Genomic DNA, 144,179 nt, shown 5'->3' with positions numbered 1-144,179 from the left:
CTCACAATACGAACAATAGTGAACCATGTCTTCAGAAAGAAAAAGATGTCTCAGGAAATAAAATGATAAATAATTAAGACCTGAGAAAGTGACCTAGGACCACACCTCCATTTTCTTTCTACTTCTTTTCAGAAAAAAAATGTAATTTTAGGATGAGGCGAGGGTAGATATCTCACTGGCTAGTAGCTGGAATGCTCTATGTCTTCTGATGATCTCTATGTTAGTAGTGCCAAGTGTTTGTTAAGGGACTGCTATGAGCAGTCCTACTGGCAGACAATAATTTCCTTATTTTACAGATAAGAAAACTCATGCTCATAAGATTGAATCAATTTACTCAAGGCTACAAACCTAATAAGTGGTTCTGCAGTTACTGTAGTTCTGTGGAACAGCAGTGTGCTATTTCTGATTCACTTTAAAGTCAAATGAGTGCAGGAATCAAAACAAGTCAATAGTTCCTCAGAAATATTTCCCATGCAAGGATGCTCTTTTACAAAATCCTTTAATGTTACAAAGTTCATTTGTTTAAGAGAACTTCAGAAATCTTCCAAGCTCTTTCTTCTACTGTTTTTCTGTCTCTGTGTCTCGCCCTTGGTCACCACATATACCACTATCATTTGCAACATCTCGGTCCATTTCTAGATTCTCTCTAAAGAGGGAGAAACTTCAAGTCATTACACTAAAATTAAAAGTGGGAACTATTCCTACAGTAGCCAGTGTGCAATATTTGTAGACAAGCAGCTTTGTGCCACTTTCTTTGTTTGGTCTGTTCAAAGTCCTAGAACAGGACTTCCCATGTCTTGCAGTATCAAATATACTGTTTTCGATTTGTGTGTGTGTGTGTGTGTGTGTGTGTGTGTGTGTGTGTGTGTGTGTGTGTGTGTTGGCCAGTAGAAATCATTCATATTTAGCCTACATTCGCCATTCTCTACAATCTTGTCTTCAGCATCATGGCTGGCCTCAGGATGTCAGCTGTAAATGCCTGCTTAAGGTGTTTGTGGGTATGAGTCTGATGAATACCATAAATATCTCTGATAATAAATATTGTGTAATAAATGATGCTCTCACTACTTTTGTAGATTGATGATTTTGATTGTTCACAAGGTTGTGCCATTAATGAGCTCATTTTGAATCTCTAAAAAATACTGATGTGAGGAAAAACAAATGATTAAACACATTCATGAGTGGAAATCTTATAAACAGAAACCACATTCATGAAGAACTTCTGTGTATCAAAGGCCTTAAACATCTACATTTCTTACACTCGTGAATTCCATTCCTAGGAATTCATCAGTCAAGAGTCTGCAAACTGACCCATGGCTAGACCGTGCACACTGTGTGTCTTATAAGTGATAATTTATTGGAATGTAGCCACATTAATTCATTTACATAGTGTAGCTGCTTTCACAGTGTAACAGCAGAGTTGAGTAGTCGTGTCAGAGACTGTATGGCCCCAACGCCTTAAATGCTTGTCATTTGGCCTTATACAGATTAAATGTTTCGACCTACAATCAAGAGAGATTACTAAGAACACGTACAAAGTTTTAAATAAGAATATTTTACAGGGGCCGGCAGCATGGCCAAGTGGTTGAATGCTTGCCTCACATGCACAGAGCCTTGGGTTTGATTCCTCAGTACCACATACACACAAAAAGCAGGAAGTTGGGCTGTGGTTCAAAGTAGTAGAGCAATATCCAGCCTTGAGAAAGCTCAGGGAGAGTGCCCAGGTCCAGAGTTTAAGCCGAGGGCTGGCCAAAAAAAAAAAAGGAAAGGTATTATTTTACAAATGATGATTTATAATGATGAAATAAAAAAATCACCTTAACATAGACCTCCAACACTAGGGGACTAAGTAAATTTCTCTCTTTTTCTCTCTCTTCTCTCCCTCTCCCTCTCCCCCCACTCTCTGTCTCTCATGCTGGGACTACAGCCAGTTTGGGGCTTGAATTCAGGGCCTGAGGACTGCCCTTGGAATTTCTCAAGGCTAGAGCTCTGCCACTTGAGCTTCAGCAGCACTCCTTGCTTTTTCTGTGTATGTGATACCAAGGAATCGAACCCCAAATCTTCGTGCATGCTAGGCAAGCACTCTAATACTAGGCTAAATTCCTAGCCTTGGTGTTTTCAACAATATTGTAGAAATATATATTTTAATCATGAAAACGATGAAAAGCATTTTTGTATTCTTTAATAAAACAGCACACAAAACATTACACGCAATATAATATTTTATTTAAAAGTAATATGTAAATTGCACAAATGTACACCCTCAGGGAGACAGATCTGTTGGAATGCAAAGCAGGTTTTCTTAACTTGTAGTTTTCAATTTTTCTGTACAGAAATACATTTTTGTATATTTGGTAATAATAATAAAATCTACTTTAAAACTTATTTGAAAAATAATTCATAAACTACTCTATATGTATGGTTTTTGTCTTGGTTGTCTTATTATTAAGGTGAGAGAAAACATTTCTATTAATATCCCAATTTTAAATCTTGAGGTCTTTGAAACAGCAGTTCTTCTTGTAAACTTTTGATTTCTATAATCCTAATAAAGTTAAGGTGGGGCTAAGGAGTTTTCTCAATGTGCCAGGAGAGTAAGCTTAGTGAAAAAAAAAAACCATGATTCCTTTTTCTTGATAAAAACTTGTAGCTAGGATTGTATTATATAGCTTTAATGTAAATCTTTAGCATGTCATGTTGTTCAGATGACAAAAAGTGAGTAGAAAGAACAGTTACGGTCTTCGGTTTCACTTTTGTTACTTGCCTTTTTGGTTTCATTGTAATTGCTTGTAGGTAGAAAAAAAAAGAATTAGAGAGAAAATACCTCATATAGTCCCATTACAATTATCCAAGTTCACAATAAGCATCCCTAGGAAATTAGAACAATAAAGTCTGTCACTCCTTCAGTTAAGCTCATGAGATCATGCAGTGAAATAACAAAAAAGGAAGCGCAGCTTGAGCAACAGGTTGGGAATGACACCAATTAGAGGGTACATGTTTCACTTTAAGCCATGTTCCATGCTTTTGCTTCATAGTGGCTTCAATTGCAACTTAACTGACTAGTATCCTATGGGAAATCCATTTGTTCCTTTACCTTGGCCTCTATTGTCTCTCATGACAGAGTGCAGGCAAGTATAGGCATACACAAAGTCATCATGGAACATATCTAATAAAATGATGAGAAGTTACCCAAAAGTGCTTTTGTGCATTACTGTGAAAATGTGGCACCCATTAGGATTTACTACAGATTCCTATGGGTAACCCATGTTTAAATAGATTGAGGTTGGGGAGAACATCATGCTATTTCTGTTTCTTTCATGTTTTTCTTAAAGAGGGAGTGGTAAAAGACCAAAGTCTTGAGAAACTCTAGCATTATATGAAGGAAACACTTTAACAAGTTTGGTTTTGCATATCTCTCTCTCTCTCTCTCTCTCTCTCTCTCTCTCTCTCTCTCTCTCTCTCTCTCTCTCTCTCTCTCTCTCTCTCTCTCTCTCTCTCAGCTGTTACTGGGTGATGTCCTTAGGATATTTTTGGTCAAGGCTAGCACTCTACCACTTTGAGCCATAGCATCATTTTCTTTTTCTTTTTTTTCTAGTGGTTAATTGAAGAAAAGAATCTCTTGGACTTTCCTGCTCAAGCTGGCTTGAAACTGCAATCTCAGCCTCCTGAGTAGCTAAGATTACAGGAGTGAGCCTCTGGCACTTGGCTCTCTGGTTACTATCTTAACATAGGGCTGATAACAACGTACTGATATCTTAAACAAAACCTGAAATTAAAAAAAAAAGGAAAAGAAAAGTTTTTCTTTTCGTTTTTTTTTTTTAAAGAAAAACCTTCTTTGGGTGACTACAGAAATATTCAATTAACTCTGTGGTTTCTTTTCCTTTTTTCCTTGAAAAATGGATGAAGATCAAAGACATCTGAGAATACAGTTATACTTCTTATAGAAAAGAGTTTGGGAATTATAAAATGCCCTACTGCAAGGACTAAAAAATGTTCTGTGAAATGACTATTTTATATGTCTGAAGAGCTTCTAAATTTAAAATACTTTTTCTATCTGATTTCTCACTGATATCTTCTCTATGTGGTGATATTATTCAGTGGCAAGGGAACAGTCCAGTTTATGTCCCAGAGATTTACATATTTTCAAAAATCAATCTAGGGCACCTTTAGCAAAATCAAGATAAAAAGGGATTTATACAGACTTCAGAGAAGAAAAAGAAGAAAATGGAAGACTCAAACAGTCAAAAGTGGTTGGAGTCCTGGTCTCAGACCTAGAAGAAAGAAAAGAAAAAACTCATAGTTTTTCTCATATATTTTTATTGTAATTAATAGAAGGGTTACATTACATTCACCAGATAGAAGGTGCATTACTTCACATACATTGATATCCTTGATCCACATTTCCCACCCACCATCCCTGCCCCTCATCTTGTTTTCTCCCCTGCCCTATCCTATTTCAAATAACCAAATAGGCATATATACAATATGTCAGATAACAAAGTGAAATACTGTAACACTATGAGATAACCAAAGGACAGAAAAAGAGATGAGAGATAACATAGTATATTAATGACAACAATCACTCATTATATGGTTTTTGTTTCCTTCTCCTGCAGGTCCTGGGGGTCCTTTCATTTAGCATCATACTATATGGCTTTTGTATCTACATTTTGCTCTATTGTAAATCTCTGCTAGGAGATCCCAAGGTTTCTAATGATTGTGACAAACGAGGGAAACCATTGAGCCTATGTTCCTTTGAGTCCGGCTTACTTCACTTAATATGATTTTTTCTAAGTCTTTCCATTTCCTTATAAATGGGGCAATGTTGTTCTTTCCATTGTGTATAAATACCACATCTTGTTGATCCACTCATCAACTGAGGGGCATCTGGGTTGGTTCCATATCTTTGATATGGTAAATAGTGCTTCAATGAACGTCATTGTGCTAGTGGATTTAGTATGTCGTTGTTTCTGGATGATTGGGTAAATGCCAAGTAGTAGAATTGCTGGGTCATAGGGGAGGTCTATGTTTAGTCTTTTGAGGAACTGCCATACTGCTTTCCACAGTGGTTGAACAAGTTTGCACTCCCACCAACAGTGTAGTAGTGATCCCTCCTGGCCACATCCTCTCCAGAATCTGTTGTTATTAGATTTCTTGATCCTGGCCATTCTAACTGGAGTGAGGTGGAATCTTAAAGTTGTTTTGATTTGCATTTCTTTTATGGCCAGAGATGTTGAGCATTTCATGTGTCTATAAGCCATTTTTGTTTCTTCTTCAGAGAAGCCTCTCTTTAAGTCTTTGGCCCATCTTTTAATGGGATGGTTGTTTCTTTGGAGCTTAGTTTTTGGAGTGATTCAATTTTTTGAGCTGTTGATATATTTTAGGGATGAGGCCTTTGTCTGTTGTAGGTTAGTGAAGATCTTCTGCCATTCTGTAGGCTTTCTATTTAATTGACTAGCTATGTCCTTTGCCATGCAGAAGCTCTGCAGTTTAATGCAGTCCCATTATCCAGACTTTCTCTGATTTGTTGTGTTTCTGGGTCCTTATTAAGGAAGTTTTGACCTGTGCCAAGGAGGCCTAGTGTGTCTCCTATTCATTCTTGTAAAGTTTTCAGTGTGTCAGCTTTTACCTCGAGGTCTTTGATCCATTTGGAGTCAATCCTGGAGCAGGGTGGCAAAGAAGGTTCCAACTTTAGTTTTTTGCAGGTGCTTAACAAGTTCTGCCAGCACCACTTGTTGAAGAGGCTGTCTTTCTTCCATTCTAATTTTTTGGCTCCTTTATCAAAAATTAGGTGGCCATAGGGTTAATATCTGGGTCGTCAGTTCTATTCCATTGTTCTTCAGGCCTGTTCTTGTGCCAGTACCAATCTGTTTTGGTCACTCTAGCTCTGTAGTAGAGTCTAAAGTTTGGCATTGAAATTCTTCCTGTTCTTTATACTGGGAATTGTTTTTTCTATACGAGGTCTTTTATTATTCCATATGAAATTTTGGATTGCCTCTTCTATTTCTTTAAAGAATGACATTGGGAAATTGATGGATATTGCATTGAATTTGTAGATAGCCCTTGGCAAGAATGCCATTTTCATGATGTTAATTCTTCCCATCCAGGGTCATGGGAGGTTTTTCCATGTCCTCAGTTCTGCTTTAATTTCCTTTTTCAGGGTTTTAAAGTTTTCATCAAGAAGTTCCTTTACATTCTTAGTTAAGTTAATTCCTAGGTACTTTATTTTCTTTGAGGCTAATGCAAAAGAAGTTGCTTTCCTGATTGTTGCCTTGTTCCTCTCACTGTTGGCAGAGAGGAAGGCAGTTGATTTTTGAGGGTTAATTTTATACCCTGCTACCCTTCCAAAGTTTTGAATCAGCTCAAGGAGCTTGGGAGTGGAGTCTATAGGGTTCTTTAAATACAGAATCATGTCATCTGCAAAGAGGGAAAATTTTACTTCCTCTATCTCTATTTGGATCCCCTTTATGCTTCCTTCTTGCCTTATTGCTCTGGCTAGGAATGCTAATACTATGTTAAAGAGGAGTGGAGAGAGTGGGCATCCTTGACTCATTCCTGATTTTAGAGGGAATGGCTTTAGCTTTTCGCCATTAAGTATAATACTAGCTGTGGGTTTGTCATACACAGCCTTTAATATACTGAGGAATGTTCCATGGATTCCTAGTTTCTCCAGAGCTTTTAACATAAAGGGGTTTTGGATCCTGTCAAATGCCTTTTCTGCATCTATTGAGACAATCATGTGATTTTGCCCTTGCTCCTGTTGATGTGTTGAACAATATTATTGGATCTGCATATTTTGAACCAGCTTTACATCCCTGTGATGAATCCTGTTTGATTGTAGTGTATAATTTTCTGATGAGTTGCTGAAGATGGTTGGCCAGTATTTTTTTGAGAAGTTTCACATCAATATCCATCAAAGAAGTGGGTCTATAGTTCTCTTTCTTTGATGAATCTCTGTCTGGTTTTGCGATGAGGGTTATAGTGGCTTCATAGAATGAGTTTGGCAAAGAGCCTTCATTTACAATTTCGTTGAAGAGCTTGAGGAGTATTGGTATGAGCTCTGCTTTAAAGACCTTATAGAATTCAACTCTGAATCCATTGGCCCTGGGCTTTTCTTGGATGGATGGTCTCTTATTGCCATTTCTATTTCAGTGCTTGAAATAGGCCTGTTTACTTGGGTCAATTCTTCTTGGTTCAGTGTGGGTATGTTAATATTGGCTAGAAATTCAACCTTTGCCCTTTTGAATGATGGTGCTGCCAGCACCAGTTTTCAGGCTCCAGTTGGTTTGGCCAGGTCTTTGCCAGCAGTCAAGATGGTGTTGCTCCCAACTAGTGGAGGAGGGGATTCCTCACCAGTGCTGTTCTGCAGCATGGTGGGGTGATGGCTCTGGGCTCATGCAGGCTCTATTTGGCTTTGTGTGTAGCCGGCAGGTCTGCGCTATCGAGTAGTGCTGTCTTCTCAGGTTCAGGATGGAGGCTTTGTCTCCGGGGCTACTCGAATTGGCTGGGGCCGCTCCACGCTGTCTTCTTGTGCCAGTTTTCTTCCTTTTTCCTCTCTGACTGAGATCTCTGTGGTGCTAAAGCTTACTTAGTATGGATCTTTGGGTATGAACTTTCCCCTACCATGCTAGAACTGGTATCTTGGTGAGTACTCAGAAAGACTCACACTGAACTGCTGCCATCTTATGCCAATCTCGTAAATATCAGCACTTATAGTTTTATGATCAACTTCCTTTTCTACTATTTTGAAAGCACTGTACCTGGCTGTGTGCTGCTCTTGTTTTCTCCAGTAATTGCAGCTGCTTCAATGGGGATCGCATTTTGTGTTTGTTTGAAGTCCTAGCACTTTGCACAGAGTTTTTACTTGATGGTGGAATTGAGTGCTTTTGCTTTATGGCAGAAGTGTTTCTTTGAAACAAAGACTTCATACTTCAATGCTGAGTTTTGTGAAATAGGTAGAATAAACTAAATGAGGAAATGTAAACTATATGGACCAATATTTTATATGAAAAAGAATAATTCAAGATATGGAGGGTTGATAAACAAGCTTGTTTTTTTTCAGTGTTGGGCATCTAACCCAAGGCCTAACACATGTTAGGTAACTGTAGCACCAGTGAACTTCATCTTCAGCTGAAGGTTTAACTTTTAAAGTTAGAATAGTTAGGGAAAGGCCAACATAAGCACAGCCTGAATCGAGGCAGTTCGGAAGGTGATATTATGTTATAGGAAGAAAGAGTAAAAAAGACAAAGACTTTGAAGTCTAAAGATACATTTGAAGTGTTCTTGGAACAGCAAATAGTGAGTGAAGAATACTAGGTGGTGAAAAGACCAGGTTGAAATTATCTAAGTACTTATAAAGAAGCCATGGTGGCTGGGCGGTGAAGAAGGAAAGCAAAAGAGAAAGGGAGCATAATGTAATCTAATACACTCAGGCCAACATGTGAGGAGCTGTCTGTAGTTGGTAGAGGCATGAATAGAATCAGAGAGGCCAATTAGGAGGCTAGTGAAAAAGCTGATGTCTGCTTAGGTCAAATAATTGAAGTGGATGAGAAATACTCTGTTCTCTCTCCCTTTCCCACTCCCCCTAGCTATCCCTCCCCCTTTCATTTCTGACATTTCAGAGGTAGAATTGGCAGCTATATGACTAAATCCCCAATTCATGTTTTATTTGTGCCTATACTGAGACTTGAACTCAGAACTGTCTGTGAAAGTTTTCACTCAAGGCTACCATTTGAGCCATAGCTTCACTTATAGCTTTTTTCATGGTTAATTGGAGATAAGAGCCTAACTTTCTTGCTTGAGCTGGCTTTGAACAGTGATCCTCAGACTTTAGCCTCCTGAGTAGCTAGGATTACAGGTGTGAGCCACAGGAACTTGGCATAATCTGCATTTTTATGAATTTCATCATCAACTGACATTCAAACCTTCATTAGCTAGTGGAAAAATACACATGGATGATTGTATTGTGTGAAATTCTATAACTTTAAAATACGAATCTTTCTCATCTTTGTTGGCCAAGAAACTGTAAAGCTGTGACTGGTTTTATCTTTCCATTGGCTTACTGTTTTGTCAAGAGACAAATTTATTCCACTCCCAAATAAAGACACCACCATAATGCCCTTCTAAAACCAAATGATAGTAGTATTCAGTCCCTCATGCAGGCAGTGTCAAGGAGCAGTGTCAAATTATCTATTGTTGATATTATATTAGAAAGTTCTGATTTGCTTGACTTACTTAAATTCATCTAACTGGCTATCTTTTACATTTGTTGCCTCTTTTTAAAGGTAGTAACATTGACGTTTTTACTGTACATGTTTTATGAAAACAACATAATAAAAGTTATGTGAAAATGCACCAGAACTGGCTTGAAACTTGTCATTCAACTAGGTCAAAGGACAACTTACTCCAAACAGCTGAGAAACAAAATAGAATTTGGCATCATCTGTGTAAGTTGTATAGAATATGGTTGAGAGTCAAATAGGAAGAGTTATGAACTGTCCTAATCTAGTAATTTTTGGTACATCTTAATTATTATAAATTTATTTCTTCAAAAGTATATTTCTTTATTAAAATGAACATTCAGCAACATTTTAATGGTTTCCAAGTCTCTTCTCTCTTCTTAGGAATAAAAGTCATTTCAGCTGTTTCTTATGCCCCTATTCAAATGGCTTTCTGTTTTGTTTTGTTTGGGGCTGTCTTCTCACTTTTGTGCCATGCTTTTGCTACCAAGGCATTTCTTTTTCACCCGGGGACTTGTTCTTCTCTAGAGTGTTTGGGGATTTTTATTTTATTATGTTCTCTGGGCTAGGAAATGTTGGACAAGTTCATTTGTAATTCAAGTCCTTTGCTGTTCTAGTACAACAAGTTACTTTTGTGACGTCGTTATGAAACAAGCATGCTTTTCTTGACTAGCAGAGCATGGTAAGATGTGGCATGGGAGATTGTATTGTTGATCCACTCAAGGTCAGGCTAAAGTAGTTAGTGAATTTGGCAGCAAATGCTGCTGACAGCAGCAGGGAGAGTGGCTCATAAGGAACAACCGGGTGTGAATACAGTTTATACAATTTTCTAGCTAGCTTCCCCTTTTCCAGGGAATACATTTCTTTGTTCTAACATTGTTTCTAAAATAGATTTCACTCAGCAGGCTGGAAATAGCGATCGGAGTAGGTTTATTGCATGGAGATCTCATCGTGTTTCTAAAAATGTTTACATTGACAGGAAATGCCATTTCTACAGGAAGCATCACAGAGCTGCAACAAAGCCTAAATTGGAAATTTATAGATGACTCCTCTGGCTTTGAAACAGGCTTGGAAAAATATAGTCATGCAGCTACTATGGTAAAATCGATAATTTCATGTAATTCATAGAACATTACTGTGGAAGATGGGAAGGGGTAGCAGTTATTTACTTTAGCAGTAAGTAATCCCGAGTCACCTGCAATGGTAAAACCTAAAAGATGAAAAAATATCACTACCTGGATTTCAGGAATTTTGTGAAAATCATGATGTCATTGACTTAGAAAGAACTTTAGATATCATTATTAGAATGTATTATTTAGAAGCATTATTAGAATGTTGACCCATGGTATGTTCTCTATGATTGTCTCATGATAATAGCAAATAGATGACTGCATAAATAAAACCCATGCATTCATACTTTCTACAAAATTCCTGCCAGATGATTATCTAGCCTCCACTGGAATATCTTAAGTGACAAGAAACTTCTCAGTAGTCCATTTCAGTTTTGAATAGTTTCAATTATTATAAAATTTGTCCATAGAGCAAAAAACAAACAAAAAAACATCGAGTCTCCTGATAGCTTTCACCTATTTCTCCTGTTGGTTATTATTGGATTCCTGATAAACCAATCTAATTATTCCTTACTATCCCGTTCATAATTTGAGGACTACTATCATCTCATCTTTCTCATTACTATCATTTTTCTAGTTCTTATACTTGCTCTGTTATTTTGCCCCTTCCCAGTATTACCCATCTGGGTGTACTCTTTTAGATATGATTAGATATTAGCAGTAATACTAACTAATGCATGTTTGCTTACATTTAATCTAATATTTATAATGTTAACATTTAATTTAAGGAATCTACATGGATTTTCTTAATCCTGGTAACAACCATAGTAGGAAGGTGGGGGGTTGTTTTGTTGTTGCTGTTGTTATTTCATTGTTGGTCATGGGTTTGAACTCAAGGCCTGACATTTTCTGTTGAAGGCTGGAACTCAACGATTTAGAGCCACATGCTCCCCTTCTGGGTTTATGGTCACAATCTTTCCTGCCTGGGCTGTCTTTGAACCACAAACCTCAGATCTCAGCCTCCTAAGTAGCTAGGATTAGAGGTGGGAAGCACCGGCACATTGTTAGAAGTTATTCTTTACTACCCTCATTTTGCAGATCTAGACAGGACAATAGAATATGAATACCAAGTTTCCTCCTCAAGTCTTTGATTTTCAAAACTAAATATAGAACTTTGAGTGTTCACTTATTCTATTTCTTCTTGCTATTTTTTTTTTGCCAGTCCTGGGCTTGAGCTCAGGGCCTGAGCACTGTCCTTGGACTTTCTCCAGGCTAGAACTCTACGACTTGAGCCTCAGCACCACTTCCGGCTTTTTCTATATATGTGGTACCAATGAATCGAACCCAGGTCTTCGTGCATGCTAGGCAAGCGCTTTAACCACTAGGCCAAATTCCCGGCCCCTATTTTTCTTTTTTTCTTTTAATAAAATTTTAATGGCGCTTTAGGATCTCAAGACTTTTTAAGGTGATAACGTAATGAGTACATTTCTTGTTGTACATTGTTTTTCTCCTACTTTCTGTCACCCATCTCCCCAAGTTGTATATATTTTCTTTGTTTTATTATTTACACACTATAATGTCTCACTTTCATTTATAAGCAAGATGGTATGACATGAATGTCATTTAATCACAAAAACACATTAGAGGAAATAGATTCTGTATAAAATTATTAACTGAAATTTTTTCTGAAGCTGAGGACCGAACTCAGGGCCTTGAACTTGCCAGGCAAGGGCTTTTCTGCTGAGCTAAATCCTCAACCTCCAAATTGAAATTTTTATGTGTATTGAAAATAAAAACACTGGAGAAGGGAAATCACCACTGTAAAAAGTGAGAAACCAAAATTATATGAAGAAAACCCAATAACATAACACAATAAATCTCAATATCCATCAAGAGGAAAACTGAGATATAATACAGATTTTAAAGTTGGTCACAAATGGAGACCAAAAGAAAATTTAATTAGCTAACTAAAAATAATAAAGAAGAAATTAGTATACAATACAATAAGTGCTTATTAAATATTTGAAATAATGGATTAGTGGAGGTTAAAAGATTATAGGAATTAAGAAAAAAGCCAATTCCTAGATATGCAATTCCCACAAGGGGATAATAGTCAGAGTAGCATTTCTTCTATTTGCATCCTTTTCAGATTATAAAGTAAAAATATAATGCCCTGCATCTGCACATAATTTTACTTACCTTGTACTTATCTACAAAACAGATTTAATGGTATAAAAATGCACTGGAATTGGTAAATGCGCTATGATAAGGCTAGAAGCATGAAAATTTATATAAGAAATTTGTCCTTAAACTTAATGGTGGAAAATTCTATTTCTTGGCCCTTAACTATCAGGGAAAACTTGAACTATATTGTTTTACTCTTTCTAATACACACAGGTATACGGAACAGATGGACACACACATACACACACACACACACACACACACACACACGCGCGCGCGCACACACACACACGCACGCACGCACGCACACGCACACGCACACACACACACACACACCAGTCAAATTTTTTCCTAATTTCCAAGGACCTCGTCACTTTTCAGGAACTCCATTCACTTAGCTGAGGTTTACCTTCCTTACCAGTTTTATTAACTTGTCTTACTGCAATGGAAAGTTTTATTTTCTGTTATTGTAATTGAAATACTTTTTCCTTTCATAAACATGAAAACCTTAACACATAAATACAACCAAACGTTGTCTCTTCCTAACTAAACTGCACTTTCCCCACACTTTTTTGCTGAGATCTGTAATCTAATCTTCAAAAAGAGACTTGGCATGACCTTTCATTTAAAAAATACACAATTGTAGTTGTATCCATGTGAAATAAATGTCTGATGTGTGCCTGTCTTCAGAAATCTAGAACAAACTGGCTGAGAACTTGGCTGGGTGTGGCACATCATTATCTCATTACTAAAGTTTTATCTGAAAATCTCCCTTAATGTGGTAGAACATACTTCTTGGAAACAAATTTGTGTTTGGCAGACAGATTTTAAATGTAGGAAAACATAAAAGGCTACTGCTTGTTAATCTTTTAAATATGCCTATTTCTAGGTGCTACGCTGAACATTGAAGAACAATTGTATTCTTGTTCATAATTTAAGGAAATAGCACAATAGTTATAACTATAGGGAAAAAATGGAATGACCTTTAGTGTTTACTTCAATAGTATCCGGGTCAAACAAAATTTCTCAATGTAAAATGTTGAATATCCTTATGAACAACCATTCTACTTACTGTAGGAAGGATTATTTAAAAATAACCTCCTGTCATCTTCCTTATTCAAAACAAACCAAAACATTAATTAAAAATAAAGCATCTTCACCCACCTGTGAGGCTGGATTTATTTTTTTGAATAAATTTCTTTTAAGTCATTTCCAACTAAGCACAATATTTGATTATACTTGTAGTTTTAATCAGTGTGTCAGAACTGGAATGAATCAAATAGGTGTGTGACCTCTTTCAAAATAATTGCCTTTATAGAGATTTTAGAACCTTATAAAGTCATGCTAGAGATAAGGCTGTAGGAAAAAAAAATGAGAAGGCTTAAGAATACTAGCCTTAGAATTGAATTCTTTTAGTAGTACCCAGAAACTGCAAATGCCATGATGAAGAAAAATTGATAATTTATTCCCTTTATCATTAAGTAAAGTACATGAAGTGCTTAATTCAATGGCATGTTCTTGGTGGCTTCTTAGGTAAAGACAATAATAATAATGAGAATAATAACTCTCCATTATGGAGGAAACATTTTCTGCAATATCCTTCAAAGTCAACTTTCATTTTTGGCTCTGTCTCATGATGAACTCACGTAATGAATATAGCTCGCTTGATCTGTTTTTCCTACATATCTATGTGTATTAGCATTTTTTTCATGTGTCTTCTTTAAGATTATAAAAGCACCTAAGGAAAAGATGTGTGTTTTATAGAGAACACATTCAAAAAAAGATTGTTTTTATTAGTGGTATTTATGCTTGATAAAGTGTTATCTAATTCAATGAATCTCTATATTCTAAAAAAGAAAGAAAAGAAAGTCTCTGTGTTCCTTTTCCTTGGGAAGGCAGAGTGAGGCAGGTACACCTCTATGTTGATATAATTCCAAAGAACAAATAAAATATTTCAATTAAAATTCTTTGACCATCTTTAATTTAGTCTAAAGATGTAACAAAATAAGTAGACCTCTTTAGAGAAATATTTATTAAAGCTGCATGAATAACAGTTAAAATGCTCAGCAAGTATATTAAAGTATATTTGTTTATTAAAGTATAACGTTTGTATGATTTTGTTGCTCCTACCATATTCATAGAGGGTAGAAATGGGCATAAGCCAAACACATATCTTAAATTTCCCAGGGTAAAAGTTTTCTAACTGTTGGAAATGTGATTCATTCATCAAAAGTACCTGAGATGAGGTACTTAAAATATATTACAGTCCCATTTGCTCTGTGAGAATGTGAAATTAACTTCTTATGGTGCTAGAGATTAAAAACTTAGTTATAATAAAATGAAAACTGAGAACTCTAACAACTGTGTACTGTCAAACATAAACAGATCTGGATATTATTGAAAGTGTTAAGAATGAAGTTTAATCCATAAGACTATAGCATTAGAAAAGAGTTCTGTGTGAGATGAATTCAATTTTTATTTGTATATAATAAGGATTCAATTCTATAGAACGTTTTAAGGAGAGAGTGAGGGAAGAAGCACAGAGTGTGAATAAGGTTTCAGTAGAGTCAGGAAAGTGAATAGATACCGACTTAAATCATATTAAGCATGATTAAGCTACCAGAAAAGTCTTGTTTGCTGGCAATTACTAAACTTGGGATTCTATCTGTCCTCTCACCAAGACTGCAAACAGACCTTATCTTTGGGTGTTGGCTGGAACAGAGAATAAAATTTTGGCAATTTTCCCCGGCACGTTCTTTAAAAGTTGTCTTAGCTGTGAAGACTTGAGCTGTTGGAAGCTACGTTAATATTTGGTTCTAGTCTTCATAGACCAAAATGAAGGCTCATCCAAAAAGACTCAGGGAGCTCACCTAGCTCTTGAGCAAGAAAAAATCTGTCAGTACGTGAATAAGTTTCAAGATTTTAACACACTATGCACGTTTCATTATGTCTCCACTGACATTGTACTACCCTGGAGAGGCAGTTTATTGTCCCGTCCGGCGGGACGTCAACTAGGGCCAAGAACCTAGATGGAGGAATGAAAGGGACAGGAGACACGAAGAAGGCAGCAAGACAAGCGTTCTGATCAAGCTGCGAATTTTATTTTTCACACAGGGGTTTATATACCTCTTCAGGAGAGGCAAAAGGGGGTTGGGGTACTGCTCAGGGTAGGAGGTCAGGTGGTAGGATGCTTACATATCAATACAAGCAGTCATGAGTTGCTCAGTGACCTTAGGGCAAGGAACTATGCAGGCACATTCTTACGCGAAGAATTCAGGGAGGGGGAGAATGTCTCCGACAGTTTAATAACAAGAATAGGAAGAATCTGTCACTCCCTTTCCCCTCCAAATAATATTTTTCCTACTTCTTAGTGTTCTCTTTTCAATATCTAATGGTTCATTAAAGCTACCTACCTCTAAGATCCTTGTTGCATATGCCAAGGCCTTAAGGGGATTGAAACAAGGAGAGGGAACATAGTGCTAACAGATAATTCCTTTAACACATTAGATCTCTGGTAAATTTGTTTATTTAACCTTTAAACTCATTAAAGATAAGCAATATTTATATTATATTATTTCCTCCCACTCTGAATTTTACTAGCCTGAAAACTTTTTCTCTTGATATCCTATCCCTTGGTAATTTTATTTTAGCTTTCCTTTGTCTATCCTTAAACATTTCTACTGTTTCCCTTGAGGTAAGACAGTGTTCCAGGTACGTACATTACAATTTTGCATTAGGAAACACAAATACTTTGTCAGTATATTTTCCTTTCTTAGTTCTTTTTCTTTTTCTTTTTTTGTCAGTCATGGGGCTTGAACTCTGGCCCTGGGTGATGTCCCTGAGCTATTCAGCTCAAGGCTAATGCTCTACCACTTGAGCCACAGTGCCCCTTCCGGTTTTCTGGTGATTAATTGGAGATAAGAGTTTCACGGACTTTTGTGCCAAGGTTGACTTTGCACCCCAATCCTCAGATCTCTGCCTCCTGAGTAGTTAGAATTATAAGCAGAACCACAGGCATCTGGCTGTTTTTTTTTTCTTCTTCTTCTCTTCTCTTTCCTTTTTTTCTTTTCTTTTGCCATTCCTGGGACTTGAACTCAGGGCCTGGGCATTGTCCTTGGGCTGTCTCAACGCTAGCACTCTACCACTTGAGCTACAGTGCCACTTCTGGATTTTTCTATATATGTGGTACTAAGGAATTGAACCCAGGGCTTCATGCATGCTAAGCAAGCACACTACAACTAGGCCACACTCCAGGCCTTTTGTCAGTATATTTTTCTAATAACATTTTAAATGATAACAATATTTTGGTAATGAGTAATTCTTTACAGGGGTTTTATTTAACATTTTGAACTTTTGGTAATTTTCGCACAAATTCTTGTTTGAGTTTGACCACGATGAAATTTATTTATACTTTTTTGCCTTAGCCTTGAATTTCCCAGGGTTCTCATCACAAGCTTGGTAGTATTCTACCCAGACAGAAGTTAAGTATCTATACATGTGGAGGCAAAAAGTTGTATACCATATGTGATTTGATATATAATATAATATACATCCTATGTTATTGGCAATTGAACCCATAGCCTTTGTGCATGCTGGGTGCAAATATTAAACCTGCAGAAAAAATCTTATGGGGTGTAATGTCACAATTCTTAGCAATGGATCTCCTATTGTTGTGTGGCCCAGAAGAAATCACCAGAGGCCACTTTCCTTCTATTAAGTCATTTCATCATTATCTTCCTTATTAAACAAAATATTTAACATTGTTTTTATTGCTTTAGTAGTTCCGACTTCTCAGTCAACTAATGGGTAAAATGTAAGGCACCTTAAAATGAGGTACATATTTTGGCTGCACAATAAAATAAAATTCAACAAAAACTTAGACTACTGGTTACAACTAAATGTAGAACAGGAAGCAAGGAAGAAATGTTCAAACTTTGACTTGAATTCATTTAAGCTTATTATTTTCCATAAAAAGATCATGAGCTTAGGATACTGATTACTATATGCATCTGTTTGTACACAAGACTATAAAAGTACTTACTTTCAATACTTTATAGACTAGCTGAGGTACAGATTTACCTAGATAGACTAGATTCAAATAAAGTAGAAAAGATATATTTATCTGATATACACTTTGTATTTGAAAATGTTTCTGATTTTATATTATCTTTCACAGATTCACATATCATTTTTGCTTTTGAATATTGTACTTTTTTTGCCAGTCCTGGGCTTCAGCTCAGGGCCTGAGCACTGTCCTTGGGCTTTCCTCAAGGCTACAGCTCTACCACTTGAGCCTCAGCACCACTTCTAGCTATTTTATGCTATGTATGTGGTACCGAGAAATTGAACCTAGGCCTTTGTGCATGCTAGGCAAGCAATCTACCACTAGGCCAAACTCCGGCCCCGATTATTATACTTTTTATATTTTTATATATATTTTGAAAATAGCAACCTTGGATTCAATTCAGTTCCTTTGTCTGCTATGATAGTTGACCTCCCCTTTCCAAAGGGGCTTCGGAATCCTAGGGTTCCTGAAGCTGCACAGATGATTAAAGAAGGGAGGGTGGGCACTAAGACTCAATGTGTGGTGGGGGGGTGGCTCTCACAGTCTTAGATGTGTTTGGAGGCTTTTCAAAACAAAGATTCATTTTATTTACTCCAAAACAAATCCCAAGGTTGCTCTTAGCCACAGGAAATTTGAGGGCTGCAGGTTGAGTTTGTGGTCAGATAAGGGTGTAAAATCATACAAAAAAGAAACCTTCAGAATCTTTCATATGCTAACATGTAGATATTGTGAATCCCCAAGGAGGTCTCACAATGGTCTTTTCTTACCTTTATGTGGGCATTGTCCAGAGGACACAAGTTAGAAGGGCAGAATCTCCAGCTGGGAGGATTCAAGTGACTGTGTGTATGGGGTATAAGGGGGCTTGAACTCAGGCTGAGTGCTTTCCCTGGCCTTATTTTTTTATTTGAATATGCTAAAAACAGAGGGGTTACAGTTGTGTAAGTCAGCAAACAGCACATTTCCTTTTGTAAAATACCACCCCTTCCCTGGCTCTCTTTGGTTTGTCCCTCCCAAGTTACCTATATCCTTGAGATTTTCTATTCAGGGAAACTGCCTTACCACTTGAGCCACACCTAAAAAAACAATAGCAGCCTCAGAGCTGGGAGTTTGACAGAGTGTTAGAGGGCTTGCCTAGCAGGCAGGAAGACCTGGGTTGGTTTCCTCAGTACCACATACATAGAAAAAGCTGCAAGTGGTGCTGAGGCTCAAGTGGTAGAGAACTAGCCTGGAGAAAGTCCAGGTACAGTGCTCGGGCCCTGAGTTCAAGCCCAGGACTGGCAAAAAATAGCAACCACTAGCAGTATTTTTCCAAAATACTTTAATTAGTTTTTAGAATTAGCAAATCCTCTCTCTTAAGAATAAAGATATCAGTGATGAATATTTACAGGCCAGCACACAAATGCTTATTTAATTTATCATGTGGCTAAAGTAGATCATCAATGTACTTTCAAAATTGTAACAAAGGATATTCTTGGGGACCAGTTCAGAGAAAGTCAAAGTAAAAGAAACTTTAATCAAAAGCCAGAGTTTCACAAAGCAGGGAATCTGAATAGTGTTTAGTTAAAAATTGCCTAAATGGCACCGGAAGAATAAAGATTATCAAAGAGAAGTTTAGCTTGATCTTGAACCTGGCAGGGTGGTGTGTGTCTATCATTCCAGCTACTCATGAGGATAAGGTAGGAAGATCAGTTGAATAAAAAAATATGAGACCAGCCTGGACAACATCATAACACCTCTTCTCTCCACCCCGAAAAAATTAAAGAGATCAGAATTATTCAATAGAAAAAGGGAACTGACAATAAAAAGTGGTCCTTACAGACTGGAAGGCTAGAAGCCAACCTAATTCCTTGCTTGAAGGAATTTCAATCTGATCACGTGAACTATTGTTACTTCAGATGACATCAGCCTAAGAGTAAAACTGTGACTTTCTCACAACATAATTTTGCATGAATTCACTAAGACTGTATATCTAGAAGTGTTTCCTTTCTGTCTCAAGTTAAGAGTAGGGAGTTTTGCACATACTCACAAGTTATAAACACTCAATTTCATAGCTGATTCCCAACACTCTACCATGTCTGCCTTGGTTTCTTAGCCATGTGAAGCTTATTACTCACAATGATCCCTTTTACTTGGCTCATCTTGGTTACCTAGATAGCCAGGATTCATGGCATTGAAGCAGAGGAGAAAGTGTACTCTTCTGTCCCCTATCCATCACATGCTCTGATGCAGTCATGAACTCCATGGTTCCTGTTTCCAGTCATAGGTTGATCTCTTTTGTGCCATTTGCCCACCCTGTTAACCATAGGCCACCCTGAGCTAGTAATTGAACACATTTTCCCATCATAGGACCAGAAGTGATTACTATCATGTGGCCTTTACAGGCACCCACAGAATGGTGTTCTTTGCCAGCAACTTCATCAGACTCCTAAACTAAGTCAGTGCCTTAATTTTTATGTCACCATTTGAAAGTGTTTGACTCAAGAAGTCACCCTTGTTTCCGTATAATTTAATTGTCTAAAGAGGCATCTACTAGTCTTCATGCATGAAGATTCTTGGGTAGAAATGGAAATAAAATCTAGTTAGGGAACACTGTAGCACATCACATTTTTTTCGGAGTTCCTGAAAACAAATTTTCTAAAAAGTAAATCCTGACTTTTGTTTGCAGGAAAAAATATTTATGGAACTTTACAAAGCTATGCAAATACTACCGGATTTCATACCTGTAATCCCAGCGTGTGGGAGGCTTTGGCAGGAGGATTGTTAAGTCCAAGCTCGGGCTATTCTACATAGTGAAAGCTTCTTTCAAATACAGAAAGAAGGAAAAGGGAATTTTTTTTAAACTATCACCCGGGGCTGGGAGTTTGGCCTAGTGGTTAAAGTGCTTGCCTAGCATGCATGAAGACCTGGGTTCGATTCCTCAGTACCACATATAGAAAAAAGCCGGAAGTGGTGCTGAGGTTCAAGTGGGAGAGCTCTAGCCTTGAGAAAGTCCAAGGAAAATGCTCACGCCCTGAGCTCAAGCCCAGGACTGGCAAAAACAAAACAAAACAAAACAAAAACTATCACCCCAACAATAAAACAAAACAAAAATAAAAATAAATAAAAGCTGGGCGCAGTGGCTCACGTCTGTAAACCTAGCTACTCAGGAAGCTGAGATCTGAGAATCTCGGTTCAATGCCAGGCCTGGCACTAAAAAGTCCATGAAACTCTTACCTCCAATTAATAACCAGAAAATAGGAAGTGACACTGTGACTCAGGGGTAGGGAAGTAGCCTTGAGTTGAAGAGGTCAGGGACAATGCCCAGGCCTAGAGTTCAAGTCCCACGACAGACAAAAAATAAGTAAACAAATATATAAATAAAAGAACTATTCAGAAGGGTGACACCTAGAATAGAGTGATCTGAAGCATCTTTAGATAGAAAAGCCCATGAGGCTCTATCTCAATTAACCAGCTACAAAGCCAGAGTGGAGATATGGCTCAGGTGTACCAGGACCAGAACTGATGAGGAAAGCCAAGTGAGAGCACGAGGCTCTGAGTTCAAGCCCTATAAGTGATAACCAAACAAATAAGTATACAAAATAACATAAACAAGCAAAATATATGACAAAATAGGCCTAACATCGTGAATCTTCCTGGAATTGTTTGTGGAAATCACAATGAGATACTATTTTATACCCATTAAAATATAGTAGAAAAGATTAAATCACAGAAAATAAGTGTTGATAAAGATGTCGAGAAACTGGAACCATCATAAAAGGTATGTGCTAGGCCCATTAGTCCAGGGAAGAAACCACCAATTTCTTAAACCTGCTAAAAGCTAATAGTGATAAAACAGATATACAAATGAATAACCAAAGACAGTACCCTGATATTTGTTATAGGGTCAATATCACAAAAATCTTTAGAGGACCATGTTGACCTAGTTGATCCTAAAAGGAAAGAAAAACTTTGCCACACACACAAAAAAAAATAGTAGGGGACAGGAAAGAATGAATAACGTTCACTAAGTGTTTATTATAACCAATTCTTTTTCTAAAAAATCATGTTCTTTGTGAACATAACTTTTCGTTGCAGTGTTAAACACTGTAAGTACTGTTAGTACAGGACAAGAACAAACTCTTAGTGTGAATACATTCAAAATGGTAAACAAAGCTAAAATATCAATAAGTTAAACACCAAAATATACACTTAGGATATGATGATGTCTCAGGTTTGAATTATATGCTAAGTTATTGATAAGTAAGAAAAAGTTTTTCTTTTACAGTATTGTATCTTTTACTTTTGCAGCTCTAAAATTAATTAGGCAGGCTAGAATATTAAAATAGAATTAAATTACAAACTAACAGTGAAGAATCTCTGTATTAGCTCCTAAAAAAGTCTTGTCTTTTTAATTCATTTGAGAAGTTTAAGACTAGGTCATATTATATGACTGATGAGTAAATAATCAGTTCTGAGCCAAAACTTAGAAGGGGATTTATTCAAAAGTCAAGAGAACGGATATTGGAACTATTCTACATAAAGTAATTTAAAAAATCTAGCTTGAGCTGAAAGAGGGGCACATTTGCAAATTATCGATTATCAAGTAATAATGCAGTGTAAAACTAGATGTAAAATTAAATTGTCCAAACTAAATGTTCTAAGTATCATTGAGAACTTTTAGTAGTAGAATAATTTTGGAATAAATAGAATACTAAATTATTCATGGTGTTAGTGAATGAAATAGACATTTACTTATGAACATGAACTTGCAAATATAACTGTGGAACAGTCAATATTATTGTAAAACAAAAAATAAACCAACTCTTGACTATGCTACCTAGAGAGATAAATCTTAAGACATAAGAATCATTGTAATTATTGTAAAAGAAATATAGTTTTATGAGTTGCCATTTTATGACCATTAAATGAAACTACAATTGATAAAGGACTGCACATAGGATTTGCTTGGTGAACAGATTCTTAAAATAGAGTTTAGAATTAACAATGTGAGTATTTGAAAGTTAGTTAGTGCTTTGAAATTTCACTGTATTCTCAGAGGGTAGTTTAAACACTTCCCAATCAAATTACATTATTAGTTTTCAAAGAAAAACATTTTCTGCACAAATATCAAGAAGCTAGTTAAACTTCACCAAAACCCCTATTCAAATGAGAAATTATTAAATTAAAGGAACTTGCATCATTTATGTATTCAACACATATTGCATTGAGAGTCTAACATGTGGAAAGCATTTGGGATACAACAGGGAACAAAAGCGGTAAAAAGGTTATGACCAGCCAGTTATTGGTACCTTTAGCTACTCAGGGGGCTGAGATCTGAGGATCACAGGTTGAAGCTAGCCTGGGCAGAAATTCATTGAGATTCTTATCTCCAATAAACAACTTAGTAAAATCCAGAAGTTGTGCTGTGGTACAAATGGTAGAGTGCTAGTCTTGATCACAAAGATGCTCAGGAACAGCAATCAGGCCTTGAGTTCAAGTTGCACAACTGACAAAAACATGGTCAGGGCCTCCTGGGACTTATATTCAAACATGAAATTTTAATTTGACAGAGAAACATTTACCTAACCCAAAGGCAATAAGTCATTCATAGGAACATATTTTAAGGTAATTTAGAAAAATATTCAAGTTGTTAAGAACTACACCTCTAGTCCCATCATTCTTGATTCTGCATCACTTTGTTTTAAAGAAAAAGTCTCATAATGTAGCCAAGGATAGTCTTGAACTTATATGCCTCCTATCTCACCTTTAAAGTGCTAGGCTTAGAGATGTACCACCCGTACCTCTATATATTTTTCTTTTCATTTCTTTCCTTTTTTTTCTGAACCCAGAACATGAACTGTGGACTGGGTTGCTGTCCCTGAACTTTCCTGCTCCAGGCTAGCACTCTACCACTTGAGCCACAGCCCAACTTTAAGCTTTTTGTGGTTAATTGGAGATAAGAACCTCATGGAGGAAGTGGTGCTGTGGCTCAAGTGGTAGAATGGTACCCCTTTTGCTGAAGAGCTCAAGGACAACACCGAGGCCCAGACCAGAGTTCAAGCCCCATGACTGACAAAAAAAAGAGTGATGGCACCCTACAGATTTCTCAGTGTTCAAGAAACAATGTACACTCTACCTGATGAATGTAACTCTAACTCTCCTATACATCACACCAACAGTAAAAAAAAAAAGAACCTCATGGATTTTTCTGCATGGGCTGGCTTCAAATCTCAATCTGCAGATCTGGAGTAGGTAGGATTACTGGCTCATATCACTTTTTTTCCAATCATAGGCCTTGAACTCAGGGCCTGAGCACTGTCCTTGGACTTTTTCTCAAGGCTAGAATTCTATCATCTGAGCCACAGCACTACTTCCAGCTTTTTTTTTCTATGTATGTGGTACCGAGGAATCAAACACAGGCCTTCGTGCATGCTATTCAAGCACTCTACCACTAGGCCAAACTCCCAGCCCCATATATCACTTTTTTTAATCTCTGTGTTTATACCACTGTAATGAATTGTGTGTGGGGTGATGAATCTAAGTGTTTGGTGAAAAATGGAGGAATAATGAAAGGACCTCCAAGATACAGAAACAAGAGCCATATAAGGTGTGACTGTTGTTCTTAATGTACAATGTTATTTCTCATCTTATGTTGTTATCTGATATATTGTATATATGTTTATTTATTTGATATAGTATAGGGAAGGGGAAAAACAAGATGAGGAGAGGTGGTGGGGGAGGGAAATGGGAAAAACATGAGAAAGGGTAGCAATGTTTGTTAAGAAATGTACCTTTTAGCTGGTGAATTCAGTGTATCCCTTCTATTAATTACAATAAAAAAGAAAATGGAGGAATAGTGTTTTGTAATTATATTCTGCTTCTCCCTTTTTACTTTATACAGTTTCTTTCTACTTCTTTATTTCTTTTTATCTACTCTGGCTGTCTCTCAATAGCTGTTTACCCCACATCTTGTAATATAACCTTCTCTTAACTCATTCATCTCCTTTAGTCTCCCAGTATCTCAGTATAGATATTTTTTATTGTTTTCATTTTACAAATAAGAAATTAAGAAACTGATTGGATACTTTTTCGATATTACCCAATTAATGGGTATCACTCAGGTACCTTGACACAAAAATCATGAAGTATTTTCATTATATGTCTAAGTTCCTAAGCTCTACGTATTTCTCCTTAGAAAACATCAAAGGATCCAGTTCTAAGTGAAATTAACATACATATCTCATTTCTCCCATAGAAGGTAACCTTATGCACAATAAACTTGTATATTAATAATTTATGGTGCATTTATTTGAAATCTCTGCAAAATAAAATTCAAGAAAACACACCTAACTTAAAAGTGCCATTGGACTGCTGGTGAGATTATCATTGTGTCCCTCTGGTATAACTCCACCTGAATTTAGTATATTGTATTTTGTTTGAAACTTGGAAGAGTGTGTGTTTCGGGGGGGGAGAGACTGAAAGAGAGAACAGAGCTGGAGAGAGAAACAGAGAGAGAGGGAGATAGAGTGAGAGAGAGAGACAGACAGACAGACAGACAGAGAAATGAATAGCCAGGAGAAATGTACTTGTTCTATTCTCAAAGTTCAAAAGCAGTAGGAGAAAATCTAGTTTATTATTTTTCCTCTTTTTCCATTCACTTGACTTCAGCGGGTCAAGTGGCAGTTAACATTAAAATATAAATATAAGTGGTATATATAAAATATCCAAGGTTTCATAATGCTCAAAGTACATGCCAAAATTATTCAAAATATGAATAACCACAACAATCTTAACTCACAATTGAAAAGATGATTCACAAATGGCCATGACAAAGTGACACCTATTTTAGAGTAATCTTATGAGGTATTGAAAGTAGCTGTGATTCAGATGTTGAAGAGTTAAGGCAAAACATAGTGAATCAGAATGTGGATTGTTAAAGACTGAAATAGTAAGAAGATCTAGAATTTCAAAAAAGGTCACTGAATCTAATTTTTCCATAATGTAACAAGCCATAGAGATTCTTTTGAGATGTTCTTTAAATATCAAGGATGAAAAGTAGCCTTGATCACCAAAGAAACTGTGGCTACATGCAGTACGATTAAACAATATCTTTGAAATATCCCTTATTTTCTACTGGCTTTTTCTTTCTTCCACATCATCACTGTCTCAACAACATCCTTTGTCCAGAAATGCATTTGTCCTACCAGTCATTCACATGATTTCTTTGCATGTATAAAAATTGTAACATCATGATGCGTTGGCTACTCCTTTGTCCAGATCTATAAGAAATGACACCATTGGGGTAAAAGAAATTGGGGAGAGTGTGTGCTGAAAATTTTTGAAGGAATAATGACTGAGCATGTGTCAAGTTTGAGGAAAAACATTAACCCAAAGTTTCAAGAAATTAAGCAAATTCCAAGGAAGATACACCCCCCAAAAATCCATAACCACAGGTTGAAACTTTCTTAATAAAGACACAGAAACACTACTGATCAAAGAAAGGTTAGATAAATTGGATTGCATTAAACTATAGAGATTATGACTGGCAAAGGACATAGCTAGCAAGATAAATAGAAAACCTATAGATTGGGAGATTTTCACTAGCTCTACAACATACAACGACCTCATATCTAAAACATGTTTAGAACTCAAAAAAATTAAATCCTCAAAGAAATAACCACCCTATTGATAAGTAGGCTCACACCTGTAATCCTAGATACTTAGGAGGCTGAGATCTGAGGATCAAGGTACAAAGCCAGCCTAGGCTAGAGAAAGCTGAAACTTATCTCCAATTAATCACTAGAAAATGGAAAGTGGGGCTTGGCTCAAGGGTAGGGCAGTAGCCTTGAACTGAAGAGCTCAAGGATAGTGCCCAGACAGAGTTCAAGTCCCATGACGCCCCCCCCCAAAAAAATTAAAAAGAGACTTCTCTGGTGAGGAAAGAATGGCCAATAGACCCATGAAGAAATGCTCAACATCTCTGGCCACAAAAGAAATGCAAATCAAAACAACTTTGTGATTCCGCCTCACCCCAGTTAGAATGGCCTTTATCAAAAATATATATATAATAATAAAAGATGATGGCAGAGATGTGGCCAGAAGGAAACATCATTACTACACTGTTGGTGGTTGTTCAACCACTGTGGAAAGCAATATAGAGATTCCTCAAAAGACTAAACACAGAGCTACCCTATGACCCAGCATTTATCCAAATGTCACAAACAAGACCATACTAAAACTACCAGCACAACTATATTCATTGCAGCATTATTTACCATAGCCAAGATAGAACCAACCGATTCCCCTCAGTAGATGAATGGATCAAGATATGGTATACATGCACAATGGACTTCCATGCTTTAATCAGAAAGAATGACATTGTCCTATTCATAAGGAAATGCAAAGACCTGGAAAAATTATATTAAGTGAAGCAAGCCAGGCCAAAAGTTATATAGATTGCATGGTTTACCTTATTTGTAATAACTAGAATACGTCTATGATATTCTTAGCAGGGGATCACAATAGCCCAATTGCTAAGTGCATAGGACCTTATAAAATGAAGTGCATCAAAGTGAACTCCAAGAATTTTTTTAGTATGACCTGTGTGAAGTTCTTTTCTTTTTCTGTTTTAATTTTCTGGACCCGTTGTCTTGTACATAAGTTAACTGATCTATGGAAGGGAAAGAGAATCGCAGAGACAGCTGGACAAAGGATAAACTAATGCAGCAATGATACTAGACACTATGTTAGAAATGGACTTTACAACTGGGGGAAGGGAGTGGAAGGGATAAGTGGGAGAAAATACGGGAGGGGGTAATAGTGTTTAAAAAGAAATGTACTCTACTTGGCCGGGAGTTTGGCCTAGTGGTAGAGTGCTTGCCTAGCATGCACAAAGACCTGGGTTCGATTCCTTAGTACCATATACTTAGAAAAAGCCGGAAGTGGTGCTGAGGCTCAAGTGGTAGAGCTCTGGCCTTGAGAAAAATCCAAGGACAGTACTCAGGCCCTGAGCTTAAGCCCAGGACTGGCAAAAAAAAGAAATGTACTCATTACCTCATTTTTGTAACTATAACTCCCTCTATTCATCACCTTTACAATAAAGATGTAATAAAATAGTATTAAATTATGAAAATAAAAACAAATATTAAAAAAATGAATCTATGCCCAGAAATATCATAATCAAACTGCTGAAAACTGAAATGCCATGTAAAGAAAATAGCATTACCTATAGGAGACAAATAATTCCAATGGCGATGGATTTCTCAATAGAAACTGTAGAGACCAGGAAATAAGTGGTTTTTTTCCAGCGGGCAGACGGGTCACAGAGCTTGAACTCGGCCTGGGCACTGTCCCTGAGTTCTTCAGCTCAAGACTATCTTCCTACCCTGAGCCAAGCCCCTCTTCCCATTTTCTAGAGGTTGATTGGAGGTAAGAGTCTCCTCTTTTTGTACCCTGGCTGGCTTTGAACCTTTATCCTCAGATCTCAGCCTCCTGAGTAGCTAGGATTACAGGCGTGAGCCACCACACCCAGCTATAAGTGATATTTTTTAAGTGTTGAAATAAAAGAACTGCCATCCTATTTAAAAAAAAATATCAGTTAGGAACCTGGCTCTAGTGGCTTATAGATGTAATACTAGCTAATCAGGAGGTTGAGATCTGAAGATGGTGGCTTAAAGGCAGCCTGGGCAAGAAAGTCTGTAAGACTCTTATTTCCAAATACCTACCAAAAATATCAGAAGTGGAAGTGTGGCTCATGGTAACATTGAGCAAAAGAAACCGAAGAACATTATTTAGGCCCTGAGTTCAAGCCTGAGGACTACCACCGAAAAGAAAAACAAATCAAGAATGAAAGGGAAATAAAGACCTTAGTTGAAGTAACACAAAATTCATAGCCAGCAGAATCTCTATAAAAAGTTACTAAAGGAAGTTATTGAAACAGAAAAGGTTTAGTAAGAAAACTTACTCAGAAAGGCAGAGTAATCTATATATAAAGAGTATAGATTCTTCTTCAGTCCTATAAAGTGTCTTTGGCTGCTGAAAGCCTAAAGTGTAGCATTTTCTGACAGGTTGTCATTGTATATATAGTAATACATGTTAAAACGTCAGCATAAAAGGGGAATAGAAAGCATGCTATTAGCAGGACACAGGTGGCTTTCACCTGTAACCCTAGCTGCTCAGGAGACTGAGATCTGAGGATCAAGATTCAAAGCCTGCCCGGGCACAAAAGGACCTAAGACTCTTATCTCCAAGAAACTCTTAGAAAACCGGAAGTGGGCTTGGCTCAAAGGTAGGGCCCTAGCCTTGAGCTGAAGAGCTCAGGAACAGCACCCAGGCCCTGGGGTAAGATGGTAGCCTTGAGCTGCAGAGCTCAGGGACAGTGCCCAGGCCAAGTTCAAGCCCCATGACCCACAAAAAAGCATGTTATTAGTTTTTATGTTGTACCTTAAAATCAAAATGTTGATTCTAGGTAGACTGTGAAATAAGTAGATCCTTCATAATTCCTAAAGCAACTGCTAAAGAAAGAAACACAGAGAAAGATGCAGTCAAAATCTTAATAAAATGGAAAATTTAGAAATATTCAAATCATGAAAAGTAAGGAACAGTAGGAAAACAAAAATGGATGATACAAATGCATAACAAATAATTAAATGGCAGATAGCATCCAAATGCTCCTGGGATTTTATTCTAGAGAAATGAATTGTTCATACAATACTTGTATAAGTGTTTTGCTATAGCAGCTGTGTTTATAATCACCAGAAACTGGAAATAGTTCTTATGTACTTCAGTGAGTAAATAGCTATATAAACTATGGTCCAGTCATAGAATGGAAAGAGTAGCTTAAATAAAACTGTGAAAAAAACATATTCCATTGAATGAAAGAAACCAATATCTAAGGGTTTTAAATTGTGTTATTCTCATATCACTTCTCTCAAAAGATAAAACTACAGGAAACATATTACTGCTTTCTGGGGATGGGAAGCCTAGGGAAACGCATGACAACACAATGTAGTTTCCTGAAATGAAAGAAAAGTTTTGTGTTCTAATTGTGGTGATGGGTACACAATGTATGACCTTAAAATCTATAGAACTATACACTATGAATATATTGACTGAAGGTTTTCTTTTGGTACTGGTCCTGGGGCTTGAACTCAGGGACTGGGCACTGGCCCTGAGCTTTTTTTTTTCCCAGCCATAGCTACATATTATTTTATTATTTTACAATGTAATCAATATAAGTCTATCCATAACATGTTTTTTCTTTTTTTATTGTAATTAGTAAAAGGGTTACATGATATTTGCCAGATAGAAGGTGCATTAATTCACATACATTGATACCATTTCACATGTCTTGGTACCCATTTCCCTCCCCCCCCACACCCCCCACCCGTCTTGGTTTTCCCCCCTTCCCTATCAAATTTCAAATATCCAAATACAAATAAATTCAATATATCAGATAACAAAGTGAGATACTATAACAATATGAGATAACTGAGGGACAGCAAAGGAGATGAGAGACAACATAGTAGATTAAGAACAACAATCATTCATTATATGGCTTTTGTTTCAATATCCTGGAGGTCCTTTCAATTAGCTTCACATTATATGGCCTTATGTATCAGGATTTTGCTCTATTGCAGATCTCTGCTAGTAGAGCCCAAGGTTTCTACTGACTATGACGAATGAGGGAAACCATTGAGCCTAAGTTCCCTTGAGTCTGGCTTACTTCACTTAATATGATTTTTTCTAAGTCTTTCCATTTCCTAACAAATGGGGCGATGTCATTCTTTCTGACAGCAGCATAGAATTCCATTGTGTACAAATACCACAACTTGTTGATCCACTCATCAACTGAGGGACATCTGGGTTGGTTCCATATCTTTGCTATGGTGAATAGTGCTGCAATGAACATTGTTGTGCTAGTGGATTTAGTATGTCCTTGTTTCTGGATGGTTGGGTAAATGCCAAGTAGTGGAATTGCTGGGTCATAGGGGAGTTCTATGTTTAGCCTTTTGAGGCACTGCCACAATGCTTTCCATAGTGGTTGAACGAGTTTGCACTCCCACCAACAGTGTAGTAGTGATCCCTCCTGGCCACATCCCCTCCAGCATCTGTTGTTATTCGTTTTCCTGATCCTGGCCATTCTAACTGGAGTGAGGTGGAATCTTAGAGTTGTTTTGATTTGCATTTCTTTTATGGCCAGAGATGTTGAGCATTTCTTCATGTGTCTATAGGCCATTTTTTTTCTTCTTCAGAGAAGACTCTTTTTAAGTCTTTGGCCCATTTTTTAATGGGGTGGTTGTTACTTTGGAGATTAGTTTTGGCGTGATTCAATTTTTTGAGTTGTTGATATATTTTAGATATGAGGCCTTTGTCAGTTGTTTGGTTGGTGAAGATCTTCTCCCACTTTGTAGGCTTCCTAATTAATTTACTAGCTATGTCCTTTGCCATACAAAAGCTCTGCAGTTTAATGCATTCCCACTTATCCAGCCTTTCTCTGATTTGTTGTGATTCTTAGTCCTTATTAAGAAAGTTTCGACCTGTGCCAAGGAGGCCTAGTGTATTTCCTATTCCTTCCTGTAAAGTTTTCAGTGTGTCAGCTTTTACCTCCAGGTCTTTGATCCATTTGGAGTTAATTCTAGTGCAAGGTGACAAAGAAGGAGCCAACTTTAGTTTTCTGCATGTGCTTAGCCAGTTCTGCCAGCACAACTTGTTGAAGAGGCTGTCTTTCTTTTTATGCTCAAGCCCAGCTTTCTATCACTTGAGCCACAGCTCCACTTCTGGTTTTGTGGTAGTGCATTGGAGATAAAAGACTCAAAAATATTTATGACTAGATTGGCTTTGAATCTTGATCTTCAGATCTCAGCCTCCTGAGTAGTATTACAGGTGTGAGCCACTATCACCTAGATTGAAGTTTTTCAAATAAAATAATGATAGCTAATTTACATTTTGAAAAATATCTTAGGAAACTCCTATACCAAATGGATCAAAAGAGGATATGGAACAAAAGGAATATGTACTAGATAGAATTCTAAGATGTCTCCTAAGATTGCTGGCCTATAGTATAGATACACTTTATTTGAGTAATCACTTATCTAGGTAATGCTGTGAAGGGTTTTTCAGATGTTATTATGGTCTTAATTGGCAGATCTTAAAATACTATCTGAGTGGGGCTGACTTAATCTAGAGAGCTCTACAGAGCAAAGGAAATTACTGGTATTGGAGTAAGGTGGGTTATACACAACCCTGCTGGCCTGAAGATAGATCACAAGGCAAGGAATGCAGGTAATCACTAGGATGTAAGTGGTTATTGGATGAAAACTAGGAAGCAAATGAGAAATGTCTGGCATTACAAACATAAAGAAAAGAATTCTGCCCAGAGCAGGAATAAGCTTGGAAGGGTATTTTCCTCAGAACTTTGAGAGTAGTATTTCATAAGGCCAATGGCTAGACTTCACCCTTGGTGGTATCCAAAGCAGAAGCCTGTAGTTTGCACCATGCTAGACTTCTGCCTGGTACAGATCTGTGAGCTAATCAACATGTATTGTTTGAAGCCACCGGTTTATGATAGCTTGTACCATAGCAACAGAAGGGACAATAGTATACAGTATATTAGTTTGCTCGAGCTGCCATATCAAACTGAAACAGACAGGCTGACTTATTGAACAGAAATTAATTTTCTCACCATTGGCGAAGCTAGAAGCCTGAGATCAAGGTGTCAGTAAGTATGATTTTGTCTCAGATCCCTCTCTTTTCTTGCATTTGGACACTTTCCTCCTGAGTTTTCAAGGGATCTGCTTGGTATCAGACAGCATTTCAAACCTTAGCATACAAAACAAATAGGAGATGCTTGTCATCATCCAGAGAAAAAATGACAGAACTTGGACAAGGATCATAGAATCAGATATACAGAAACAATGAATTCAACATATATTTTAACAAAATTCTGACAGATTTGCAGATTGATGGACAATGCAAGAATGAGAGACTATATAAGCCTGACCAATAAGCAAGAGCAATGAAAGTAGTAATGTTCAGTGAACAGGATATTGAAGCAGGTATGGGTTTTTTTCCACAGGAGAATCAAAGTTTTGTTTGAGTTGTGTTCAGCTTGAGGTGCTTATTAGATACGAGTAGACATAGAAATCTGGAACCCAGAAGGCAAACTATGTTACAGATATAAAGTTGGGGGCCATCAGTCTTTAAGTGGCATGAAAGACATAGAAGTAGAAAGGAGAAAGTATATTTGTCTCCTTGAAAACATAAAAATGAAACTTCAGTATTATAAAATACACAGTAAAATGCCTTAATCCTTTCTAATTGGTAGATAACTTCTTGTAAGACTTGTATTAACATATATTAGTTGTATAGGAAGATCAGTGTGATGTTTCCACTTATATACACTATGTACCCCAATAAAACTCACTACACCTCTCTTCCTCATTCTTTATCTTCTTAAAAATACATTAGGTATGTATATGCATATGTATTTAAAGATTAGTCTATGTTAAAAAATAAATGCTGTGGTTTCTTTATAACAGTCAATAGCCATTATACGTAGTCCATCAATTGGAAGGTTCAGAGTATGTGGGTGGGAAGGAAGCAGTATTTAGGTTGAGGGGGGGAATTTTCAGGGAGCACATGAAATAAAGATGAGGATTGATTGCAAAGTACAAAGTATAAGAATGGGCTAACAAAAGCAACCAGATACTGAAGCATTTGAAGTGGAAGTTGAAGCAAAGAATATATTCATGAAATTAATCTGGTGCTGGTATGACACATAGTTTGTGGAGAGTGAGGGTCAGATGGAAGACAAGTGAAAGTAGAGAGAGAAATTTAAGGTTATTATAAGAATTCATGCAGGCCATCTGTGAGAAAAGATTCATAGAGATTCAGAGAGTAGTTATGTGTTTTTCCTAGTTTATGAGGATGGGAGTCATTTGACACAGAGTAAGTCCTTAAAATATGTCAGATTTCTTCTTTCTCTTGGAACATATCTCTAATTATGGGGCCTGTGAGACACAAATTAAACACTTCCTTTCCCAGTGAGCAAGATAAGAAAATTGAATTACTACCAGGCTCCCCTGTGTTTCAGGGTTTCATATGAAACAAGCAATTAAAAGTTTTTTGAACTTAGTCTTAGCAAGGTATTGCAGAGACAATTTTCTTTGTTGACTGTGTGCCTCCTAAAGTAAACATTACTTTGCCATTTTCTTTAATTTGATCATCATGGTTTTTCAGAAATTAACTGACGCTCTATTCCTCGGATATCAAGCTTACTTAGATCTAACAATTGAAGTTATTTTTAATAGATAACTTTCGATGTAAGCACTGATGGTAAAGTTGAAAAAGAAGTTTCTGTGTGACTTCTGTTTACATGACTTTAAAGTTACAGTACTTAGTTTACAGTGGTAGCTAACCTTCTAATCACCTGGCTGCTCTCATTGAAAGGTAGTGAGAATAGAAACTTTCCCCACTGACCTTCTAATGGTAAGGGCCTAAACTTTGTCTCTCATAGCCAGCTAGAAGAAACACAACTTGAATTTAGTGTGGTCATCACTGAGCCCCCGTGGGACTTCTATTGTTCTATCAACTGTAAGTGAAAGGATTCAATTATCTTAGAAATTCTAGGGCTATAAAATCAACTCCCTCCTTCCTTAACACAGAATGTCTACAGTGAATTGACCACCCTGTTACTCTCCTCTTCTTCCTTTATTGTGTCTAGAGGTAGCCATTTAAGATTGCTTATGATTGATTTCCACTTATTTCATGAAGCAATATGTTCCTACTAAAGTCTCATTTTTTAGGGTTTTTTTTTTAAATAAAAGACATAATTCCCAGTCACATGGGTAGGAATGTAATTAGACACAATCTTTACCTTCAAACAGTTCCCAGTCAACCTAGAATATCAAGTTCATCTCCTGTATTGGTGGCTGTGTTTTGAAGAAGAGCCTTTCGGAAGAGATTAATCTCTCTAGTAGTATGGATGTTCCTAGCACGATGTTTTCTTTGGGACAAAGCAGAGTACATAACTATTTGATGAATATCATCTGTTATGAAAGTACAAAGACATGGTCAATCTATTTTCCTTGGATATGTAAGTGATTTTTCTCTGTCTTCTTATCTCCTCTTCTCCCATTTATATTAAAAGCTGAAATTATTTATCCTAGGTTTTATCAGCAAAATGCAGACTGCTTATTGCTTCCATGCAATTTAAATACTCTTTTCACCAGAAGGAATTTTTGATTGCACAGTCTGACATTAGTAACACAGTCATTTTTTGCTTAGATGTAACATATTGTCAATAGCTATATAGCTATACTTTTGTTCTTTCATATTTTTATTGTTTCATTTGTATGGCCTTAAGTGTGTGTGTGTGTGTGTGTGTGTGTGTGTGTGTGTGTGTGTGTGTGTGTGTTCTGGTCCTGGGGCTTAAACTCAAGGCCTGGATATTGTTCGTGAGCATTTCTACTCAAGGCTAGTGTTCTATCACTTGAGCTGCAACTACAGCTCTTGCTTTCTGTGGTTAACTAGAGATAAGAGTCTCATATGGTTTTTGCCTAGGATGGTCTCCTGAGTAGCTAGGATTACAGGCATGAACCACCAGCACCCAGCGAATATTTTTGTTTTTAGAAATATCTGTTTATGAATGCAAACAGAACATAACCAACATTTTCGGGTCAATAGTTTTTATTTATAACATTCAGATCCATTTTCTTCACTGTTTTCATGAGCTTTCCTGCATGTTATCATATTTAAGTTTGATTTTAGCATGGTAACAGAGTGAATTCAAGTCCCTGCACACACACACACACACACACACACACACACACACACACACACACACACACACACACATGTTGCTCCTCTCTGGGGCAGCAACACAGGAACGGGGAGGGACACACAGGGCCAGCCTGTAGTCCCCCAGGAGCCAAGCGAGATGGTAAGTGTCGATGACCCAGCCCTCCCCCAATTACCGGGGAAGAAAAAACCACACTGAGTCAGAAGCAGTGTTAACCATGAAAGCGCATAGGATCTCTCTGCTGATCTCTGCTGATCTGATCTGCTGTTCTCTCATGTTCTCTGATGTTCTCATGCATTTATTGCGTCAGACAATTAGTTATATACTGTTAGGGTAGGAGAAGGTGGGAACTGGGAAGCTAGCCAATAGGAAGAGGGCCTCTGTGCTACCACTAAGGGTCTGGGTGGGGCTTTCAGGTACTGGGCAGGACAGGTGCAGGAAAGTGCGCGAGACTTTTGCTGCTGCGAGACCCGTGAAACTGTGGGGGGGTTCAATCGAGTCACGTACACAGAGATGCCTCAAGAGAGGTATGCAAAGGACCGAATGCCTGGTCAAAGCCCTTTAATTGCCGCTGAGCCAGAATCAGGCCTCAGAGATGGAGGTCAGGCCCCAACACACACACACACACACACACACAAAACCAGGTATCACGTAAAATATCTACAAGAAATAAATTATGGCTGGCCTTTAGTGGCTCACACCTGTAATCCTAGGAGTTCAAAAAGAAAAATCAAATTTTAGAAAAAAAATCATTAAATAAAATTAAAAGTTCAGTGATTTACTTTAATGACAGATTGGACAGCTCAAGAAATAGTGTGACATTTTAATCAGTATCTTTTCTTAGTTCCAGAAGCAGAAGAACAAGAGAGGGACTGAAGCAGGAGCAGTATTGAAAATATAATGACAAGATTTTGTGAAAGTGAGTTAAAGCATAAATGTACTAAATAAAAACAACTAATGAATCTATTTGGGTTTTTTTTTTAACTGTATTTTTTTGTATTTTCTTTTTGGTACTGGGGATCAAATCCAGGAAGCTAAATTTGCTAGGCAAGCTCTTTGCCACTGAGCTACATCTCAGCCCACAACTAATGAATCTGATACGGCAAAACTAACAGTAAATAAATGCTGAGAATTGTGAACAAAGCACAGAGATAGAGTACTTACTTGCCTATCAAGCCTAAGGCCTTAGGTTTGATCCCCAACACTGCAAAAAAATGTACATAAATAAACAGAATAAATAAATACTGGTACATAGGATAGTGGAAATGCCCACTACCAAAAAGGCAGAAGAAATTAAATAAGAAAAGAAGTAACTTTATTTATTTATTTATTTGTTTAGCTCAGTCCTGGGACCTGAACTCAGGACTTAGGTGCTGTCCCTGAGTATTTTTTCTGTCAAGGCTAGCACTCTACCTCTTTGAGTCACAGCTACACTTCCAGTTTCCTGGTGATTGATTGGCAGTAGCAATCTCATAGGTTTTTCTGCCTGGGCTTTGATTGAATATCAAATATTAGCCTCCTAAGTAGTTAGGATCAAAGGCCCGAGCCACCAGCTCCCCACAAGGAGTGCCTTTTTAAAGTAGCAGAATGACAACAGCTATTTCTACTGCCACACAATGAAAGGAATAGTTCAAACAGACCTTAAGTGTGCTGATGGCTAACAACTATAATTCTAGTTACTCAGGAGGCTGAGATCTAATGATTGTGTTTGGAATCCAGTCTGTCTAGGAAAGTCTGAGAAGGAGACCTGCTTCACTTATCGATTGATATACACAAAGTATATCCTCCAAATTAGAGTCTTTTTTTTTTGCTACTCCTGGGGCTTGAACTCAGGGCCTGATCACTGTCGTTGGGTTTTCTCAAGGCTAGTGCTCTGCTACTTGAGCTACAGCACCACTTCCATCTTCTTCTGTATATGTGGTACCGATGAAACAAACCCAGGTCTTTGTGCATTCTAGGCCAGCACTCTATTGCTAGGTTCCTCTATTGCTAGGTTCCTGGCCCCTAGAATCTTCAGATAACCACTTTGTTATCTCACAATTCTGAGGAATAAAGTTGGCATGGTAATTCTATGTTGAAATCTTCCATGCAGTTGAATGCCAGAGAATGATGGGTCTGTAGGAAGGTGTGAGAACAAGTTAAACCGTGGACTGTGTGTATGTATCTCTTCATAAATGAACAGGACTTGTGGGCCGTCTATCCATGTGCACCAGTAGGTTCATCAGGCTGATTGCTTTTCTAGTGGCTGAAGGTTTCAAGAGTAAGAATCCCTGGGAAATAGAGATCAGTTGAGAGCCAGGAGTGTGGCCTAGTGGTAGAGTTCTTGCCTAGCATGCATGGAGCCCTGGGTTGGATTCCTCAGTACCACATACACAGAAAAAGCAAGAAGTGGTGTTGTGGATCAAGTGGTAGAGTTCTAGCCTTGAAAAGGCTCAAGGAAAGTGCCCAGGCCCTAAGTTCATGCTCCAGGACTAGCAAAAAAAAAAATAGTTGACCTTTGTTATTTGGCCCCAGTGTCACTGCCATCAAATTTTCTGGAATTGTCCCAACCAGTACAAAAATAAGAGAAGACAAAGATGGAAGGGAGGGACTGGGAGAGAGTGAGGGAAGGGAAAAAACTGTAAGAAAGGAAATGTACTGATTACCTGACTCATCTAATTTTAATTCCTTGATTCATCACCTTTATAATAATAATAATGTAACAAATATTTTTTTAAAGAGAGAAGCCAAATAGATTCTACTATCTTTAAGAGAAAAGTATCAACATTACATTTTAATGACAATGTGATGGAAGAGACATCATCGTACCTATAGATAAATATAATCTGTCCTCATACGCAAGTACTTTCATATGAACTCAGATAACTACCAGCTAATAGTAAACTAAAATCTAAATGAAGTGATAGTCTGATGTGAGCAGAAAATGACTCATCAAATTTTTAATTTGAAGTTAATGGAAATTAATATTTTAAGGCAATTGTGATGTCTAGCACACTTAATGGGAAATATAGAAATAGAACTAAATACTTGACAGTAATTATATTTCAGGAAGCAGAAATCAAATCACAAGTCCTTTTTCTACTCTATAGAAAAAAGTTTAAATAACAGTTAACATTAGATTTTGACAAGTTGCCTGTACATGTTGTCATTTTAAGAATAACAAGAAAATGAACAGAAACACAGTAGTAGGAAAAATGAAATAAACTATTTCATTATAAAGATAAAAAGGAACTGATAAGAAAGAAGTATGAGGGACCGGAAGTTTGGCCTAGTGATAGAGTGCTTGCCTAGCATGCACGAAGACCCGGGTTCGATTCCTCAGTCTCACATTCATAGAAAAAAGCCAGAAGTGGTGCTGTGGCTCAAGTGGTAGAGCTCTGACTTTGAGAAAGCCCAAGGACAGTGCTCATGCCTTGAGCTGAAGCCCAGGACTGGCAAAAAAAAGAAGCATGAAACAGTTGAGACATGGGAAAAATATAAAATAAGATGGTGCATTTAAAGAAAATATGGTAACTTTATTAAATTCAAATGTAGTAAAATTTTATTTAAAATGTAAGTCATACAAACTTGTTTTTGCCGGTCTTGGGGTTTGAACTGAGGGCCTGAGCACTGTCCTTGGCCTTTCTCAAGGTTAGAGCTCTACCATTTGAGCAACAGCACCACTTCGGCTTTTTCTATCTATGTGGTACCTAGGAATCAAACCCGGTCTTCGTGCATGCTAGGCAAGCACTTTACCACTAGGCCAAACTCCCGGCTCCATACAAACTGTTTTTAAAAATAAAAATCAAGACTATAATATCTAAAGCAGGGTGCTAATGGTTCACACACCTGTAATCTTAGCCACTCAGAACACTGAGATCTGAGGATAGTAGTTAAAAGCCAACAAGGGTAGAAAAGTCCATGTGATTCTTATCTCCAATTTACCACCCCAAAACTGGAAGTACAGCTGAGGTTCAAGTGCTAGTCTTTGAGTAGGAATAGTTCCCACTCTCAGAGTTCAAGCCCCCAGACTGGCACACACACAAAAGTAGAATATGATATTCACAGAATAAAAACACCTTATAATGCATCTACTACCTGGCGAATGTAATGTAATCCCTCTATACCCCAACAATGAAGAATTAAAAAAATCCTTAAATAGAATGATTGAGATTTAAAGTAAATTTTTGGAAACAAAATAGATAATGCAAATACTAATGAAATGAAAACTAAGTCAGGTACCTCTAAGTCTAGCTACATGGGACGTTAAGAAAAGGAGCATTATTATTTGTGGTCAGTGTGACCAAAGAAGTTCATGAGATGGCCTTCTCAACCCTTAGACAGAAACAATGATACATAACCTGTCATCCCAAGCAACGTGGGAGCTGAGAATTAGAGAATTGCAATTCCAGACCACCTGAGCAGAAAAGTCCAAAGATACCCCATCTGCAGAGGGAAGCTGAACAAGTTGAGGCGTTCCAAAGATACCAGCAAAAATGCGAAGCCAAAAACTATGCAGTAAAGCTAAGTGCTAATGTCTTCTGCTTATAATCCTAGCTTCTTAGGAGGCTGAGATTTGAGGATCAACCCAGGCAGAAAAGTTGATGAGACTTTTATCTCCAATAAGCCATCCAAAAGCTGGAAGGAAGTGGAGGTGTGGCTCAAGTGTCACAGAATTAGCATTGAGCAAAAAAGTTAAGGAAGGATGTGAAGCTCTGAGTTCAAACTTCAGTACATGTACATAAATAATAAGTGAAAATCAGGGCTTGGGGTGTGGTTTAGTGATGTTGAACCGGCATACAATTCACAGGGGCTCAGTGGTAGGTTATGACCATTTTCTCTCATTATTATTTATATGAGATGATATCTGTACAGACATAGATTATTTGAACAAATTAATTGACAAATATGGCCAATATATATATAGAAAATACTGGACCCAGTAAAAGCAGCATTATATTCTTTTAATGGGCATATGGAATGTAATAGCTGACTTTATATTAGGTCATAAAGAAAATGTCATCGTTTTTAAAAAATTGGCATTGCTTAAATCATGTTCTGTGACTAACATACAATTAGAAATCAATATTAAAAAGATAAAAGTCCACATGTACTTGGAAACTGAAAATAATATCTATAAATAACCGGAACCAAGGAAATGATCTCATTATGAAACACAAAATTTTGGACAGAAGTGAGGCTCAATGGTAAAGTGGTTGTTCAATCTCCAGTATAATAGGAAGGAAGCAAGGAAGATGGGAGAAGGAAAGAGAATGATGGGGGAAGGAAAGTTGGAGGAGGGGTGGAAAAAGGAAAGATGAAATATTTTAATTTGACGAAATTCAACTTTCCTATTTTTTAAAAATCAATTTTATTCCGATGTCATATTGAATATGTGTTAAAATGTTTGTCTTCTGGTGAACTGGGAGTGTGGCTCAATGAGAACAGTGCTTTTCCGGCATAATGCAAAGAATGTCCAGCTTTAATTCCTAGAACCATAAATTTTAGCTAAATACATTTGTTTAGATTTGTATCTGAACTCTCTAATACCAGATGATCTATGTATTCCCTAATAGCTGTCTTAATCATTATAACCTTATAATATAGTCGGCCTTAGTAATTAACAGTATTCATCCTCCACCTTTTATATGCTAAGCATATACTGTATCACTCAGCTATATCCTAATTTCCATGTCCTTCACTTTTATTCTTCTTAGATTTTTTAATGTTTTTAAATTGAGTGTGGCTTTTATAGTATATTCCCATACAATCCACTCAATCCACTTGCATATAACTACAAAGAATATTTATTTTTTATTATTTTTTTGTGGGTCATGGGGCTTGAACTCAGCCTAGGTGCTGTCCCTCAGCTCTTTAGTTCAAGGCTACCAGCCTACCCTTAAGCCAAGCTGCACTGCCCATTTTCTAGATGTTAATTGGAGATAAGAGTCTCAGGTCCTTTTGTACCCAGGCTTGTTTTGAGCTGTGATCCTCAGATCTCAGCCTCCTGAGTACAGGTGTGAGCCACCACACCCATCTTAGAATCTTTTTTTTTTAGTGGGGTGTGGGGTTTGAACTCTGGGCCTGGGTTCTGTCCCTGAGCTCTTCAGCTCACGGTTAGCACTCTACCACTTTGAGCCACAGCACCACTTCCAGTTTTCTGGTAGTTAAATGGAGTCTCAAGGACTTTCTTGGTCTGGCTGGATTTGAACCCTGATGTTCAGAACTCATTTTCCTACATAGCTACAATTATAGTTGTGAGCCATCTGCACCCACATGCTATCTACAACGAATCTTACTGGGACTTGAACTAGACATGCATGAAATTTATAGGCCAGCTTGAAAAACTTTGACATCTTAAGTCTTCCCATCCTCAAACATGGAATGTTTCTCTATTTACATAGTTTTTTTCTCATTCTTTGGTCAGTATTTTATAGTTTTTACAATAGCATCTTATAAACATTTTCTTTGATATATGCATTAATACTTCATTAAAGGAGATTATTACAAATATTGTTGAATTTAATCTCCATTTCCAGTTGTTCATTTGTGGTTGTGTGTCAAAAAAGCAAAGTGTCTTTTTTTCCTTTCCTTTCATGCCACAATCAACATAAATAATTTCTGTATTCCCCCTCCTCACCTGTGCAGGAAATATGTAGTAATTGTCCTTGCTAGCAAGATAACAATCAGTTCTGTAGTACACATCAGCTGGATATTCTCTAATCCAATTTAGTTTTGACACTGCCTGGAGATGGTGTCAGATCTGTTTGAGGCCTGACTCCTCAAGACTGTCCCTTCCCAATTCAAACGCCATTTGCAAGCCCCAGGTTATTTATATCTGTGTGCCTGAAAGATCTGCTATGAATTAGGTGCTTCTACAATCCATTCAGTGGACTCAATTAATTTATTCCAACAGCTCACAGAAACAGTCACTTACATGTACTAGTTTATTAGAAAAGACTATTACAGCAGATGTAGATGAAAAGATGCATAAGGCATGGGTTGGCAGAAGGATCATATGGATTCCCTGCCATCTGGATTTGTCATCCCCCTGGAACTTCCACTTGTTAGGTTATCAGGAAGATCTCCAAACCCTGTCTTGGGGGTGTGCGGGGGAGGAAGGGGTTGTGGACACTTCATTGCATCGGTATGATTGCTACCAGACTGTATGAGGAAACCTAGCATGGCCTGTCTATTCAGATTCTTCTGAATCCAGGGTATGGGGAGGACACCTCCATAATGAGAAGGGTCTAATAACCTATTATCAAAGTTAGGCCAGAGAATTGTTTTATGATCAACTCAAAAATAGGGCTGGGAGTTTGGCCTAGCGGTAGAATGCTTGCCTAATATGCACAAAGAACCAGGTTCTATTCCTCCGTACCACATACATAGGTAAAAAGCCAGAAATGGTGCTGTGAATCACATGGTAGAGAGCTGGCCTTGAGGAAAGCCCAAGGACAGTTCTCAGACCCTGAGTTCAAGCCCCAGGACTAGCAAAAAACAAAAAAAAGGTTAGAGTACACATATAAAGATTAGAATTTCAGTGACACAATTTAAGGAGAACAATGTGTATCAGTAACTGTGGCTAAACAATGTAAACATTCTCTAAATGAAAGGACCTCCAGGATATAGAAACAAAAGCCATATAATGAGTGATGGTTGTCCTTAATGTATTATGTTATCTCTCATCTCTTTTGTTGTCCCTTGGTTATCTCATATTGTTACAGTATTTCACCTGGTTATCTGATATATGGTATATATGCATATTTGGTTATTTGAAGTTGGATAGGGAATGGGGGAAAACAAGATGAGGGGCTCGGGTGGGGGGAGGGAAATGGGGACCAAGACATGAAAAAGGGTATCAATGTATGTGAAGTAATGCACCTTCTATCTGGTGAACATAATGTAACCCTTCTATTAATTACAATAAAATATATGGAAAAATAATGTCACAGGTATACATAACGGATTCATTTTCTTAGCTGATTTAAACTTCTTAGTGCTTGTGCTGTTTTGGCTTACTTGCCTGACTGGTGCTCTCCTATTTAAGCCATGACTCCTGTCCTACATTTTGCTGGTTATTTTGGAGAATAGACTCTCAACAGACTATTCTTCCTGGACTGACTTTGAATCACAGTCCTCCCGATCTTAAACCTTCTGAGTAACTAGTATGACAGGCATGAGCCCTTGTACGTACCTGGGTGGATAATGTTTTGGTGGTATTGAGGTTGAAGTCAAGGTCTCACAATTGGCTAGGCAACTGATCTACCAATTGAGCCATACACATAGTCCACTATATGTTTTTTTATACATTTACCTTGGTTCCTAAGATCTTCAATAATTCACTATTACTTCAAAAAATAATAATAGATTCATTGGGATTTTTCTAAATAAACTATCTAGTCATTTGTGAATAAGGGTAATTGAAAGCCTTTTATTTTGTTTTCTTTCCTGTTCTCAATAGCTATGTCTCCACATATGCTATTGAATAGTAGTGATGAGAGGCTGCTAGCAGGTGCTGGCTCCTGATTGCAGGAGGAAAGCATTCACTGTTTGATCATTAAGTTTGATATTCACTGTAGGCAGATATTTATCAGACTGCCAAAAAACTCCTTGCTTTTTCTAGATTGCTGAGATTATTTTTATTAGACCTAGATACAGAATTTTGGCAAATAATTTTTATTCTGTGTCTATTGAGATGATTGTATGCCATCCCATTTTTTATTTTAACACAATGAATGATACAGATTAATTTTTTAAATTTTTTAGATGTTGAATAAATGTTGTATTTCTTACAGAAATGCTACCTGGTTGTAATATATTATATTTTCATGTATCATTAAATGTGATTTCAAACTCTTTGGTTGACAGTTTTGGTTTATGCACATGAAAGTAATTGTTCTATATTTCCTATATTTTCTTTGTCTGGTTTCAGTGTCAGGATAATGCTGACTTCATAAAATACACTAAATGTTCCCTTCTTCAACCTAGAAAATATTATACAGATCAGTTACAACATGCTTCGCTAACATGCACATCATCCTGCATTCCATTCGTAGTATGCACACATGCACACACACACACACACACACACACACACACCCAAAAATGGAATAATTTTTCCTGGAATATTTTATGGAATTGGGGCCTTTTCTTTGTGGTACTTCAGTAATTACGATTTCAAACTAGTTTACTAATGTAGGGCTATTATTTCCTCTCATTTGAATCGTTTGTAGTTTTCAAGAAACTGGTCTATTTCATCTAAGCTGTAGAATGTACATGAATAGAGTTGTTAGTAGGATGCTACCTTATAATGTCTATGGAGTCTTTAATGATATTTCCATCTTCATTCCATGATTCTGGTTATTCATATTTCGCTCTCTTTTTTCTTTTCAAATAATTTATTGGCATAAAGTTGATGTACAGACAGACTGCAATTATGTAAGTCATGGAAAGAGTACATTTCTTTTTGAACAATGTGACCCCTTCCCTCTTTCACAGTTTTGCCCTCCTGATCCATCTACAAGGTTTGTATTTCATTTTCTACCTCTTCTTTTCCTCTTTGTTTAATTTGTCTGATAGAGGGTTGCCATCTTTTCTTTGGTCGGGGGGGGGGGTGCCTGGGTGCTGTCCCTGAGCAATTCAGCACCTTAACCCCTTGAGCCACAGTGCCACTTCCAGGATTTCTGGTGGTCAATTTGAAATAAGAATCTCACAGACTTTTGTGCCTGGGCAACTTTTGTACCTGATCCTCAGATCTCAGCCTCCTGAGTAGCTAGGATTACAGGGATGAGCCACCGGAGCCCAGCTGGTGGTTGTCATCTTTACCATTTTTCCCAAGAAACTGATGTTGGATTTTCTGTATGTATTTTCTTCTGAGTCACATAATAATTCTAGTTCTTATATTTATTTTCCTTTCTCTTAGTTTCTTTGAGTGTTTTAGTTGGGGGGAGGCACTGATCCTGGGGTTTGAACTCAGGGCCTGGGTGCTGTCGCTAAGTTTTGTTATTCAAAGTTAGCACTGTACTGTTTGAACTACAGCTCCACTTTGGCCTTTTTGGTGGTTAATGGAAGATTACAATTTTACAGACTTTCCTTTCCAGAATGGCTTCTGATTGCAATCCTAAGATCTCTATCTCCTGAGTATCTAGGGTTTGCAGTTGTGAGCCACTGATGCCTGAATCTTTGAGAATATATATATATATATATATATATATATATATATATATATGTGTGTGTGTGTGTGTGTGTGTGTGTGTGTGTGTGTGTGTGTGTGTGTGTATTTTAAATCATTTTAGTACATTAAAATTACATTTATTCTTTCTTTCTGTCTGTCTGTCTGTCTGTCTGTCTGTCTGTCTGCCTGCCTGTCTTCCTTTCTTTCTTTTTCATCTGTCAGTTTCATTTGAACTCAGGGCCTGGGCCCTGTTCCTAAGCTTTTTCTCAAGGCTAGTACTCTACCCCTTTGAGACCCAGCTTCACTTCCGGTTTTTAGGTGATTAATTGGAGATAAGAACCTCACAGACGATCCTGCTTGTACTGGCTTCCAACTTCAATCCTCAGATGTTAGCCTCATGAATGGCTAGGATTGCTGATATGAGTTACCAGCACCTGGCTATTAAGGATGTTTATTTCATGAGAAGGACACAAGAGCTTAGAAATGTAACACAGTTTGTTAGGATATAAATCTATTGGGACCAGGATTGTGGCCTAGTGGTAGAGTGCCTAGCATACAAGAAGACCTACATTTGATTCCTTGGTACCACAATGCATAGAAAAAGCCAGAGTGGTGCTGTGGCTTAAGTAGTAAAGTGCAAGCCCCAGGAGTGGCAAAAATAAAATAAAATAAAACTATTATGTACTAGAGCCATAATTCATTAATTAGTTTATGCTTTAAGTGGTACTGGGAGTCGAACTCAGAACCCATTACCGCTTGAACCACCCTTCAAATCCATTTTGCCTTTTTTTTTCATTTTTCAAATTGAGTATTTCATTTTTGCCTTAACTGACTGAAAACTGATACTCCTATTTCCACCTCCACGAGAGCTGAGATTACCAGTTTGTCCCTTATGAAAAGCATGTTCTTTTAGATAGGGGCTCACTAACATACTTCTTCTCTTTTCGCTTGGATATGAACTGTAATCTGCTTAGCTCCAACTTCCAAGTAGCTAGGTTTACTATTGCCTGTCTGATGTGCACCACTGTTCTCTTCTTTATTTAAAATGTTTGAACACCTTAGCTATACCTACTATATTTAGTGTTCATTGTCATCCAAACTTCTCCATAAGTGCTGAACTATTTATCTACCACAGGCATAGCTCACCTCTGCTTCCCTGCAGACTTTTAATCAACTGCTACTGAGCCTGCATACAATTTCTTATCAAATAAAAAATCTTATCTCTGTCATTACTATCTTCCTCTTTTGTCCAAGCCTGCTCCACGCATGGATTGGTACAGTTCAGAGATTTTTTAAACCTTAGTGTGTATTACAATTAACAGAAGAGCTTGCTAAGACAGATTGTTGGGCCCCACCTCCAGTATTTCTGACTCAGTGGCTTTGGGGTGAGGCCTGAGAATTTGCATTTCTCAAAATTTCCCATGTGAGGTTGATGCTCCTGATGCAGAGCCATCATTCTCTCTATCATGTGGATGATGAGGAAATGAAATTTTGTATGTTTTCATGATATAGGTAGAATTCAAACCACATATCAGTTCTCACTTGCTGCATAAGTCCAGTCTAAAGCACACAGAAAAGAAGTTGTAATCAAAAAAAATAAGAATATAAACTATTCCAGAAATAATTTAGTGGTGATTTATTCTACTTAAAGTATGTGTTATCCCTAACAAAACTTGTAAAACATTTCACAACATCGTTTCCTTTGGAAGATCACATTGTACATTATTATTCAATGAAAGGATATGCCCATAAAGCTACTTATTCTATTTCATCAAGTATTTCTTAATCTCACCTGATCACAAAACACTTTTGTGGGAAGGGTCACTGCATGCATCATGTTATTTAGAACACCTTTTGAAAACTGCTACTCTAATCTTTGAAGCTAGGAATGCGGCTTAGTGGTAGAGTCTTTGGACTGTCATGCATGAGGCCCTGAGTTCAATTCTTTAGTACCATGTGAATAAAATGTTAAAAATTAAAGTAACTTTTGTTATGGGAGATGTGAACCATCCTTAAGCATTTCAGAATCATAGAAGTTTGGTGCCCATTTCACTGCATTCAAAGCATACAAAAAGGAGTTATTTGCTCTGTCTAGATTTAACATTTTATTTTCTTTAGTATTGCTTTTGGAACATTGAAATCAGTTCTGGATAAGAAATATGTACCCATGGACAAATAATCAAAGCTTGTAATAGTGATACCAAAGGTCTTTTAAGATATAACTATATGCATCATCAGACACCTGACAATTTAGGATGGAATTAAGAGTTGAATTAATGTCATACTAAAGTGCCCAGTTTGTAAGCTCCGCCATTCATTTTTATACCAACCAAGACAAATATTTTTCTTTCATATTTAATATCCTGAAACATTGCCCAGTCAAAAATTTCCCAACAGCAGTTAAACAAGATCAACGTTAGGTTATGTCAGAAGGCTGGAATGGAGTTCCTCAGGACTGAATGAGTTGGACTCCTTTAATAAAACACATGTGCTTTCACATGATTATCTCATTTACTTTGGTCTTCAACTCCTCCTAAACAAAGCTTTGTTGACCCCTTCTAATGTGAGAATTTTTCTCTCAGTCATAGAGATGATTTGAGTTAAAAAGACCCAAGTAACTTCACTTGATCTCTATCTTTTGCCTTGTATCTTTAGCCCCAAGCTATGAGTGTGCACTAGAGACATATATGCACATCATCCCTGTAAAACAGGAAGTGGAATACAGGTTATATCCACATAGAAACTGCTGATGCCAATGGTATGTATTTACTGATAAATTTGTAATTGCATTTTTGTTTAATAATCTCAGCTCTGTCCAAGTTTGATAAGTTAATTATTCTTTTGTCTTACCTTAGTGGTTTCACCTAGCCAAGATTATTTTTAAAAATCTGCCTCGTAGCTTCTTGGGATCCTCAGTTTGATTTGCAGAGCCTACTATTCATGAAAAGTATGCTTAACTATCTGTAAACAACATAATTTAAAATCATAGACCAGGAAAGTATATTACTATATGCTTTTTCTTGATATACAGTTCCTAAAATTATTTTCCTTTCTAAGCTAATGAATTGATAAATGACTAGCAGTCCCTAGGTAGCTTCAGGATGATAGCTGGTCTTTAGAAAGACAAATCATATTTAGAGGGTTGGGACTTTTGTTGTTGTTGCTGTGGTTGGTCATGTGACTTTTACTCTGGGCCTGGGGGTTCTCCCTGAGCTCTTCAGCTCAAATCTACCACTCTACCCCTTGAGCCACAGCACCACTTCCGGATTTCTGGTGATTAATTAGAGATAAGTGTCTCCTGGATTTTAGTGACATGGCTGACTTTGAACAGCAATCCTCAATTCTCAGCCTCCTGAGTAGCTAGGATTACAGGCGTGAGCCACCATGCCCTGAAGATTGAGACTTTTTTTTCTCTCCTCCCAATCTCCAGGGGAGTTTGATTACCAATGGTCAATCATGCTTACGTAAGCAATCTCCCATAGAAATTCTGAAAGAACCAGGACCAGGGAGTTTCTGGTCAGTTTTACATGTGGACATCCTGGAGAGATGCTTGCCAGGAAGCAGAACATGGAGGCTCAATGCTGCTTCTCTACATGCATTTTTCCATCTGATAACTATTTGCATTCTCTGTAACATTTTTAATAATAAATCAGTACATATCAGTGTTTCCCTGAGTTCAGTGAGGTGCTGGAGCAAATTCCTTGAATCTAAATAGGAAGGTGGGGCAACCTGGATTTGTAGCTTGTTGATCAGTTGGGATTTGAAGCGGGGTGCAATCTTGTAGGATCGAACATCCAGGCTGTAGGGTGTAAAGACTGTCAGAAAGAAATTAAATTTGTGGGACTCTTAACTGGTTTCCAGTGCAGAAGTGATTACTTGCTAAATGAATGGAGAAAATGCTATGATCACAGAAGTGTTTTGTGTTATGAATGAGGAGGAATTTAAGGTGTGTGTGTGTGTGTCTGTGTGTGTCTGTGTGTCTGTGTGTGTGAATTCTAGGCTTGAACTAAGGGACTCTTGCACTTGCTCAGCTTTTCTTTTCATGGCTGCTGTTCTACCACTTGAATTTTGCCTCCAGCCAAGAATTTTGCTGGTTAATTGGAAATAGACTCCCCTGTTGTGACCCACTGGAACTCCAGCTGAGTTTTTGAGCTTGCTTTTTCAGTATCATCAACTGGACTTTTTCAGATGGTATTTAAGACAGCTGAGTCAAAATACAAATAACTTTTATTATTGCCACAGACATTCCTGATCTTTACTTACCCCACCCCTTACTCTTAACATTCACATGGTGCTTCATATTCTACTTTATTCCTGTATTTACTTATTTGGAATGTTAAAGATATAATAATTTTTATAATTACAAAAAATAAAGACATTTTTATCTCTGTTAGACCTGTCTTAATTTCTAAGAGAATATCTACTCTGTCACCCAGATTCATCATTATAGTTTTTCAGTATGTAAAATGTCAGTATTACTTAGTGAACCAAACAACTGTTAGGAATCTAGAGCTAAGAATAAGTAATCAAATCTTATGACCTCATCCACCAATGTTAGAAGAAGAGCTTTATCATGAGCCTTGCAGAATACAATATCAATCCCTTAGATTGTCAAGTGTCAGAGAAGTACTATTATTATACAGACAAGTGCATTTGTAAATATGAACACCATGTTTACAAAGGAGAAATAGAGCAAAAAAGATGCAGATCATAAATACATATATGAATTCTTAGAGAAAAAATACAGACACTTCCTTGGGAATGATTGATGAACCTCTCTGCTGTGAACCAAGAAGTCAACATCTGCTTTGTAGTTACCTGTGGATTGTCTTGGAGATAATGTCCAATCTCACTTCTTTATTCCTGAGCTTCAACCTCTCTTTCATATCTAGAAGAATAGTGATGGAAGACACTCACGGAAGGGGTGAGGATATAAATTTCACATAGTAATTGTAACCCTAATGTCTCTGCATCAGAGTATCATGTACACAAGATGTGCGGAAGAGATAAGGTTAACAATTTATGGATGAAGTCATTTTTATTCTTCATTCTACTATCTTACTTTATATAATAGGTCATCTATTGGCTGACAGCAGATACAGCACTCGTGTGTGTGTGTGCCTGTGTGTGTGTGTGTGTGTGTGTGTGTGTGTGTGTGAAATATTCGGATTTCAGTACTCAGAGCTGACTAGGTAATCCCACTTTACACAAATTCCCTATTTACTCAGTTTATTCGAAAGGATATATTTAATGATGTTAGTGAGTTACTGATCTGATTATTTTTATCAGGTCTTTTGAAAGGTCATGTGGGTCTAATTAAATTTTCATTGATTCTTGTGGTATAACACCAGAATGAGCTAGGATTAGATTTGAAAGCTCTACACAAAGTTTACAAACTTAAATAAAAACATATAATAAATTACCTTAAAGAACTTTTTAATTTTAGCTTTATGTATACCACTCCCCCCTATAACAATTTTAAGATTGCTTTTAAAGTCACTTATTATCATGTTCCAATGGCTTGTATTTGTCATCCTAGCAACCCAGGAGGCTGAGATCTCAAGGGCCATTGTTTGAAGCCAGCCTAGCAAGAAAAGTGAACTACATTCCCTCTTCCAATAGCTGGCAAAATTCTGGGGTGCAGGTGTGGCTCAAGTGGTAGAATGCAAGCCATGCAACCCGGCAAGTGTGCAAGTCCTTGAGTTCAAGCCCCTGTACTTAGACACTGGCACATACAATAAAATAAATAAAGTTACCAATAAGCTTATATTTCTCAAATATGTTTAAAATTTTTCGAGCTAGAACATTTATTAGATGGACAGAAAGCAATTTAAAATTTGCTTAGTAGTATAATGTAATAAAAAGTATCTAAATACTGCAATGAAGCTCCTTTAGTTTAAATGCTAAAACTGTCATTTAATATTTAACTTTGGGAAGTTTTCAACTCCTCCCTATCTCTACCTAAGTTTTACAACTATAAATCTTTACTAAAGTTCTTCTGAAATTGAGGCAATTAATGCAAAATAAAGATACTCTAGCACCATCAAACTCTAAGGCATTGAGAGTGCTTTTAGAAAAGGGGTTTGCTCCCTAATGTATCACGCTTATTTTTCCCCAGAAAGAGGTGTGATACCTGTTTTCGTACTGGTAGTACTGGGGTTTAAACCAAGGACTTGGCACTTGCTAGATAAGTGCTCTACTTCATGAGCCATGCCATTTTAGCTCTGATTTTTTTTTCAGTTGGGGACTTGAATTCTGGGTCCAGGCATTGTCCCTGAGCTCTTTAGCTTAAGGCTACCACCCTACCTCTTGAGCCACAGAGCCACATCTGGTTTTCTAGTGTTTATTTGAATATATGAATCTCACAGACTTCCGCACCTAGTCTGGGTTTGAACCGTGTCCTTAAATCTCAGCTTCCTGAGTGGCTAGGATTACACGCATGAGGCACTGGCCTGTGCAGCTCTGATTATTTTTGAGGTAGGGTCTTGATTTCTGCCTGAACTAGCCTGGACCATGATCCTCCTGTTTATGATTCCTCTTACAGTTAGGATACCTGATGAATGCCATCATGTTGATGTTTTGCTGTTGACTTGGGGGTATGAAACAGTTCTGTGTGATCTGCTTTGGAACCCTGGCCCTATAAATTTCAGGCTCTCACTTAACTAGAATGACAGGCATAGTCCACTAAGCCCAGCTCCTGGTTAAGATGAAGTCTTATGAACGTTTTGTCTAGTCTGATATGAAACTATAGTCGTACCAATCTCACCTTCCCTCACAGTTGGGAAGACAGGCACTGGAAGCACAAAGGCCCTGTTGTAAAGCTTGTTGAATAGTACCTAGCACATAGTAAGTGACAAGGAAATCACTAATCTTATGTTTTTAGCAAATTAAAAAAAAACAGCTAGCCAGCTCTCTACAGTAGTAACAGCATGCCAGATCCTATAATGAATGTATACATAAGGTATCATAGCTCCATTCTCAAAGCACTTTCAGTCTTGGAGTTTGGTGGTATTGGAGCTACTTGCAAAGCAAAATCTGGTGAGTGAATAGGTATTTTTTTATTGGAATTCCAAATAAGTACTGAATATATTTAAGTTTTACCAAGTAAGGCACTCTTAGGTCTTATAGCTCTCCTTAACAACTCATATTTAAAAAGCATTCAAAGTATTTTTAGGGCAGAAAAAATTTCAGGGTAAATTCCTGTGTAAGAATGCAAACACAGTGAATATCAATGAGAAAATGCAAAGCATTTGTGGCAAGTTATATATTCTTTTTTCCCCCAGTCCTAGGGCTTGAACTCTGGGCCTGAGTGCTGTCCTTAGGCTTTCTCAAGACGAACACTCTATAACTTGAGCCACAGCACCACTTCCAGCTTATTCTATGTATGTAGGACCAAGGAATTGAGCCTCAGTCTTTGTGATGATACACAAGCATTCTTACCACTAGGCCAAACTTCTGCCCCCGTGATGATACACAAGCATTCTTACCACTAGGCCAAACTTCTGCCCCCATGGACAAGTTATATTTCCATGAAGAGCCCCATCCTAGCTGGTCTTTTTTTTCAAGACAGAATGAATCTCTGTCAGTGTATGACTGTAACAGGATAAACAGGTTTACAAAATTAGAATCTCTAGGAGACCCCATAGAAATGTCCTTCATCTATGATTATCCCTGCATTCAGCAAAGAATGTAAACTTATCTCTGAAAATTAGTGTGTCCCTAGGCTAATACCCCTTATTTGGGTTTGAGATTCTGGTGATAGCATTTCGGGTGTGTAAACAGCTTTGCTAAGGTTACGAACCATGGGAAAACACATTTTCATGTGCGTAGTGCATCTTTTCTCTAGCAAGTTTTAGCATTGGCATGTCTGTTGTCTTTAACTTTTGAATTCCATGAGCGCCCACTCGGAAATTCTACATTTATCCTCTTTCTAGCGCCTTCACCTACCAGAAAGACTTAGAGCAGCTATCTCTTTGGCCAGGCCCAACCTCTCCTGGCAAGCAAACCTGCCAGGTGAATCCGCCCCTCAGGGGCGTGTCAGAGGTATTTCCTGGAGCAATCTCTCAGGGTGGCTCCACTTTTCCTTTGAGCTCAAATACTTTGTTGCCTGTTGTGCAGCTGCCAGACCTGCTTCTGCTGCTGCTCAGGTAATTCATCTTTCCCTGGCACCACAATGAGTAGAGGTGGTTGATAAATGGCTTCTACACATGTGTCTGCTTGTCCATATGTCTTTTTAAAAATTGCCTTTCTCTGTTTATTCCTTAGGGAGAGCATCCGGGGAATCCTTTTCTGACCACTGAGAAGATGATGAGCTCAAGCTATTGGAATGAGACCAGCAGCAGCAGCAGCTGTGGGACCCAGCAGCTCCCAGAGGTGCTGCCATGTCAGCCTCACCATTACCACTGTTACCATCAGACAAACCAAGTCCAGCAACCTCCAGAAAAAAATGTAGTGTATGAACGGGTGAGGACCTACAGCGGGCCCATGAACAAAGTGGTGCAGGCCTTGGACCCCATCGGCTCTAGAGAAGTGCTCTCCCCACTCAAATCTGCCTCCTCCTACCAAAACTTGGTTTGGAGCGACAATTCCCAGGTACTACAAATCTATTCCAGGATAGTGAAGAAGGGAACTCTTGAACCTTATTTCTTCCCCCCTTTTTTTTCTTTGTCCCAGTACTACAGCATAATTCTGATGAAATTTGGTTATTTATATGTGTTGGACACTCCCAGATTCTCCCTCTTGACTGTATATTTTTCTCACTCACCTGTGGCTTTTTATTTTTCATTCACCACTTCCAGTGATTTTCATAATCTAACCAGTGTAAGGTAGGGCTCATTTTCTGTCGAATTTGATTGGATCTTAGTGAAGGGTCCTATCACTTCTCCCACAAAGCAATCCTTGAATATAGTAGTTTTTTTTCCTTGTACCAAATAGAATGGTACAAGGCCAATGACATATATGGAGTGACAAGCAATTATTTGTGTTCAGGTAGTAGTAGACTGTTGCAGGTAAAGTGACAGGTGCAGACATTTGGTAGAATTGTCATGTGTTTCATCTTCTAAAAATGACACCTTGATTCTTGTACAGACGAGGTGGATGGTAGGTAGAATGTTAGGAGAAGAAATGCTGAAAGGGGATATAAGACTGAGCAAGGTAAGATCTAACCAATTGTCACTATGACAGGTACACGAGAGCACTCTGATACATTGAAAATGAAGTAAATTTGTCTCTGAGGTTTTTTTAGCACAAATAATTGTAGTAATAATATTACCAATACATAAAAAGTAAAAGAACAATCCTATATAAAATGAGCAGCTTTATGTCTATTTTGATGTTCTGACTTCTTTAAATTGCATTTATATAGCTTTAAACTTTCTGGAAATTTTGTCTAAACTGAAATTATGTTTTCAAGCTATAATTTATTGTAGTATGAAGTCCTCAAAACATAATTATCGCCTATCTTATATTATTGGGAAAAAATCACAATATAAAATATAGAGCACCACTTCTGAAGTGTGTTATAAAACTATTTTAAAGTACTTTTCAAAGGTACAGATAACCCTCAAACTCCCAATGTCACAATTTTACATTTTTATTAAATACTTTAATTTCAGAGAAAGAATTTTAAAAAATATTATTCACTCTTAGTAACTTCTTGGTTGAGGGAAAATAAAAAAAAAACACTTGTTTTGAAGTTCAAGGGAAGAAAACTATGGAGATAAAAACTGTTGCTTTGTGTAAGTGATAACAATGATGCAAATGTACATTCCAATCTTCAGTATTAATATGCTAATGAACAATGAAGTAGGTGTCATTTTTGTTCCTTAGTGTCCCCAACACAACGAAGGTTAAAAACAACAATTATTGTTATCATAGGAATGCTACAGTCATCCTGATTTAGTTATACCCTCATTCAAGCATACTTGCCAGCAAAAGAAAAGCACATTTACCTTTAAAATCTGAAATCTGGCAAGTTATAAATATTTAGAGAATGATGACTAATTCTTAGAATCATGTGTTATTGTTTATTCCTTGGCTTGCTTTTTATTATTATTAAAGAATTTATTAACATTGATTTTTACATCATATTTCAAATGACATGTTAAAAATGAGTGTTCAAGAGGGGAATCTCTATATACAATCATTGCTTTTTATTCAAACTTGTTACTTTCTAGAGGAAGAGTGTTTAAGTGTTTCTGCTCTTTTGTTTTCTTTTTCTATTGTTGTAAAGGTGATATACAGAGGGGTTACAGTTAATGTAAGTCGAGAAAAACGTAAAATTGCTTGGACAATGTCATCCTTTCTCTTGTTCTCTCCCAGATTTCCCCCCATTGCCTTTCCTTTTAATAACAGCAGGATGAAGCTGGTGAAGCTATTTATAAGACTCTCCTTCTTTGACCAGATTCTTTAACAAGTGATCTTTTACAAGTAATCCTTATAACACTCTCTCTATTCTGAAACATTGCTCCTCCTAAAAAAGAGTATATAGTACCTTGGGGAAAGAAAATATGGCCTCTAAGAGGTTTGTTTCAATGAGGGCATTGTGAAGTCACAGTCATTTATGACTGGGAAGAAAGAAAAGTAATAGATGAATGTGATTGAGGGAGGTGAGACTCAAGTTATGGGTAAAGGCAAAGAACTATTTAGAATATAAAAGATTTGAGCACAAAATCTCAATGTGACTTAGATATGAAATCCTCTATAAGGAAATATACCAAGAAAGGTTTCAGAGAAGTGACACAAAGGTGAAATTAAGAACTTCGGCTTTTAGTTTCCTTTCTCCTATTTATTGGTAGAATGGAACTGTGGCACTATGTAAAGTAATGCCTAAATTTGATCTGAAGATATCTGCATACTGACAAAATGATTAAGACTTGAAGGCAGCCAGGCACATGTAAGCAGTGCATATCACGCCAAAGCTTTTTATTTGTTATATGTCTTAATGAAATCTGTCTTTAATAGGTCGTGTTTCAGATGAGTTGGTTTATAGAAGCTGTTCTAATATAACAGTTTATGACTATGACATCTTTTTAAAAAATTGAGGATTGCATTCAACTTCTGGTCATTGTGAATTCAATAAAACTTTAACTTTGTAGCATTTTGGTGTTTGGATGATATTCAGAGAGCTTATAACATTGTAAAGTAACTATTGCCAGCAGTAAAGTATGAAAACCTGAACTTGATGCCAGTCTACTCAGCTTCCTGAATCTTCATGTTAACTTATATAGTATACATTTTACAATTAAACAAGTGCTTTTCGAAGCAATTTAGTATTTTATATTTCTGCATCTTTTTGGAACATGTTTTCCCTTATCATCCTCTGGTGCACTGTGGTGGTTTTATGGATATAATAATGGTAGTTAATATTTCTCCAGATACATAATGTTGCTTTGTTTCTTGTCTGTTAAATTTTCTCAGTTATTATTTTGTCTGATTAATTGGCTGTGTCTCAGAGTAAATTAAATGTAGACATTAGTTGCTACTTACTTGTCTTATTGGATAGTAGAATTAAAATGACAAGGTTTATTCATTGGAACAAGTATAGTTAAACACAGACATAATCTAAGTTATAGATATATTTTAGAACCCAATGCAGTATGCTAAATAATTGAATAATGTTCTTCAACCTACCTAAATGAAAACAAAATCATCTTATAATTCAATCTCTAATACTTAAATAATAACCTACTGTCATTAACTCACAATGCAATACTGATTTGGAGGAGTTATGCTGACAGGAATTACTCAGTTACATTTTGTCTTTCCATTCATCTAGAATTCTGTGAAGGTCAACATAGTTTTCACAAATACCAAGAAACTCTGTTTTGAAAAAGAGAAAAAATGGTCAAAAAATATTTTTAATTCTGCTCATTCACTGAAACATGCTTAATAGCAGTCTATTTTGTAGGAAGCATGGTGGATTTCCTAGACAAATGTCATTTGCTTGTTGAGGGGGGAGCTCAGTCTGAGGACAAACAACTTACTGGGTCTGGCCTCTATGTGACCCAGGCCTCTCAAAATTGCATTTGGAAAGGTTAGTTTGTATTGCTGCTATCGGTACTGATTGAATAAATTGTTCAATATTATTTACCGAATAAGATCCTGATTTTTTTCATATGCATGTTATAGTTTGTTGTTGTTTTGAATGTGAAACTAGCCACCAAATCTAACTCTTCGGAACAGCCCAGAGGAAAATGTACATATATAAATGGCCTTTGCTCTAAATAATTGCTCGGCTGTGGTTACGTTTGTTTACATGATTATTTTCCTTCCTCTTTGGTGGTTCCAAAAATGGTGGATTGCTCCTGGACTGTGCTTAGATTTTCTAGGTTAGGGAGGGAGGGTGGCAGGGTGGAGGGGTGTGTTGCCTTGATAAATTGTTGTGCAAGGGTGTGGTCACTAAAGTGAATGATTGTTCAGGGAAGTAGGTGGCTAGAAAAAAGAATGAGGTCATAGGATAAAGGGGCTGGTAAGTTCAGTTTTGGTCACCCCTATTGTGCTTACAATTAAATGAAGCTGTAGAAATTGTGAATGCAACTAATTGCTGGGTGAAAATGCCCATGGCAATTGTGTCTTATTTGCCTGGCCTGATTTCTGTCAAAGCTACTCACAAGCTTTCTTTGTGGGTAGCAGTGGGTGGGGAGTAAAGCAAGACAAAAAGAACAAAATTTTTCTTTAACTCCCCTGGTGGAAATTTATGGTGGAGAAACTAGGAGATTTGCCCTAGTTGCTTTTAAATTCTTTTTTGTTTTTGTCCGACCTGGGCTTGAACTCAGGGACTGAGTTTTCTCAAGGCTAGCACTCTACCACTTGAGCCTCAGCACCACTTCTGGATTTTTCTATGTATGTGGCACCGAGGAATCTAACCAGGGTCTTTGTGCATGCTAGGCAAGCAATCTACCACTAGACCAAACTCCCAGATCCCCTGCTGTTAAATTCTATAGGGAAGTTAAAGACCTTTTTAAATGAATATATTGAAGACAAATATGGCTCTTTTTTCCTTCCATTTGGTGGAGGACAGTACTAGAATTTGAACTCAGGGTCTCAGACTTGGTAGACAGGTGCTCTACTACTTGAACTATACCCTCAGCAATTTTTGCCTTATTTTTAGAGTAGGAACTCCTGTTTTGCCACCTTTTCTGGAACATGATCCTCTTTTTATAATTCTGCCATAGCTAGAATGACTGGTACACATTACAATGCTCTGTTTGTACTTGTTGTCATGGGGTATGGATAACTTTTCCAATGCTGCCCTCAAACTCTGTCCCTGCCTCCTGAGTAGCTAGGATTATAGGCACAAAACACTGCCTGGGGCCTTTCATAGAGACTTCTTTTTTTTTCAATGGAGCATATATGTTTATAGTATTGAAAGACACAAAGTATGCACTGCAAAGGGACTGTATATTTTCTTTGTTTTCCACTCAAATAAAGTTCAATAATGTTTACTTCCAAGTAAAGAAGGGGAAAAAACTCAGGAATAAGGTTTTTCTAATTTTTATATTATTATTCTAAAGGTTATGTACACAGTGGTTGCAATTACATACTCGTGTAGAGTACATTTCTTTTTGAAAATGTCACCACTTCCCTCACTCTCTCCCAGTTTTTCTCTCCCATCCCCACTCACAAGTTTTTTTTAAAATTTAATTGTAGGGCTAATGTATAGAGGGGTTACAGTTACATAAGTCAGGTATTAGGTGAATTACTTCTCACACATTGATACCCCTTCCCACGTTTCTTTACCCCTACACTCCTCCCAATCATCTTGTTCCCCCCCATCTCTTCCCCATTTCAAATAAACAAATGCATATATAATATACCAGGTAAAAAAGTCAGATATAGTAACAACATGAGATTAACCATAAGGGCAAAAAAAGAGAAGAGAAATGAAATAGTACACTAAGAACAAAAATCACACAATGTAAAGCTCTTGTTTCCATATCCTAGAGATCCTTTCATTTAGTCTCATCTTATGACCTTATGTACCTAGGTTTTCTCTGCTAGGAGAATCCTAGATGTGTACTAATTATTGCAAATGATGGAAACCATGGAGCCTATGTTCCTTTGGGTCTGCTTACCTCACTTAATGATTTTTTCCAAGTCTTTCCATTTCCTTATGAATGGGATGATGTCATTCTTTCTTATGACAGCATAGAATCCCATTGTGTATAAGTACTACATCTTCTTGATCCATTTATCTACTAAGAGGCATCTGGGTTGGTTCCATATCTTAGCTATTATAAATAATGCTGCAGTGATCATCGTTGTGCTAGTGGCTTTAGTATGTCTTTGTTTCTGGACATTTGGGTAAATGCCATGGGGTGGATTGCTGGGTCACAGGAGAGCTCTATGTTTAGTCTTTTGAGGAATCACCAAATTGCTTAACAGAGTGATTGAACAAGTTTATACTCCATCATCTGTGTGGTAGCAATTGTCCTGGCTACATCCCTGCCTGCACTCTTATTTTCATTGAAGACTTTTAGGATTATTGGTGTGAGCTCTGCTTTGAAGGCCTTATACAATTCAGCTGTGAACCCGCCAGGTCCTGGGCATTTCTTGGATGGGAGGTCTCTTATTGCCATCTCTATTTCACTCACTTACAAGTTTTATAGTTTGTTTTCCACATAGTGATTAGTGAGTACCATTGCTGTGTATGTCTATCCTTTGTCTCTCCATTTCTGTGCTTCTCCTTACCCTCTCAAAGACATATAAACAGACAAACAAGACAATAAGAAAAGAAAACAAAAATAACAATGAAGAAAAGATTATTTCATTTTCATTTTTTGAATTCATCTGGATAAATATTATTCTGTATTATCTGAGGCATATATATTTTGTGCTATTGTAAGGAATGTAGTTCTTAAATGAAGGATTTGAGTTAGAAGGGAGAATAATTTCTATGGCTTTCTCTCATGACAACTGAATCACATGTTACTGTAAATGAGATTATAATTTATATACTTCTTGCAGTATAAAGTTCAGTAGAACATCGCCACAATAACTTCCAGCAAGTGTTTAACCATGCGATGAGCTTTAAAACAGTCTGACAAAATCATTTTTCATATAGTTCAGGGCCTTTATTCAATGACACTTTGCCTTGGCAAATTCTGTCAGCATAAATGTCAGATCATTTTTATTACTGCTTTAAGAAAAAATGTATAGCATAGATTGCTGCTAACTCACCATTCAGTGATTCTTTTAGTCCTTGTGATTTAAGGAACATCCATAGTGCTCATAGTTTTCCTTCTTGAAGCATTCTATTTCACAGTAATTGAAAAGTAAAGTTTGACAATTCATATTAAAGAACATGAAAGAGTTCCATGCACAAATACTCAAAGAAAACACTCTTATACCATGCATGTCATTATCCCTGCTAACCAATTCTCATTCTCCTCTGTCTATATTTGACATGAAGGTCTGGTGCTCTGTCCAGAACTATCAACAGAAGTTAAGAGCCTATTAGTATTATTTGGAGAGGTACAGATTTTCTAATCTAAAGTGTAGTCATAAACCTGGTACCAGTGGCTCATACCTGAAATCATAGTTTCTTAGGAGTCAGAAATGAAGAAGTTGTCCAGTTTTTACTGGACAAAAGTATTACTAGACCAATAGCTATAGGCACAGATATGGCATACCAGTTGTGTGGAAGATGGAAATTTTGTCCAGGCAGAAATATTTGTCAGACACGCATATCAACAAAAACAGTTATGCATTGTAACATTCACCAGTCCTTTCAGCTATAGAAGACAGTATAAAGAGGAGGACTGTGGTACAGTCTAGCCCAAATAAAATGCAGGAATCTTTGTCAAAAATAATTATGGCAGAAAGATCTACAAGTGTGGCACAATGAGAAAACTGCCTTACTTAGCAATTGCAAAGCCTTGTGTTTAAACCCAGTAACAGCTACAACAGGAAGAGCAAATAGAGCACCCACAGGAAAAAAATGCCCCCTCAAAAACTCTATGTGGTAAAATACTTTAACAATATGAGAATAACCAAGGGACAACAAAAGAGATGAGAAATAATATAGTACCTTAAGGACAACAATCACACATTATATAGCTCTTGTTTCCATATCCTGGAAGTCTTTTCATTTAGCCTCATCCTACATGGGTTTATGTATCTAGGTTTTGAGCTATTGTAATCCTCTGCTAGAAGAGTCCAAGGTTTGCACTAATTATTACAAATGAGGAAGCCATTGTGTATATACGTTTATTTATTTGAAATAGGAAAGGGAAGGGGAGAAAACAAGATGAGGGGAGGGGTGGGGGGGCATGGGGACAAAACCATGAGAAGGGGTATCAATGTGTGTGAAGTAATGCACCCTCTATCTGGCGAATATAAATGTAACCGTTCTACTAATTACAATTAAAAAAAATAAAACCGGATACCAACCCCCCCAAAAAAAACCTCTATGTGAATGTCTCAGAGTGCTACAGATAAATGTTCAATAATGTTGTGAACTTTGCCAGAACAGAATTATGAAGCAGTCTATTTATAGTGCCTAATAATGTGTACTTGAGGTTTAAATTCTTGGGTTAATTTCTTGATGCAAATACAAGTTTACTATATTTGTCTATTTGCTACATCTATAAAATGAGGTTGCAAGGAAACCTAACATAGGATTATTGTTACAGTTGAATGTGATTATGTATGGTTGAAAAGACTTAGAACATGCTTAGTGTTAAGTATTGTATAACATTGTAAACAATTTATCTTCTCAGGACCTCAAATTTCTCATTTGTGTGGAGGAAAAATAATGCATTCCTTCAGAACCATATAGAGTTTATTCACTGAGCTAAGCTGTGAATTGTCCAGAATAATGTCTGACATAGAGTAAATACTCAATAATTTTTCTTCTTCATTTTTGTAGTTGATTTCTAAAAGTACAGCCAATAATAACCCCTTCCTACACAAGCAAGATAATGAACTAAATGAACACACTGTTAAATAAGTGCTCTTTTGACACTGGAAACATTAGATAAGCTTACATGCTTAAAAAGCTTATTAGGGCTCTACTAGCTAGGAAAGACTAAGAAGGAAAAGCATTAAAGTAATTTTCCCAAATGTGCAGCAGATGATCAAAAGCTCGAAACAGCAGGAATGTATTTATAATGTTTACTGGCATAAATATCCTTTAGAAAAAGTAATTTAGAAGTTCTCCAAATTTTTTGATAGTTTTTAAATTTGAACCTATATATGTGAGAAGAGTTCTGATTTTTTTTGCCAGTCTTGTTTGAACTCAGGGCTCAAGGCTAGAGCTCTACCACTTCAGCCACAGAGCCACTTCCGGTTTTTTTCTATGTAGGTGATACTGAGGACTCGAACGCAGGTCTTTGTGCATTCTAGGCAAGCACTCTGCCACCAGGCCAAACTCCAGGCCCCGGAATTTTTTTTTATGTCAGGCATGGGACTTGAACTCAGGGCTTATGCACTGATCCTGAGGAAGTTGAGTGTTTGGTTGTATTTTTTGTTTGTTTTGCTCTATACTAGTGTTCTACCACTTGAGTCACAGCTCTACTTCTGACTTGTTTTGATGGTTAATTGGAGATGAGAGTTTCCCAAGAGCTGGGAGCATAGCCTAGTGGTAGAGTGCTTGCCTTGCATGCACGAAGCCCTGGGCTTAATTCCCTGGTACCACATATACAGAAAAATCTGGAAGTGGTGATAACCTTGAGAAAACTCAAGGACATTGCCAAGGCCCTGAGTTCAAGCCACAGGACTGGCACAAAAACAAAACAAAACAATCTCCCAGACATTCCTACCTGGGCTCACTTAGAACTGTGATCCTCAGATCTGAGTTGCTTGAATCACTAGGAGGATTGGGGTTCTAAGTCAGCCAGTGATGGAAAGTTCATGAGACTCATCTCCAGTTTCCATCACAAAGAGAGAAGTGTAGCAGTAGCACCAGTGGTAAAGCATAACCTTGAGTAAAAAACTCAGGGACAGTGCTCAGGCCCTGAGTTTAATCCCTAAGGCTGTCACAAACAAGGAAAGTATAAATGACTATTTTACCAGAAGAATTAAACTCTATCTTTACAAAGAGTACCCAGTGGAAAACTTAGGTGTCACATGAGCTTTTTTAATTCATTTTTTATTTTTTTTTGCCAAAGACCACTCTTTCATAGAAAAAAAATTGATTAGAAACAAGATGAAGATAAGGACTCATTTTCTTTCCTTAATCTGAATGTATCTTCCTGTATTCCATACAGATTACTGTTGCTCTGGAGCAAACTCAGAAGTGTGCCTCCATCCCCACACGCAACTTTTGTTCATTCCATTCCAGGCTCTGTATATACCTACCTCTATCTCCCAGCCTGGTTGGACTCGTATCCATCCCTCAAATTATATCCTGAATTTTGTCGGTTTTGCCAACCTTGACTCTTCTCACCGTCTTCTCCACCTCCATTTTAGATGTGGTCTCATTTGAAAGCCAATATTTGCACTTTATGTTGTTTAATCATTGGATGACACGGCTATCTAATATAGCCTAATATGGTCATTCTACCTCACCGTCCTGGACTTTCATACTCCTTAAAGTTTGAGACTTATTGAACTTATGATCCAAAGACAAATCCAAATAAATATATTTTTTTAGGAAAGAGAATAGAACCAGGAATTGCATGTACTTTTCCTTCCCTCTCTTCTTTCTTCTTCCCTCTACTTCTGATTTTCTCTCAATTACATTCCTGTGATTTTTTATGGTTTCCTAAACTGGCTGTCATCAGTAGCTTTACACTCCCATGTTCTCTCTTTGAACTGAAAAGGGAAAGACACCGATTACCTTTTTCAAAAACTGAACAACACATGGAATGAACATGAGGAAGCTATTACTGAGTCAATTAGTTTTCTATTCTAGTTCTTGAGCCTTGTTTAACATCTGGATTTGACGTGTTCATATTTGGTTTGTACTGTATTTTTCCCAACAAAAAAATATTTATCATAACTTAAGGTGGCAATATTTTAAAGATCTAGTTCTTCTGATTGGTCATCATTTTCCCCTGGGTTCTTGTGATACTTTCTTTAATCAAATTATCTTGAAGCAACTGGTTAGTTAGCTTATAGATATCATCCCACCATTCTCCTATCAATGAAATTCTGCCTAGGTGCAGTGCTTTTATTTAATTTCATTCAGTTACTTTGTAATGGTTGGACATACCAGGTACAATTCCAGAGGTTCTCTCATAATCATTACTACCACCACATTTCCTTTCTAAGGAAATGAAGACTGTTTCAAGCATTTACCAACTTGTCTTTTAATACAAACTTCAGCATAAATATATATGTATGTATATATATACAGATAGATAGATAGATATATAGATAGATAGATTTCAGATAAAACTTATCATTAAGATCATCACAAATGTAATGCCACCTAAGAATATCTCCTTTAGAGGAATTAGGCAAATTCTCTACAGATGGCTTATCACTGCCCATAAAACCTTCAGTGTCCTTAAATTTCTTAGTTTGACTTTCAGCACCTCCATGCTCTCTGTCCTATGGCTCTTACTTTACCGAAACTCTTCTACTCATGTCCTGTTTCAGCCAAAATGAAGGCTCTACACATAGCGCTTAAGTTTTGATAATTCTAAAGTTGATCTTATACCTGAAGTGCTGCATCCCTCCATTCCAGATATGCTGGAATTACACCATATTCTCACAGCCTTCCTCATTCCCAGCCTGGTGAGCAAATTTCTGTTTGTCCCGGGTTAAAATGATCTTTTAGTTCTCAAAACTGCTTGAAGCAATTCTGTAGTTACTCAAAACTTGTTTTTCATGCTTTTGTTTTTCTACTAGATTTTGACTTTGAGGACAGATTATATTTTATCCACTCTTTTGATATACTTATAGTATTATGTAGCAACTAGAAAACAAAATATGATTTAGCTTCAAAACAAGTACAACTGATTCAGTAAAAATACTATTAGGCATTACATACATTAGTTTATTTACTTAATAGAGCTTTAAGATTTAAGTAGCAAAAACATTATTATAACCAGTGTGCAATTCTACACTGTACAAATAAAGACAATATGCATTAAGTATCATCTATTATACAAATTTTAAAAAAAACCTTAACGCTCAGGACTGGGGATGTGTCTGAATCCAAGCCCCAATACTGGCAAAAGAAAAAAAAAACCCAATGCTCAAAATAGCTCAATTTGCTAAGTTAAATGCTTGTACTAAATTCAGAAGTCAGCTCCTACTATTTCCCTTATATTGAGTGTCTCTATTAATTAACTTTAGTTGCTAACATGTTTTCATTTTAAACAGGTTTATATTTTAATTTCTGTAAAACATTTGATGACTCTCCTCAGTATATTTTTCCCATCCTGCAAAGCCTGGAAAATATATTAGAGACAAAAATAGTGTTCATTTTGATTTTCAAAGTCTTTCATTAAGTAATCCCAGAATTCAGTTAAGGTTTCCTTTCTGCCTAGAGGGGAATACTTCTTTAGTTTTTGATTTTCTTTTTTTCCTCCACTGCACTGGGCCATACCAAAACCTTTTGAAGATGGTAAGTAACTGAGAAATTTGGGCCATTTGCACTTCAACTGATTTAGTTCTGGAAAAAAACCCAGCTATTTAACAGTTGGAAATAAGATACATTTTTGTGAATAGTGAATTCCCTAGGGGGAAGCAGAGTATCCTAGCTCTGATTTAGTATGTGCTAAGTTATGGGCAATTATCTCAAGTGATGTCATAAAATTATCTTTAAAAAGCAGACTGATTTTAGTCCAATCCGATCTTCAAATTTGTAATTCCATATGTATTTCATAAAAAGTAAATGGGAAAGAAGAGGGAGAGTGCTGTTATAACTTTGCCAAAGTTGAAAATCATGACTTGAGGCAGCATAGGAGAAAGAAACCTGGATTTTATACCAGACAGGAGCCCTCAGAGCTATAAACAAAATTCCTCAACAGAATTCTATGTAAAGCAAGTTATCTACAAGGTAATGTTTATGTAGTTTCTGGTACTGGGCCACATGATGAATGACTAAATAAAATGCTATATATTTTCTCAGAAAAATTAGTGTCTTCCTAAAAAATTTAAGGACTTAGGTAAAACGAGCATTAAATACAACTTCAATGTTTTCTTGAGCAAAGTGATCTGTGCTTTTGCAAATATATAATGGGTTATATAAATAACTTCTGTTGGATTTATAGAAGTTTAAATTATTTAATCAGGGCTTTTCTCTACACAGATGATTCCCTTATTTTCAAATATCCAAAATTGCTTTTGCCAGAGAAAGACAAAATGCTGGTCTCCTATTATAAAAACTCATCAAACCTAACCATATAATTAAGTTCCACAAAACTCAGAAAATATAATAATGCAACCTGTACACGAGACACAGTATTGTGATTAAGATCATGAATTCTGGAGTTAGAATTCCAGCACCTACTATTAGCCCTGTGATCTTCATTTAGTTAATTATCTTGACTTTGTCTGACATTACTCAGGTGTATAATAGAGTTATAATGTTACCTTCCTCATGAGGTTGTTCTGAGTGCTGAACAAGATAATTTATGTAGCAGGTTTGGCATAGAAAATTGTCTGTGTGTGTATGTGGCTTGAACTCAGGGGTCTGGGAGCTCTCCCTAAGCTTTTGTGGTTAAGGCTAGTGCTCTACCACTTGAGCCACAGCTATACTTCTGGCTTATTGATGGTTAATTGGAGATAAGAGTCTCATAGGCTGTCCTACCTAGGCTAACTTCAAACGATGGTCCTCAGATCTCAGCCTCCAGAGTAGTTCAGATTATAGGCATGAACCATTGAGGTTTTTCGGGGTGGGGGGACATGGGGCTTTAACTCCTCTTCAAATCAAGGCTACCACCCTACCCCTGGGCCTAGGTGTTGTCCCTGAGCTCTTCAGCCCAAGGCTACCCCCTACCCTTGAGCCAAGCCCCACTTCCCATGTTTTAGGGGTTTATTGGAGATTCAATTCTCAGGTTCTATTGTGCCTGGGTTGGCTTTGAATCTTGATCCTCAGATCTCAGCCTCCTGAGTAGCTAGGATTACAGGCATGAGCCACTGCTCCCAGTTGGTTTAGAAGATTCTTACTGTCAGGTTATTATCATTGTCATCATCAGAGGAAAGCAAAATGAAAAGGATTGTCTATCTAAATGGAAAAATAAGAAATATTTTCCTTTATTCACAGTATGTCAGAAATAGAACAAACTTTAGAATCCACACGTCTCTCTGTGTCACATGAGGAAACCGAAGCTCATGGAGATATGAGTCTAATTGTATACAACTGAATAGAAGTATAACTGGGAGTAAAGTCCAAGGTTCTTGACTTCCTAGGAATCCTTTTGCTATATCCTGATAGCAACACCACTAAGTCATGACTTAAATTATTCAATTACCAGCAATGTGAGGCTGAGCTACAGAGATCAGTGAGAAAAAAAAGGCCACTTTTCATCGAATTGAATTATTTCAAACTGAAGAATTTATGTAACGCATACACAGATGAGTGACATTAAAACTTAACCACTGCTATAAAATACTATGAGAAAGATTTGGATTCTAAAGTATTTAAACAAATGTCCATTTATTTATTCACAAATACATTTTATACTTCCCATGATACAACAAATGACTGTTGGCAGGATGAACTTGCTGAAGTCCTCTCTAGAACTAGATGTCACTGAAAGTAACTTCTGTCAGCATTCAACTTGGGCATTCAACCATCATCTTACCTAATTCTAGGGGACATGGGGCTTTATTTTAGCACTTGTTCTGAAATTACATTTAGATGAATTTCACCATTTATAATCCCCATAAATTCATACTACTGTAATTTAAATTCATGCTATTCAACACTATGTGCCCTTATCTGTTTGGCTCATTAAGCTACCATCTTAATGTTTTATTTTTTGAAGCTATTCCATGTGTCCTCTGTTTCCATAAGGGTTATTTGGGAAAACCCTTTGGGGTTTTTTTCATATATTTTTTATTATAATTAATAGAAGGATTACATTATATTCACCAAATAGAAGGTGCATTACATCACAAATATTGATACCCTTTCTCATGTCTTTGTCCCCATTTCCCTCCCCCCACCAAAACCTTTTGTTTGTTTAGATGATTAAATACTAATAATGCAGTCTCGAGTAGAGTCCAAAATAAACAAATATGGAGTTAATGTACCAGATTTCCAAATATTAAAACATCAAAGGATCTGTTATTTTAGTACCATCCTAGTCTTGGTTCAACTACACTAATTTGCCCTTTAAATATGTCTGATCACAATGAATAAACTTTGCCTATGATGGCCCTAATAAGTGTGTTAATGTACAGTCTCTGTGTGATTATACTGGGGAGTTTATTTGGATTAATAAATAAAAGGTTATAAAATTTTATAAATTTTGTAAATTCCTATCATAAAAGCTACTCCTCTCGTTGGCTAGTAAAGTTCACCATGATTCATTTGCAGTGGCAATCAGATTTGAATTGGTTAAATGGAGGAGAGAGGTACAATGTGTATCACATTTTTAGGTGCCACCCATGTGTACAAGTATCCTCTCAGAATGATATTAATACCATCCCTATCCAAAAACAGGTAAATTAATCGTAACTTTGAGCCATGATCACTTTCATGCATTGCTCATACATGGATAATTGTCGTATTCCTTTGGGAAATCAATTGGACAGCAGCTGTTAAAATGAATAACACACATAATCTATGCCTCAGCAATCCTTTGACTTTGTGAAATTTTAGAGAATCACTTATATTGCACAAGAAAGCTCAGGGCATCACGGTGAAAACATAGAAGGTATTGAAACCTTGATGGGTAGGGAAATGAGTAAGCTAACTATCAAACAAACATTATGGAACACTATTAAGTTAAAATAATGAATTAAGACATATTTAGTATTTAATACGAGAGATACTGTTCACTTTGGTTTGTGGAATCACAAAAACAACAAATACTACTGCTTTTTGTATGCACATATTCATAAAAATACAATAAAATGGTCAATTCTGGGTTAATGATGTGAATGAAGAGACGGTACTTAAGAATGTATACAGATAAAGCATCCCTTTCTTTTCTTATGTGTACTGTGTGCTGACCCATTGCACCACAGGAGCTCTACCCCTTTTCTTTTCTGTCTCCCTGAATCTGCTCCTCTTGGATAACTGGCCACACCCGCCAGTAATTACTTTCCTAAATAGAAGAATATGTATTGTTTAATCTATAGCCTGTAATTCTCTGTGTTTAAGTGATTTTCCTTGTCTCTCAGGCCTGAATCTGGGAACATATTCGGAGACTCTAAATCTCCATTATTGCTGTTGATGTAAGGGACTAGGGCTAGGTGTGGGGGAAGACACAATGTAACAAATCGAGTAACAGCAAAAAATGATTTAAAAAGACTTGACATAAGTGCATATGAAGAACCCGTGGTAGGATCCATCTGTAATCTAATAACACTCTGGAGTACAAGGCAGAATGATCACAAGTGCAAGGCCAGCCTGTAATGCATAGTAAAAGACTGTTTCAAAATGAAAAAAAAATTTGAAGAAACAGAGCCTGATGGCATATATCTGTAATCTCAACTAATCAGAAAGCAAAATTTTGTTAGGATGATGCTTTGAGGTCAGTCTAGGCAAGAAGTTTATAATACAACAAATAAGTGTTGCATAGTGGGCCTCATTATAATCCTAGCTATGTGGGGTTCATACATAGAAGATTGTGATCTAAGGCTAGCCTGAAGAAAAAAAGCAACATCCTATCTGAAAACTGTCAGGGGTGGGGTGGGGTGGTGAGGGGTATGGCTCAAGAAGTACAGCACCTGTACTACTAGTGTCATGTCTTGAACTATAGCCCCAGAGACACAAAAAAGGAAGACTATAAAAGGAATAAGAGAAGAAAAGAAGGCGGGATGGAAGGAAGGAAGGGAGGAAGGAAGGAAGGAAGGAAGGGAGGAAGGAAGGAAGGGAGGGAGGAAGGAAGAAAAGGAGGGAGGAAGGAAGAAAAGGAGGGAGGAAGGAACTACACATACATTGTAGTTAGATTGTGTGGATGCAACTTAATCTTTTTCCTTATTAATATGTGATTTCAACTTTTAATGTTTCCCTTGTTAGGAAGAACATTTTTCTTCCTGTGAGAAAATATCCTGGCCTCACATCGTTAAGTTCTAAATTACAGTAAGATATGCAAACACTGAATAACTTATCAACCCTGCACACTCCAGTTGAAGATGCAGCTTAGTGTTAGAAGACCTGTGTTTCATCCCTAGCACCACCACAAAACAAAAGCAAAACAAAACTTTTCAAATTAGTAATGTAGCATTTATGATGTGAGGGGAAATATGAGCAATATCAGTATGATCAGTAGAGTTCATTTTAACAGATTATTGAAATCATATTTTTTTCACTTTTATAGATCAGGGGTTTCTCGTCAGTCCTGGGGCTTGAACTCAGGACCTAGTTGCTGTCCCTGAGCTCTTTTGTTCAAGGCTGTAGCATTCTACCACTTTGAGCCACAGTGCCAGTTCTGGTTTATGAGTGGTTAATTGGAGATAAAAGTCTCATGGGGACTTTTTTTGCCCAGGCTGGCTTGGAACCATGATTCCTAGGTCTAGAGTAGCTTAGGATTACAGGCCTGAGCCACCAGCATTGGGCTTATTGATCTGTTTTATTCTAGCTTACTCATTGAAATTAAACTAGAGTTAGATAAGACAAACCTCATAGTTGACTCAGCTTAAAGTAATTCAAGGGCAACAGTCTTAGTCATTTTCAAAGGTGGTTTCCTGTACAGGCTTGATAACTTTTAATGCTTTTGCTTGGTAAAAATTGTACAAAGTGAAATGTATATAGTAGAGTTGGAATGTATATTACTGAGTCCTAAGCCACCAGTGAAAAGATTACAAGCTAACAGCACAATAGGCTGGGAGTTTGGCTTAGTGGTAGAGTGCTTGCCGAGCATGCATGAAGACCCGGGTTTGATTCCATGGTACCACATACATAGAAAAAAGCCGGAAGTGGTGCTGTGGCTCAAGTGGTAGTCTTGAGAAAGCCCAAGGACAGTGCCAAGGCCCTGAGTTCAAGCCCCAAGAACTGGCAGAAAGAAAGAAAGAAAGAAAGAAAGAAAGAAAGAAAGAAAGAAAGAAAGAAAGAAAGAAAGAAAGAAAGAAAGAAAGAAAGAAAGAGAGAAAGAAAGAAAGAAAGAAAGAAAGAAAACTATTGATGCCAAATTGCAAAATCGCTCCAAAGCTGATAAAGTTAGTCAGCCATGATGTGTTCTTCAGAGAGATTGGCATCTTTCAAAATGTCCTATGTTGCCAAGCACTGGTGGCTTATGCTGTAATCCTAGCTACTCAGGAGCCTGAAACCTGAGGATCACAATTCAGAGCCAGTCCAGGCAGACAAATCAGAGAGACTCTTTTCTCTGCTTTACCAGCAAAAAGCTGAAAATGGAGCTGTAGCTCAAAGTGGTAAAGTGATGGCCTTGAATAAAATAGCCAGGTAAGGGCACAAGGCCTTTGAGTACAAACCCCACTACTGAGATTCTCTCTCTCTCTCTCTCTCTCTCTCTCTCTCTCTCTCTCTCTCTCTCTCTCTCTCTCTCTCTTTCTCTCTCTCTCTCTCTCTCTTTCTCTCTCTTTCTCTCTCTCTCTCTGTCTCTCTCTCTGTCTCTCTCTCTCTCAAACACACACATACACAATGACTGTGTAATACTTTTATTATTTACTAAGATTATTATTAAAATAAAGTAATACCTCAGGATCTGAGGATCAAAGGATGCTGGCTCAATAACAATTTCTAAATCCTTTGTTTCTCTATAGGAACTCCATTCTCCAACTCTGAAAATATCTACTTGTGCCCCAAGCACTCTACATATTACCCACAATGCTGACCAGGTAAAGGAACATATGGATTAAATTAGATTTGTTTTTATGAAACTCTTATTTATATATGTAAGCAATCTAGGTCTTCATAAGTCTTTAAATATTCACAAAATGTCAGAACCCTGAAACATATGAGCAGAGTCTCATGTATCAACTCAGCTCAACAAAGGACTATGAAACAAGTATATATACATATATATATGTCAGATTTCCCAGATTCATTGCTTTACTAGATCTGAATGTTTTTAGTTCAAGTAGTTTAATTTTAGCTCTGAACCTCCAAGTGAGTATAGATATTTAGCCTCCAGAGTAGCTAGGATTACAGGCGTGAGCCACCGTGCCTAGCTTTCCCTCAATTTTTATGACTAAATAATCCCACTGTTATCCTCTCTTTGCTTGTGTCAGTCCTAGATCTTACACTCAGGGCCTGGGTGCTATTCCTGAGTTTTGTTGCTAAAAGCTAGTACTCTACCACTTGAGACACAGCTCCAATTCCTGTTTTTGTTTAATTGGAGGTAATAGTCTCCTGGACTTTCATGCCCAGGCTGGCTTTGAACCACAATCCTCAGATTACAACCTCCTAACTAGAGAGGATTAAAGTCTTGAGCCACTGGTGCCAGGCATGTCTTTTTTTTGCCAGTCGTGGGGCTTGAGCTCAGGGCCTGAACACTGTCCTTAGGCTTTCTCAAGGCTAGGACCCTACCACTTGAGCCACAGCACCACTTTTGGCTTTTTCTATGTATGTGGTACTGAGGAATAGAATGCAGGTCTTTGTGCATGCTAGGCAAGCACTCTACAACTAGGCCAAACTCCTGGCCCATGTCTTATTTTTTCTCACCTAAGCATTATGTCCAAATCATATACACATATATATAATATTAATAAGTATGTTTAGATAGTTTCTTATTTCAAAATGTAAATTCTAACTAAACAAAGTATAAGACGCATGGTTCGTGGTTATGTAAGAGGAGAGTACAGGAGTGTGAAATTTAGAAGAGGAGAAGGAAGAAAGCGCTATTTTGAGAAAATAGTCACACCCAGATGAGGTCCCATATATGGGATGGAAAGTAATGGGTAAAACTGGTTTCTACAACTTGAGTATAGTAAGGGAAATATGACAGAATGACTTTGATTATCAAAGAGAAATTTTCCTACTGCTTTCCCATTTGAGCTACACTAGAGCAAATAAAAACATGCATTCACCGAAGCAAATGTTTATTGAGTTGCCAAATTTGTGTCAATATTAGACATAGAAAAATAAGTCTAGGTCAGTATTCTTAAAAAGCACACAGACCAGAACAGTATTTATAACTTAAGAAACCAAACTATAGAATGGTGAAAGAAATGGAGTCTTGTAGGGCCATCTGGGTAGAATTGCCTCAGAAAAAATAAGTACACATACCTCACAGTTCACTCTGCTCAAATCCAGCTAGACAATTTGCATCAACTGGGCTGTTTTTCATAATGAAAGGCTTTCAGTTGGGTTCACTGTGTTTTACTTCTGGCAATAAAAATATGTGTTTATTGTAGAACTATAAAAGAATATCAAGAATTAACCAAAATCACTCACAAATCTCTCCCGCACCCAAAGATACTACTAATACCATTTTGTTGTTTTCCTTTATTCATACACACATCTAAGATCACACCAGATTTACAGTTTTATTTTCTCCCTTAACTTTATGTATTATGAACTGTATTCATATAAAATTATATTATTCAAGATTCAAGATAATTTTTAGTATAGGAGCTTGGTCTACCACTCCTGGGCATTTATCCACAGGATGTACATCTTTTATATAATTTATATACCTGAACAGCTGTATTTATAGTAACACTTTTCATCAAAGCTAAAATATTGAAGCAGCTTATGTTCCCCTCAACTGATGAATGGATAAAGGATAGGTAGTATACATATCTATGGAGTATTATTCAGCCATAAAAAAGAATAATACAAATGTAAAAACAACAAAAGATATACATGCACATGGTAATCAATGACGTGAGCCAGTGCTATAGGCTGCTACCCTGGGATAGTAGCAGAGATATAGCTTTCCCTTTCAAAGACACTAGCTGGACAAAGGAAAAGCTAGAGCTATGTAAGCCCATAGTCTGGCACTGTATCCACTGCATACTGTCCTTGGAGAACACCAAGTAATTGCCCATCACTGTTGCTATAGTGACAACATGCAGCTAACTGCCATCCTTGCCATGTAGAGTGGGAGTGATTCAGTATGCATCGGGGATCCATTGTTTCTAAGAAAAGCAAAGGAAGAAAGAGACTCAAGCTCTAAATATTATTGGCAGTTTTGATATAGAACTTGTATAATACAAATGTAACTGAAGCTTAATCATGTTCTGTGATCCTGTTAAATTACTCCTGAGAGATTTCAGAAACAGACTTAGGAAGATGGAAGAGAGAGGGAATTTTGCAATGCCTACTGTAAACCTAATGCTATTAGTCTTAGAGCTCCTTGCTAGAATCTCAAATTCCAAAATTCAGAGTAGGAATAGGGATATAAATAGAGTTTTTTAGAGGAAAATTTTAGGCCTAGACAAATAAGCTACAAAATGTAAGACATTTTAGCATAATGGTATGGTTTTAGTAAAGTGCCCCCAAACTGGAAATTCTTTTCATATTCTAGTAGGTTAAGAAGAGTACAAAAAGTTCACCTTAGACATAAAACATGGAATAGCACTTTCAAAGAAAAAAGGAAAATTAATATAGTCCTTTGTTTATTTGTTTTGTCTATCTTTCTCATCTATTTTTTTGTGTTCTGATCCTGGGGTTTAAACTCTGGACGTTTTCCTGAGCTTTTGTGTTCACTGATAGTATTCTAAGACTTGAGCCATAGCTTCACTTCTGTTTTTTTGTGGTTAATTGGAGATAAAGTCCCATGGACTTTTCTACCCAGGCTGCTTTTAAACTTATCCTTAGGTCTCAGCCTCTGGAGGATTGCAGACACAAGCTACCGATATGTAGGTTATTTGATTTATTTTAATATTATTCTAACATTTTTCCTCAACAAATATATTTCTAGTAAATAAATACAAAGAGGGGTGAAGTATTACAATCCTAATGATTTTATGTTTTAAGAAAAACTAAAATTACCTTATTTTTCTTTTTTTTCCCTGCCAGTTCTGGGCTTGAACTCAGGTCATGAGCCCTGTCCTTGGGCTTTCCTCATGGCTATGTGCTTTACCATTTGAGCCATATAAATGTGGTACTGAGGGATCAAACCTCAGTCTTCATGGATGTGAGGCAAGCACTATACCACTAGGCCAAACTCCTGGCTATAAAATTACCTTATTTTTATAATTTTGTGTTGTATGACTGGATCTTGTGTGCCACGCAATTGCTGGATGGTTCTATCACGGAACATAAGGACAATAAAGTGTTGGTTCACATGCATTATTTTACTTGCAAAATACAAAACAAAGAGAATGTAAAATCATAGCAAAATGTAAAAATCATCAATAAAAACAATTATCAATAAAATCATAATAAAATGTAGGAAAAGAAAGTATGGGGCTGGGAGTTTGGCCTAGTATTGTAGTGCTTGCCTAGCATACACGAAGACCCAGGTTCAATTTCTCATTACCACATACACAGAAAAAAAGCCGGAAGTGGTGCCGAGGCTCAAGTGGAAGAGCACCAGCCTTAAGAAAGTCCAAGGACAGTGCTCAGTCTCTGAGTTCAAGCCCAGGACTGGCCAAAAATAAAAAAGGTTTGGTGACAGTATATCACAAAATGACTATAACACAAGTTCTTACCAGTGTTGAGCATACAACACCTTCTCATAGTATTGTTGTCCAAGACAAATTTATTAAATTGTAAGATCATGTAACGTCATTCATGAAATGAGTTTAAAACTTTTTCACAGAAAATTGTTTCTTGTCATTATTAATGAATCCCAGTCACTAAATAACTATAATTTTATGTACCTTTTAAAATCTTTTCTTCACAGGAACTCCATTCTCCAACAATGAAAGTCTCTACATATCCACAGACTACTATTAGAAGATATATAGTACAAAATCCTGAACAGGTAAGATCTCACACAAACTTCCCAACAGCATACATTTCCTTACAAATTGATAATTCAAGCTATGGGGGTGAATCAGTGACCAGATCTTTAAAATTATATTGTTGGACTTCCTTTTAGTTATAAGATAAATTTCTAATCATTAGTATGTAACATGTCATCTATAATTTCAAATGACTCTACTTTTGTAGTTTCTGATTCAGAGATGGAACAGTTCTAGCTGCTTGGAAAATTCTAGGGTCATAAACACTTTCTACTTCTTTAGCCCCACCCTTGTACTACAAGGGTATTTATGCCCTTTGAACCAAAGAGAAAAGGGACAAAGTTCTTTCACAGAGCACCCATAAAAACTTTATCAGCTGTCATATCAGGCAGTGGAGACTTTAGCCCATTTAGATTTGCCTTTGAGATATGGGCTAGGAAGTAGAAAATTAAAGGGCAAAAATTCAAAATGGTTGTCATGCTTTTATTGTTTACAATGTTTGTGAACAGACATACTTGACACGAATTATTTAGAGGATCACATTACTATTTTACTACCTAAGTTATGTAACCCTCCATTTCACAAAGTAGGACATTATATTCTGTCTCATTTTGAGGAAAAGATTATGAACGTTTTTTTTCCAAAGTAGTGGACATGCACAAGAGCACACATGCATACACACACACGTGTACAACTTTAGATGCAGTTAGATGCAGCAAGAATTCTGGGAGGTTCTAAGGGTATTGTTTTCTCATCTAGATAGTGTTATGATATTCTTGGTCTTGCTTTTTCTCTACTATTACATGTGCCCAGGATTGGAGCAGGTAGATGATTGCTTTGGACATTTGCTTGAGTTTTTATGAATTTGTGCAAACAATGAAATATGAAGTACTTATTTATAGCTAAAGCAATTGCCTGCTCTTTCTTTAGCAGAAGCAAACATTTAAGCAACAAGTAAGTTAATGAATCTCTCTGTGTGTCTCTTTATTTCCCTTCTCTCCACATTATATTTCATTTTTATTATTATTATTTTGTCAGTTGTGCAGCTTAAACTCAAAACCTGGGCACTATCTATGGGCCTTCTCTACCACTTCAGCCACAATGCCACTTTCAGCTTTTTCTGTTCATGTGCTGCCAAGGAATCAAGCCCAGGGCTTCGTGCATGCTAGGCAAGCACTATACCACTAGGCCATGCTCCCAGCCCTCTCCATATTTCAAAGAAGGGAGTCTTACTGTGCTCATGAGGCTTATGATAGTACTGGGCCTCTACTGTAGTAGCTAGCATCACAATTCCACATCATGACCAACTAGAGTACACATTCTGTCATTTGATCAAATGGACTTAACATTTCCTTTATCTTTCTTATCTTTCTTTCCTACACAAATTGGAGAATATATTTATGTGAATATATAGTTCCACTGATTTTCGAGGAGTAAGTTTCCAGAGAAAAAACTTTTTCACCATGAAAGAATTGTTTTTCTTGCCTTGTAATATATCCATACATTTTAAATATCATTTAGATTTTAATCAACTTAATCAGCATTTTATGTGATTTTTTGTGAATCTGTATTTATTAATTAGTACAAAAATGAAAATTTAATATTTATTATGTACTCTAAGCTTGACAGAATAAATACTGTATTCCATTTAGTCATGAAAAGGGTGAGGCGACAGAGGCTCAGATAAACTAGTTATTTATCCAGGGAGTATTTATTAACTGCTTACTGTGTACCAGAAATTGCCCTAAGAACTTGGAATAGAGCAGTGAAGAAACCTAAGATCTTGAAACCTAAAATTATTGAAACTAAAGTTCTTTACTTTTAGTCATGGAGCTTGAACTTGGGGCTAGGCGCTGTCCCTGAGCTCTTTTGTTCAAGGCTAGAGCACTACTTCTTGAGCCATAGGTATATTTCCAGTTTTCTGGTAGTTTGTTGGTGATAAGTGTCTCATTGATTTTCCTGGCTGGCTTTGAACTGTAATCCTCAGATCTCAGCCTTCTAAGTAGCTAGGAGTACAGGCTTGAGCCATCGGCTCCTGGCTTAATTTCTTAACTCTTGCAAATTATTCAGTTATCAAGTGACAAATGTTGATATTGAAATTGACTGGTAAAGAGCTGTGATATTGGGCTGGGAGTTTGGCCTAATGGTAGAGTACTTGCCTAGCATGCATAGGGCCTAGATTTGATTCCTCGGTACTACATACATACAAAAAAGCTGGAGTGGTGCTGAGGCTCAAGTGGTAGAGCTCTATCCTTGAGAAAGTCGAAGGACAGCGCTCAGGCCCTGAGCTCAAGCACAGGAATGGCAAAAAAAAGAGCTGTGATATTGTCTAGTAAATTAAAGACAGTTGATGACGTAGATGAATTAGTCTCCACAAACTCCTCACTTTTTCCCTCATCCACCATGTACTTAAAGAAGCAGGAAAATTAGAAGAATGAATGCAGTATAGCACATATTAGAAACACAGAGCTTGCCTCGGTAAATACTCCTTGTTAAACAGAATGTGTTAACTACAGCTTCTCAGGAGCACTAGCCGAGGATTGATGGAAAGGATTCATTTTAAAGCTTTAACTGTTTATTGAGAAATAAAATATGTTAACCTTCAATGGTATGTGAACAGAAAAAAAAATACCTGATTTGCGAAGCAGCTTGAAAATTCTGTCTAGATATAGTCTCCTATTTTATTTCTAAATATATTCCTTTTGTATTTGGTCTTCTAAATTCCTACTCCTTCCCTTCAGAAGATTCTAATTTACTTAACAATATTTATAATGAGCTCAGCCTCCTAAATGGCAAGTTTATCCTCTTTCACTTCCCAGATGGTCTAATATTTGTTGTTCTTCCCTATAATTAAATTGATCTCAATCCACTTCTCTCATTATGATTTTTTTTTGTATTTCTGGTCATCCTTTTCAGCCTTTTTGTTCTTGGCTGTCCCTAATCTTCATTATTCTCTATTTGTCATCATTTTAGTCAAAGGATTTACGTATTCTGGTTGATTACTTGATCCACAAATGAAGATACTTTTGCTCTCTTGATGAATAGAATTAATTGATAAGTCAGTTTCATCTTTTTTACACTTATGAAGCTCCTACGATAGACAGGACACTCTACAGCTTTGAAACTGAAAAAGAAAAGAAAAGAATGTTTCCCAAATCAATAATGCTTAGGAAAATGAAAGGAAGATAAGATATGTTCACAAATAGATATGTAAATACATGTGGAATAAATGAAAGATTCCATGAGCAATAAACAGATAAAAATCTTACTGGAATTCAGGTATTGAACATGAAAGTTTGTTTGGAAGGAGAGAGATCAAGGAAGGATTACTATGGAATTTAAAGTAATGTTATGTTTAACATTTTTTTCTGCAACTTCCCTAATAAGGAAACTAACATTTAAACAAATGTAACTTTCTCAAGCCTTTTCAAATACTTCTCTCTTTCTGTGAGTTATTCCAGAGATAGCTGTAATAAGATTTGTTGTTATTGGACATGGAGACTTAAAGAAAGAAAGTCAAATATGAACCCAATATTTCCCCAAGACACTGGTAACATTGTGGCTCCATTGAAAAGATTAAGAAGAGATGGGGAGGAGAAGCTGGTTTGGGAAAAGAGAAGATGGTGAGATCAGTTTAAAATAGGAGCATTTAAGATGCATGGAAGACATGACGCCAAATATATCATTACAAAGTCCTAGAGAAATGTCTTATTTGAGACAGAAACAAGGGTGTTAATGTCCTTAAAACTATCAGAAAAGATACAAGATTGAATGAGATCATTGGGGGATAATGGAAAGGGTTATGGTCAGAACTTTGAGAGATAATGGAATAGAAGGGAGGAATTATCAGAGAAGTATATAAAATAGAGTAATTGAAACCAACAGAAGGGAAATATTATCCTGTTCAACAGAACAACATGCTAGAGAAAAGGTTTGAAAATAGGGTTGGCAATTAAGAAAGTGATAATGAGAATTGAAACAGAGAAGTTTCAGTGTGGCGGTAGCAAAATCCAGATATCAGAAGTTAATGGGCAAGTATATTTTGAAAAGAATGTTAGTAGTCAAAGCAAGGAGAGCTATACTAGTAGCTGAAGGAGAAAAAAAGAATCTTAGAGACCCTGGAAAATTGAAAATAGAGGGAAATAACTACTTAATAAAGTCTAAGATGCAACAGAGAAAAGAGACAAGTGGGGCTAGAGTTCCAGATGCATATAGAGAAGTAAATTTAAGAGCATGTCATCCTTCTTTATGAGATGGTATGGTTAAAAACTGAAGAGAGTTTTAAGCTGTCGAGAACTATAGAAGTATCACATTCAGAACATTATCTTTCTACATAAGTAGAAGAACAGAGAGGAAATATGAACACAGAAGGATGGGGAAAATGAAAAGATTTATAACCATAACTAGAAGCAATTTTATAGAGAATTTGATGAATACATGGATGATCACAAGAAATGAAATCTGATACCTTGAACTTTTTTTCTTTTTATTTCTCTTGAGTACAGATTATGGCCTGGGAACAGCAAAGGAGATGTTAGGGATTACGTATTTCATTACATGTGAGAACTACTGCAAGAGGTTCTAAAAGTAACAATTAAAATGATAAGGTCAGCCATTTGGAAAACACCTGTTCATTTTTAGGGTGGATCTGGCACCAAATCAAATGTACAGATTGAGCAAAAGAAGCTCCCAGAACAGTATAACTCCCTAGCTGCTCATTCATTGACAAATCTAAAATTATTTTGCTGTTTCTTTACTATTATGTATTCATGTTAGTACTTGTCTTTATCTTTTACAGATTTGGATAAAATAATAATATTATAAAGTTGGAGCTTTTAAAATGATATGTCAATTAAAATCAAAATACATTCTAGGAAGTACTAACACTGTTAATGTTTAAGTCATCATCTTTCTTTAAACATAGTGACATGTCAGGACCTGCTGGGGCGCTCTCATCTGTAATTCTAGCTACTTGGGAGGCTGAGATGTGAGAATTGTGGTTAGCTGCCATCCTGGGCAGGAGAGTTCATGACACTCTTGTCTCCAAGCTAGATGCAGAGCTGTGGCTCAAGTGAAAAAGCACTAGCCTTGAGCCAAAAAGCTCAGGGATGGTATTCAGGCTCTGAATTCAATACCCAGCACCAGCATAGAATAAGCAAAAACGTTACAGTACCACAATATTTATAATGAACTCTATTTCATACAGAAGTTTTACTTTTTGTGCTATTTGTTTTGCTACAGATTAGAAGTTACTTAGAGCCCTTAATTCTGGCTCAGTTCAGTTCATTCCCTCTCATCCAATCATCTACTCATTTACTATAGTGTATTCAAAATTGATAAGCTCCTCCCCCAGATAACCATGTATTCTACATATTTTAAACGTAGGTATCTTAGAAACATTAGAATAACATTCTCACAAGTTATTTTCAATACTGCATAAATTTGTAATATTATAATGCTATATGATTTTCAAAACAAAATTTAAGATATTTTCAAGTACTTTTACAAAGAGGCTTCAATTCTACAAGTCAGATTATGACTACAATGCACCTTGATCAATGTCACCCTTTCCATCCTTCTCTCATTCTTCCTTGTCCAAGCTCTACCCTCAAGTTATACAGTTTAATTTTTACATAATATACATTAAACATCTGCTCACCCTTTCTCCCTCAATCTGTCTGTGATTCTCCTTTCAGTTTCAGCTTCCTGGTATTCATTTGTTAAACAGTTCATTAGTTTTTTCAGAGAGAATACTGTTTCATTAAAATGACATTTGTGGGGCCGGGAGTTTGGCCTATTTGGTAGAGTGTAGCATGCACAAAGACCCAGGTTCAATTCCTTGGTACCAAATACATAGAAAAAAGCCAGAAGTGGTACTGAGGCTCAAGTGGTAGAGCTCTAGCCTTGAGAAAAGTCCAAGGACTGTGCTCAGACCCTGAGCTCAAGGCCAGGACTGGCAAAAAACAAAACAAAACAAAACAACCAACAAAAAATGACATTTGTACATTAAAGTTAAAGAATAAGAGTACCATACATATACTATTTTACTTGTTACTCTGCACTACTATCCCTTGCATAAATAAAGTGAACATTCGAGGAGGTTAATGACTTTTTTAAATAAGTCATCTGAATGTGATAGATGATGAAGGAAGAATGTCTGTAGTTAGTTTACGACTCTATAACTTTTTCTACTAGAACTGCTTCCACTGATTTTAATAGGTAAAATAAATGTATTATAATAGACAAAATCTACTTTGTACATATTTCATGTTAACCTCTGGACCATCCTGAAAATCTCTCCTTTTGGCTTGTATGATACTTTTCTCCTTTGATTTTCAGTGTAATGTCATATATGGTAAAGGCATTTCTATGTGTTATGGAGAATATGAATAACATAAATTAAACTTAAGACATATAGAAGCACAGAACACTCAATATCTCACTTTCTGATTTTTGTAACATATACCATCTAGCACACCCCTCATTTCAAGATCTGAAATGTATTGCCTTATTAAAATCATATCAGATCTAGTCTAGTTGCACAAACTTTTTCTCCCTCTAATCTTCCTTATACAGACAGGACCATTTATTGTGGCAGTCCTGGGGCTTGAACTCAATGTCTTGCACTGCCTCTGAGTTTTATTGCTCAAGGCTCAATCAATAAGTCTAACGTCTAACCACAATCCTTACATCTCACCCTTCTGAATAGCTAACATTATTGGTATGAGCCAGCACTGGCAATATGCCCCCCACCTCTATTTTAAGATCTAAAGTCGTCTTTCTGTGTACAAAACTATTTTTTGTCAGACATGGGGCTTGGACTCTGGGCCTGGAGGCCATCCCTGAGCTATTCAGCTCAAAGCTACCGCCCTAGCCCTTGGGCCACACCACCACTATCAGTCTTCTAGTGATTAATTGGAGAGAAGAGTCTCATGGTCTTTAATGCCTAGGATGGCTTTGAACTGGGATCCTCAGATGTCAGCCTCCTGAGTAGCTAGTATTACAGGTTTAAGCCACCATGCTTGGCTGTACAAAACTATTTTCATATGCTAGTTATGATCTCTTACACTTTGCCAAGCTTGAGCTTGGTGACTTGGAGTATTTTTTTTTTTCTGGAGACACAGGGGCTTGAACTCAGCTTGATAGACAAACATGCTACTACTTGAACACTGCCACCCTGTTTATTAAAGTTATCTTTCAAACAGGGTTTTGAATTTTTGTTTATGGCTGCCCATCTACCATGATCTCCCTATCTCTCCTTCCCATGTAGTCGAGAGTGCAAATGTGAGCCTTGAATTTCTTTGCTTCTTTCCTTTCAAAAACCATTTTTCTGTGCCTTTATATTCAAAGAGCACTTTAGTCTTTCAAATGCTGTCTGACCCATGTACCCTATCTGAGCACTTCCAGATGGAACTTAGGTTTGCCTTTTCTGAAAGCTAACATTAATATCTATGTACTGTTAATAGAACTTTCCACTTTCTACCTTCTGTTACAGATACTGTCTTCATGTGTTATCTAGACTAGAGATTGGTGAAATTCCTGTTATAAAGGGCTACATGATAAAAAAAAAAGCACTGCAAAAATCTATCTTCAGGCTGGGAGTGTACCCTAGTGTTAGAGTGCTTGCCTAGCATGTACAAAGCCCTGGGTTTGATTCCTCCGTGCCACATACACAGAAAAGGCTGGAACTGGTATTGAGGCTCAAGTGGTAGAGCACTAAAAGCTAAAGGACAGTGCCCAGGCTCTGAGTTCAAGCTCAGGAATGGTAAAAAAATACAAGCTGTCTTCCATAGTTTAATGAGTACTGATCTACATTAAATGTTCCTTATAGTAGGTTTGATTTACGTTTCTATGTTTCATAGCACTTATTAAGTAAAGTACATTATGTATACTAAGCACTCAAATGTGTTATATGACCATACATAAACACCAAAGAGATTTTTTAATAAAATCAAAGTTAAAAAATGTGTAGGAGCATTACTCTAAATAAAATCTCATTCTAAGATTCAGTAGTTCATATCCAGTCAAATGTATTCACTTTCATTTGTTTTATCACAGTATCCTGAAACCATTCACTAGGAGTTATAATGAAAGAAGCTCAAGCCTGCTTTCTAGATCCATATGATTTTTGTACCATAATGTCTTCTCAATATCCAGCATTTTAGTTCAGTTGGAGTATGTGGATTTACAATAATAGACAGTAAAAACTCCTCATATATTTTGTTGATCAATTGTAAAATATTCCTAAAACATTATTTAATATTATTCTTGGTCATTTCAGCTCCCATATTAAAAATAAATATTAATTAATTCCTCTTTTATTCTGGACAACTCAATAGGCAAAACAATCTCAGACCTCACTATATAAAAACCAAATGAAAACCAAAAGAGAAGAAAATAACATAATTCTCATTACATGTATTTTAGCCTCTTGGTCTGATTCTCGTTAGACATTCTCTGATTTCATTCAGATCTTGAATGTCTTTACCCTTCAATTCATTGGCTGACATCTTCTAAGTACTTGGTTAATCCTATAGTAATTTAGTTGATTATATGGAGATACGGTGGTACTTAAAGCTTCTAGTCTGTTCTCAGCATTCAAAACATATGTTGTACTGACAGCCATAGTCTTGACTATGATAACAAGTATGAATTGTACACATCAAGGACAACTAAATGAAGTTCTAGAAAAGAGAAAACTTTTAATATAATTTAACCTACTTCATAGTTTACTAGTGCTTGTATTTATTTTGCATTTCTCTGATGATACTTTGGCATGGAAAAAAAACTTGTCAGTGAACCGAATTTAAATGATGCCAATCTCATGCTTGTCTTAGAGGAAACTTATTAAGAACAGAAAAACATGTTATCTCGTCTACCCCTAAAAGCCTCAGTAAGAAGTGATAGAAGACATTAAAACTATTTTCTTTGATAAAAATTACTATGATTACTATTTCTTTATATCTGCCAAACTTAGAGTGGGATTATTCCACTTTCCTTCTGAAATCTGCTACTACTTCAGAATGTATTAAAGATGGGATATTTACTTGAGTTAATGCTTCTCTGAAAACATACATTTAAAAGTAAAATGGGCTCTTTAATGTCTTATAGGAACCACTTTCTCCATTTCTAAGAGGAGGCAATTTCTTCCCAGGAAACAATGTTATTTATGAGAAAACAATAAGAAAGGTGGAGAAGTTGAATATGGATCAAGTAAGTAATACTTGTTTTAAAGCTTGTTTCATATGTGAAATGGTATGAATATTTTAATAGAATTCCAAGTTTCTTCAGTTGTCAAGTACCAGGCAAGACCCCTATGAATGATAATAATATGTTATAACTATAGTTTTTCATGCCTTTAACACTTTCATATTTATTTTGTCATATAAAATATTATAGTTCCTGTTTTAACTTATGGGAAACTGAAGATACTATGTTAAGTCACATAGAAATTTAATGGCAAGGCAGGGCATGGTGGCTCACACCTATAATCCTAGCTACTCAGGAGGCTGAGATCTGAGGATTGTGGTTCAAAGCCAGCCCAGGAAGTAAAGTCTGTGAGACTCATATCTCCAATTAACCACAAGAAACCCATGGGTAGGGCAGTAGCCTTGAGCTGAAGAGCTCAAGTACAGTGCCCAGGCCCACAATTCAAGTCCCATGACCAAGCAAAAAAATGGAATGACAGCATCTGAATTTAATGTAAATAGCTCAAAGCCTTATGTATATACATATAGGCAGAAAACTATATATGTATATAAACAGATAAGTATATATATTTATATATATACAGAGAAGTAAACTGTTATACTGTGAAAGATAAAGAAGACTTTAATTTTTTATTTTATTGTCAGAGTGATATATAGAGGGGTTACAGTTACATTCATAAGAGTGAATATAATACTTCTTGATCATCATTACCCCTTTCCATATTTTTCTCCCAGTTTCCCTTCATCCACCCCCTCAAAAGTTGTAATGTTCATTTCCAACAGACTGTCCTGTGAATATCGCTGTTACACTGGTTCACCATTTGTCCTTTATCTCATCATCTTTTTTTTTCTCCTTCCCTTCCCTGACTCAAATAAACAAATAAATCTATATACAATGCACCAGGTACCAAAGTCAGATACAGCAATAACAAAGGATAAATCATTAGGGAAAAAGAAACCCAAAAAAGTAAAGAAATAACTTCACATACTATTTTAAAAACAACCACAAATATAAATCTCTTCTTTCCCTATCCTCGAGTTCATTTCACTTAGACTCATCCTATACGGCCATATGCACATAGCTTTTTTTACTATTGTGCTCCTCTGCTAGGAAAATCCTAGACACATACTAATTATTACAAATGGGAGAAACCGTGGAACTTACGTTTCTTTGTGTCCAGCTTTCTTCACTTAATATGATTTTTTCCAAGCCTTTCCATTTCCTTACGAATGGGGCAATAACATTCTTTCTAATGGCAGCGTAGAATTCCATTGGGTATTAATAGCACTTCTTCTTGACCCATTCATTTACTGAGGGGCATCTGGGTTGGTTCCATATGTTAGCTATGGTAAATAATGCAGAAATGAACATCACTGTGCTGGTAGGTTTAGTATGTCCTTGTTTCTGGACATTTGGGTAAATGCCCTGAAATGGGATTGCTGGGTCATAGGAGAGTCTATGTTTAGTCTTTTGAGGAACTGTCACACTGCTTTCCAGAGTGTTTGAAAAAGTTTACACTTCTACTAACTGTGTAGTAGCCATCCCTCCTGGCCACATCCCCACCAGTGTCTGTTGTTATTAGATTTTTTGATAATGGACTTTCAAACTGGAGTGAGGTGGAATCTCAAAGTTGTTTGATTTGCATCATTTTTTTGTGGCTAGAGATGGACACAAATATGTCCATTTAGCTGAAGCTTAGGAATGTCTTTTTGTTGTTGTCATTTTTGTTGTTGTTAGTGGTGGTGGTGGTGTGGTGGTGGTCATGGGGCTTGAACTCTGAGCCTGTGTGCTGTCCCTGAGCTGTTCAGCTCAAGGCTAGTGCTCTACCACATTGAGCCACAGTACCACTTAGGATTGTCTCTAAAACATTCTTTTGTGACAGTCCTGGACTTGAACTCAAGGTCTAGGTGCTGTCCTTGAGCTTTTGTTCTCAAGGCTACTGCTCTACTACTTTCTGCCTTTGGTGGTTAATTCACAATGAGTCTCACACACTTTCCTGCCTGGGCTAGCACTGAACTTCAATTCTCAGATTTTAGCTTCCTGAGAAACTAGGTTTACCAGTGTGAGCACTTAGCTCCTGACTCTTGAATATTTTTGAGCTAATGCAATATATCATATTTTCTCATCAATTGGATATTTATTTATGAGTGTGTACATATGCGTGTATGAGTGTTTGTGTGTGTGTGTGTGTGTGTGTAAGTGTGTAAGTGAATAGTGCTGGAGATGGAACACAGCAGATACATCCTCAGCTCTAAAGTGGGTGATTGAAAACAACACAAATTCATGATTTTAGTTTTAAAAGCTAGAAATCTGAATTCACTATGTAGCAGGATCCTGATCCTTCTGAATCTTCCCTGGGGAGGAGGGGGGTTTCTGTACTTGTCTAGCTTCTGCTAGCCTCCGGTCTTCCTTGTAGATATATTAGCCTAATCCCTTGTTGTCATAAGACATCCCTCGTATATCTTCACATTGGCATCCTTTTGTGTATATCCAGATTGCTTCCCATTTTTGCTGGTTGGGACCTGGGCACTGTCCCAGAGCTTCTTTTTGCTCAGGGCCAGTGCAATACTACTTGAGCCACAGTTGCAATTCCTGCAACTCTTCCTCCTCCTCCTCCTCCTCCTCCTCCTCCTCCTCCTCCTCCTCCTCCTCCTCCTCCTGATCCTGATCCTCCTCCTTGTATTTTATTGGAGATCAGAATTTCACAGGCTTTCCTGTCCAGGATGGCTCTGAATTTTGATCCTCAGATCTCATCCTCCGGAGTCACTAGGATTACAAACATGAGCCACTATCCCTGGGCTTCTGCCCTTTAAAAAAGGACTTCAGTCATATAGAATTAGGGCCCATTCTTGTGACTTCATTTTTAAATGAACACCTGCAAATATCTTTTTTAAATTGTATTTTATTGTCAAGGTGATGTATAGAGGGGTTATACTTACATTTGTCAAGTAGTGGGTACATTACTTCTTGAACATTGATATCACTTCCCATGTTTTTCTCCCAATTTCCATCCCCTCACCACTTCCCAATCACCGTTTTTCTCCTTCCTTTCCCTATTACAAATAAACAAATAAATGTATATACAATATATGAGGTACCAGAGGCACAGAAACAGTAACATCATGAGATAAACCATAAGGAGAAAAAAGAGAAAAGAAATGACTTTACATAGTACATTAAGAACAGCAAGCACAAAGATAAACCTGTTTCCATATCCTGGAGTTCATTTCTCTGCAAACATCTTATTCCAAATAAAGACACTTGCTAAATTCCTGGAGATTACAATCTTGATGTTATTTGGGGGAGGGTAACAAATTAATGATAATTACAACTACAAAATACCAATCAGTTTGGTTGATAAAATCATTTTCTCATATACAAATTAAATAGACTGAAATGATTTGAGGCCACTTCGTGGCATTAGAACAGTATTCACTCATTAATTCATTTATTTACTTATTGTGTCAGACTTGGGGTTTGAACTCAGGGCCTGAGCTCTTTCGCTAAGCATTTTTGCTCAAGGCTAGCATGCCACCACTTGAGCCTCCTACTTCTGACTTTTTGTAAGTTAATTGGAGATGAATCTCATGTACTTTCCTGACCTAGTTGACCTCATTCAAACCAGGATCCTCAGATTTCAGCATCTATAGCTAGGATTTCAGGTGTGAGCCACTAGCAGCCAACTCAAATTTTATTTTTATAAGTACGCATGGGCAATTTTTACCAGATTCTTATAAATAAACACATTATTACTTCTTTGATGCCTAGCAGAAATGAAATTGAGTAAACTCTAAGGATCACAACCATTAACGTCTTCAAATTTTGGTTTGTTTGGAAAATTAAATACAGTCTGAATGGCTTGATTAGCTATGTATCAAAACATTCATCTTGCACAAGAAGAGCAGATTATTTCTGGACATTATAATACAAAGCAAAAAGATTAACCAAATATATCTCATTTTCCAAAGTACATTTTACTAAAGATACCAAATTATAACAGCTGTCATTTTTCCCCCAACTTGGCTGCCCTAACAGCAAGTTTTGCACATACTAAATAGGAAGGATATTTTGTGATGCTCCCGCTCCCAGTTTCTTGTTTGCAACAGAATAGATAGCTGCTCTAACTGATGGGTTCTAAAGTAAAACATTGGTTCTCCTGTGCATTTTATTATCACCTAGGCAGCTGCAACAATTAAAGTCTAGTTCCGCTTATTGTTAACTTCAATATTGATTTGATTCCATTCACTTTTTTGAATTTCTGATTTCAAAAGACTTGGGAACTGTGGAACTGTTTTGAGAATTCTTTCGGAGTAAAACGACTTATGCATATGAAACAAGCTATAATAAACAAACTGTTCACTTTAGGTAAATTTCTTCAAGAATGGAAGTATTAGAAATGTGTTGGGATGCTAGGGTGTGGCATGGGAATAAGGATACCAACTTGAAAGGAATTCAGCAAGGCGAAGGCTACTTCTGCAGAAGGGTGTTCCATCACCCCCAAATTTGGCAAGCAAGCACACATGGCAGTCATATATACATATATATATATATATATATATATATAGTAATTGAGGGGTTACAGTTATATTGGCCAAACAGAAGGAGCATTACTTCACATACATCCATACCCCTTCTAATGTTTTTGTCCCCATTTCTCTCTCCCACTTCCTCCCATCATCTTGTTTTCCCTCATTCTCTATCCTATTTCAAATAAACAAGTAAATGTATATACAATCTACCAGATTACAAGGTAAGATACTATAACAATGAGAATAACCAAGGAACAACAAAAGAGATGAGAAATAACATAGCAAATTAAGAACAACATTCACTCATTATATAGGTCTTGTTTCCATATCCTGGAGGTCCTTTCATCCTATATGGCCTTATGTATCCAGGATTTGAGCTATTGTAATCCTCTGCTAGAAGAGTCCAAAGTTTGTACTAATTATTACAAATGAGGGAAACCACTGAGCCTATGTTCCTTTGGGTCTAAGCATATGAGGCTCTTACTTTCTTTTTCCTTCAGGAGACATACTGTTTCATTAGTTTCCAGTAATCACTGAAAGATAGCCAAGCTTCTTATACTGTCAATGGATTTTATTCTAAATCATTACTTAAAGAGTTTTTTTCTTTTGTTTATATCCAATACTGGGACTCGACCTCAGTACTTGATGCTTTTTCACTCATTTCTGTATCAATTGAGCCATGCCTCCAACCCTTATGTATAGATTTGTTTTAACATAAAATGACAGTGCATTACAAGAAGGGATTATATTACCTTTATGTGTCTACAAAACCATCTTCTATTTGTACAGTGTGACTGTTTAAATCTTTTTCTGTATTTTAAAACATTTTTCTATAAGTTAAATGTAATTTTCAAATGTGGTAAAATGGTGTGAGTGTGAAAAGAGCACGATAAAGCAAAAAGAACATTAAAAAGGTATACAAGCTTCTTTATCTGAAGCTTCTTGTCTCTAGATTTCTCTTCACAAGATCTGCCACTCTTTGAAGTTTATTAGTTTGTCCAGAGGAAAGTAGTTACACATATTTGTAAATGAGTAAATAAACAATATATATTCATGTTATTTTACAAGTTGTACTGAGAGAGTATATGTATTCATTCTTTTTCATATATTTTAATTGTAATTAATAGAAGGATTGCATTATATTTACCAGATAAAAGGTGCATTACTTCACAAACATTGATACCCCTACTCATGTCTTGGTCCCCATTTCCCTCCCCCCACACCTCTCTCATCTTGTTTTCCACCCTTCCCTATCGTATTTCAAATAACCAAATAAACATATATACAATATATCAGATAACAAGGTAAAATAATGTAAACAATATGAGATAACCAAGGGGCAGCAAAAGAGATAGGAGATAACATAGTACATTAAGAACAAAAATCACTCATTATATGGCTTTTGTTTCTATATTCTGGAGGTCTTTTCATTTAGTGTCATACTATATGGCCTTATATATCTAAGATTTGCTCTATTATAAATCTCTGCTAGGAAAGTCCAAGGTTTATACTGATTATTAGAAATGAGGGAAACCATTGTGCCTATGTTCCCTTGAGCCAGGCTTACTTCACTTAATATGATTTTTTCTAAGTCTTTCCATTTCCTTACAAATGGGACAATGTCATTCTATCTTACGACAGCATAGAATTCCATTGGGTAAAAATACCACAGCTTGTTGATCCACTCATTAACTGAGGGACATCTGGGTTGGTTCCATATCTTTCCTATGGTAAATAGTGCTGCAATGAACATTGTTGTGCTAGTGGATTTAGTATGTCCTTGTTTCTGGATGATTGGGTAAATGCCAACTAGTAGAATTGCTGGGTTTTAGGGGAGCTCTATGTTTAGTCTTCTGAGAAACCTCCATACTGCTTCCCATAGTGGCTGAATGAGTTTGCACTCCCACCAGCAGTGTTAGTGAGCCCTCCTGGCCACATCCCCTCCAAAATCTGTTATTAGATTTCTTGATCATAGCTATTCTAACTGGAGTGAGGTGGAATCTTAGAGTTGTTTTAATTTGCATTTATTTTATGGTCAGAGATGTTGAGCATTTCTTCATGTGTCTAGAAGCCTTTCTTATTTCTTCTTCAGAGAAGACTCTCTAAGTCTTTGGTCTACCTTTTAATGGGATGGTTGTTTCTTTGGAGGTTAGTTTTGGAGTGCTTCAATTTTTTGAGCTGTTGATCTATTTTAGATATGAGGCCTTTGTCTGTTGTAAGGTTAGTGAAGATCTTCTCCCACTCTGTAGGCTTTCTAGTTAATTTGCTAGCTATGTCCTTTACCATACAGAAGCTCTACAGTTTAATGTAATCTCACTTACCCAGCCGGTCTCTGATTTGTTGTGTTTCTTGGTCTTTATTAAGAAAGTTTCGACATGTGCCAAGGAGACCTAGTGTATCTCCTATTCCTTCTTGTAAAGTTTTCAGCGTATCGGCTTTAACCTGGAAGTCTTTGATCCATTTAGAATTAATCCTTTTGCAGGGCGACAAAGAAGGATCCAACTTTAGTTGATTGCAGGTGCTTAAGCAGTTCTGCCAGCACTACTTATTGGAGAGGTTGTCTTTCTTCCATTCTATTTTTTTGGCTCCCTTATCAAAGATTAGGTGGCCATAGGTCTGTGGCTTAATATCTGGGTCCTCAGTTCTATTCCATTGGTCTTCAGGCCTGTTCTTGTGTAAGTACCAAGATGTTTTGATGATTATAGCTCTGTAATAGAATCTAAAGTTTGCTATTGAAATTCCTCCTACACTGTTCTTTCTGCTAAGAAGTGTTTTTGCTATATTGGGTCATTTATTAATCCATATGAAATATTGGATTGGCTCTTCTCTTTCTTTAAAGAATGACATTGGGATGTTGATGGGTATTGCGTTGAATTTGTAGATAGCCCTTGGTAAGATTGCCATTTTCACGATGTTTATTCTTCCAATCCAGGAACATGGGAGGTATTTCCATGTCCTCAGTTCTGCTTTAATTTCCTTTTTCAGGGTTTTAAAGTTTTCATCAAAAAGGTCTCTTACATTCTTAGTTAAGTTAATGCCTAGGTACTTTATTTTCTTTGATGCTATTGCAAAAGGAGTTGCTTTCCTGATTGTTGCCTAGTTACTCTCACTGTTGGCATGTTGGAAGGCAATTGATTTTTGAGGGTTAATTTTATACCCTGCTACTTGCCAAAGTTTTGGATCCGTTCAAGGTGCTTGGAGTGGAGTCTATAGGGTTCTTTAAATACAGAATCATGTCATCTGCAAGGAGGGAAAGTTTCATTTACTCTTTCCCTATTTGGATCCCCTTTGTGCTTGCTTCTTGCCTTATTGCTATGGGTAGGAATTCTAATACTATGTTAAAGAGGAGTGGATAGAATGCGCATCCTTTCCTTGTTTAGAGGAAATGGCCTTAGCTTTTTGCCGTTAAGTATAATGCTAGCTGTGGGTTTGTCATACACAGCCTTTGTTATACTGAGGAATGTTCCATGGATTCATAGTTTCTCCAGAGCTTTTAGCATGAAGGGGTGATGGATCTTGCCAAATGCCTTTTCTGCATCTATTGAAACAATCATGTAATTCTTGTCCTTGCTCCTGTTGATGTGTTGAATTATATTATTTGATTTGCGTATGTTGAACCACCTTTGCCTCCCTGTCATGAATCCTGTTTATCATAGTGTATAATTTTTCGATGAGTTGCTGAAGACGGTTCGCCAGTATTTTTTTCTTTTTCTTTTATTTTTTTCATGTATTTCTATTGTAATTAATAGAAGGGTTACATTATATTTGCCAGATAGGAGGTGCATTAATTCACATACATTGATACCCTTTCACATGTCTTGATCCCCATTTCCCTAATCCCCACCCCCATCCCTCATCTTGTTTTCCCCCTTCCCTATCCAATTTCAAATAACCAAATACAAATATATCCAATATATCAGATAACAAAGTGTGATACTGTAACAATATGAGATAACCAAGGGACAGCAAAAGAGATGAGAGATAACATAGTACATTAAGGACAACAATCACTCATTATAAGGCTTTTGTTTCTATATCCTAGAGGTCCTTTCATTTAGCGTCATACTATATGGCCTTATGTATCTAGGTTTTGCTCTATTGCAAATCTCTGCTAGGAGAGCCCAAGGTTTCTACTGATTATGACAAATGATCTCAACAAAATACTGGCGAACCATTAAACTGCAGAGCTTTTGTATGGTTCGCCAGTATTTTGTTGAGAAGTGTTGCATCAATATTCATCAAAGAAATGGTTCTATAGTTCTCTTTTTTTTGATGAATCTCTGTCTGGTTTGGGAATGAGGGGTTGTACTGGCTTCGTAGAATGAGTTTGGCAAAGAGCCTTCATTTTCAATTTCATTGAAGAGCTTGAGGAGTATTGGTGTGAGCTCTGTTTTGAAGACCTTACAGGATTCAGCTGTGATTCCATCTGGCCCTGGGCTTTTCTTGGATGGAAGGTCTCTTATTGCCATTTCTATTTCAGTGCTTGAAATAGGTCTGTTTAGTTGGATTAGGTCTTCTTGGTTCAGTGTGGGTATGTTAATATTGGCTAGAAATTCATCCATTTCTTCTAGATTCTCAAATTTTTGGCATAAAGGTTTGAAAAGTATTCCCTTCTGATGCTCTGGATCTTGGTAATTTCTGTCATGATATTACCATTCTCATCTGTGATTTTGTTTTTTTGGGTGAGCTCCCTTCTTTTTTTTGGTAAGATTTGCTGAATCTGCACAGGTTTGTCTTATGCCCTAAAGTGTGGTCTATTTTGGAAAATGTTCCATGTGCTGCTGAAAAAATACATATATTGTGATGTTGCTGGGTGAAATAATCTGCAGATGTCTGTTAGATCTAGTTAGTCTATACAATCGTTCAATACCAAGGTTTCTCTGTTGAGTTTTTGCCTGGTTGATCTGTCCATAGGTTAGAGTGGTGTGTTAAAGTCACCAACAATCATTGTGTTTCGATCTATGTGTGGTCTTAGTGAAAGTAACATTTGCTTGATGAAGTTCAGTGCTCCAGGATTAGGTGTGTAGATATTTAGGATGGTTATATCCTCCTAGAGGAGAGAACCCTTTATTAGTATGTAATAACCTTCTTTGTCTTTTCTCCCTAATTTTAGTTTGAAGTCTACTTTATCTGCTATGAGGATGGCAACTCCAGCCTGGGTATTCATTCTTTAAACATGGCTTAAAGTTTTAATGCCTCTTATCAAGCAGAACAGTGCAAAATACTATAGAAATTTAGGGGCATTTGCAGCCCCGAGAATTGAAATAACCAGATGTGTTTCTTTACTTTGTGTTCAATGAGTGTCAGAATAAAAACCATGACATCTAGTAAAGAAGATATCATTTAATTCAATCATCAACAAATTTGAAACTTTTCAAGGGTGATATGAATTCAACTTCAAATCTCAAAAGAGCCCTAAGATAGAAATAATGAGCTCAGGTCCCAATTTCACAATTAATTACTTGCGTCATTGAGAAGTCGTTTTGCTTTACTAAACCTCAAACGTTTTTTCCGTTTTCAAAAATTAATGAGATAGATAAAGATATATTTGATAATGCTGATAATAGTACCAGTGATAACAATACAATTATTTTCAACTATTTTGTACAGCATGGCTTACATATATTTGTCATGTATTCCTTGCAGCAACCTATGATATCTACACTGTATCTAATTGCAAATGAGGAAACTGATGTGCATGTGTTTGTGTGTTTTGTGTGGGGGGGGGTTACAAGGTCACAGTGTAAGGATAAGTGGAAAAATATAGTTTTCTGAATCAGAGGCAGCAGTCAATGGTTTCAGACTTTTTCTTAAAATCTATGCATAATTTTCATAAGTATAAGTCCCCCCACTGATACTAATATGCTTCCTAAGATTGACATTATATTATTTTTTTAATTTTCTAATCTTATATCTATTATATAATAGTATTATTATTATAGTAACATTATGTGATTAGCCATTGAAATGCCTAATCTTCACAGAAACATTAATTAATGTTAATATGCATGCTACTTTTTAGTATTATGTATAACTGGAATAGGAATTTAATCACAGCATTTAGTTCTCTGTCCTAGCTTGGTGAGTAGTTAATCATAGCTACCTGATAAAAATAAACATGGAATTCTAAACATATTTTCTCAATGGGACAATTTTAAAATAAAATATATCAATTAAAACTTGAAACTTTGGAGCCTGAATTATTGTTGGAAAGAACACATTAACATTTTGAAATGCTTTTGTTGTATGTTTTTCTTTGATCAGTAGGCTTTTTTTCAATAGCTAATTTTGACACGTGTGTGTTCTAGGAATGCTATCCTCAAGTTCAGTGCCATCATCACATTGTCCAACAGCCTCAGATCATCCACAGTTCCCATTGTCAACAATCTCACTGTGGCCAACAAATCCAAAGCATCACAGGAAATGATTCCATTTCAACAGCCATTGGAAATGAGCTGTGTCATAGTGGACCAAACCAGATCCATGAGCAGGTGAGAACAATCACATGATTCCTTAACAGACTGAGGAACATTATTGAACACTTCCCACACCTCCATTCAAGTACTCAAATTAACTTTTCATCCCAATATTGAGAATTTGTACCAGTGGTATCTGCATCTTGTTATGACATTAAAAATTATTTCATTTTTTCAAATGACAAAACAATTTCAATTCATTAGTATCATAAATTTTAAGAAATGATGACATGATTAATTAATACCTCATTTCTGTTATTTGGTTTTGAAATAAGCCTAACGATTGTATAACAGCTTCATGAAGTCTTGTATTGAAATGCACAATGTGTTAGAAATGATGCTGAAGTAATTTTAATGGTCATATTTCATATGGCAGTGATTATTTTCTATATGTCTTTTTTAAAGAATAGACTAACTGGACTGGGAGCACTGGCTCACGCCTGTAATCCCAGCTACTCAGGAAGCTGAGATCTGAGGATTGCAGTTCAAAGCCAGACTGGGCATTAAAGTCTGTGAGACTTTTATCTCCAATTAACCACCAGGAACTGGAATTAGCACTGTGCTCAAGGGGTAGGGCGGTAGCCTTGAGCTGAAGAGCTCAGGGACAACGCTCAAGCCATAGTTCAAGCCCCATGACTGACAAAATAAATAAATAAATATTAGACTAATGGGGTCAGGAGTGTGCCCTAGTGGTAGAATGCTTGCTCTATCATGCACAAGTCTCTGGGTTCAATTCCTTAGCACTACATACACACAAAAAGCCAAAAGTGGTTCTGTGGCTCAAGTGGCAGAGTCCTAGCCTTGAGCAAAAAGTGTCCAAGGGCAGAACCCAGGTCCTGAGTTCAAGCCCCAGGGCTAGCTAAAATAAAGAATAAGAAAAAGAATAACTAACTCAAGTCAGAATGTGCTTATATTTTATTGTACACTACAAAAAAATTGAAATTAAAACTTAGTTGACAAGGAGAAATCTCAGGTACAGTCTTCAGTAATTCATTTATGTTAGGAACACTTTGAGAGTTTATAAACATCTGTTGTACAAGTGTTAACAGACAAAAAGACTTTTTGGTAAAACTAGCAATAGTAACAAAAATAATAGAAAATTAGACATCCTTTGTGTTTTTCATGTTCTAAAATTAACCTATTACACGGGCAACTCTAGAAGGCAATAAAAAGAATTAAAAATTAGGTAAGAGACTTCTAATATAAGAATTTGGAGGCCAGGATTGTGGCCTAGTGGTATAGTGCTTGCCTAGCATGCACAAAGCCCTGGGGTCAATTCCTTGGTAGCAAATACACAGAAAAAGGCAGAAGTGTTGCTATGACTCAAGTGGTAGAGCTCTTACCTTGAGCACAGAGAGGATCAGAGACAGAGCCTAGGCCCTGAGTTCAAGCCCCAGGACTGGCAAAAAATAATTAATTAATTAATTAAGATTCTTTTGTATTAGATATATGTGAGATGATTTATAGGGAATTTTGAAATATGCACTTCGGTTATATTGGCCAAAAAGAGCTATAAATGGCTTAAAATCTATTCTTTTTTTTCAAATATATTTCTTCAAATTGTGCTTTTTCAACATAAGAAAAAGCCTGAAGTTGTCTTTCCTCTGATAGTCTACATGAAAATACTAGGCTTTGAGATAGCTCTAAAGTACAACCCAGGGGAAGTTAAATTTCTTATATAATTGGATTAGTGATGATCATACAGAACCATTTTATTACATTAAATCATTTGAAATTGTTATAAATGTTAAAATGGTCACATCTCAACAACTTCATGCAGCTCAATCTAATCCATAGTTTTGCTTTGCCTTAAATTTCTCCTCTACTGGAGAAAGTGTAACAACCATATAAAATGTAATGCACACATGAAATGTCATCTAGTTGTACCACAAAAGAGGGATGAACAACATCTGTTGGGAATCAAAGAGAAAAATAATTTTAGCTGGGAGATAAAATTCATTCAGAAAGTAGGACAAGACCTGTATTCTGAAAAATGGGCAGAATTTTCTCTAATGATGTAGCATTTTTCATGAAGACAATATCCAAGACAGAGGAAATTACATGAACAAAGTAATAGGTTTTGCAAAGTACATATTGAGTGGTTTGATTTGTATGGAAAGGAAGATGATATAGACATATGAATATATAGTGTTAGAATGATCCATTAAGGCTAGGTCATAATGCTTGAAATAGTGAAATGACTAATTAAAATGTTTTAGGCTGTCATTAGTAGGCTACTGCGTGGATAAATTCAGATAGGTGTGCTTTACAAGGTTAAGTGGAATAGTTTTGTGTCAGGTAGAAGAGCATTGATTAATTTTCTTCTCATCATCATACATTACCTGCAATATTTTACATAGACAGTACAGTATGTGGTAATGCCACACTTATACATAAATTCAGAAGATGATCACTGTTAAGGAGGCATTAGAGACGTAATAGAAAGTAGACTAACTTCGGGATAAGCTCTAGATTTCATTTCTAGCCTTATTCCTTTAAGCTATTGATTTTAAAAATACTGAGTTCCTCTGCAACAATTTCATTCATAAAATTCACACAGTTGTTGTAAAGGCTAAAAAAATACATTGTAAGTTTTAAATAAACTATAAAGACTACAAAATGAAAAGTGTCTAGATTAGAATATAAACTTTAGTAATAGTGTGATGGACAATGATCAGAGATGTGAACAATATAACAGGATTGGGAATTTGTCCAGCATGAACAGTAATGTTGTGATATCTTTGATAAGCTTAGAAAATCTAGAAATTTGACCAGACAAAATTATTATCTACTTAGAAAGCAGGCATCTTCCATTGTATTGTTCAGGCTACAGTTTAAGTTTCCTATTTAGCTTTGATAAACTTTAGTAAGCTTTTTGGTTGGAGAATTTCTCTTTAGAAACAATTTGTCTGCTTTTAGTATTTGGTGAAGGTAGTTTTGTTTGGACACAGAACACATGGACCAAGGAGTATAAAGAGAAATTTCTCTAAAGTAGGCTTCTTCTTGATTTCAAATGTCCCCTGTTCTTGTAACAGCTGGATGTGAGAATCTCTTTATATGGTAGTGCAGAAACACCTATTATGCATGCATGCATACCTACATACTTAGGTAACAGTAGTAATATTAATTAATTGTATGAGTAGGTTTCACTTGGACACACACACACACACACACACACACACATATATATATATATATATATTACCTTGAACAGACTCCTTTCCTCTATCACTGTCCTTTATCCCCCTTTCCCGAGCCAGCATCAATAATCTCCATTGTTAAATTTTCACACGTGTATCTAAGGTACTTTTACTCCACACCCTCCTTCATGAAGTTAAGCTCTTTTAAAACTAAGGCTGCATCCCATTTTGAAACTTTGTGTTTAAAGCTTTAGATTAAGGATAGCAAGGTAAAGTGGAAATGATACAGATTTTCACTTCAATTATCTGATTTTACATAAATTAATTCTATGTCAGGTGCCAGCACCCCACATCTGTAATCCTAGCTATTCAGGAGGCTGACATCTGAGGATCACCATTGGATTTGTAGCCAGTCTGGGAAGGAAAGCCTGTGAAATTCATCTGCTATGAACAATTCAGGAAAAGCTGGAAGTGGCACTGTGACTCAAGTGGTAGAGGAGTAGTCTTGATAAAAAAAGAAGCCCAAGGACAGTGCCCAGACTCTGAGTTCAAGCTCTGGGACAGGCACAAGGCAAAAAGCAAACAAAACCCTAATTCCGTTGAACTCCATTACCTTCAGTAATTAACTAGATTGAACCTCAGTTTCTTCAACTATAACAAGGAAAGAATCATACAATAGTGTACAATAAGGAGCGGATTCATTAGGTAAAATACATCATCTAGCTTAGTGTCAACCACAAAGTAGGTATCCACAAGAATCTTTAATTCTTGACCTTTTCTTCTCCAAACTAAGTCCCCCAGATGTTTCAAAGTATTGATAAAAGAAATCAGTTACATTGCCCTACTGGTTTTCATGATGCTTGAGATGGAACTCAGGGTCTTGAAAATGATAAATGCTGTGTTCTGCCACTGAACAACATTTGCTATTTTTAGATCAAACTAAATCACTTTTACAATGTTTTCTCTCAAGGAAAAGATGCTGCAATAGCTTTCAAAATGTGGTTTAAAAAACATAGTTTTATATTTTAAAAAAACTAGGTATATGTGTTTTCCATAGTTTCTCCCTAGCAGAATCATTTTAGTTTCAGTTTAAAAATATCTCCAGCCATGTATTCTTCTCCAGGGAAATTAAGAACAACATGACATGATCATTCTTCTTCCATTAGCAAGAAAGAGATAATTTCACAAGGTAATGACAGGGCAAAGCTCAGCTGAACATATTTTAGAAGTTGCCATCCAGATGAAATAATTATCATGTATTGTGTGTAAAATTCACTTCCATTTGCCTTGAGGCTCCTAGGTAACATTTTAGGTCATGGGAAGGTGGCAAGGGAAATGTCTTGCTCATTTGGATAGTGCTATTGCTAATGGAAAAACACTTCCATTTACTAGGCTGCCTATTTCCAACATTGAAAAATTCAGTTTTTGGCCAGGCGTGGTTGCTCACACCTGTAACCCTAGCTACTCAGGAACTTGAGATCTGAGAATCGCAGTTCAAAGCCAGCCAGGGCACTAAAGACCATGAGACTTATCTCCAATTAACCACCAGAAAACCAGAAGTGGTGCTGTGGCTCAAGGGGTAGGGTGGTAGCCTTGAGCTGAAGAACTCAGGGACAGTGCCCAGGCTGAGGCCAAACCCCATTCCCCCTCCCCACAAGAAAAACATCAGTTTTTGTTATTATGTAACACAGATCGGAGTGTTAAGTGCTTTTTCTTGGAAGTATTCAGGCAGCTAGAGATAGTGTTTATTTTTACATTAGTCCTTGACTAATGAAATGAGGTGGCTGCTTAGTTAAGTAAAATCAGCACCCTCCACTGATTAACATCAGGCTCAATTGTTTCCTTATACCTATTGACTTCTTCATTACTATTATTAAAGCTTGGTACCCTGTGTGCAAGTGTCTTTTTCCCATGATTCCTTTTACAATTTTAGTTTCTGTCTTTTGAGGATTTATATTTTTCCAACAGCACTTTGTCTGTCTCCTGCTAATTGCTTGCAACCTTCTGCTGTGGTGTCCTTTTGAACTTTTCATTTGTGTCAAACTCTTATTTATTTCTTTTACATTCATTTTTTCAATGTTTCCTATCTCTTCTTTTAGAAATTGGTGCTCATTGTTCTAGCAAAATAATAGTTACTTATCTGAAAAAGTGAAATACTTCATCCCAACCCTGTTCAATCCCCATCTTCTAGTCTTAGTTTTGTCTGAATGTACCTCTCTATACTGAAACAATATGCCTGTAATCATGCTATTTTTTGATTCATCATCTATCTCTATTATTTGCTGATCATTCTGTTTCATGGAGAGTCAGGTATTTTCTATTTTTGTTTTTTGTTCTTAGGGTTTTTTTTGTCATGAGGCTTGAACTCAGAGCCTGAGCACTGTCCTTGAGCATATTTGCTCAAGACTACTGCTCTGCCACTTTGAGCCAGGGCTCCACTTCTGGATTTTTTTTGGCGGTTATCTATTATCTCTTCGAGGTATGTGTCTCACAGCGTTTCCTGCCTAAACTGGCTTTGAGCCATGTTCCTCAGATTTCAGCTACTGAGTAGCTAGGATTACCGCCATGAACTACCAGCACCCACATTCACTTTTTAAAAATGATTGTTTTCTTCCCTTCTACCATGCCAATATACTTTCCATATTTCTTATTGCCTAACTCAATGTCCAGTGTTAGCATTATTTTTGCCATGAAATATTATTTCTGAATCAATTTGTTTTTATAATGTTAACAGGTTTCATTATTCTATCCTTTTTTTCTTAGGCTTGAACTCAGGGCCTGTCCTTGGGCTTTCTCAAGGCTAGTGTTCTTCCCCTTGAGCCACAGCACCACTTTCAGCTTTTTCTATATATTATATATGGTACCGAGGAAACAAACTCAGGGCTTCATGCATGTACTCTACCACCAGGCCATGCTCCTGGCCCTTCAATATTCTCTTGTCATACATACATATTTTGTACTTCACCAGTATTTGTTATTTTCTTGATGACAGCCATTCTCATCAGGGTGAGAAGGAAGATTAAATAGCTTTATTTATAAAGGAAGTTCAAATTATTTATTGTTTTTCGGGTGTCCATTGCTTATTATTTTCTCAAGAGAATTTTATATAATGTTAAATGGTCCAATGTTCTCATGTGTTTTGATCAGCCCTCTCTCAACCTTTTCTGCTTAAAATTTTGCAATGTGCACGTGCACACACATACACACATATCACACGTACATATAACACTTTGATTCAAATTGCATCTGGCTACTGACCTGGTCATTCTCCACATCTTTCAGCAGTTTCATCAAAGAGCTTACAATCTTCTCTCCTCTTCCCTCTGAGCCCTGCCCTGCCATCACCCAAGAGAGTGTTACCACCTATGTCTATAGGCATTTCTTCATCTTCAGTACACAAGACGTTTAGGCCACTATCCAACTTATATTGTCATTTGAGACTATTTAATGTCTCATTATCTTACTATTTTATCATTATTATTTCCTCTTCTACTGTGATCTCTACATAGGCTTGCACTCATTAGGTTTTCCAGTTCTCACTTCTAAATTGTGCTGGTTTACATTGTCTGGCAATTCAACAATGCTCTTGCTAGAAACACATGGATTTTTTTGTTGCCTTTTCTTAGACTTTCCTTACTTTGTTAACTTCATATTTTATACACAATGATCCACTTTCTTTTTGGTGTGTGTGACTGTTGTGGGGCTTTAACTCAGGGAGTGGAAGCTGTTTCTGGACTTTTTTGCTCAAGGAGACACAGCTCCACTTTTGGTATTTTGGTAGTTAGAGATAAGAGTCTCATAAACTTCCTTGCTTGGATTGACTTTGAACCATGTTCCTTAGGTCTCAACCTCCTGAGTAGCATGGGTTATAGGTGTGAGCCCCTTTTGCCTGACAACTTTCCACCTTCTCTATCCCAAGATTTTGACGTTACATTGTGATGATAAAAGATCCCATCCAGGCATTGGTGGTTCATACCTGTAATCCTAGCTACTTAGGCAGCTGAGAGCTGAGGATAGTGGTTCAAAGCCAGCCTGGTAAAGAAAGTGAGACACTTACCTCTAGTTAACCAGCAGAAAAACTAGATCAAAGTGGTAGAACATTGGCCTTGGCCCTAATTTTAGGCCCTAATTTTAAGCCCCATCACTGACAAGAAAACAAGTCAGACTCCCAGACTAGACTCATGTACTCTTCAGTGCTAGGCAGTCCTTTTTATTAATTCTAATTTACTTGCTTAGGTAACACTTAATGTTTAATCTTTATCTTTCCAATCCAAAATCCCACTGCTATTATGTCCCTCTTCAAAGGAGGTCTTGCTATATGCTACAAATAGGCAGTAGATTTCAAACTGTGGGGTGCACCAGAACTATTTGAAAGTGGAGATTGGTGGGCCCAAATAATTTGCATTTCAAGATTTCCTGATTATATTAATACTACTGGTTCAGAAAGCACAATTTGCCCTTTTCAGTGCCCATTTCCCAGAAGAATTTCTACACTCTTTCAGAAAAATTCTGATTCTTTTCAGTCAAAAATTAAGACTCAAATTTTTGTCTTCAAGGCAACTTTGTTCATGACCATAGTATTCTATGGACATGATACCATTATCTTTGTTTCCTTGACTTGAAAATTTTCCAGAGCAGGAAGACATGCTCACTGCTATTGTATCCACACCACCTCAACACTTTGCCAACTAGATTCTTCACTGTGTTCCTGAAGCTCCTTTAGTTGACCTTCTAGTTGTCAAATTCAATTTCCTTTACTGTGCCTCTTATTGCTTCTACACTGTTTATCCATTCTGTTCTTGTTCCACTTTCATCCCACTACAATGTACTTCTGCTTTTAAATTCTCTTTTCAGGCTTTTCTTCAGTTTATCAAGACACCATCATTATCTCCTTCTTTTTAACCTCTCTTTTGACAGTAAGATTTCAAATTTCCACTACTACTGCTCCATCAACCATCCCCCAAACTGTCTTTCTTACATGAACTGTAAGAATTCTACAATCTATAATTCTGTTTGCTTGCATGACATGTCTACTTAGCTGCCTTCACACTGACCATTTCAACTTTATTGTGTCACCTATCCCCAGGGTGCTATGACTTAAAATTTAACATCATTTAAGGTTTTTTCCTTGACTTTGCCACTGTAAAACTAATAATTTGATATAACTTAGTGATTTTAAATAGAATGGAAGTCAAGGTTTTTTCTCAGATCTCTCTTAATATCTGTCTCTTATCAATTAGTTTAATCTTTAAAGTTATTTAGATTTATGTCTCAGCTCTTCTAAAAGATTACAAAAGTCATAAAGGCATAGAGGGAAGAAAGAATTTTTTTCCAAGTTTTTAAATGTTTTTTTTTCTTTCTTGTGGTGCTTGGGACCATACTTTAGGACAATGATTTGTAACTTCTCAATAAAATGTGTGCTGTATGAATACATGACTCCAGACACTGAGCTCTTGGGTTCAGATTGTAGACCTGGATTTAAGAGAATATCGTAGAATAGGCAGGCATAGTTTGCATGCCTATAAACCCAGCACACAGACGCATAAATATGAAGATCAAGATTTCATAGCCAGTCTGGGCTATGTAGCATGTTCAGCATTAGCCTGAATTACATAGTGAAGCTTGGTGTTAAGAAAAGTAAGAAAAGCACATAAAAAATTACATTACAAACTGCTAGTGTTTCTGAGCAGTACATTTACCCACAGGTCTTGTCAATATAACATGAGTATTTTCAGACTTTGAATAACTGATATACTAAAGATTGTCAGAATAGAAAAATGACAGAGGTGAAGAAGAGATAAAGGTAACAACAAAGGTATTACCAAAAGTTATATATCTAAAAAATGTATCAACTAGAAATTATTTTCTATAGACACTCTTTATACATTCTATATATACACTCTATACACATTCTATATACATCTCAACTTGTTACAGAAAATTTCAAATGATTTGTTAATAAGACAATGAGGAATACCAAAATTGTGCCAGTGATAGTATAAATACAATGGAGTGATAAAACCAGAAGGAGAAGTACACTACAGGGTTTTATCTGTAAACTGAATTAAAAACTTGGTTTCCAGGGAGCTGGCAACCAACAGGAAAACATGACTCACTATAAAATTTCCACTCTTCAAAAAAAAGGAAGAAAAAGAAAAGAAAAGAAAGAAAAATAAAAAAAATTAATTTCCACTCTTCATAGGGGAAAAGTTTCATAAATTCTTGACATTGAATTTACATTATGCCAAAATATGAGTCAGAATAATTTAAGTTGCTGCAGATATTATTTTTCACTCATCCATATGCATTAGGATACTCCAAAACACCTACCTGATGTTTCATTGGTTGTGAGTAAACTCACAGTATTTTATAACCTACTGTGAAAATCTGCACATGCATAACACACATTCCCACACCCTAAAAGGAAGTCAGGACAGCTTTGATTGGTTTCATTACAAGGCATTTCTGTGTTCTTTCTTAAAACATTTCTTCCAATGTTTTTTTCTTTCTATTCTTCTTAATACATAGGCCCCATTTGATCTTTGATTAAAACTTCCTCAGTGTAAGATTAGCCTATTGAAAGAATGTCCCTAATATATCTTTCAAATAACAAGGCAAGTAGGAACAGAACAGCATTATTGCTATTTTATGATGAGGAAGGTTTCCAGCAAGTGTTTATTTAGTACTTAGTATACTGAGATTATACTAGGTAAGATACATAACCATCTATGTGACACAATTAAGAGACTCTCGGAAAACTAAGCAATTTATTACCATTCATTCTATTACTATTCCAACAAGCAACTGTCTATACCCTTTATTAAATAATTATTTGTGATATGATTTAACAATACAAAGTACCTTTTCCTCACAGCCACATTTAATTTTATTTCATCCTTACAACATTTTGTAAAATAGGTAATATATTACCTGCATTTCACAGTTTGAGGAAACTATGGTCCACAAATGTTCAGCAATTAACCCACAACTTAGAGACATGTCTTCGAATTTCATTTTACTTTATTATAATGTTTTGCCATCAAACTTATTCACATAAAAGTTACATTAGGTCATTCATTGAAGCACAAATCTGTTGCAGATAACAAGATCTGCATTTTATTATTTTCATATATTTTTATTGTAATTAATAGAAGGGTTACATTATATTTGCCAGATAGAAGGTACATTAATTCATGTACATTGATATCCTTCCTCATGTCTTGGTGCCCATTTCCCTCCCCCCCACCCCCACCGCTCATCTTGTTTTCCCCCCTTCCCTATCGAATTTCAAATAACCAAATACAAATATATCCAATATATCAGATAACAAAGTGAGATACTGTAACAATATGAGATAAACAAGGGATAGCAAAAGAGATGAGAGATAACGTAGTATGTTAAGGACAACAATCACTCATTATAGGCTTTTTTTTCTATATCCTAGAGATCCTTTCATTTAGTGTCCTACTATATGGCCTTTTGTATCAAGGTTTTGCTCTATTGCAAATCTCTGCTAGGAGAGCCCAAGGTTTCTACTGATTATGACAAATGAGGGAAACCATTGAGCCTATCTTCCTTTGAGTCTGGCTTACTTCACTTAATATGATTTTTTCTAAGTCTTTCCATTTCCTAACAATTGGGCAATGTCATTCTTTGTGACAGCAGCATAGAATTCCATTGTGTACAAATACCACATCTTGTTGATCCACTCATCAACTGAGGGACATCGGGGTTGGTTCCATACCTTTGTTATGGTAAATAGTGCTGCAATGAACATCGATGTGCTAGTGGATTTAGTTTGACCTTGTTTCTGGACAATTGGGTAAATGCCTAGTAGTGGAATTGCTGGGTCATAGGGGAGCTCTATGTTTAGTCTTTTGAGGAACTGCCATACTGCTTTCCACAGTGGTTGAACAAGTTTGCATTCCCACCAGCAGTGTAGTAGTGACCCCTTCCTACATCTGTTGTTACTAGATTTCTTGATCCTGGCCATTCTAACTGGAGTGAGGTGGAATCTTAGAGTTGTTTTGATTTGCATTTCTTTTATGACCAGAGATATTGAGCATTTCTTCATGTGTCTATAGGCTATTTTTGTTTCTTCTTCAGAGAAGACTCTAAGTCTTTGGCCCGTCTTTTAATGGGATGGTTGTTTTTTGGAAATTAGTTTTGGGGTGATTCAATTTTTTGAGCTGTTGATATATTTTAGGTATGAGGCCTTTGTCTGTTGTATGGTTAGTGAAGATCTTCTACAATTCTGTAGTCTTTCTAGTTAATTGACTAGGTATGTCCTTTGCCATGCAGAAGCTCTGCAGTTTAATGCAGTCCCATTATCCAGACTTTCTCTGATTTGTTGTGTTTCTTGGTCCTTATTAAGAAAGTTTCGACCTGTGCCAAGGAGGCCTAGTGTATCTCCTATTCATTCTTGTAAAGTTTTCAGTGTGTCAGCTTTTATCTTCAGGTCTTTGATTCATTTGGAGTTAATTCTTGGGCAGGGTGACAAAGAAGGATCCAATTTTAGTTTTCTGCATGAGCTTATCCAGTTCTGCTAGCACCACTTGTTGAAGGGGCTGTCTTTCTTCCATTCTATTTTTTTGGCTGCCTTGTCAAAGATTAGGTGGCCATAGGTCTGTGGTTTAATATCTGGGTCCTCAGTTCTATTCCATTGGTCTTCAAACCAAGATGTTTAGATGATTTTTAGCTCTGTAATAGAGTCTAAAGTTTGGTATTGAAATTTCTCCTGCGCTGTTCTTCTGCTAAGAAGTGTTTTGCTATACGGGGTCTTTTATTATTCCATATGAAATTTTGGATTGCCTCTTCTATTTCTTTAAAGAATGACATTGGGATAATGATGGGTATTGCATTGAATTTGTAGATAGCCTTTGGCAAGATTGTCATTTTCACGATGTTGATTCTTCGAATCCACGAGCATGGGAGGTTTTTCTATTTCCTCACTTCTGCTTTAATTTCCTTTTTCAGGGTTTTAATGTTTTCATCAAAAAGTTCCTTTACATTCTTAGTTAAGTTAATTCCTAGGTACTTTATTTTCTTTGAGGCTATTGCAAAAGGAGTTGTTTCCTAACTGTTGCCTAGTTACTCTCACTGTTGGCAGAGAGGAAGGCAGTTGATTTTTGAGGGTTAATTTTATACCCTACTACCCTTCCAAAGTTTTGAATCAGCTCAAGGAGCTTGGGAGTGGAGTCTATAGGATTCTTTAAATACAGAATCATGTCATCTGCAAAGAGGGAAAGTTTTACTTCCTCTTTCCCTATTTGGATCCCCTTTGTGCTTGCTTCTTGCCTTATTGCACTGGCTAGGAATTCTAATACTATGTTAAAGAGGAGTGGAGAGAGTGGGCATCCTTTACTCATTCCTGATTTTAGAGGGAATGGCTTTAGCTTTTCGCCATTAAGTATAATCCTAGCTGTGGGTTTGTCATACACAGCCTTTATTATACTGAGGAATGTTCCATGGATTCCTAGTTTCTCCACAGCTTTTAACATAAAGGGGTGTTGGATCTTGTCAAATGCCTTTTCTGCATCTATTGAGACAATCATGTGATTTTTGTCCTTGCTCCTGTTGATGTGTTGAATTATATTAATTGATTTGCATATGTTGAACCAGCTTTGCCTCCCTGTGATGAATCCTGTTTGATCATAGTATATAATTTTTTGATGAGTTGTTTTAGATGGTTGGCCAGTATTTTGTTGAGAGGTTTTGCATCAATATTCATCAAAGAAATAGGTCTATAGTTCTCTTTCTTTGATGAATCTCTATCTGGTTTGGAGATGAGGATTATACTGGCTTCATAGAATGAGTTTGGTAAAGAGCCTTCATTTTCAATTTCATTTAAGAGCTTGAGATGTATTGGTGTGAGCTCTGCTTTGAAAGCCTTATAGAATATAGCTGTGAATCCATCTGGCCCTGGGCTTTTCTTAGGTGGAAGGTCTCTTATTGCCATTTCTATTTCAGTGCTTGAAATAGGTCTGTTTATTTGGGTTACTTCTTCTTGGTTCAGTGTGGGTATGTTAATATTGGCTAGGAATTCACCCATTTCTTCTAGATTCTCAAATTTGTTGGCATAAAGGTTTGAGAAATATTCCCTCATGATATTCTGGATCTTGGTAATTTCTGTCGTGATATTACCATTTTCGTCTGTGATTTCGTTTATTCTGGTATGCTCTCTTCTTTTTTTGGTAAGATTTGCTAAGGGTCTGTCAATTTTGTTAATTTTTTCAAAGTACCAACTCCTTGTTTTGTTCAATCTTTCTATAGTTTTTTTAGACTCCAAATCATTTAATTCTGCTTTGATTTTAATAATTTGCTTCCTTCTAGTGGGATTTGGGTTGGTTTGTTGATCTTGTTCCAGGAGCTTAAGGTGACACATTAAATTGTTGTTTTGCGATTTTTCCAAGTTGTTATTGTAGGGTCTCAGAGCTATGAATTTTCCTCTGAGTACTGCCTTTGCCTTGTCCCAAAGGAGCTGATATTTTGTGTGATCTTATGCTTCTTCTCTTACTAGGGCCCCTGCTTCCTGTAATGCAAAATAGGAAGACACAAATTACTGTTTACTCAGTTGTTCAAATGTTATATACCTAAATTTCATTGAACTTCTCTGTGATTAATGTCCTTTGGTGCACATTCAAGAATCTTTAGTATTAAAGTTTTGTGATTTTTTTGAAGAAATTCCATATTTTGAGTACTTGGGAACCACTATTCTCTATAATCTAGTTTACTTCTCATATGTGAGCAACTAAATTTATTATCCATGACTGATATTTGAGAGTGGTCTCTCAATTAATGCATATGGGAGCTGAGCTAAGCAAGAGTAAGCCAGGAAGTCAAGCTGATGAAAGTAAACATGTGTTAAATATCATAGGGAAATACTTCTTTGAACAATTAACATGTACCCCCAAAATGGCAGGAATTTAAAACAAATATGGGTACTAGTGAGGAAGATGGACAGGGTAAATGAAAGTGGATATGGTTAAAGTGGATATACAAGTGTGAACATGGGAGGTTGAGGTTGTTTTGGAAAGGATATCTGGGGAAAGGAAGGAGAGTGAGGGAGGGGATCAGTCTGATCAATAGACATGTTTGAATATATGTCAAGATGAAGCCTCCTTTTACAACTAATTGATGCCTATAAACTGTGGGGGGAAATAAAAGATTATGTAAAACTGTGTGTGTGTGTGTGTGTGTGTGTGTGTGTGTGTGTGTGTGTCTGTGTGTCTGTGTGTGTGCGGAGTGAAGAGGAGTGGGAGAGAGAGAGAGAGAAGTGCCATCTATTAATGCACATTCTTTTTGCCCAAGGTATTAATATTTTGGGGAGATGCCTTATCTTGCTTTTCTCAAGGCAACAAGAATAAGACTTCAGTCCCATTCTAAAAGTTATGTTGAAACACACCCATAAACAATTTCAATAAAATCAAGAAGATGTAAGGAGTTGACTCAGTAATCGAAAACATTGCTAACTGGTATATCCCAGTTCATGATGAAGAAATTTTAACCTAATATTGAGTGATAATCCTATCACAGACTTTGCAATATACAAGAATCTATCTTTCTTCAGTCTTTACTCCTTCAAATTTTGAACCCAACCAAATTTGAGGTTTTAATCAATTGTTCTTGCACACTGGAGACTATTAAAAACTCAGAAAGAATAAACTTATACAAGAGTGCTATTTTGTGTCTAGCTTTTCTGAATTTCTTTTGCCAAAAGAACTCATTTTTTACTTTTAATCCTTTCATTTTTTCCTAGCAAATACCATATTTTCTGAACTTTTGGTTGCATTGTTGCATGTCATTTCACTAAGGAAATAAAATAGTGACTACTTCAGTTCCTATCTTGCAAATCTCCAAAATACACAGAGGTATAGTGCATTTCCACTCTAGCTAAGGAAGCAATTAATAGAGAACATTTGGGGAGGCAATATCATGTAGTGATAATATAGTATTCCCAGCAAAGAGAGGAAATGTGCAAAGTACTAAACCTATTAAATGGGTTATTAGAAATTCTAGCCGGGAAACATAACACTTGAATGTCCTCAGTAAATATCTCCTGGGAAAGGTTAGCTTGGAATAAATACTCATGAAGAGAAAAGGACAGTTGAGGGACTGGGAGAGATTGAGGGAAGGAAAGACAAGTATGTGACAGGAAATTTACTCATTATCTGACTCATGTCATTGCAATTCCTTTGTATATCACTTCTATAATAACAATAAAATAAATGACTAGAACCTAAATATCAATGGAAAAACATTGGCACTGCACTTAGATTTCCATGGCTTAGATATAGTTTATCCCTAAATAGTCTATTCAGGAAGTTTTGTCCCCAGTGTGCTGATGTTGAGAGGTTTGAGAAGCTTTACAAAGTAGGACTCATGTGGGGCAACACTAGCTCATGACTGTAATCCTAGCTACTCAGGAGGCTGAGATCTGAGGATTAAGGTTCAAAGCCAGTCAAGGCACTAATGAGACTCTCTAGTTAATCACTAGAAAACAGGAAGTGGGGCTGTAGCCCTTAGCTGAAGAGCTCAGGGACAGTGCCCAGGCCCAGCGTTCAAGTGGCACAACTGACCAAAAAAAAAAAAAGGTAGGAATGGAAGAGGCCATCAGGGGCATCACACTTTGGGGGAATTAAGGTAGTTCTTGATGGACTAGACTCTGAATTAGTTCTCATAGATTTATTATATAAAAGAGAAAGCTTAGGTGTTTTCCCTGCACTACCTGCATATCTCGTCATGTGACTGCTTTTTAATAGAAACTGCTGATATTGTGACATTACCTGCCATGAGGCCCTATGTTTTAAGAAGTTTTCCTCATAGAATACCCAATTTCAGATGTTTAGTTGTATAACAGAAAACGGCTTGTCAAGCTAAGATACATTAAAAGAAATAATTTTGACGCTTTGTTTCTAGAGTAGCCCTAGGTTGATAGCAACATAGGTGCATCTATAAGGAGAATGTGGATGTAAGTATTTAGGATCATTCTGAAGAAAGACTTGTGCTGTTTGGAGCTGCATTTCCTGAGAGGTGGTTGTCACTGAGGAGCAAATGTCAGCTTTCTACTTTGCAATACATTCAATATGGTTGCTGCAGTTTACCTGTTCTCCCTCTTAATGAGGGAAAAAGGTACAGGAACCAGAATGATATTTTTGAGAAGATGCTGCCTATAACAATTGTTCACTTTCTTTGTCATTCTTTGTGGTCTCCATTAAGAGAAAAACCCTTCCAGAATAAATTGGCATGTGTGGCCATGTCTAATCAAATAGGTGGTTTCTTGACATTCACAAATACTTTACTGATTAGCTAGAATGTTCAATCAGTATTGTGCAAGATACTATGATATATATATACATATATACATATAAAGTCTAAGTCATTTTTATTTTTAATTGTATTTCTTTTGTGGTAGCAGTGATGAAACAACATGACCTATATTGGTAAGAGAGTATGACAACAGTTGAAGATAATTGAACACAAAGTGCTAAATTTAATTAGCTCAGTTGGCTAGCATGCTTTGTTTCCATTAAAATTTTAAGCTATGTTTCAAAAGATAGATAAAATTAAAGTGCGTGTGTGTGTGTGTGTGTGTGTGTGTGTGTGTGTGTGTAACAGGAAGGAAGGAGAAAAGGAATTTTAAGTAGTGACGCAAGTGAATGAAGATCCAACAGGCATGTGTGTGCCTAGAACAGTGAATTTTCTTGTGGCTGGAGCAAAGAACATATGAGGAAACTGAAAATGTTGGGGACTGACTGTGGGGTCAATGACCTTGGACCTGACCTTGGACCTACACAACTGTATACACAAGGAAGTAACTCTTATCAGGATAACTTTAAGCAATGTCAATCAGTTCTTATCAGGATGAGTTTAAGCAATGTTAATCCTTTCTCATTTATCCTATATGTGACTTGTTTACTATTTTGTATGAATGTAGCCTCTGGCAGTTCCCTAGTTTTAAGAAGAGTATTTAAGGTCGGAACTTGAAATAAACTGGGCTGCAGTCTTTACCTGGGCTGCAGACCTCCCGAACTCCATCTGTTTGTCTCTCTTTTAATTTTTCCTAGTCCTTGCCCCTATTTCAGGAATCCCAATCTGCGAACCCTGGTTTGCTGCCGGCTGGCCCTGGCAACATTTGTGTAAGCACTTAAAGGTTTTATATTGAATAGCTGAATGGACAGATTTATATCAGTTTCCATAAATATCTCTCCCTAAGTCTCTCTACGTACTACTTGTGAATTTTGTTGTTATTTTTCGTGGTGGTGCTCATGGTGTATGAGCTCTTTTGCTCAAGGCTAGTCCACTTTGAGCCTCAGCACCACTTCTGGTTTGCTGGTGGTTAACTGTAGATAAGAGTCCCATGGAATTTTCTGCCTTCATTGGCCTTGAACCGTGATCTTCAGTTCTCAGCTTCCTGCGTATTTAGGGTTACAATGTGAGCCACTGGCACCTGGCTCTGTGAATTTTAATATTTAAACATACTGTGTTATGATCTTGATATTTATTTAGGCTTGCTCATCTACTTCAAGACCTTTAATTTGTAATTCTTCTATTTGCCTCAGCACGTATGGATAGGGTTCAAAGGAAGTATTCATGGTTAAATCTAAACTATTATCTGCATACTTAGAACTCAGTTGCACTTGCAATATCTAAGATGGTATGTAATAGTACCTCAGTTATTATTGACTGAACACTCTGCCTTGAGATGGGAGGTGTGGTTAACATTATTGAAAAGACTTCTGTCAAAGGATGTGATGCCAATAAAGTATGTCTCATTTAGGACATTGTTCATAAGAATTTCTGTCTAGGATTTCAAGTGCCTCTAAGATCTATGATTTTTTTTACATTTGGCCCCCAAGTTCATCTTTTCCATATCAGAGTCCATAGATCTTTGGTCCATATAATACATGGAGGAATAACAGCAAGAAATATATAGAACACATTACATTAAAGAGGTTTACATAATCTAACTTTAAGATACATTAACAAATCAACTTACCTTTTACTGAAAATACAAAAATCCAAACGAAAATAATTCTTCTATTGTCAAAATTTTCTTCTATAGTCAACATTTACATTTTATTTTCCCACAGGAAATAGAGGGGAAAACCATGGTATGATAAGGGGAAATTCAGAGATTTTTATTTAATGTTTCATTGACGCACCCATGCTGAAATATTTTATGTGTTGGTCAATTTCTGTATTCACCACATCACTTAGAATTGAGTAAAATAAAGTAGAAAACAGCACAACAATGTTGATTCCTTTAAATTCATCCTATATGTAAAAACGTATATCTTAGATGTAAATAAAATTAATGACTTGATTCATATGATACTGTGTAGGCTGTTTGAATTTTCACTTTGTATCACTGTATCTGTGAACTTAGAAAAACAGTGGTTAATAGTTGTGTTTTATGTTTGATTTAGGTGATATTTCAGGATGATGGCCCTGAAAAATTGGACCCCAAATATTTTGGAGAATTGCTTGCTGATCTAAGCCGTAAGAATACAGACCTCTATCATTGCTTATTAGAGCATTTGCAGAGAATTGGAGGAAGGTACTGTAAACATGTTTTCTACCTTTATGTTATAGATATACAGTATTTCACAATATTGTTATACTTTTAAAATTGACTTTTTAAAAAACCAGTTTTAGGGCTGGGATTTTGGCCTAGTGGTTAAAGTGCTTGCCTAGCATGCATGAAGACCCGGGTTCGATTCCTCAGTACCACATATAGAAAAAAGCCGGAAGTGGTGCTGAGGCTCAAGTGGTAGAGTGCTAGCCTTGAGAAAGTCCAAGGACAGTGCTCAGGCCCTGAGCTCAAGCCCAGGACTGGCAAAAAAAAAAAAAAACAGTTTTAGATTCACAGCAGAACTTTTGGCAATGAAAGCTGAGGAAATGTCTTATTTTGAGAGTTAATAGTGTTAAAGACCTATTGTGAATTATTTTTCATTACTACCTTTTCTATTTCTTTCTCATGTTGCACAAGTAAAAATGAATCAACAAGGAATATGAAGAACCAGGGCTGGGTACGAGTGGCTTACAACTGTAATCCTAGCTACTCATGAGGTTGAGATCTAGGATCAGACCAGGCAGGAAAGTCCATGAGCCGCTTATCTCCAATTAATCATCAGAAAACCGGAAGTGGTGCTGTGACTCAAGTGGTATAGTGCTAGCCTTGAGCTAAAGACCTCAGAGTCTGCGCCCAGACCCAGAGTTCAAGCCCCGCAACCAACACACACACACACACACACACACACACACACACACACACACACACACACACACACACACAATAGTTTTTTCAACATAGGCTTCCAAAGTAAGATTTACTAAACTTGTAATTAAATCACTTTTCCCCAGAAATTTCATGTCACTTCCATTCATATTTTATTTGTTAAATAAAGGTACCTAATATTACCTAAACAATGAGTTAATAGTAATTTATGGACTTCATCAAAGATCAAACTGGTCCTGTAAGGATCAGCAAAGCATTCTTTGGGCCTTCTGTTATAATGTACATTGTTAGCAACAGCAAACGTTTGGGCAAATAAATCAGAAAATAAATGCATGGCATATGCTAATGCCAACTTGAGGAAAGAGCACTGTCGCACACTGTGGTGATATTAGTTGGTATAGTCATCATGGGAAAGAGTATGGAGGTGCTCCAAAAAAATGAAATTTAGAAATAATATCTAGCAATCCCACTACTGGATATGTAACCAAAGCCAGCCCAATAGTCTGTATTACTTTATCATCCATTATCAGTAAAAAGAAAAAAAGCTGGACTGGAAACATAACTACAAGTAGTCCAACATCAGCCATGAGCAAGTAAGCCAAGTGAAAGCATAAGGCCCTGAGTTTGAGCCCTAGCACAACCTGCACACATGCATTCATACCCCCACACATAAGAAAATCATGCGTGGTTCTGAACAACAAGGCCTCTTGAGTATTCTGATATATGGTCAAATTGTTTTTTCCTGTGTGTGTATGTGGGGCTTGAACTCTGGGCCTCTGGGCCTGGGTACTGTCCCTGAGCTCTTCAGCTCAAGGTTACCTCCCTACCCCTTGAGCCACAGCCTCACTTCCTACATGGCCAAGATTGAGAATCACTAGTTTAAGGTAGTGCAAATTAAAAACCTGGGACTAGAACCCACACTCTGCATTCCCCCCCCCATGCAAATCACTTCACTTTTAGTAACATACGTATAATGTCAAGTGGATTGTTTAAGATACTACAGATAAACTGAAGGAACTTTCTGCTATTTAAGTCATTACATTTGTGATGAATATAGGATTTGTAGGGATTTTCCATTGCTTAAAATTGGCTTTGAAGCACTTAATGTTTATATAAAGTGTAGGACCAGGTTAGTACTCTGTTCTGTACCACCCAACATTTCAGAGCTTTGAAGTAGCTACTCAATAGACTTTAGAGAATGTAAGTGAATACATCCAAAAACCATCGGAGGGATTATTTGACCATTCACATGGTGAAATTATGTACATTGTGGAACTATATCAGGTGAGTAGCTGGGCATTGGTGGGTCACTAGTAGCTACACAGGAAGCTAAGATTTGAGGATCAGGATCTGAAGCCAGCCTAAGTAGGAAAGTCTGTGAGACTCTTATCTCCAATTAAGCAACCAGAGAACTGGAAGTGGAGCTATGTATTGCTCACAGGGGTAGAGTGCTAGCCTTGAGCAAAAGAGCTTACGGACAGCACCCAGGCCCAGAGTTCAAGCCCCCAAACTGACAAAAATGAGAGTAAACATTGCAAGAGAGATAAGGCTTTCCTATGGCGAGGTCGTTAGCAGTTTATTTGTCCTTAGCCCTCATCCCTCCCACAATCTGTCTGTTTCTTCCTTTCTTCTTTACTGCATTCATTCCTTTCCCAGAGCTGCAATGGTCCTCTCATATCACAGTTTCTTTGTCTGCCTAAGGTATCAGCTGTCATCCCTCAGTGCTGAATGGAGGAAAAAACCATACTGCCCTGTCCCTCCTTCTCATCTGCTCCCTCCCTATCCACTTCCTGCCTGTCTCCTCTCCTTTGGTTTCCACTTGTCTTCTCTTTCCAAAAGACAGTAAAGCAATGAGTGAACTGTATGGTCAGAATTAAGGAACGTTTATTCAAGGAACCATTCTGATTATGCTTTATAATCTCAACATTTTACATTACTTATTGCTCTCTTTTTATTGGTTTAATTTTCTTATATAGAAAAAGGGAAATGAGTAGGAGCATGTGAATTAAATTGACATTGAGATCAAGTGAATTAGTATTTTTAAACACAAAACTATGTATTTATAGTATAATTCTAGTTAACATGAATGCATGGCTACTGAAAATGCATTGTGATTCATGTTTGCAACTTGCTTCAGCTTTACAAATCTGCATGCATTTACTTTAATAAAGCTTAGAAAAAGCAAGGTATTTTATTTTGTCAAAGGCCTCCTTACATTTCTATTCTGAGTTGCACAGGAAATACCATGTACATACATGCCAACAATTGCACATATATTAGTTATGCTTTGGGAAATGGCAACTTCAATTATCTCTCTGCACACTAGTTTGTAAATTTTTATGGAGAAGTATAAACAGGTTTTGCACAATGAGTGACCCACTTCTCTCTAGAAGCACAGATAATTCCTAAGTAATGTCTTCAAAGGTAAAGATAGGTGCTAATGCACTAAAATTGTTTTAATTAGTATACTCTGTCTTGTTGTCAGAACATGTGTAACTGGTTTTTGTTTATTTGTTTGAGAAGTATGTTCACCATATGTTTTAAGCCCAATTGTTTCACCAAGTACAGAGAGCAAGTAGACAAAAAAAAAAGGCTGTCTGTTGCCCCTGACAACACCAGAAATGTATTCTTTTCCAGTTTTTACCCTCTCCAGAGGAGCAAGTACCAATCTGGTCTAACAACTCACAATTTTACAGCACTTGCTTGCCTAGCAGGGCTCCACAAAGAACCTTTAAACATGTGTGGTTAAAAATTTTATGTCTGGAAGATTCTATGATCCTAGTAGATTTTTGGTTCTTTTGCTTAAAGCTTTGTAAAGATTCAAATGCCCTTCAGGAATTCTTATCACTGCTAGATATAGTACAAAATAAATATGTTGATTAAATTGTGCAATATTTTTATTTTGGTAAAGATGTATTAAGAACCTGAAAGAACTGTAAAAGTACACTGGAATCAGCATTGAAAGGGAGAAATACAAGGGTAAAGTTATTCTATTCGTCCAGGTAGAAATTATCGCTAAGCAGTGAGGACTTCTATATCTACCCTCAAACAGACTATTGTTAATTAATGTTGTACTAGCCAATTGTACAAAGTTCATTGTTTTGTCATTCAGATATGGTTCAGTTTTAATAGACCAGCTAATTCCAAGAAAATTATTTTAGTCCAACTAACTAAAAGTATCATTTGAGAGATTTTACAATTTTCATTTGCAACTGTTAATTGAACCAGTACTTATATGATCTAACAAAGTAGACAAAACAAAAAAGAAGCATTTATAAAAAGCACATGAATACCTTTTGCTAAGATTGTCTGTTTTGTTTTTGTTGTTCCTTTAGCAAACAGGAATTTGAGTCTACAGATAAAGTAAGTGCAAATAGTTAAAAGTCAAATATAGTGGATCACAGACTTATACTGATATTTGTATTAATAATATTTTAATTTATCCTCTTTATTGGATTGGAAACAGGTTAGTGAAAGAAATAATTATCATTTTGCCTTTAGATACAGCCATTTACAACTTTGCAATGGTTATAAAAATAACTACAAAATGTTTTATCAGCTGTTACTTTAGGATTAAATTGTCTTTGTTCTCAGCACAGTTAGGATTTAATTGACCACATACTCTCTGCTACAGAAAAATGAATTATGCATAATTAACTAAATAAGTAGCAAATTTACTTCTAATAGTTTTCAACAGCTTGCATATGCCAAAAACTTTGAAGTAAAATTTTCTCAAGTATTAATTCTATTACATATGTACTTTTGTTAATTTCTTTTGAGAGAATAAGTAATCAAGTAGAAAAATAACTTATTTCAATGAATAAGAAGCACAGTCATATCTTTCTTATCTTTACTCCCAATGTATTGTATGGTGCATTCATTAAAATAAAGCAATAATTCTTAGACACCTTTATAAAACTCCAATTTAACTTGAAATTAGTTGAAGCTTCTTAACATTGCTGTGACAATATCATAAACTTTTTAATGTTACCAAAACTCAGCTAATACTCACTAAATACTTTTACTTTCCCAAATTTCATTATCTAAAAATTTAAGCTGGACATCCGCAGCTCACATCTGTAATCTTAATTTCAGGAGGCTAAGATCACTGAATCTATTTGAAGCCAGCTTGAATGGGAAAATATAAGAGCTTCCATTTCCAATTAACTAGTTAAAACCAGGCTGGAGACATGATTCAAATGGTAGAGTACTAGCCATGAGCAAGAACTTGAGAACTTGAGTTCAAGCCTCAGTACCAACCCCTCTCCCCATACACACAATTTAGCTTTTTGCCACAGACCCCCAAGTACTATAATTGTAAGCATGTGCTTTCGCATCTGATTAATGACAATTTTGTTTTTAAATTGCCTTATTTTTAAAATATATCCTGATGACCTAATCCTGGACCTTGAACATACAAGGCAATGTATCTAGCCTTCAATTATGTTTTGTCGTTATTTGGTGACATTCCTTACTTTGACTCCGTGGCTGACCTCAAATTCACTATGGCTTTAGCCCACCAACTGTTCAGCTTACAGGCATGCTTTATTGCACCCAGATCCAAATTATTTTCTTATATGCCAGTCTTAGGGTTTGAACTCAGGGCCTGGGCACTGTGCCTGAGCTTCTTTTGCTCAAGGCTAGCACTCTAGTACTTGAGCCATGGTATCACTTCTGCCTTTTTATGTAGTACTGAGGAATCCAACCCAGAGATTCATGCATGCAAGCAAGCACTCTATCACTAAGCTACCTGCCCAACGCTCAAAATTACTTTTAAAAGAATAAATAGAATGCTATATTGATCCTCCAAATCTTTCCCTAAAAATGCCTAAGAATTCTTTACCATGTCTGTGTGATGTAAATGATATTTTGGTACTTGTCCTGGGGCTTGAACTCAGGGACTGGGCAGTTTCCCTAAGCTATTTTTGCTCATTTGAGCTACACCTGAAGGTTTGGCTTTTTGGTAGTTAATTGGACATTGTAGTCCCATGCACTTTCCTGTTTGAGCTGGCTTTGAACCATGATCCATACTACTCAACTTCCTGAGTAGCTAGAATTATAGGTGTGAGCCACCAATGCCAGGAAATACAAATGAATCAGAAAATCAGAAGTGATAAGATAAGGTATGTAAAAACTACTCTTTAAAAAGCAAATTAATATTTTAACATCTATAAAATAATGTGCCTTATTACACAAAAGTTTGCAAACCATAGTATTAAAATATTAATGTGTTTGATGGATAAATTTCACTTTTATTACAGTCAGAAGACATTGAATCATTGATTCCTGCAGGATTGTCAGAGTTTACAAAACAGCAAATTCGCTATATTTTGCAGGTGAGATGGGATGGTCAGGAGTGGATGTCTGAGATAAACGTGAACAATGATTGCTTACAATGTTTCTCTTAAGAACAGAGAATGGGGGCCAGGAGTGTGGTGTAGTGATAGAGTGCTTACCTATCATGCACAAAGACCTGGGTTCGATTCCTTGGTACCACATCCATAGATAAAAGCCAGAAATGGTGCTCTGGCTCAAGTGGTAGAGCTCTAACCTTGAGAAACTCCTCAGACCCTGAGTTCAAGCCCCAGGACTGGCAAGAAAAAAAGAACAGAGAAGGTTAAGTAAAAATTTTGTTTCATAAACATTGATGATACTTGACTATCTAAAACTAGTACAGAGTGTGAACATTCAAGAAATCATTTTAGAAATATTATTCTCATGTGGGCCTGAAGGGTAGTCTAGTGGTAGAGTGCTTGCCTAGCATACATGATGCCCTGAGTTTGATTCCTGGGTACCACATATACAGAAAAAAGTCAGAAGTAGTGCTGTGGCTTAGATGGTAGAATGCTAGACTTGAAATAGCTCAAAGACAGTGCCCCAGCCTTGAGTTCAAGCCCCAGGACTGGCAAAACAAGACAAATATTGTCATGTGTGAAATGTCCTTATTTTCTACTCACTGCTTTAGCTTAGCCTGACTCAAACTCTTCCTGCCTTTTCTCCATTCGATCCATTCCAGCCCTCCCCTGTCTCCAACCACTAAATCCACTGGTGGTGAGAGATGGAAAGGCCATTGCCTTGCTTGTACTGAGTTATGGAAAGGTGGAGACCACCAAAGCAAACTCCCCTATGACAAAGAGAAAAAGCACATTTTCAAGACAGATACTAAGGAAATATAATGAATATTTATAACAAATATGTAATAACTATAACTAATAGATATAAATATAATTAATATAACTAACAATACTTCATGTATCTTCAAGGAAAGAATCTAAAGGTGATCCAGATTTTTTTCTGGTGAAGCCAACAATTAAGTTTGATATTTGGTCTCAGTCCTTTGTTGGTCTTCCAAAGATAGATATGATAAGATGAAAGGCCATACTTCAGTGTCTGGGCTTCTTTTTGCCTAACTAGAATGGACGCCTCATCTCTTCATTCCTCCTTTGCTACCACCAGTCTGGTGAATGGTGTTGGTGTGTCCTTAGAACTTGCAAATGATAAAAAGGCTTCACCTGTGCATCATTAGAGTTGCATTGTCTTTCCTGTGGTGTTTGGCTGGTGTACAGTGGTTATTTCTAAAAGGTTTTTTTTTGTTTCTGCCTTGCTAGGATGCCCCTTTCATGAAGCTTTCCCTAGACAAGTCTTTCTTGGGAATTTGATATCTGTATTTATTGGCATATTTGGGTAATGGTTTCCCCAACATCAGCAGAAAAAAAAATAAAAATACGTAACAAAAAGCAAGGAACCCAATCTTGTGTCCTTCCTCTTTGTCAATATTCCTAACTAATATTTCTTTTACCATTTGGAACTTTTAAATATATTATTTGTACTACCTATGGGTTTTATTTGCACTCAGGGGACGAGGGGAGAAAGTAGAGGAAAATAGCTCTTTCCATGCTTCCAGAAGCCATTGCTGCCTTTTAAAAAGTGTTTTTCTTCATGCCAGGCATTGTAGCTCATACCTGTAATCCTAGCTACTCAGGAGGCTGAGATCTGAGGATCATTGTTCAAAGCTGGCTACAAGAGAAAAGTCCCTGTGAGACTCTTATCACCAATTAACCATTCTAAAAACCACAGGAGGAGCTATGTCTTAATTGGTAGAGCATTAGCCTTGAGCAAAAAAGGCTCAAGGACAGAAACCAGACCCTGAGTTCAAGCCCCACAACCACCACCACCACCACCACCAACAACAACAACAAAAACCACTCTATTTTCCTTCAAACATACGAGAAAAATGTAGTAGCAATAATTGCTTCTTTTTCAAAACTTGAGATGGTTCTATACTTCAAAATTAAACTTAATTAGTGTTATATTCTTCTCACCTCAGGCAAATTTCATGGATTTGGCAGTACACTAAGGAAAATGCATTTTATTACTTGATGATTGAATGTCTCTTCTCTTCTTTTCCTTAATCTTTTAAATGAAGTCTTCAAGTGAAATTGAGAATTATCTGGTGGAATTCTGCCTTATGAGAAGGATCATCTTTTGCTATGTAAAACCCTGTAGCCTTAGTTTCAGTACACAGCTGCAATCTCACCAGGAATATTGTTTGGATTGCTTAAGTACATTATTGACAAAAATACCTTGTGTCATGATAGCCTAATATTGTCATATCAAAAATCAAATTGCAAATGAGCTGCTAGTTGAAACGGAAAAATAAGATTACTTTCATGCTTATTGCCATTTTTATTTCAAATGTTAAAAAACCACATGTTTTTGAAATTTAGATGAGAGGAATGTCTGATAAATCACTCCGGCTAGTGTTGTCTACATTCAGCAATATACGAGAGGAGCTCGGACATCTTCAGAATGACTTGACAGTAAGACATTTTTTTAATTTTTCTTTCCAAAGCTTCTCTAATTTTCATCTTCTTAATCCGGAAATGAAGACATTGAATATGCTTTTATTTAAAAAATACAGCTATACTCACAAGACAATATGTTGGAAATGAACTTTACAACATGGGGAGGGGTTATAGATGGGAAGGGAAAGTGTGAGAAAAACAAATGAGGGGTAACCATGTTTGATAAGACATACTCAAAACCTTATGCATATAACTGTAACCCTTGTGTATATCACTTTGACAAAATACATTTTATTGAAGAATTTATTAACATTGATTTTTACATCATATTTCAAATGACATATTTAACAAACAAGTATTGAAGAAGGGAATCTCTATATACAATCACTGGCACTTAGATTGTAGAACATAATTGAAATTAGGCTGAGGGATTGTATGTCATAGATACATATTAATCTATGTAATGAAACATTATGTCTATAGAGTCATAAATTTTTATGTCTATGTAGTTGTGTTTATATTTCCAATACCATGTCCATAGCATTGGGTACACAAATAGTGAGTCCTTGCTCTTGTACTGTTTGGATCTAATATCCATATTTTAAGGATACCATGCACCTTTTGTTCCTTTGTTCTTGAGTTGTCTCACTCAACATGATTCTCTCTAGATCCATCCACTAATAGAAACCCTAAGGACACTGGACTGGAAGTGTGGCTCACGTGAGAGTACTTGCCTGGCAAATGCTACGCCCTTAGTTTAAATCCTAGGGCCATTTTAAAAAAAGAAAAAGAAACATGACTTTATTACACTTATTCGAACATAGCTAAATTGTTTTCTTGAAACAGACAAAAGAAGAGAAAAGAACTGTCCAACATTGTGTTTATTGTTTAGTTTACCAGATGGTATTATAATGGTTAAAGTCAGGAAGCAGCCTGCAAAATTAGAGCAATCTGACTCATTGAATAGGAATTTTCTTTCTTTGTGTACTAATAAAGCATACTTGGAGTTTCTCTTCAACTATAACAACTTGAAATTTTCTTTCTCTAAGAACTTAACCTTTTCTATTTTCTATTTTAATTGGTGCTATCTGCTAGATACATTCTGAATGCTTTTCATACAATGACTAACTCCTGGAGTGCTACTTTGTTTGTTTATTTGTTTCTGCCTTCTGATGAATGCAGTTTGACTCTAATTTGGAATTTCACCACCTGCTGGGATTAACAAGGAGTCTTTGTAGATTAGGAAGAAAAACACATTAAAACAAGTCAGAAGATTCTGCTTCATTGCCCTTAGAGTTAGTTAATCCATCAAAATGTCCCTTCTAATATAGGTTTAAATGGTTTTATTCCTTTTCCATCTCATAGTTTGCTTAACTTTGAAGAATTCTACTTTATTAACCAACTACAAATGAAACAAGTGTTTATTTAAATCTTCCAGTATAAACAAGTCTTTGTAACATGTGGCTGTTGACACATTTCTCAAGTCTGAGTCATAATAAATAATTTATATCTCTAGTCACTGGAAAATGACAAGATAAGACTTGAGAAGGATTTGGCATTCAAAGAAACTCAAATAAAAGAATATGAAGAGCTCTTGGCATCAGTGAGAGCAAATAATCGCCAGCAGCAAGTAAGTTGATGCTTTTGTTGATGACAAACTAGATTGATAGCTTTTCATATGCACAATAACTGACATATTAGAGTTATGAGACACAATCCAGACAGAATTAAAATATGACAGAACAATTTGTTCATGTGAGAATGGAATAGCTTTGGGTATTTCCAATGACTGAGAGCCTTCTCAGAAAAATAGACAAGCTCATATGCTGTAGATAGAAAAAATATGTGATACATAATTATCTGTACTTTTGGATGACAAGTATTGTATACATTCTGAATATGTAGGTTCACTTATTCATTTAATCTACAAATATGCTCATGAAAATAATCTTTTGTAGATCTTACCTTATGCTTAATCAATGAATAGTAAATGAATAAACTCTAGAGGTCTACAGATGTTTGAGCAGAGATGATTCCTGGGAGATTGTAATGAACATTTCAAGGTTGTTATTTCCTAATCTCCAACTCTCATGACTATCTGGAATTCTTATTACATTACTAGTTACAAAAGCAGGCATATGATCATTCTGATAACTAATATGTGGCAAAACACAATATTATCAGAGCAGCAAGTAGATGAAAACAAAATTGGGACTGTAAAAATATATCTAATCTCAATTGCTTCTTATTTGAACTAAGCAAGTAAGATCAAAGGAAGAGTATTTTTCCTCCATAACTGACTAAATACATCATATCATTTAAGAGCAAGAATATGAAAACATTGGATTTGAAAAGAGGTTCCCTGATTTGTCTGAATAAATCAATTCAAACAATACTTCCACATCAAAATGGGAAATGTATTTGTTTTATGTATATGTCTTCTTTACAGCAAGGACTGCAAGACTTAAGCTCAAAATGCCAAGCCTTGGAGGAAAATAATCTTTCTCTTCGACATACAGTATCGGATATGGAATACAGACTAAAAGAACTAGAATTTTGTAAACGTAATTTGGAGCAAGAGAATAAAAACCTTAGAGTACAGGTATTACACTTTTGTTTTCAATATATAGTATTGCTTTAGGTCTATAATTGTAATCCTAGTATGAATAATAGCAAATACACACCCACATGTCTTATCAAACTGACATGTAAAGTTTTATAACAGTTTCCCAAAATCACTCTATTTTAATATCTTCTTTACTTTCATGGCAATCATATATAAATAAGCATTATAACCTAACCTAACATGAAGATAGCAGTCTAATTATAGGACATTATTTTTGTGTGTATAGGTTTCTGAGACTTGCAGTGGCCCGATGCTGCAGGCTAAAATGGATGAGATCGGCAGCCACTACATGGAGATGGTAAAAAACTTGAGGCTAGAGAAAGATGGAGAGATCAGCAAGCTAAGGGTATGTTGATCCTACATTGCATAAATATACAGGTCAGCACAATTTTTCTAACTCAACAATGACAATTTCAGGCTTAAAGCTACAAGAAAAAAATCTACTGAAGGTCAAGTTTTAGAACAATGATATAGAACCTGTTCTTTTAAATGTGTACCACTGTGTACATATTGGTAAATTGTTCTCTGATTTGACTTAACTTTTCTTATAGTACAAACAGTCTTCCTTTGTTTCTATTCATTTCATTATGAGGATAGGTGAAGAAGTTTTTATGATATTGCTAAAAGAATTTTCATGCAGACAAGAGCAATAGACAAGATTATCAAGCAAAGCTATCGTTGAATGCATAACTTTTTTCATTAAACTTTGAAGAATGATAAATATCAAGGAGCTTGTCAAGGGGAAGGGTAAGAACAGTGTTGAATTTTATATATCTGTAATTGGCATCAAAATCAGTGTATCTCTAAGAAGTACTTTAACCTTATACTTCTAGTTTGGAGTGATTTATTCTAACCTTACTGATTCCTAATGCAGCCAAATATACTTAAATATTCTAGTGGAAAAATACTAAGATGTTGTTCTCTTAAGCATCACTACATCAAATATAAAAAGATCAGTGATTTTACCCCAACCCATAATAAGTCAGTGTCTCTCTGTCTCTCTGTCTCTCTGTCTCTCTGTCTCTCTGTCTCTCTTCTCTCTCTCTCTCTCTCTCTCTCTCTCTCTCTCTCTCTCTCTCTCTCTCTCTCTCTCTCTCCTCTCTCTCTCTCTCTGTGTGTGTGTGTGTGTGTGATGGAGTGCATGTACTGGTGCTTCAATTCAGGGCCTGTGCACAGTCCTTGAGTTTTTTTCTCAAGGCTAGTGCACTACCACTTGAGCCACAGCTCCATTTCCAACTTTTTTCTTTTTAGTGGTTAATTGGAGATACAAGCCTCATGAACTTTCCTACTGAGGTTGACTTGCGGCAATAATGCTCAGACCTCAGCCTCTTGAGTAGCTATGATTACAGGTGTGAGCGACCTGCTCTGGCTAAAACAACTTTTTCAAAAGGTCTGCTGATCTTTCTACAAGATATCCCTCATTGCTTTCCTCTTTTCTATCTCATTTCTTATTTAATTTTTTTAAATTTATTTTTATTGTATAGAGGGGTTACAGTTACATTCACCAGATAGTAGGTGCATTCTTCTCACACACTGATACCCCTTCTCATGTTTTTGTCCCGATTTCCTTCCCCTCAATCCCTCTGAATCATTTTGTTTCCCCCCTTGCCTTTCCTATTTCAAATAATCAATAAATGTATATACAATATACCATGTAACAAAGTCAGATACCATAGCAATATGAGATTAATCAAAGGGCAACAAAAGAGAAGAAAAAGAACAACAATCACACAAGATAAAACTCTTGTTTCCTAGAACTCCCCTATGACCCAGAAATTCCACTACTTGGCATTTACCCAACCATCCAGAAACAAGGGCATACTAAATCCACTAGCACAACAATGTTCATTGCAGCACTATTCACCATAGCAAAGATTTGGAACCAACCTAGATGTCCCAGTTGATGAGTGAATCAACAAGTTGTGGTATTTGTACACAATTTAATTCTATGCTGCTGTCAGAAAAAACAACATCGACCCATTTGTTAGGAAATGGAAAGACTTAGAAAAAATCATATTAAGTGAAGTAAGCCAGACTCAAAGGAACTTAGGCTCAATGGTTTCCCTCATTTGTCATAATCAGTAAAAACCTTGGGCTCTACTAGCAGAGATCTGCAATAGAGCAAAACCATGATACATAAGGCCATGTAGTATGAAGCTAATTGAAAGGACCTCCAGGATATTGAAACAAAAGCCATATAACGAATGATTGTCGTCCTTAATGTACTATGTTATCGCTCATCTCCTTTGCTGTCCCTTGGGTATCTCCTATTGTTACAGTATCTCACTTTGTTATCTGATATATTGAATTTATTTGTATTTGGTTATTTGAAATTTGGTAGGGAAGGGGGGAAAACCAAGATGGGTGGGGGGGTGGGGGGGAGGGTAATGAGTACCAAGACATGTGAAAGGGTATCAATGTATGTGAATTAATGCACCTTCTATCTGGCAAATATCATGTAACCCTTTTATTAATTACAATAAATAAAAAATGATGTTGATTGAAATGAAAAAAAAACTCTTGTTTCCATATCCTAGAGATCCTTTCATTTAGTCTCATCCTATATGACCTTATGTATCTAGGCCTTGAGCTAATGTAATCCTCTGGTAGAAGAGTCCCAGATGTGCACTAATCATTACAAATGAGGGAAACCATTGAGCTTATGGCTTACTTCACTTACTATGATTTTTTCAAGTCTTTCAATTTTCTTGCAAATGGAGTGATGCTATTCTTTCTGACAGCACCATGGAATTCCATTGTATACAAATACCACATATTCTTAATCCAATCATCTACTGTCCATCTCAGTGTTTCTAATAGCACTTTAACCTAAAATGAAACATGTAAAATTGGAAAATGAACAAGATTTGTAGTCACAAGATTTGTCCTGGAGTTACTATGATTACTGTATAATTCTATGTTATTTGCCTTGTGGAATTCACTTGCTTCTTTTGTAAAGGAGGCTTATATTAACACTTATCTCACAGGGATTCTGTGAAGACAGACATAAGACATGCTTAGCAGTATTTTAGTTTTTGTGGTCCAAGAGTATTCTTTTGACAATAATTCCTCCTAAATAATAAAAACACCTTTTAGAATGAGACATTCCTAATTGCCAATTCCATTTATAGTTTATATTGATCAAATTCTATTTAAATTTGTAGCTGTTGGTACTTTTTAAAATTTCTTTAATAACTAGTACTCAGTTTCATATGATGGCAATAAACATGATAATAATGCTTATTTCTTTCTAAATTCTTAGTCCCAGCTAAATCAGTACCAAAAAGATGTTTCAAGGAGAGAAGGAAGTTTTAGTGACTTTCAATTCAAGCTTCACGAACTGACAAGCTTGCTGGAAGAGAAGGATTCCCTTATAAAGCGCCAGTCGGAGGTAAAGAAAGGATGGGGAAAGAGAATACAGCTTAGTTCTGTAGGCTTAGAATGCACTGTGTCTCTAAAAAGCACTTTCTTATACATCATGAACTGTGTTATAATCATCCTGTATTTGCAGTATGTGGCCAAGGAGCTGGCATACAATAAGTACTGAAAAACAACCTTAACCCAAAGGATAGCTATCATATTGCTGTTACTGAATAGTATTTGTAGGTTCTGCATCTACTTCCAGATGGAAAATTCAGTACTTTTGTCCTTTAAGTATACTTATTAAGCGTTTTATGACAAAAAATGTTTTCTCATTCTCGTCTTGAGACCTATGTCTAGGCAGTATCACGCTGACCACAAAATATAGCTATCCTATCTCAGGTAGGAATTAATGAAAAGACATATAATTTAGTGGATACTAAATGCTATGTGATATTCAACAGGTGGGATGAGCAATTTTATATCAAAATGAACTTGAAGGATGGAAATTAGCCTTACTGGGTTAATTCATCTAATGTATTTACTCCCTTCCTGTTTATATTTTTCTCTGAATGACAATTGTTTTTTATTTCTAAGGAACTCTCAAAGTTGAGACAAGAAATCTATTCATCTCATAACCAACCCTGCAGCAGTGGACGGACTACTATTACCACTAAAAAGTAATGTGTTATTAAGTGAAATTGAAATGTCTTTTCAATGTTTTTCTTCTGCATTTTGCTTGTGTGGACATCATACCCAGACATCCTTCCTTGTTGTACTGATAACAGCTTACATTCCAGCAACTGAGCAAAACCAAACAGAAAATCTGACAAAAGTCTGGGATATTTAACATTAAGTGGAATCATTGCCATTGCATTCTTCCATTTTGCCTCTTTTCAAGATGCTTCCACAATCTGCTTATGTCATTGCTGCTTTTTTTCTAAATAATGTCCCATAATATACATCTACATTTATTTCTTTATTTTCAGGTTGATAGGTACTTGGGCTGTTTTTTCTTTCTTTTATTTTTTGTTCTTGCTGTTGTTGGTTATGGGGCTTGAACTCTGGGCCTGGGTGCTGTCTCTCAGCTCTTCAGCTCAAGGTGAGCACTTTACCACTGAGCCACTGCACCATTTCCAGTTTTCTGGTGGTTAATTGAGAGTCTCACAATCTTTTATGCCTGAGCTAGCTTTGAATCATGATCCTCAGATTCTCAGCCTCCAGAGTAGCTAGGATTACAGGCGTGAGCCACCGGCACATGGCTTGTTTTCCCATTTTTGTCTGAGCACTGTCCTTGGACTTTCTCTACCACTTAAGTGACAGCACCACTTCCAGCTTTTTTTTTTCTATGTATGTGATACCAAGGAGTTAAACCCGGGTCTTCACGCATGCTAGGCAAGCACTCTACCACTAGGCCAAACTCCCAGCCCTTTTAGTTATATTTCTAAAGTGATGTGTCCAGGTAGCATGGTAACTCTGTAAGCCTTGGTGGAAGAAGGCTCCTACTGCTATGAAATGAATTGTACAATCCCACCAGCACGCTCAGTCCATCTTTTCCAGCATTTTTCTGTGTTCTTCTCTTTATAGCCATCCTAGGTAGTGAAAAATGGTATCCAATTGTACTTCTGTTTTGTACTTCCCCAAAACTAATATCTTTAGCATTCTAAGGTGCTTGTCCATTTATATTTCTTCTTTAAGGAAATGACAATTTGAACTATTTCTCCATGTTTACAGTTGCCTTTTTATTGTTGGATTGAAAAATATCCACATATAATCTGAACACAAGTTCTTTATCAGAGATAAAATTTGCAAATATTTATCCCACACAATGAGTTATTTTTCCACTATTTGTGTAATTTTGAGTAAGATATTTTAATTGTAAAGAAGCCTAATTCATCATAGTTTGTCTTTCCTTGCTTATGCTTTTGGTATAAATACAAGAAACTATCTAAGCCAAGATTGCCAATATTTGCATTTATGCTCACTTCTAAGAGTTTTATCATTTTATCTATTAAGTTTTGATCTGTAATTCATTTAGAATTATTTTTATATGATGTGAAGCAGGTGCCCAAGTTTATTCTTATTCGGGAGATATTCAATTGTCTCCGCAACATCTGTGGAGCATATTATTTTCCTCAGTGAATTGACTTGGCACCCTTTCCTAGAATCAAATGAGCAAAAATATAAGGCTGAATATGTAAAAATCTCAGTATTATTCCTTTGATCTATTTGTCTATATTTTTGCCAGTGCCACACTGTCTTTATTACTGTAAGTTTTTACTTAAGTTATATAATCAGAATCGTGAGTCTTCAAACTGTTTTTCATACTCAGATTAGTTTGCCTATTATTAGTCTTATTCTTTTCATATGAATCTTCCAATAAGCTTTTCAGTTTATACCAGCTGGTGTTTTGATGGGACTTCCTTCCATTTAGATCTTCTTTTGTTTCTTTTCTTGCATTTCCATATATATTTATTGTAATTAATAGAAGGGTTACATTATATTCACCAGATAGAAGGTGCATTACTTAACAATTATTGCTATCCCTTCTTATGTTTTTTCCCCATTTCCCCTCATCTTATTTTCCCCCCTTCCCTATCCTATTTCAAATAAAAAATAAACATATATACAATATAACACATAACAAGGTAAGATACTGTAACAGTATGAGATAACAAAGGGACAACAAAAAGAGATGAGAAATAACTTAGTACATTAAGAACGATAGTTACACATTATATGGCTCTTTTTCTATATCTTGGAGGTCCTTTCATTTAGCTTCATACTATATGGCCTTATGTATCTAGGTTTTGTTCTATTGTAAATATCTGCTAGGAGAGTCCAAGGTTTGTACTAATTATGACAAATGAGGGAAACCATTGAACCTATGTTCCTTTGAGTCTGGCTTACTTTACTTAATATGATTTTTTCCAAGCCTTTCTATTTCCTTACAAATAGGGCAATGTCATTCTGTCTGAGAGCAGCACAGAATTCCATTATGTATAAATACCATATCTTGTTGATCCACTCATCAACTGAGGGGCATCTAGGTTGGTTCCATATCTTTGCTATGGTAAATAGTGCTGCAATGAACACTGTTGTGATAGTGGATTTAGTATATCCTTTGAACTCAGAGTCTTATGCATACCAAGCTAGGCAAGAGTAGTCCAACTGAGCTACAACATCAGTTAGCCCTAAGAGGCTCTTTAAATCCATATGACATTTTGTTCTTTTCATTGTACAAGTCTTACCGTTCTTTTGCTGAATTTGTTCCTCAGTATTGTATTTTTTGGTGCCATTGCAATTGGAATTGCTTTCCTAATTTCATTTCAGACTGTTCATTGCAAGTATATAATATTACAATTGATTTTTATATCTGTTCTGTAATCTTCAATACTGTTGAACTCATTTACTGGTTTTCATTTTTTTATTGAATACCTTGAATGTTTTTTTGCCAGTTCTGGGGCTTGAACTCAGGGCCTGGGCTCTGTCCTTAGGCTTTCTCAAGGATAGCTAGCACTCTATCATTTAAGCCAAAGCACCACATCTGGCATTTTCTATTTATTTGGTACCGAAAATCGAACCATGGGTTTCATGCACCCTAAGCAAGCATTCTACCAATAGGCCACACTCTGGGCTGCAGAATACCTTGACAATTTCTATGACAACATCATGTTATTTGTTAATAGAACGCTTAACCCCTTCACTTTCAGTCTGGATTCATTTTTCTCTCTTTCCTTTCCCTTCCCTTCCCTTCCATTCCTTTCCCTTCCCTTCCCTTCCATTCCCTTCCCTTCCTCTCTTTCTTTATCCTTTCTTTCTTTCTTTCTTTCTTTCTTTCTTTCTTTCTTTCTTTCTTTCTTTCTTTCTTTCTTTCTTTCTCTTTCTTTCTTTCTTTCTTTCTTTCTCTTTCTTTCTTTCTTTCTTTCTTTCATTTCTTTCTTTATTTCTTTATTTCCTTTCTTTCTTTCCATCTGTTGGTCTGTCTGTCTGTCTTTCTCTCTTTCTTTATTCTTCAGTCCTGGAGCTTGAACTCACAGCCTAGATAATGTCCTTACTTTTGTGCTCAAGGCTAGCACTCTTGGTGTTTCATCAGATATGAGTCACACAGACTTTTCTGCCTCAGCTGGCTTTGGACCTCAGTACTCAGATCTCAGCTTCTTAAATAGCTAAGATGACAGGCCTGAGCCATCAGTACCAGGCACATTTTGTTTCGGGTTTTTCCATTACTTTCCCTACAATCCCCACTAAAATGTCAAATAAAGTGGCAAGAGTAGGTTCTCCTATCTTATTCCTGTTCTCAAGAGGAAACACTCACTCTTCAACCTTTAATACCATATGAGTTTTGGCCTTTGATCAAGTTGAGGATATTGCCTTCTATTTGTAGTTTATGGAGTTGCTTTTTTGAAATTGTGAACTTGTGTTAGAAATATTCAAGTGTTTTTTTTCTGTACCTGTTTAGATGATCAAAAAGATTTTTGTCCTTTATTTTACAAATATAGTATGCTACATTAAATCATTTTCAGATGTCATGCAATATTGTATCCTTTGAATTAAGCCTACTTTTTCATGTTATATAATGAGTTTTATACATTACTGGCTTTTATTTTCTAGAATTTTATTGAAATTTTTTCTTCTCTATTCACAGATACTGATGTTTAGTTGTCTTATCTTATGAAGTATTTTTTCTACTGATTCTGATATCAGGATAAACCAGTTTCATAGAATACAATCAGAAGTATTCCTTCCTTTTCCATCATTTTGAAGTCCTTCTAATGATTAGTATTAATTGTTTAAATTTTTAGCAGAGTAATACTAATGGGAAGTGAACATTTCATTATTTTTGCTTTCACGATTTTCTACTTGTTTTTGGTGTCATTTGGCACTCTGTACCTCTTAGATTTTTATCCACTTTCTCTAATCCATTATCTAATTATCTAATCTATTGGCATAGGTTTCCACACTACTTTTCGATACTAATTTTATTTCTGTAAAGTCACTATTAGTCATAGTCTTACTTTTAAAGAAATATTTATTTTATTTTTAGCCTGGTGCCAGTGGCTTACTCTGGTAATCTAGCAAACTGGGAGGCTGAGAATTTAGGACTGCAGTTCAAAGCCAAATTAGGCCAATAAATCGATGAGACTCTTATATCTGGTTAAGCAGCAAAAAGGCAGAAGTGGAAGTGTGGTCCAAATATTACAGGGCCAGCCTTGAGCAAAAAAGCGGTCAGCACCTAAGTTCTGACTTCAAGTCCCAGCACTCACTATATATATATATATATATATATATATATATATATATATATATATATATCTTTAGATAGTTACACAAATAAATTTCAATTCAACAAGACTTTAAAATGTGTATTGAAACCTCCAAATAGTATTCACTTATTTCTCCCTTAAATTATATCAGTTTTTGTTTCATGTATTTGGGGGCTCTGTTACTAGATCTACATCTTTTTTTTTGCCAGCCCTAGGCTTGAACTCAGGGCCTGGGTACTGTCCGTGGACACTTTTTGACCAAGGTAGAACTCTGCCACTTGAGCCATAGTGCCACTTCTGGCTTTTTCTGTGTATGTGGTTCCAGGGAATCTAACCCAGAGCTTTGTGCAAGCTAGGCCCTGCTCCCAGCCCCTACATCATTGTTGTAGTCCATATATTTATATTCTTGGTGGATCAATGAATTAATTATTAGAAAATATTTCCTTTTTTCTTATAAGTAGTTACTTTTTAAATATTTATTTTATCTATTAATTGTATAGCCACACAAGCTCTTGGGCATTTGTATGGAATATCGTTTCATTTTCCAGCAATTTCTGACATTAAATCTAAAGTGTGATTCCTGTAGATAGTATAGGCTTATAGTTTTTATTTATTTCATCATCTCTTCTTTTAGTTGTTTAACCTGCTTACATGTATAACCTAGGACTCACACTTATCATATTTCTAATGTTTTATATATTATCTTGTACATTTTTATTAAATTGGCTTTTTAAGTTAAATATATTCCAATGTAATGTTTTAATTCTACTGTTAGTTTTACTTAATTTTTAATATTTCACATTGCATGCCTTAATTTAATTGACATCTTTTAAGCATGTAGTTCAGGCTAAATTTTTGAATTCCAATTTAATAACATACAAAAACTACTTCAGTCAGGCACTGGTGACTCATGCTTGTAACCCTAGCTACTCAGGTGGCTTAAATCTGAGGATCAAGGTTCAAAGACAGCCCTATGAGACTCTTAACACCAATTAAGCAGTAGAATACCAGAAGTGGTTCTGTGGCTCAGAGTGGTAGAGCTGTAGCCTTCAGTGAAAAAACTCAGGGAAAGCATGTAGGCCCTGAGTTCAAACAACATGATTGACGCCCCCCCCCAAAAAAAAACAGAGCAAACAAAACTTTAATTCTTTGGAGTTGTTAGTACCAGGGTTTTAATTCATATCCTTGCATTTACTCAGCTTTTCTTACTTGGTTGGTACTCTAACACTTGAACAACATCTCCATACTACAGGAACTTTGTTCTATATAAATATATTCTTTTTGTTCTATTTATGTTATTATTATACAAGTAATATCTCTGTACATTTTGGTCATTAACACAAATTTACAATTACTGCATCATGAAGATTTTTTAGATGGAGTTATAGGCAAAAATATATATGGGACTACAGTTACATTTAATTATTATATCAGTGAATTTGCATATAATTTCTTGGTGACTTTATTCCTCTATATGAATTTAAGACACTGTGCAGAGTTCTCAAATTTCAGAACCAGGTGCTGGTGGCTCATGCCTGTAATCTTAGCTACTCAGGGAACTGAGATCTGATAATTGAGGTTCAAACCAGCCTGGGCGGAAAAGTTTGTGAGACACTTATTTCCAATTAACCACCAAAAAAGCAGGACTTGGAGCTGTGGTTCAAATGGAAGAATAATATTGTTGAGAAGAAAAGCTTATGAACAGCATGCAGATTCTGAGTTCAAGTCCAAGGATCAACAGACAAAAAATTCCTTTGGAATTTCTATAGGAAAGATTTTCTAGTGGCACTTTCTGTGTTTCTTTCCCTTTACTTTCCTTTCATTTTAAACAATAGTATTGCTTACTATAGTCATGCCTCAAATAGTATTGCACTTGCTTAGCAATCACAAAATTCTGAGTTCAAACCCCAGTACCACCAAACAAAGAATTTTTCTAGGTAAAGAACTTTTGATGCCATTTTCATTCTTATAACAATTGTTATTTCATTGCCTTCTGGCCAATTTGAGTTCTGATGAGTAAGCAGATTGAAATTTTATTATGAGTTCTCATATAAAACAGTTCTTGCTGGGCCAGGAGTTTGGCCTAGTGGTAGAGTGCTTGCCTAGCTATGCGCAAAGACCCGGGTTCGATTCCTCCATACCACATACATAGAAAAAAGCTGGAAGTGGTGCTAAGGCTCCAGTGGTAGAGCTCTAGCTTTAAGAAAGTCCAAGGATTGTGCTCAGGTCCTGAGCCCAAGCCCAGGATTGGCAAAAAAAAAAAAACCACAAAAAAAATTCTTGCTTGCTGGTTCCAAGGTTTTCTCTTTTGTTTCACCTTAAGTTTTATCATGTGTCAAAGTATAGATATCCTTGGTTTGTTTTCAGTTTGCTTCCATTACATTTTTGAACTTTTCAGACACTATTTCTTTTTTGAGTTTAAGTAGTTGCACGAAAGAGTTGGCCTTTTTTTTACAACTGCTGTACACAAAGCATCTTGATCAATGTCACCAATTTAACATTCTTTTACCTGTCTTGCTCAACCCACTTCCACTCTTACCTAATTGTCTATGATATTCATTGAATTCCTTATTGCATTCTCTTCCCCTCCTCCTCATGACCCTTACCCTCCTCCTCATGACACTTTATTTCCTGGTGCTTGTTTTGTTGAACTTTGACTTTCCCTTTCTAAGTAATTACACCACTTGAGTTCTCTTGGGTCTGTTAACACAAACTTGTATACACTTGCATTTAATTGTATTGACTTATCCGTTTGTAAGCTAATTCTAGCTTCCACATATGAAGGAAAACATGCAGCCTCTGTCTGTCTTTCTGGGCCTGACTTACATCACTTAACACTTAACATTTTTTTCTAAGTCTTTCCATTTCTTTTTTTAGTTGTATTTTATTGATAGGGTAACGTATAGAGGGATTGTAGTTACATTTGTCAGGTTTCTTGAGCAGTTTTTCCATTTCTTTACAAATCATTCTTTCTAATGAATGAGTAGAATTCCATTGTGTACATATACATTTTATTGATCCATTCATCCACTGAGGGGTATCTAAGCTGATTCCATGCCTTGGCTATAGTAAATAATGCTTCAATGCATATGGTTGGGCGGGTGGCATATCTAGTCTCTGCCACTCTCCTTTCCTTTCCTTGTGGCATTCTCAATACATAAGTATTCAATCTTCTGTGCTGTGGTAGCACAGTTATTGAAACTTAACTTTTCCTAAGTTGTTTTGAATGATCAAATCTAGGAGTGATTAAAAATGAAGGTTATTTTTTCCTCATGCCTATTAACTTCTTTTTTTATGTGTGCATAGGTACAGGACACAGTATCCAATCCTAGGCCTCCTGTATGATGACTATGAATATATACCACCAGGTAGTGACACACAGACTATTGTGATTGAGAAAACAGAAGACAAATGGACTTCTGTAAGTTTACTTGGACAATTCGAGTCCTAATTTGACCATACCTTAACCTTTGAAAATTGTGGGTAAAATATAATAGAAAATTATGAAGGAGACTTCTAATGTGGAAAAGACATGCTTTAGTTTAATTTTTCCTGTAATTTAAATATGGAAGCTCTCCCTGTATATTATACATTTTTTGAGGATTTTGAAAGAGAGGAAGGATGTCTATTTTCTCACTAGTTTAAATCCAGTTTTAAATCCTATAGTTTACAGTGAGGCTGAACCTTCCTTTGAATGTCATTTGATCTAATATCTACCTTCTAAAACAACAACATGACTTAGATAGCACAGACTGTAACATAAGTATAAATTGTTCAATCCATTACTAAAGGATTGGTTATTAAAAATTTTATAAACTAGCCAGGTGTGGTGGCTCACGTCTGTAATTCTAGCTACTCAGAAAGCTGAGATCTGAGGATTGCAGTTCAAAGCCAGCCCAGGCTTTCAAGTCCAAGAAACTCTTATCTCCAGTTAACTAACCACTAGAAAACAGAAAGTGGGGCTGTGGCTTAATGGGTGGGACAGAAGAGCTCAGAGATAACGCCCAGTGCCCAGTCACAGGGGTAGAGTGGTAGCCTTGAGCTGAAGAGTTCGGGGACAGGTCTAGGACCAGAGTTCAAGCCCCATGATCCACAAAAAAAAATTATAAACTAGAGTCCATTGGATTGGTTTGCACCTGTAATCCTAAGTACTCTGCAGCTGAGATCTGAAGATTGAAGTTAATGGCAGCCTAAGCAGCAATATCCAGATTCTCATATCCAGCCTGAGCAAGAATGTCCAGAGTCTCATATCTAATGAGCTACCAAAAAGTGGGAAGTGAAGATATGGTTCAAGTGAGCAAAAAAAAAAACCATATGTCACAGACAGCACCCAGGCCCTGAGTTCAAGCCTCAGGACCAGCACACACACACACAAAAACTTTTAATAAAGAAATGACACCACCTATTCATAAAATGTTTACTGCTTAACTTTTGAAGCATGAAAATAATTATCATCAAAGAAGGGACACACACACACACACACACACACACACACACACACACCCCTATACATCTGTACATAGCAAACTTCTCTCCAACAGCTGCATTGTGCACATTTAATAATGTTTAGAGGTTTGTTTTCATAACTAGAGGGTAGATATATTGGCATCTGTTGGATAGAAGCAAAAACTATTCCCAAGATGTTAATATAGATGAAGTTGAGAAACTTCCGTTCTTACAATTCTGTAAGTGATTTTAATAGTAATCCACTGATCAGAAGAGCAATCCACTGAGTAGAAGAGAGTGTGACATCTCTCGTATTTAGTAGGCAGAAAACTGTTTGGCAATCTCAGCTTTCAAATCATGTATAATCTGAAAATTACCTTTGCTTTGTTTTCGTAACATTGCCCACCTGTCAATCTGGCTAGGTATGACAGACAGACAAAGCCTATCTATGCTTGGGATGGGTCACTGATTTTAATTTAAGGGAGGATAAGATGGGTGGCTGGATTCCTAAAAATGTTCTATTTCTTAATTTGGGTGATGATTGCATATGTGATTTCAGTTTGGGAAACTTCATTTTAGTGAAAACTTGTGAAATTTGTACTTCATATGTTTATTGTACTGCCTTGAGGACTGTGAAAAGCTATGGATAAATACACAAGTCAATTGAGTACTCTGAAGAGCCTTTTGAATAAATCTTAAAAAATTAAACTTAATATATTACTCATTTTTAATCTAAGAGGCTACTTGTAAGGTATACCAAAACATTAAGAAGTTTATAATTAAAATATCTTATAAAATCATATAAAACATTCCATGGTTATGTGATGTTTGCAGCTATCTTCTCTTTCGATTTGTAGCTTCTTAAATACATTTTTCATTCTAAATGAAGTTTATATTGTACCCGATAACAAAAAGTTACACTTAAGAGGTGTTGTTAATAAAATTAACTCTCTATTAAATAGCCCACTCTTAAAAATGCCCTTTGGTAAAACAAGCTCTAATTTGTGAATAAACAAAAATATCAGTAAGTTTCTAGCTTTGGAACCTATCTTTAATCTTGAAAACATGTGATTTTTCTTAGGTTATTAATTAGTTAAGATGACAAATTACTAATTATCAGCTGTTAAAGGGTACTTGATGACTCAAGACCCAAATGAGTAGCAAAAGAAGGTCAACACAAGATTTAAAACTTGGCACTGAGGGGTAATTTGGTGCTGAAAGTGAAGACTGAGAAACAATTGCTGCTGCTGACCACATTTGCTGCAAGCAGCAGCAATATGGAAGTTCTTTCTCCATTAAAATATATAGCAATCAACATTAACATTCATATTTCAAAGAGCTAGAGAAACTCATAGCAAGTAAAACTCAGAGAAAAATCTACTCAATCATATCTAATTTCTGCTTACAGTCATTTGAAACATATATACTAACTAAACTTATGGAGCTAGATCACTGTTTCATAGACTATCATGTAAAAGCATACCAAAATATGTTATGAATCACTTTTGTCTTTGCTCTTATCAATTTAAATATTTTTCAAAACTGTGCACATATAATAATAATAATATCTGAAATTTTGAGCTAATAGTAAGATTGTTTTCTCCTTTTTCTTTTTCTAGCCATGAATAAATCCACATGAGAGTAAAACAACTCGATGCAGATTTTGTGTCTACATCAGCATTTGTTTCTTTTCTGTCCCTGGTGATCATCCAAAAATTTGACCCATGTTACTTGCTACCCAATGATTTTAATGGAATGATTTAATTCTGCACATGGTATTTTCCAAGTGTTTAGGAGACCTGAATCCATTCTATAACATTTCTGTACTTAATATTACAATATGTAGACTGAAGAAATCTTGTTTAAACTTCTATTGAAGACACTGTTAGAACATAACACTGCTTTTCAGATAGTGTTTTTCCTAAATATTGAGCTAGTTTATAGAGTTTTATTCTGTTAGAAATATTTTCTCTGGTATTAGATGAGCAATTCAGTTATACAGTTCAATGCTATTTAAAAAAGAAGAAGAAGAGGAAAAGACAATTAAATTTAAGAAATAGCCTAAATAGGATGTGATATATCCAGCCTAAATTTTCTTCTCTAATACTAAGCCTGTGACTATAGGAGATTAATGCTAATGGCACTTGTTGGACACACAACTAAATCAAAAGTGATTGACAGATAATCTCACTTAGCGAGAATGTGGGCAATATCTTCCTAAATAACTGCATCCACTAAGTTGTACATTAAGCTACTTGGGTGCATGTACATGTCCTTATTGCCACAATCTGTTCTTTCAAAGAATGGTCTTCACAGATGAGTCCATTCACTTTCTTAAAAACATAACTCTATGTTGTGGTAGTAAGGCCAAAGAAGGCAAACTTTCTCATAGTGGTAGGCAAACAAAGCATTGAACTATTATATAAAGGCCTAAGGAATAAAAATAGAAGTACCAAACACTTGATAGTTGTTTCCTACATGGGAGAAATATTTCATGGTATTTAATGCACTTAGAAGTTGGGTTGCTAGTTGGATTCTAATAACCTTACAAAGTAAACACAACCGTTAAATACATTACATGATAGTAGCTACATTTCTTAACTTCAGGTTGTTTTCCTAAGACTGAACAATTACTGTTATATTCATTGAAGCTTAAATGAAGGCAGCAAATGTATTTGGGTTACATGGTAATAAAGTTTGGCAGTACAATATCTACAAATATCTATCTAAAATTCTGTCATGCTTTATAAATATATTCTAATAATTATTCAGTATACTAAGAATTGTTAAGTAAAAGTCAGAAATTATGCCAACTGAAGTTATAAAATAGGGAAAATACTTTGAATATACATTTATAGAAACATTCCAATAGGTCTCTCTATGAAGCTAAAAGACTTACCTTAATACTTTGGTTGAAATGTTAAGTTAAAAATAGGAATATATGAAACTCCTACCATATTTTATGGTATAAAAGATTAATAATACTATTCATGATTTTATGTTTTTGCATTTGGTTTTGGAACAACAGAGTAGTTCCTCCTCTGCTAACTACTCATCTATGTAACTATAACAAAAGTATATTGTTATTCACTTACTACAAATGATATGTCAGCCTAATGCTGGTAGCTCATGCCTGTAATCCTAGCTATTCAGGATATCTGAAGATCATAGTTTCAATCTAGCCCAACCAGGAAAGTCCATGAGACTAATCTCTAATTAACCAGCAAAAGCTCAAAGTGGAGCTATGACTAAAGTGGTAGATTGTTGGCCTTGAGCAAGAAGCTAAGTGACAATGCCAAGCCCTAAGTTCAAGCCCTGGTACCGCTATCTTCTTTGAAAAATTACAATATTGTTTGAACTTGAAAATGGGTGTTTTCCCCCCAAAATAATCCAAAATTAGGGCGCTGCTAAGATGTCCACACTTCCTTGCTCTACTTGATCCACGAATGAGGTCATGAAAGGTCCTTATTAGATTTTATAGCTTCTAAAACTCTTTTAACTCAGAGAAAGGTGGGAAGGAGAATATAGTCATAATAGTAATTGCATATCCTATAAAATTAAGCTAATTGAGAGGGGTTAGGAAAGACAGGGAAGAATAATGATAGGGTGACATTGATTAAGATGCATTGTATTCATAAGTGTTTTACTAAATAGTAATTCCTATGTACAACTAAAGATAAAATACAGCCTAATAAAAAACACTAATACAAAGTCAAATGGTATCGAGAGCTGTTATATATATATATACACATCCGTGTGTGTGTGTGTGTGTGTGTGTGTGTGTGTGTGTGTGTGTGTGTGTATTGAAGTATACTTTGCTTCTAATTTTGAAGATGAATAGAAATAGGAATGATATCTTCTCATCAATTTCATGCAGTATCTATGAAAACTGCAAATGTCAGGGGAAGTATGCTTGCTTATCTAATTTCTATTTCCTTTTACACTTCACGTTTGTCAAATAAAATGGAAACGGTACCATGATATATACAGTCATTTGTTTATGTGTCTACTAAAATATGCTAGCAATCTGTATGATCTTTCTGGAAATTCAAATAGTAAACATGGAAGATGAATTTTTCTCTTAGCCTTAAACATATCCTGATATAGACTATCAAAAATGTTACCTTATGTCAAATAAGTATTTGTCTTCGAATCTAGTTTTCCAAGTTCTATATTTCACTTGTTTCAAATATTCTCTCCATCTATTTAATGTGCTATAGTGCATTACTTTTCCTTTACATGGATAGTAACACAATAAATCTTTAATGTTTTTTTATTACATAATTTATATCACCTTAAAAAAGCCATCTTCATACACCTTTCCCACTATAGCCATTTACAAAGATGACATACTTATTTGTCAGTTTAAAAAAAAATCTTTTTAGCTGGGTGCAGTAGCTCATACCTGTAATCCTAACTAGCCATAATCCTACCTACTCAGGAGCTTGAGATCTGAGGATCAAGGTTCAATGCCAGCCCAACTTGAGACTCTTATCTCCAATTAACTTCTAGTAAAGGGAAGTGGGGCTTGGCTCAAAGGTAGGGAGGCAACCTTGATCTGAAGAGCTCAGGGACAATGCCTAGGCTGAGTTCAAGCCCCATGACCCACAAAAAATCTTTTAATAGTAAATTATATTTTGCAAAGTTTTTCTTAAATGTTATACCTTCCCCAACACATGTCATTCCTAAATTTGATTTCCATGGT

The 144,179-nt window shown here is 36.4% G+C and overlaps 1 protein-coding gene across 1 annotated transcript; it reads left to right on the top strand.

Annotated features, from left to right (window-relative positions):
• The first annotated feature begins 53,794 nt into the window (after window positions 1-53,794).
• Window positions 53,795-138,479, top strand: Pof1b (POF1B actin binding protein). The gene is made up of 15 exons (XM_090327133.1): window positions 53,795-54,082; window positions 72,284-72,358; window positions 76,315-76,395; window positions 85,487-85,588; window positions 96,423-96,605; window positions 115,159-115,289; window positions 119,306-119,333; window positions 121,232-121,306; window positions 123,698-123,790; window positions 125,292-125,405; window positions 126,225-126,377; window positions 126,628-126,747; window positions 129,664-129,792; window positions 130,359-130,441; window positions 138,335-138,479. Exons 1-15 carry the CDS (start codon window positions 53,795-53,797, stop codon window positions 138,477-138,479), a joined length of 1,800 nt encoding a protein of 599 aa, XP_090183259.1.
• The last annotated feature ends 5,700 nt before the right edge of the window (window positions 138,480-144,179 follow it).

Source organism: Megascapheus bottae, chromosome X (genome assembly GCF_031878675.1).
Source record: "Megascapheus bottae isolate mThoBot1 chromosome X, mThoBot2.hap1, whole genome shotgun sequence".
Taxonomy (NCBI): Eukaryota; Metazoa; Chordata; class Mammalia; order Rodentia; family Geomyidae; genus Megascapheus; species Megascapheus bottae.
This window is presented reverse-complemented; position numbering and strand designations above follow the sequence as displayed.

Bases quoted from the DNA above. Each gene is read 5' to 3' on its own strand.
- Pof1b (XM_090327133.1), top strand. From the start codon at position 53,795: ATGATGAGCTCAAGCTATTGGAATGAGACCAGCAGCAGCAGCAGCTGT. The intron at 126,378-126,627 runs GTATTACACTTT...TTGTGTGTATAG, and splicing joins ATAAAAACCTTAGAGTACAG to GTTTCTGAGACTTGCAGTGG. The intron at 129,793-130,358 runs GTAAAGAAAGGA...TTTATTTCTAAG, and splicing joins TTATAAAGCGCCAGTCGGAG to GAACTCTCAAAGTTGAGACA.